The sequence below is a fragment of the Micromys minutus genome, assembly GCF_963924665.1.
Source record: "Micromys minutus genome assembly, chromosome: 13".
NCBI lineage: Eukaryota > Metazoa > Chordata > Mammalia > Rodentia > Muridae > Micromys > Micromys minutus.
This window is the reverse complement of record NC_137982.1, coordinates 7,509,693-7,653,545: the sequence shown is the minus strand read 5'-3', so window position 1 is coordinate 7,653,545 and position 143,853 is coordinate 7,509,693. Positions and strand designations below refer to the sequence as shown.

General features: G+C 47.4%; 3 protein-coding genes across 5 annotated transcripts; all 3 read right to left on the bottom strand.

Annotated features, from left to right (window-relative positions):
• Positions 1-3,061: 3,061 nt before the first annotated feature.
• On the bottom strand, positions 3,062-12,503 carry EXOSC2 (exosome component 2; the record flags this gene model as incomplete). Its single annotated transcript, XM_080927171.1, has 9 exons — positions 3,062-3,702; positions 4,643-4,771; positions 5,567-5,743; positions 7,469-7,537; positions 8,231-8,296; positions 9,347-9,436; positions 9,568-9,613; positions 11,410-11,511; positions 12,382-12,503. The coding sequence occupies 9 exons, from the start codon at positions 12,501-12,503 to the stop codon at positions 3,622-3,624; spliced, it is 882 nt and encodes a 293-aa protein (XP_080783297.1). The 3' UTR covers positions 3,062-3,621.
• Positions 12,504-28,894: 16,391 nt separating this feature from the next.
• On the bottom strand, positions 28,895-43,045 carry PRDM12 (PR/SET domain 12; the record flags this gene model as incomplete). Its single annotated transcript, XM_080928272.1, has 5 exons — positions 28,895-29,310; positions 31,327-31,438; positions 39,271-39,426; positions 40,806-40,996; positions 42,823-43,045. The coding sequence occupies 5 exons, from the start codon at positions 43,043-43,045 to the stop codon at positions 28,895-28,897; spliced, it is 1,098 nt and encodes a 365-aa protein (XP_080784398.1).
• A 21,014-nt stretch (positions 43,046-64,059) lies between these two features.
• On the bottom strand, positions 64,060-110,573 carry FUBP3 (far upstream element binding protein 3). Of its 3 annotated transcripts, XM_080927050.1 has the most exons (19): positions 110,450-110,573; positions 95,565-95,670; positions 87,366-87,399; positions 85,004-85,053; positions 84,563-84,634; positions 83,321-83,378; positions 81,353-81,515; positions 79,646-79,744; positions 77,245-77,349; positions 76,099-76,201; positions 75,434-75,534; positions 72,921-73,062; positions 69,514-69,674; positions 68,699-68,772; positions 68,359-68,430; positions 68,154-68,230; positions 66,801-66,869; positions 65,881-66,008; positions 64,060-65,350 (listed from the first exon to the last, which is right to left on the bottom strand). In XM_080927050.1, exons 1-19 carry the CDS (start codon positions 110,531-110,533, stop codon positions 65,342-65,344), a joined length of 1,707 nt encoding a protein of 568 aa, XP_080783176.1. In that variant the 5' UTR covers positions 110,534-110,573; the 3' UTR covers positions 64,060-65,341. The 3 variants fall into 3 exon arrangements, with proteins under 3 accessions (XP_080783176.1, XP_080783175.1, XP_080783177.1); XM_080927049.1 differs by having other exon boundaries at positions 64,060-66,008; XM_080927051.1 differs by lacking the exon at positions 68,359-68,430 and having other exon boundaries at positions 64,060-66,008.
• Positions 110,574-143,853: the final 33,280 nt, after the last annotated feature.

The following is a 143,853-nucleotide window of genomic DNA, read 5'->3' as shown; positions in this document are numbered from 1 at the left end:
CTTGAACTAGCATTACTCAGATTTGGGGTTTGAGAGGATTTCCAGCCCAGGCTGCCCTTAATCTGAGAGTGCCCTTGCACTTCTGACCTCTCTACAACCAGCTCACAAGGACAGGGGTTACAGGTATGTTCTACTAAACCTAGATGGAACCTAGAGCCTCAAGAATGCTACACAAGTACCCTACCAAAGCAGCTCCAGCACTCCCTAGTCCTGGCAGTGAGCACCCATTTCCTAAGCACCTGTTCCTGCTGCTGGCATACAGCACCAGGTAGTGCTTCTTATTCTTGGGGAATACAAAAGCAGGAACAGGCAGCAGTCAGTTGGCAAAACCAGCATTGACCCAAAGATCAGTTTGGCCGCAGAGATGCTCAGCTGTTAAACGCACTGGCTTCCAGAAGAACCAGGTTTTAATTCCCAGCACCACATGGCTGGCAATTTACAACCTCGTGTAACTCCAATTCCAAAAGATCTGATGCCTTTGCTGGCCTTGGAGGGACCTGGCACACCATGCGGTACAGACATACAAGCAGACAAAACACCCATACACCTTTAGGAACACAGTCAGTCTCGATGCAGCAAACTAGGCTTCTGGGTCCACAGCCCTCCAGTTGGTTCAACCTGTGTTCACACCTGGCTCTGGCACCCTCTTAAAGCTGCAATCCGTCCTTCATTCAACTGCCTGGGGCTCATGTCACTAAGTTTTTTCTCTAAGTTGGCTTCCTCACTTAAAAGCAAGGGACACTGCTACTTACTGTCAGTCTTGAGATGAGTTTGCCCTTGGTTTCCCAGCCTCAGCTCTGCCTCGCCGTCCTCACCGCAGGGTTGTGCTCTATCCCATGCAATCAGCCTTCACCCCCACTTTTTTTTCAGATGAGCTCCAAGCCCCATCTGTAATTTTCTTCCAAGAGATGTACTACTACTTTATTATTATTATTTCCTCTTTTTTGTTTGTTTGAGGCAGGGTTGCTCTGTGTAGCCCTGGCTATCCTGGAACTCACCCTGTAGACCAGGGTTACACTTACCAGCGGCGCCCTCTGGAGGGCTGTGAAAGCACAGATCCAGGAAAGATGCTTTTGGACCTCTTTGTAGAGCTGCCCTGAAGCAGACACTTCAGCATCCTGCCAGCAGCTTGGGAGAAACAGTAAGGACAAAGGAGCTTGAGTGGGACTCGAGCTCCCATTCCCAGCCCCTTAAGAGGTGAACAACCTGAAAACTTCTGGAATTTGAGACAGGCAAGCCCACCTGAAGTTGCAGTACAGATTCAGGGCACTTAGTTATCTGTGGATCCCTCAAACATAGGATAAAATGAAAAGTTGTCATCCACGACCCTGTCTCAGAAACACACATACACAAAGTTGTCTACCGACTGGTGCTATGTCATAATTAATCTTGATGGTAAATGTGATAGGATTTGGAATCACCTTGGAAAGACCTCCAGACTGTTGTAGTGTCGAGCTCCTAGACAGGGTTAGGGCAGAACCTAACTGGGCAGCACCATGTCACTGGCTAGCTTGGGCTGGGTACAAAAAGCCAATCACAGGCATTCCCATTTCCTGACTACAGTGTGACCAGCTACCTCAAGCTCCTGCCTCCATGATGAACTGGACTGAACCCTGGGCAGCACTAACTAGAGTTGGTAGGTTATTGAAAATTGTAAAAACAAACAAAACAAAACAAAAAAAACAAAGAGCCAGGTACATCTTAATTCCAGCACTGAAGAGAGGCAGGGGAAAGAGTTTGAGACTAGCTTGGTTAACATAGTGAGTTCCAGGACAATGCCCACATAATTTCTTGTTTAGAAGCTTTATTTTGGGGTTTTTGAAACATGTCTGGCTGTCTTGGAACCTGCTCTGTAGACAATGCTGGCCTCGAACTTAGAGATCCTTCTGCCTCTGCTTCCTGAGTGCTGAGATTAAAGGTGTACCTAGCTGTTTTGGGTTTTTGAGACAGGATCTCTATGTAACCTTGGCTATGTAAACTAGGCTGGACTTAAACTCAAGAAATCCACCATACCCAGCATCCAAACAAATTATATTTTTTAAAGATTTTATTTACTTATTATATGTATATATGTGAGTACACTGTCACTGTCTTCAGACACACGAGAAGAGGGCATCAGATCCCATGACAGATAGTTGTGAGCCACCATATGGTTGTTGGGATTTGAACTCAGGACCTCTGGAAGAGCAGTCAGTGCTTTTAACCACTGAGCTATCTCTCCAGCCCCAAATTTTTAAAATATTCATTAACTGGGCCATTGCTCAGTGATGCCCTTGCCTAGTACTATAAACAAGGTCCTAGGTCCCATCCCTAGCTCTGGTAAAAACATGTTTTGGGCCAGTTAAATGGTTCAGTGGCTAAGAGTAATTACTGCCAAACCTGAAGCCCCTGGGACCCCGTGGCAGGCGAGAGCTGACTCCTCTAAGTGGTCCTGACTCCCACACACATGCACGCACACCAATGCACATATATAAGCATGAAAGAAAAAGCCATGTTAACTGAAAGAGTAAATCAAGGCACCATTTTTTGGTTTAGTGAGATACAATCTGTTTAGCCCAACTTGGCCTCTGCTCCTGCTTCTGCCTCAAAGTGGAATCACAGGCCTGTGCTACCGTGACCAGGCCATTTTTAAAGCATCCTAAGGAAACAAAGCATAGAAACTGGCACTCTACAACAAGGACTTGTATCCCGTTTCTTTTAAGTTAATGCTAAAAAGCTAATGCATCACCACATCAGTTACACATGGAAACAACTTGGCTTCTGTTTCCTTGTCAAAGCACCAAAAACGAAGACTGGCCCAGAGCACTCACTTTGTTAGCAGCAATGGCTCACTCACACTCACAGGCAGGACAAGCATAGCAGAGGACACTGCCAGGACCTCAGGCACTCCTAAGGATGTGTCAAGGCCAGCTCCTGCTGGTGGACACGCTGAAGGAGGACCTGAGATGCTAAACAGAAACAGCTCACACGTGGGAAGGAAGCCCGGGTAGAGGGTATGGATCCCTCGAACCTGTCAGCAGAAAGAACACACGGTGGGACTCAGATTCTAACAAACGCTCTCTTTATTCTCATATACACGTGACCCTGGCCTAACTGCACCACCTTCTCTCCAACTGCACACTTGTGCATCAAAGGAGACAGAGCAGAAGTGGAGAGAGACCACTGGTGATGGCACTGCATGTCTTTGTCTTTGGTTTTCTTTTTCCGGGGTTGGAGTAGGGCTGGAAATTGAACCTGGGAACTAGTACATGTGAGGAAGTGGTCCACCCTGAGATACATCCACAACCCACCATGTTTACTACCAAGAAAGTTTCATGGGGCACTGTGTGGTGTGATTGGAAGACATAATTCTCCAAGTTATTCCAAGGTAAGTAAGTCATCAGGCTGGGACACTGCTCTGAAAGACCTAAACCTACCCCTTGTACTGGGACCCAAGAGCCAAACCCACCATTTACTTCCCCCTAGCTTTGTCTCAGAACAGGAGTAGACAGGGCTGGCTCTGCAGCCCCGCTGCAGGTGAGTAACATGTTTGTCAGATCCTCCCTGGAAACCACATGGCAGATTTTTCACTCCCAAAACTGGTCAAGAGAGGTGCACAGTCCCATCCTGCCGCTCTTGGCCTCATCCCTCCTGCTCCAAAAGCCTCTGGCGTGTTTCTAGCATGATCTCCTCCATTACTTCTGGTTTTAAGATGTCTTTGATCTGAAGAAAACAGAAAACAGTATGTGTTCATTCAGAAACGCCCATCAAGCCAGCTGGAATGAGGGATGAAGCCTGGCTAACATACACTTTCTGCATCCTGCACTCCATCAGAGACTGAGCAAGCACACAATCCCAGCTCCAGACCCAGCTTAGAAAACCAGCCAACAAGGTGCCCTCAGAGAGCTGACAACATCCTATTCTGTCAGTCATCAAATGATACCTGAGGGCTGGAGAGGTGGCTCAGTGGTTAAGAGCACTGGCTGTTCTTCCAAAGGACCTGAGTTCAATGCCCAGCAACCACATGGCAGCTCACAGCTGCTAGTAACTCTAGTTCCAGGGGATCTGATGCTCTCTTCTGGCCTCCGCGGGCACCAGGCATGCACAGGGTGCATAGACATCCATCCATGCAGGTAAAACACCCATACACATAATTTTTTTTAAATCAAGAACTTAAAAAAAAAGAAGAAGAAGACGAAGCTGGAGAGATGGCTTAAGAGCACTGACTGCTCTTCCAATGGTCCAGAGTTCAATTCCCAGCAACCACATGGTAGCTCACAACCATCTGTAATGTGATCTGATGCCCTCTTCTGGTGTGTCTGAAGACAGTGATAGTGCGCTCATATAAATAAATAAATAATTTTTTAAAAGCTTTATTAAAAAATATAAAAATAAATCAAGAAGATGACTGAATTTTGGGTCAGGGATGATAAGTGTTGAAAGCTATCATGGTTTAAAAAAATCCTATCTGGTATCCCTATCGTGAATCAAATCCTAGCATGGGACTAGACACTGAGAATACTGGAAACATCTCAGGAACATGGCAGGGACTCCTGAGGTTGTCTCCAGGCCAGTTCCTGCCACCGGGTATGGGAAGGAAAGTGGAACACTGAAGAAACACAGAAGCAGCTCACACGCAGGGAGAGGAGTCTGGGTGGAGTACCTGATGTGCAAGGGAGGCCTCATAGCAGTACAGGATGCTGGTGTCGTAGAGCATCATTCTCTGAGTTACCAGCAAGACTACACAGTTCCGAAGCCGGGAGATCACCTCTCGATCACTAAGGGCTACTGGCTACACGGGGACACAAAGGGGAAGGAGAAAAAAAAAAAAAAACAAACAGGATCCAAATAAGCAAACAGTCCCATAAGCCACAGAAGAGAGAAATTCCATTTCCACCATAAAATTCCATATCCCTCAAACATCAAACTGTGGAATTCTTTAATTTTTAAATGTGTACAAGTACAATTTCATGTACACTTATGCTCTTAAGTTCAAATGCATGTGGAGGTCAGGGGCCAACCTCCAGTACCATCCTAAGACTGCCATCCAGCTCCTTTGAAACAGGGTCTTATTGGCAAGCCCCCAGGGGTCCTCCCACCCTCACCTCCCCAGCACTGGGATTACATGTACACCAACACACCTGACATTGTCACCTGGGTTCTAGAGTTTGAATCAAGACCTCATGCTCACAATATAAGTGCTTTACCAACTGAGCCATCCCAGCAGGACCCCTACTTCTGCAGAGGCTGTTTGGTTGTTACTCTGCAACTTTTTGACATTTACCAGCAAAGCTCAAGTTCAAAGCCACCAAGTCTGCCTCTTCGAGGAAGAGGAGACTCTTAGGTGTTCATGAATTGTAGACATCTGCAGCTCATGCAGACAGGTAGCTTCCCAAGATACTACTGCTGAGATGCTGCAAAAACATCTTTGTGAGTTCACTCACAATGCTCTACAATGACAGACTCACCCAACACTGCATTTCTCAGAAAACATCATAGGTGTGGCACAAGACTACTGATCTATTAAAAGGCAACAGAGCTCAGTAGGTAAAAGTGCTTGCTAAATGCCAAAATGACATTCACTCACCTCCAGGTTGGCAGTGAAGCCCCCCGCATCCTCATCCTTGTGCTCAGGTGTTGGGTAGATCCAGATGAAACCGTTGTTACCCAGAATCACTGAGGCACCACATGGCAAGTCATGGAAATGAGTCTTCTGTCTTTTCACCAGGGAAGGCGAGACCTGGACTAAAACTCCCTGACCTAGCTAAAGAGACAGACCATAAGACAGGCAGAGTAGCACATGCCTATAACTCCAGCACTTGGGAGGTTAACGCCAGCCCGGGCTACATGAAACCCTGTCTCAAAACAACAAACAGAAAAAGAAGTGGATCAGAAGCCAGGTAGGGGAACACAGCCTCTGAGAGGCTAGAGCAAGAGACTCACTAATACCAGGCTGGCTGAGCTATCTACTAAGACCCCCCCCCTCCCAACCACTACCACCAAAAAAAAAAAAAAAAAAAGCAAGAAACAATCAGTGAGATGAATACAAACTAGGCTTCAGAATACACAACCTACCCAGTGTGCCCCACTGTCCCCACCATCCCTCCTGTAAACACTGCCGTCACCCAGTGCACAGACAGCATGCATTTTACAGAAAACATTTCTGGCCCATAGCGATTTACACATCCCAGAGAAGGTGGCAGTCAGGTTGGCAAGATGGTGGTAAAGGCATGTGCTGTCAAGCCAAACTGAGTTCAATACCCAGAACTCACATGGTAAGAGATAACCACTAACCACTTCTACAAGATGTTCTCTGACCGACACACATGCCATATGGGGCATGCAAATCCATCCATCCATCCATCCATCCATCCATCCATCCACCCACCCACCCATCCATCGTTTTTCAAGGCAGGGTTTCTCTGTGCAACACTGACTATCCTAGAACTCACTCTGTAGACCAGGCTAGCTTGAACTCAGAGATCCACGTGCCCCTGCCTCCACCACCGCTCGGCAGCTCATTTTAATTAAAAGAAGGTGGCTGTCAGTACTCCTCACTTCCCTTTGCCTTATAACTCAGGGCAGGTGTGCTGGCCATTACAAAAACTAAAGCCAATGAGAAGTCTCCCACGGGCCACTTAAGTTCCACTCCATGACTCTAGCTTGAATCTTAACCTCGATTTCCCATGCCACCCACAAGATGTGGTCCACTGGATTGGCAAAACCATGCCAGGTCTCAACAGGTCAGTTGTAATGTAATCCACATACAATAAGAAAGTGTCTACAGCACCAGGCTGGAGTTCAGCACATGCACTTCCTCCTACCTACTTCAAGTACATGTTCAGGAACATGGTGACAGCTGCCACTTCATTAAAGAACACTGATTTTTAATTCTTCTCAGAAAACGATGAGCCAAGAAACAAAGATGCCCTAATGTGTCCTAGGAAGCATGCTATCTTTAAAATAAACCTCAATAATGGAAACTCACAGAAGCAGGCAAAATTCATCTAGAGGCTCAGATGGGAAATTCCTCTCTGCTAGCACTATATTGACTGTGCTGTAGACATGGTTCTGCAGACTTGTAGCCAGCCTCTCAATGCTGAACCGAGCATCTCCCAGAGAGAACATTGTCTCAGAGCCCAAAGCAGAGGGGCTCTGCCAGAACAGGTTCCTCAAGAGAAAAGGGATTTAGGATACCAATCACCCTGCCTGTCATGGCAGCAGGAGTTCTCTAACCCGACAGGCTAATAGTCCTAAATAACTGGGTTCTGTGTTGTTGCTTTTTGTTCTAAGATGGAGGGGTGCAGGAAGAGGTAGTCTCTCTTTGTAACCCATGGGCTTCCAGTTTTAATTTACCTACTTCAGTCTTTATAGTGCTGGGATTACAGGCCCATGACACCACACCCAACTAACTACCAGGTCTTTAGGTCAGCATGCCAGGGAGCTACAGGGATTCAGAACTGAACTAAAGCCTCAAAGCCTGACTTACCTTTCCGTATTTCAGGCTCCTCGTGTGCAGAGAAACAGCTCCGTCCGAGAACACCGCCTGGACTTCTGCCTACTCATGTGGTGAAGGAACAACTGTAGCCTTGGCAACCCACACTTGTGCCATTTGCCTGCAGCCAGCTCCTCCCCACCACCCGCATCACCAGCAGGTCACTCTGGCCTGTATAGAAGACATCACGATGACCTCAGTTTCCCCCTGGTTGGCAAGAGTATCTTGATACAAGCAATCCTTTCATGATACATGCTCACATCATTTAGAAAATGTGAGGGCTGGCTGTGCGTAGACACCTGCCATCAAACCTGACAAGGTCAGTTCTATCCCACAGGGTAAAAGAGGACCAACTAACTCCTACACATTGTCCTCTCCTCCACACAGTGATTGCACACATAAACAAATATGATCAAATAGACTTTAAGATAAAGAAAATTTGCGTCCAAATTCTCTCGATTTGGACACAGGCAAGGATAATGGCCTATGCCTGCATCTCAGTACTCAGGAAGCTGAGAGAGGACTACGTGTATCTGAGGACAGCTTGTGGTACACAGTGAGTTCCCAGCCAGTCTGGGCTACCCTTTTTAAAAAGAAAGGGAAGACCATTGAGTCTTCACCATGAATCACATTACAAAACCCAGGGCATTGTTCTGAGCTAAGGAAAACAGTACAGTGGCAGCAGAGCCCTGAGCATGTTACCCTGGACTCCGTCCCTGCGCAGCCCTGTAGGACAGAAAGAAAGGTGCAGGATACGCTGATGAGGTCACCTTCCTGTAAGAAGCCTCTCATGGCCAGCTCATCCTCTGCAGACCTTCTCCTCTGAAACACAGAAACATGAGCACATGACACAGACCTTCGCAGAAGGGGCTCTCTCCACCACCGCTCTCTGCTTGAGGCTAAACATGGAATTTTTTTTGCCCTCCCCTCCGATTTAAACATGGTATTTTTAACATGGAGAACTATGCAAGAGGTAGCCAGAACTACTGGTGGGACCCTCCTCTGAGTTGACAGTCAGACCCTGTGCAGTTGACTGAGCTTGTCTCCCACTCACCCACACTTCACACCTGGCTCTGCTCACATATCTCCCTTCACCTCAGAAACTAGAGGTGAAGGCTCCAAGGCCCCCCACTGTTTTCTGGCGCCAGTGTTTCCTGGTTCTCCTGCTGCCTTACAGCTCTGTTATTTCCTAGCCTCCGCCTATCTATCTATAAGGTCATCCAGGGACTTGACCATGCATCCTTTAACCTGCCACTCTCCATAGGACCCAGCTCAGAGAGCCTCTCCAAAATATGACAGGCCGAACCACGCTATAGACAGAAGCTGTTTGCAATAACTAAGTGCCATCCAAGTCACTGAATACTAAGGACAAGCAGGGCATAGTGGCATTTGCGAGGCTGAGGCAAGAAGACATCTGTGAGTTCCAGGCCAGCCTGGTCTTCATAGTAGGTTCTAAGCCAGGGCTACACAGAGAAACCCTGCCTCAACCCCACAAACTCCTCACTCCATAAAAAAGAAGAAGAAGCAGAAAAAAAAAAAAAAAAAAAAAAAAAAAGAAACAATCAAGCTAAGCAAGCCTTCAAAGGATCACCTTCCCTGTGCAAGGCTGGGGCATCAAGAAAGGAAATCAGCACTAAGATGCAGAAACCTCTTCCCAGCTCCCTCCTGGGAGGCCACTCCACAGGTGTTTCTGGTCTTACCAAACACTAGCTGCTGCCCATGTTGAGAGCACAGGGCCAGGAGAAATGCCTCTGTGTTCATCAAAGAAGCACACTCTGTAAGACCATAATGACCTCCTGTAAAGTAGACTTCTCAGGTGGAGCAGAGGCCCCACAGCTCAACAGGACAGTTGGAGGATGGGCCAGCACTTACCAGCTCCCCTCCAGGCAGATTCATGGATGAGAGGAGCAAGACGGAGTCCAGCCTGGAATTGGTCTCCACCTTCCACCTCTTCTGCTGGACCTAAAGGAAATAAACACAGGATAGCATCTCACATCAACCCAGAACAAAGGCCCCTTCTTCATACTTTCACAGAACGAAGCCCCACCCCACCCCACCCACCAGCCTCCTCACTTTGGAAACATCGACTTTACCTCTGTAATTCTCCCCACTACAATGTCTCCAACTTCTCCATTGTATCTGCAAGAGAAAACAGACGCTTACCCAGTAGCCGGTGGGCTGGCCAAACCAAGCAATATCTGAGGCTGAACAAACAGAAGGGACTTCATTAGCAAATGGATATAATTACTGTTTACACCTGGGAGATTTAGAATCTCTCTGTGTCTATTTCCTTAGCTGTCCTGAAAACAACTGCTCATTGCAAGCTGTTAAATCTCCACCCTCCCTGGTCAGGCGCTTTGCTGGTCCCTCACCCTGATTCCAGGGGTGAAATGCTCTGTTAGGGTCCAGGGATTCCACTATGTCTCTTTTCTGCTCATAGCTCCCTCAATTACAGTGCGCTCACTAAGTTTTAATGGTGAGAGGTAGGTATGGTGGGGAATTACCCATAATCCCAGCGCTTTGGAGGTGGACTCACAGATATGGCTCATGAGCGCTTGTAAAGAAAATGAACTCAAGGTGAACCCTCCAGCAGCTGCTCCCCGTTCCCCACAGCAAACTGCTCTCCCATTCATCCCCGGCTCAGTAAGTGTTCACCCCACCTCATGCTTAAGCCAAAACCTTGATTCCTATCACACTCTGGGATGAGCCCAGCACAAATCCTGATGAAGGCACCTTAAAATGTATGAGGGGAAACTGGAAACTAGGAACTAAAAACACCTCTATTCTTCTATTAACTATCCCTAAACACATCAGTTACTGCAACGCCCTTCAAAGAAGGATACTCGGAAAGCAAAGTATACAGAGGAGCTAGCCACTGCCCGCCACAGCTTGGTCATTTGTCAGATGAATACAGTTCCACAGTACAGCTCCCTAAACATGCCCTGTCCCCCTTCACTGCCTCCATGGCAACCACAGCCAATGATTAAGACATATGTCAGATCACAGCATTCCTCTGCTTGATCCCTTCCAAGGGCTTCCCAACTGACAAAATATGAAGCCCAAATCCTCACTGTCACTGCCAAGCAGGGTGACCACGTGCCTACTGCAGCCCTGGCTCAGCTGACTACTCAGTCCCAAGCTCACTGACTTCTCTCTGGACTATCCTTTATGGGCTTCTTCTAGGCACTCGGCCCTATGTTTAAGTACTTTACCCATAGCATGTCACTGAATTCTGAATGAATAATCCTAAGGTGGTTCTTTTCTTTAAGATGCAGAAAAGGAAAGTAAGCCAAGACTTGGAGGGATCAAGTGACTTGAAGAAACCTTTGAAGCTCACCCTTCACACAGTGACCTAGTTTGCTTTCTGTTGCCGTAATAAATACTACAACCAAAAGCAACTGGAGAAGGAAAGGGTTTATTTGGCCTATAGATTACACTCCATCTTCAAGGAGTGCCAGGCAGGAACCTGGAGGCTGGCTTACTTCTCAGACTCAGGTTCCCTCTCCCCACCACACACACACACACACACACACACCTGTCCTGAAACTCAGAGAGCTGCCTGCCTCTGCCTCCCAAGTATCAGGATTAAAGGTGTGCGCCACAGTGCCCATTCTTACACACCCCAGGCCCACCTGCCCAGGGAATGACACTGCCCACAGTGGGCTGGGTCCTCCTAAATCAATTAAGTTAAGAAAATGCTGCCATAGACATGCCCACAAGCTCATCTGATGAAGACAATTCTTCAGTTTAGGTTCCCGACCACAAGGTAACTCTAGCTTTCTGTCAAGTTGGCTGCTGGCACCAACTGTGACAAAGAGCCACACTTGACATAGCAGGCGTGTGACAGGAATGATCCTCGATGATATGGGGAGATGGAAAAGGCCTGTGAGCAACCCAGATGCTCCAAGAAAGAGATACAGACCTTCTGTCCTCACCTGGTTTTCAAGGCTTTGACACAGATCAGCTTGTTCACTCTCTCCACAGAGCCGGCCACAGATGCAATGAGCTTCTCTTCCCCCATGTATGTCCCATGGCCCCTGTGCAAGAACAAGACCACAAAAAAAGGATACCAGTGTCATACTGGAGGATAGCTCTCCCATCTAGAACATGGTTCTTGAGCCTAAGAGGCTCCCCCTGCTTTGAGCCTCACGGACATCTCCATCTTAAAGAAGTGTGCTCAAATGTCGCTTTTCAGTAACGTAAGTGCACATTCCAGGCAACACAGGGATTCCCCACTGCTCCTAGTCCACCCCATTCCCAACTACACCCCTGTTCTCCCCCTTCCAACGCATTTACTGTTTCTGTTCCTTGCTAGATCATAAACTCCACCTTTGGCACCCCAACCACACAGACTATGTTGAACATATGCTCCAAGTATGAAGGAATGAATCCTAAGATATCTGCCATTGAATACCTTAAACTTAAAGCTTAGAGGCAACGCTATAAACACCATAACCTCGTTTGTACCAAAAAGAAAAAAACAGGTGTGATGGGCGTCCACACCTTTGAGTTCAGAATTTGGGAGGCAGAAGCAGGTGGATCTCTAGAGTTCTGAATCAGAGCAGTCTTCAGAGGGCTGTAAAAAGGGTCCTGCTCCCAGCCCTCCCCAGTTCTCCCTCCCCAGGAAGGCTCAAACATCTTGAGTTTCAGGATAAGGGTCGAAAAGTTCCGGACGCCATAGATCAAAGGAGGAATCAGGAACTGACAGAGGAACACTCAAGATGCAGGGAGTCAGAAGCATGAGGCTCGGGAAGGAGGGAACTAGTATGGATACTCCGATGTGTCCTGGGTACCTCGGTGACTTAGATAAAAAGGGACAGGAGGCCTGGGTTCCGGGGCAGCGGGCCACGTGCAGAGAGCTCTGTAGCCGCTTCCTGAGGCCTTGGGACTCCCAAATCTTTACGTACCGCATGAAGCCTGTGTCCGTGGTAATCGTGTCCCCCGGCACCACCAAATGTTTCTTGGAGTCGCGGCCCAAGCTCTCACTGAGAGGTTTGCGAGCCTTAGGGAGCCTCATCTCCAACGCCATCTTGGCGCCAATGATTTGCGCAGGCGCAGCTCCACATAGTCGCCTCAATTCCCACCTACCTTTAGAGAAGCGACCAATGGAAATGTATAATGTGGCGGCCATGTTGACTATTGGCAACTATTAAGTTAACTCAAGGAAAAGAGGGTACCAAGTTGCCATGTTTACTATTGGCAAGAGAGCTCCTGGGAAATGATGAATTCTCACGTTGTAAGGAAATATGACCTAAGTTTAGTTTGGTGTTTGTATTTGAGAAAAGGTCCCGTGTATGGCTGGCCTCAAACTCTGAACAGTTGAAGATAACCCTGCTGAACTCCAGATGTTTGAGTAGGCTGTGGTTTTGGTGGTGGAGGTAGTGGCATTTTTTGCATTTGATTGGTTTGTTGTTTTATGTGTATAGGCGTTTTTCCTGCAGGTTTATCTCTGCAGCACTCCAGTGTATGATGCCCACAGAGGCCAAAAGAGGACGTTGGAACCCTCAGAACTGGAATTACAGATGTTTGTAAGCTACCATATGGGTGCTGGGAATCGAAACCAAGTCCTCTGGAAATACAGCCAGTGCTCCCAGCCAGTGTCTCTCCAGCCCAGGTGTAGGATTTTTTAAAGATAGTACTCATGTCAAACCAGCTGTGTAACCCTGGAGGCCCTTAAACTCCTTCCCCTCCTCCGCCTACTAAGAGCTGGAATTACAGGTATAAACCACCACACTAAATTATATAAGTTTTTACTCAAACCATCACATTTCATCGTTTTATTTATTGTTATCCAAGTCTAGAGATTGAGAAATGAACCTTGAGTTTGCCATCCAACTCTAAACCACTATAATCTAATATTTTGTAGGCTATAGATTTAGGACTAGGATTTACAGGAAATTCAATCTGAGCAGAAGATAGAGCCCTTTGAATACTGCTCCTAGTGGGCCTTGTATATTCTACAGCAGAGCTGCCCCATAGGTACTGGTTTGGGTCCTCACCTACTGCCCCAATGGCTTTACTGTGCTTTAATAAGAAACTCTTCTGGTGATGACATGTGTCTTCTGAAAGATGACTGTTGTAAAAGCCATGACAAGCAAATCTGTAAGGAGATATAAATGTTAGCTTTTATTCTCCTGCTGTAGTTGTTGTCTGGGAGGCTTACTGCCTTTGTTTGCTAACCGAGGTCTAGTCCTGGAAGCTTCTAGACTCTGAACAATCTTGTCTAGACCTAAAATGTTTTCAGCCTCTGAGACTTGCTGCTGAATAAACTCACCATTTCTTATTCTTTCTGATCTTTGGCTGGCTGATTCAACTCAGTTGTTCTGGCTCAAACTCCTTTTCCAGCTGACTCATCAGATCTGTCTTTTCTCCCAGCCTCTAGATTCTTCTGCTTGGCCTCAAACTAACTCTAGCAATGTTTTCTTTCTTTCCTTTTTTTTTAGGCAACATTTTTTTTATGTATGTGTTTTTTCTTGTATCCAGAAGAGGGTTTAGGATCCCCTGAAAGTAGAGTTTCTTTCTTTCTTTTTCTTTTTTCTTTTTAGATTTATTTATTTTATTTATATGACTACACTGTAGCTGTCAGACCCACCAGAAGAGGGCATCGGGTCCCATTACCATGGTTGCTGGGAACTGAACTCAGGACCTCTGGAAGAACAATCAGTGCTCTTAACCACTGAGCCATCTTTCCAGCCCTAACAATGTTTTCTAATCATCTGGCTCCTTCTTGTTCTATGGCTCATTCTGTTTTTATGTGTGTCTTACTTGTTCTCTCTTATATATGCTCTGTAAAACTCTAGAAGTAAAATTGCCTCCTTCCTCTCTCTGCGCTGCTCTCTCTTAAGTAGCCTGTCCTCATGAGAGTAGGGCATATTCTACTCCGTCAAATCTTTCTCTGACTTGTCACTTTTTCTGCCACTTAATTGAACATCAGTCTCAAACATGGGCGCTTCCTTCTTACAAACTAACTTTACCTTCATTGTTTAGGATTAAAGGTGTGTGCTAAGGGCTGAGCCACAGCACAACTAAAAAGATAGTTCAAATTCCTATAACAAGGACGCCATGTACATACAGGGTACAAAGACCTTTGCTTGTATTCAATTACACCTGAGTGGATGCTGTTCAGTGTTGGATAAAAGATATGTCTCCTGTGGCTTTCTCTGAGCATCCTATTTAACGGAGGCTGTTTCCCCTTCTCCCATCATCCACTGATCCCCATTTTCCCTGGCCCTGCAAGGTTTGAAGCTCAGCGGAATTGTTTGTCTTTTCTTTGTTTTCAGACAAAAATCTCTATATATAGCAAGCCTAAACTTGTTTCGTACACCTTAAACTCACAGAGATCTGCCTACCTTTGCTTCTCGAGTGCTGGGACCTCCCAGAAGCATGTACTGCCAGGCCTTACCTCAGCACATTGAATTTCAGCCTCACAGAATCAACAGCATAGTTCTCCACTCAAATGGGACTCTAAAGGAAACTATCGGAAAGGTTGCATGTACTGTGAGCAGGAAATGAGGTAAATCTGGTCCTCTCCCCCCCACCCCCCGAAGACGCATCTGGCCAAGTGTTTCTAATCTCCAAAGGGTCAGCATTCTTACTCTAACCAACTCTCACAACTACATTTATCAAGAAAAATACTGAGCAGCCAGGGCCTTCCTTACCCTCCCTCGGGCCTGGAGGAAGGAAGCCAGCCAGAGTCCAACTGTTGAGTCAGCTGTGGCCATAAGAGGGCAGTGGTGTCCTTTAAGACATCCTACTGACCCTCCCAAGGCCTCAGGGAGCATCTCCAGCCCAAAACACTGATCCAGCGCCATCCTTCAGGGAAAGATATTCATTGACTTCACCCTCTTCATCCTTGTAGCTTTCATAGCACAGAGCCTGTGGCAGTCAGATGACACCGTGGACACCTAATTATACAGAAGGAAACTAAAGCCCAGGAAGAACTAGAATTTGCATAGTAGCAGCAGCCAACCTCATTCCATTTTCTACCAGTTTTTCCTCAGCACCTTCACCATTAACCAAACATTTTCCAGGCACTCTCTGGCCCTGTGCTGAGTCCTCTCTGGTCCTGTACTGAGTATTCACTGGCCTTGAACTGAGTGCTCACTGCTCCTGTGCTGAGTGCTCTCTGGCCCTGTGCTGAGTGCTTGCTGGTCCTGAGTGCTCTCTGGTCCTGTTCTGAGGGCTCTCTGCTCCTGTGCTGAGTGATGCTCTCTGGCCCTGTCTTAAGTGGTACTCACTGGCCCTGTGCTGAGTGCTCACTGTTCCTGTGCTGAGTGGTGCTCTCTGGTCCTGTGCTGAATGTCTCTGCTCCTGTGCTGAGTGTTCTACAAGCATGTTACTTACATGTTACAGCCCATCCAGGAAAAAGCCATGCTGTTTCCAATGACTGTCTGAGGCCACTTAGTCTCCAAAACAAACCTAGAGCTGAGACTAGAACTCAGATTTCCACCCAGCTGCTCTCTCTGCTTCACACTTATCCTTTCAGCAGTGGTGTGGGCACCTGGAAGCAGCTGCACATCTGGGAGGGAGTGAGCATCTGGAAGCAGCTGCACATCTGGGAGGGAGTGGGCACCTGGAAGCAGCTGCACATCTGGGAGGGAGTGAGCATCTGGAAGCAGCTGCACATCTGGGAGGGTGTGGGTACCTGGAAGCAGCTGCACATCTGGGATTGGGCTTATGAAACACATGCACTTAAACTTTGCTTGGTTTTGTTTCTGTGCTCACTTTGCATTTATTTGATGCCTTGTGTTTGTGTGTGTTTACATTCACCCAGGACAACCTGCAAGTGCAAGTTCCCCTCCACCATCCAGGCTCCTGGGATCAAAGTCAGGCTGTCAGCCTCCCAGCCAGCACCCTCACCACGTCATCCACAAACGTGCAGTCCAGAAGTCTGTGCTTACGATGGCAAATCAGGTCTGCTCTGTTTAGTGTGCTTTTATTAAGTTTATGCTTAGATGTGCACATGTGTGTGCAGGTACATGTGTGCAGAGGTGGAGATCAGCATTAGGGGTCATCCTCTGTTGTTCTCCACCTTATTTTTCTGAGACAGCAGTAAAGAGACAGCTCCACGATGTCACCTCAGCAGTCTAAGGACTGCCTTAATCTTTTAGGAAGCTTGGCTTAGGCCAAGCAAGAGTTTGCTGCTTTGACACATAAAATAATCTCAGGACTAACCAGCGGGAAGCAGAATTGAAAATGAGATGCGCTCAGAAAGACAGACAGACAGACCCAGGTGTGGGCATGGGCCCCTCAAGGGAGGATCATGGTTAATTGGCTTTCAACTTACTCATCAAACAGTTGCTAGGAAAACTCTTTCTCTTTTTTCCCCCTCTCTCTGGTAAGTAAAATTATAGTATGGAAGGCGCACACCTTTTGTCCTGATACTTAGGAGGGAGAGGCAGGTAGATCTCTGAGTTCGAAGCCAGCCTGGTTTACAGAGTGAGTTCCAGGATATCCAGGGCTACACAGAGAAACCCAATCTTGAAAAACAAAATTCCAGAGCAGCTCTGAAGATGATTTGAATGGAACTATGATCTGATAAGGTGCAACCAGGAGCCACTAGGATTGCAGGACAGATTTAGAGCCCTTATCCTATAAATGGGATTTCTGGTAAGACTTCTAGAAAACTGCAAGTTTATACCTGGGAAGGGAGAAAGGTCTGAAGCAGATGTTAACCACTGGAATTCTTCTTTCTGAAGCTTCAACAAGATTCCCAAGTCAGGGTCTTCTCTTCCCTCTAACAACCCCATAGTTCCCCTTACCTTTCTATCCTGCCTCAGCTGAACTTGGATAGCATCACCTCAAACAACTACTTCCACAGCACTGGACTTTCAGGCATTCGGCACCATGTCCATCTTTCTGTGTGGTTGCTTGTCAGGAACAACATGGTTGCAGATGCTGCTGCCTGACATGGTTTTGCTGCAGGAATGCAGTCAACCTGAATAATGCAATCCCAGGCTTTCTAGTAAACAAATGGTGTTGACCTTTCTCGTATGATTCTCTGTTTTGCTTTTTTCTATATCATACTTGTCCTCAGATACAACTATGGGGAAAGTTTCTGGGAAAGGGGTTGAAGGCATTACTGGAGAAGGAAATAAATGGCTCGGGTGTCTCTTAAGAACAAACTGCTCTGGCCCTGACCATTCAAGCAGTCAACCCAGGCATAACAGGACGAGAGGGTTTGGATGTGGAGGCTGACTGCCTTAATTGTTCTCTGGGAAATGTTAGCCATCTCATGATGTCCAAGTTGTACCAGATGCTATTTGGAGCAGGAAATGTTTCTGAGAAATACAAAGTCTTAGTAGTTAAGAGAATTGAAGATCCCAAGGAAAAGGAACAGTGGGCCTGGGTCACTAAGGATGAGATGGTGATGGAGAATACAAGGGACAAGGTCGGGGAGAAATGGCTGGGTTACTAGATTAGTAAACAATGGTGAGAGCCCCCACAAGGGGAGGTCTCTAATAACAGAAAGTTTGATCCAGAAATATTATTGGGGAAATTGGCAGATATACCTATAACAGAAAAGATAAAGGGTGGGTAGAAGGGATTGGACCCTTTTAGGGGGCCGTTGGATTAGTGAACTGACATTCCTGGAGAGATTGGAACATATTGATTTGGCCCTCTGGCATTGTCTGCCCATGGGAAATAGAGTACAAGTCCAAGAGATAGGATTTGGGCTTGTGAGGGAGCTTGTGGAGAAGCTGCAGGAGGAATTAGCATTACATATAGAAAAATGTTTAAAAAGTGTTGTAGAAATAGATATTTAGGTAAGCTTAATAAAGAGATTTTGTGAATTTAAGACAAGTTAAAAATATGAATATTACTTGTTTAGCTCCTTTCTTTTAATGATTTCATTATTTATTTCATGAGTACACTGTAGCTGTCTTCAGACACACCAGAAGAGGGCATCAGATCCCATTATATATAGATGATTGTGAGCCGCCAAGTGTTTGCTAGGATTTGAATGCAGGGCCTCTGGAAGAACAGTCAGTGCTCTTAACCGCTGAGCCATCTCTCCAGAACCACCTTTCTGCTCTTATTTGAATGTCGTAACTGCAAATTTATGCCCAGATAGCCCGTGATTTGGAGGTTTTTCTGAGAGTTAAAAGTTCGTGTGTGATTTGCAAAAAGCAGACACTGAACTGTGACTTTGTGTGTGCATTGTGCTTTCTGGTGGCATAGTTACATGGGTTTTTTTTTTTTTAGGAGAAATGATGGGTTTGAAGAAAATAATTAAAAGGTTTTTGATTATGTATTATTGTGCAACAAGGAAGTGCATAACCAATAAAAGATTGAGGTGAACTCAGAGAAAAGAAATGAAGACAAACCTGAAAGTTGTCTCCAAGCCCAGTTTCAGAACAGCAATAAGGCACCTGTCAGCTTGCACCTGCCTGGTTGCCGGAGACTCTGGTTTTGCCCTGATCCAATTCTCCCATTCTCAAGAGCATTGGAAGAACTGAGGCTGGTCCTCAGCAGATGCTGGTGAGTTGGCTGTTGGTAAAACAGCCAACTCCTGCCACACACACACAGGAATAAACCCACACACATACAAATACGTGCACATGCACATACCACTATCCAAACTGCACACAGCAGCAAGAGGGAGCTTTTAAAAAATAGAATCAGGGGCTGGAGAGATGGCTCAGTAGCTAAGAGCTCTGACTACTCTTCCAGAGGTCATGAGTTCAAATCCCAGCAACCACATGGTGGCTCACAACCATCTGTAATGAGATCTGATGCCCTCTTCTGGTGTGTCTAACTACAGTATACTCATATATAATAAATAAATCTTTTAAAAAAGAAAAGAATCAACGTCAATCCTCCTCCTCCCTTCTGATAACTTCCCTTGACACCAAGAAGCAATTATAAATGCATCAGCTCAGCCCCTGATTGTCTTGTTGGAGCCAGGTTTTGGTGCTACAGCTCTCTGTATTCAGGGGTAAGAGGGCTATATAAACCTTGGGGAGTGGTTAGGGATTGAATGTACATTATTGGCTGGGCTGAGGTACTGGGAATGGGTTCATAGAGCTATGTGCCCTGGAGCATACAGGCCCAGAATAGGGAGGGAGCTATCCTAACTTCTGCCAGTCTCAAGATGAGATTTTGTGGTTTGGACAAAACTTCACTCCTGATACAGACTTGTCCCCTCTCCCCCAGTCCTTTCCCCTCCCCATTACACCCTTCACACTCAGACACTCTGGCCTTCGCTTGGTCCCATGAACTAACGCCACCCATTGCTAGCTCAAGATCAGTTTTTTGGCTTTTTCCGCTTGGCTTCTCCTCTTGCAGGGAGGTACTGGAGAGGTGCTACTGACCTCCTCCCCTAGACAAGCCCTCCAATCCATCTTTCAACTCTGATCCTCCTTCCCCTCCCTCAATTATTTATTTAATGTATAAGTACACTGTCATTGTCTTCAGACACACCAGAAGAGAGCATCAAAACCCTTTACATGGTTGTGAGCCACCATGTGGGTGCTGGGAATTGAACTCAGGACCTCTGGGAAGAGCAGTCAGTGCTCTAACCACTGAGTCATCTCTCAGCTCATTGTTTCATTTCTTGATAGTGAATCATCTTGTTTGCTTATTGCTTTGTCCCCTAATCAGAAACCTTCTCTGAGAATGGTCCAAAAGTCAGTTCTTTTGTTGTTGTTGTTGTTGTTGTTATTGGTAATAGTGGTGGTGGTGATGGGATGATGGTGATGGTGGTGGTGGTGGTAGTGCTGGTGGAGGTGGTGGTGGTAGTGCTGGTGGAGGTGGTGGTGGTGGTGGTAGTGCTGGTGGAGGTGGTGGTGGTGGAGGTGGTGGTTTGGTAGTTTTCTGTTTGAAACAGGGTCTCATGTATCCAAAGCTGGCCTTGAACTTCTGATTCTCTTATCTCATCCCAGTGATGCTGGTGTCTTTTTAACCACTGCTAATGTTTTAGCTCTGGTGGTCCAGAATCAAGTATCCCAGCAAAGCTATGACTTTGCTTTAGTGGTTCTAGTGTTTTGTTAATCATAGCTGATTCTTCGACCTCAGTTAAACAGAGTCACAGAATATTAATTTACAATGACAAATGGCCCCAATAGTCTTTTAAGTTCTTTCTGAAACTTCACAAGCATTGTTATCCACACTGCTCTCAACATTTTTATCTTCCAAGCTCCCACAGAACATCCCACAGAGCTCTCAACACTCAATAGTTCTTCTAGCCCAAAGTTCTAAAGTCCTTCCAAAAATAAGGTCAGGTCAGTATCAGAAATACCCCACTCCTGGTACCAACTTTTTTTAGTGCGGGTTTCTATTACTGAGATGAAACATCATGACCAAAAAGCAAACTGAAGGGGGAAGGAATTAAAGGTACACCACTCCTGCTTAGCTATTTCTTCTTTGCAGTCCTTTTCATGTCTGACTATTTCACTTTATTAAAAAAAAAAAAAAAAAAAAAAAAAAAAAAAAAAAAACTGGGCACTTTTGAAACAGTCTTCAATGTATTTTGCTTTGTTTTGTTTTGTTTAGGCAAAAAATTGATTTATGCATCTCTTGCATTTGAAATAGTCTTCAATAGTATCCTATTACACACAAGTGCAAGCTTGAGCTTGCCCCCTTCCCTGCTGAGCCAGCTCACTGTCTCCCCCACTTTATGTAGATTCCCCTCTCAATTGGTTTCACAAAGGCTGACCCATTTCCCTGGTTTCTTGTTTTCATCAACCTTAATTAGGTTGCTTTGGTGCTCAGCACAAAGTTCCCCCACCAGCTTGACATACAGAGGCTCATCACAATCGGATGCAAACACACAGATGTATAGAGAGAGTGTCTTATGCATTGTACAGATGTATCACCTGTCAATTAAAAAAAACCTATGGCCTACAGGAAAGGGTAGAGTAGAAGGTGGGACATCCGGGAGGCAGAAAGAATTCTGGGATAGAGCAAGGCTGAGAGGATTAGCCTGGGACAATATGATGATACCTGAGCACAGGTAACCAGCCACGTGGCAGAATATAGGTTAAAATAATTGGGTTATTTTAAGTTATGATCTAGTCAGAGTAGAGCCTAGCTGTATGGCCAAGGTATTTGTAAATATAATTTAAGTCTGAGTCTTATTTCTAGGAGCATGGGGCTGGGAGGAAGAACTGGACTTAACTTCTACACAGACAGGCTTGGCACTTGTCTAAGGCTTTGGCAACTTCATGTATACCACATGCCTGACATGTTGTGGATGAGGCCAGTCTTTATCATTTCATGTACAATAGTATTGACATCCATCGCACCCCTAGCAGCAATGATTTCCTCAGCCATGATGGTGGCTAGATTACAAGTGAGCCATTAATACACACACACACACACATACATACACACACACACACACACACACACACACACACACACACACACACACATACACACACGTCCCCAGAACCTACGCTTCGGCACAATTCTGGTGGCAACAGGGGGAAAGCAATCTTTGCCGAATGAATAAATAAACTAAGCAGCTATCAAGTGCTCTGGGGACTACAAAACTGGGTCCCTTGCTACCCCAGCAATCAGGATGCTGAGATGTTCACAGATAACTGGAGGAGTGGCAAGGGAGGCCCAGAGATGCCTCATGGATAAAGGTGGCATCTGAGTGAGCCTTGAAGGGAGGGGACCTTGCCATGGGGTGTTGGGATGAGTGAATGGGTGGGTTCCGTGTGAGAATGGCCAACAAGAACATCTGAAGAAGTACAAAAGGAGAGGCTGAAGGAGCTGGAGCCTGGGGCTTTGTGAGGGTATTCTCACCCACACTCTGCTTCATGGTCCAATGAAATCACAAAAGAGACTGGCTTCCATTTCTAAGCAGAGGTGTGCAGAGATTTCTATCCAAGGACACGCACTGAAGTACTATTTCTTTACAAACATTTGAAACAGCCCCGTGTGTGTGGGGGGGGTGTATTTCTGTGACACATGTGTGTAGAGATTAGAGGATGACACCAGGGTATAGGCATAAATCTTTTGCAACCTGCTTTTAATAAGGGTTCAACCTCTCCTATGCCCACCACCCAGCAGAGGGAAGTGGAAGGGAAAAGTTATTAGGACATGGGAAAAGTGGACCTGTTCAGCAATAGTTCTTTGAGGGTGAGCTCAATCTTCTTGGGCAGCAGTTCAGTTCTGTAGTAAATATCAAATATAACTTGGCAGCTGCAGACCAGTCCTCTGGCAGACACCAGGCAGCTGTAGCTCAATCCTGAGGTGAGGCTGCCTCAGAAACCTCATGAGCAGTTCTTGAGTGAGTTTCTCTCAAAGACAGTGCTAATCACAAGTTGAGCTCAACAATGCTATACTAGGGGAACCAATACATGTCTTTAGTGAAGAATAAACAGCTAAGCAGAACAAACCAAAGCTCGGTGCTCATCTCCCACCGTCTGCGGGGTCATATTTCTACTCCTTCACACGTCTGCTGTATCCAAACATCCTGTCACCTCTGTCTACTTCAGGAAAATCCGTCTTTCATGTGTCCGCTTTAGTAAACATCCTTTTACCAGCCTGCCCCAGCAAAACATCAGTCGGCGTAACTAACTTTCCAAAGAACTAGAAGTTTCCACTTGACCAGGGAGTCTGATTATGCTGCCTGCCATCTTCTGCATCCTGGGGATTGGACTGAAACCATCAGCTTGCGCACAGTCCCCTTCCCCACTGAGCTATCTCAAAGCCTCCCCTCTTAGGTTTCCCGAGTGTTATTTAAGATCATGAACAGTTCACAGTTCCAGAGTTCTTCAGTCCCTTCCCTTGTATCTGCTGGACCTGTGCACACCTCTCTCTAGAGGCATATGTCAGAAATGCCTGTGTGTGACCAGAACCCAGTCAGGACAGCCCACATAGCTCCCCCTGCCCTCCTGGAATACTTGCTTCTGAAGCTCTGAACAAACATGGAAGAAGCCAGACTCCCCCGAGATAGCCATGATGTAAGAAAACAGTCAGGCATGGCAACTTGCCAGCGATTGTCGGGAACTTTCTCCGCCCACGCACAGACTAGTGTCCCAGCAGGCCAGCTCCAAGGCATAGTCAGGGTATCTGTTCTCCTAGTTCAGGAGATCTCTGGGCAGAATACGGGAAAGGTTTGAAGAAGAGAGGAATCGACACTTTCTGAGGAATATACTGGGGTGGTGCTGCTGGTGGCAAAAGCTACAAGTGCACTCTGCTACCAGAGACATCCTTGTATTTACTGATCACCTACTATGTGCCAGACACATATTCATGTACTGTATTTGTTTATACCTGTGACCCTATGACATCTGTAAAGCTAAGTATTATCCCAAGTTCCATGTCAGAAGCCTGAGGCACAGAGATGTTAGTTCACTGCCCAAGATCACACAGTAAATGGCTGAGGAGTGTTTCAAACTCAGACCATTGCCCTCTGTCTAAAATCCTCTGTTATGGCTGTTCCTGAGAAGAAGTAGAATACAGGACAGCCTTGGAATGGTTAAAACTATTCCTACTGTGTGTGATGCCTGAGGCTTGGTCCCTGTTGCTATGAAAATGAGAAGAGGAAGATGAGGAGGAAGATGAGGAGGAAGACAAAGAGAAGGAAGAAGAGGAGGAAAGAGAGAAGGAAGAGGAAGAAGAGGAGGAAAGAGAGAAGGAAGAGGATGAAGAGGAGGAAAGAGAGAAGGAAGAGGATAAAGGGGAGGAAAGAGAGAAGGAAGAGGAGGAAGAGCCGGAGGGAGGAGGAGGAAGAAGAAAAAGAAGAAGAAGAAAAAGAAGAAGAAGAAGAAGAAGAAGAAGAAGAAGAAGAAGAAGAAGAAAAAGGAGAAGGAGAAGGAGAAGGAGAAGGAGAAGGAGGAGAAGGAGGAGAAGGAGGAGAAGGAGAAGAAGGAGAAGAAGGAGAAGAAGGAGAAGAAGGAGAAGAAGGAGAAGAAGGAGAAGAAGAAGAAGAAGAGATTTACTTGACATCAAAGCTTGGCTCTCCAGAGAGAACTTGCTGTGTGCATGGTGGCACATGACAGCCATCTCGGTATTTAAGGAAGCTAAGGCAGGAGGATTGCTTTGTGTTCAAAGCTAGCCTGGGCTACATAATGAGTTCTAGACCAGCAAGGGGTATATAGAAGACTCTGTCTTAAAACCCAGAAAAGAAATAGTGTAATATAAAGCATTCTAGCATCAGGATGTGGTGGTTTGAATGAGAATCTCCCTCCCCATAGATTCATGTATTTGAATGCTTAGTCCTTGGCTGATGAACTGTTTGGGAAGGATTAGGAGGTGAGGCCTCGTTGTAGGAGGTGTGTCACTGGGAGTGAGGTATGAGGCTAGCAAAGCCCAAACCAAGCCCAGTGTCCCTCTTCCGGCCTGTGGATCAGGCTGCAAAGCTCTCAGCAGCTGCTACGGTGCCACTCCTGTCTGCTTCCCATTGTGATAACATGAGCTGACCCTCTTCAACTGCCAGTTAGCCCCCAGTAAAATGCTCTCTTTTAGCCAGGTGTGGTGGCACACATCTTTAATCCCAGCATGCTGGCCGTAGAGACAGACAGTGCTCTGTGAGCTCAGGATCTACATAGTGAGTTCCAGGACACCCAGAGCTACAAAGAGAGACTGTCTGAAAACAACAACAGTGACCAACCAAAAAAAAAAAGGTTCCTTCTGTAAGAAGTTCCTGCTGTGTGGTATAGTGTCTCTTCACAGATAGAGCAGTAAGTAATTAAGACCTAGAGACAAGTGAGTCTCCATGAGTTCGAGGCCACTTTGATATGGAGAGTGAGTCCCAGGCCAGCCAGAGCTATGCAGTGAGGCTGTCTCAAAAGTAAACAAACCCAACTCTAAAGGAAGAAAAAAAAAATGTTTTCATTCACAGACACCGTGGTCATACCCAGAAATTAACCTAAGGATTACACAAAGCACAGAAAGATTCTGTGAGTTTCATGGCAGGGCTGGATGTGGCTTAGTCTGAATGCTTGATCTGTCATATGCAGACCCTGAGTTTCAATGATGCCAGCAACAGACACCCTAGCAGGCCAGGTGCAAGGCGCACCCCAGGTTTCTGTTCCCATAGTTCACGAGATCCAAGGTTAGAGAGTATAGGAAGGGTTTGGAGGGAGCAGGGGAGGGCATGGAGGCATGGAGGGGGGGCAAGACTTCATCACAAAACCCAGAAGTCAACATCAATACAAGGCCAAAGTACATTGTGCCCTTGTGGGAGGAGGTTAAAGTCCTTTGACCCTGCTTGACCAGGATTTGTGACCTGACTGCCAAGACCATGAACTTTGGGGTCAGACACCTGAGCTGAAACCCTGCTTTGCCTCTGGACGGCTGGTCGGCACATGCATGTGATTCCCTATGCCCATATTTTGCCAGGACAGCAAATAGAAGGGCACTGGGAGAGTGGGGAAGGGAACTGAGCTCAGCAGTGTGTGGGACACTCGGAATGCACTTGTTCAAGTGCCTTAGGCGTGTGGCTAGTCCACAGAGATTGCCTCGAGATTTGCATGCCTTTTGTGCGTGTGTTGGCTGGGCTTTGTGCTCTTGGGGAAAGGGGTTAGACGTTTCTGCTGGGGGTGCAAGAGTAAGGAGTAAAGCTTCTTAGTGCAGGCCTCCACCTGGTGTGCCAGCTTCCCAGGATCACAGGCCACATCTGCTTCTCTTGGCATCCTAGTAGCAAAGACAGTTTTCCCATCTCTGCAAAAGCCGTCAAACCTGTGCACAAGTCCACAGCAGCTGGGGCTGCATTGCAGAATATTGCCACTGGGTGGGTTCTGCAGCTCAACAGATTTACCCAGAGGGAACAAATTAGCTTTTCCTTTAAAGACCCTACTGGTTTGTTGGAAGTTTGGTTCCGACAGGAACGTCTTCAGAACACGAACATTGCTTATGAGAAACTCTCAACACTGCGCCCATGGACATCCGGGGGAAATGGGACTCAGCATGGATAAGCTTAGGTGAAGAGAAAGAAACAGAAGGGGGTTGGGAGTGGGAAGAGGTGAGGCAGGGACTACCCAAGGCCTTGAAAGTCTAATATCCTCCGAGTATGGAAGGAAAGGGAAAGGCTTAGAAGGTAAGAGCCTGGGAGAAAAGTTGTGGAACCTGGAAGCTAACTTACCAGCTGTTCCTCTGTGCCATGAGTCCCAAAGTAGAAGGGTCTTTCTTTGGCCGTGCATGCCACGCTGGGGACTTCCAAAGGGAGATGATTTCTATGACAAGTGTGAGTTCCCATGTGCATAAGTGCAAGGCTGGTGAGGACACATGGGAAGATGTACCTGGAGCTCCAATGTATAAAAAGGATGATTCCATTATGGCTGACAAAGGCTGGGACACGGATGTGAACTTACACTCTACAGCCCACATGTCTGACTGGCCAGGAAATCCTGGAGAGCAGCGGGCCTAACCCTTATCCAGCCACTGGCCTTCCCCGGATGTCCTTCCTGCTCCTTGATCTTCACTAAGGCTAGTGTGATGGTTCGTGTTGTCAACTTCATAGGATCTAGAATCACTCGGGAAAGGGACATCTGAGCTTGTATGTGGGGGGTGGGGGTTACCATGGTTATGTTAATGGATGTAGAGGGACTAGCCCACTGTGGGCCACTCCGTTCCCTGACCCAAGATGGAGAAAAGGAACTGAGCGACATGCTTCCATTCACTGCTCTTCTTGCTGTGGCTGTGGCATGAGCAGCCGCTTGGGGCCACTGCTGCTTTAATTTCCCAACCTATATACTATACCTTCAACCCTGAGCCAAAATAAACCCTTTCTCCCTTGAGTTGCTTTTGCAACTAAGACACTGAGCCTGAAAATGGATGTGCCAGATTACTTGGGAGATCTAGGACTCCCGGTGATCCTTAAGGCCCACCGCTGCCTCCTTAAATTTCTCCAAGTTGGTTATGAAAACAAACAAACAAAAAAAAACTCCTAATCAAAGTGTAGGTGGATAAATTGTACAGGAGAGAACTCACACTGCAGCCAGCTAAACTGCAAGAACTCTGTGGCTCTTTCAGGATTCCTACTCTCTGCACTGTGGCTCTTCTTGGAGACAGCAGCTTTTCCTTACAGAGGGCACAGCAGTGAATTTTAGAGGCGGTCAGTGGAACAACTCCTCGGAACAACTCCTCGGGTCATTTCCGTTCTTCCCACTGTTTCTAAAGGTCTCAGACAAAGGCAATCACCTGCTGGGGGCCAAGTGATACAGGTTCCAAGTAATTTTTATTTTAGAATACAAGAGAAGTACAAATGTATTTACAGTTGTACATATACAATCAAATAATATATATCACAGTTTCGTAAATATCATCTTAGATAAACATTTACAAAGTTAAAGTGACCGTTTTCTGGGAGTAGAACACACTTTCTTGAAAACTCTATACATGTTATACTTTTTGTTAATATTATTATAGTTTTGTGGGGTTGTTTTAATTACAAACGCCCTGGTGTGTGGACTGAGTGGTGTGTGTGTGTGTGTGTGTGTGTGTGTGTATGTGTGTGTGTTGGGGGAGGGGAGAATGGGAGAATTCTGGTAAATAACAACAAGGTTTGAAATGACACCAGAGGGCGCCCACAGACAGAGCAGGAAACGATGTGGGTTAGGGGCGTGTAGGAGTGTGGGCTCGCGGGGAGAACCCCGAGACCTGCGACCTGCGCACCTCAAACTTTCTGGGCGTGAAGCCAAACCCGGCTCTTACATCCCTGTATGTTTGCTAATTCTCTTGTTTGGGGACTTGGTAGGGTAGAGGTGAGGGTGCCTCTCCATTCCTAAGCTCGGAAGACAGGAGAACTTTAGGAGCGGGGACACACTGGTCTAATTCCTGCGTTCCACAGATGGGGAAACTGAGGCTCCCAAAAAGTCAGGGTCTTGCTCAGGGGCTATGGTGAATGAACGCCCACTGTGACTGCACTCTCAACCTTCCCAGCACACTTCAGAATTTATCGGCGTCTTTCCCTGGGAGCCGAGTGCTGGGGAAAGTAGTCTAAAGGAAAGCAGGGCCCAGGATGATCAGGTCTCTCCCGGTCTGTACTAATCACCTTGGGGCTCCAATCGCAGCCAAGGGTCAACGTCGTTCCCACCACACATCAAGACACCATTTCCTAGGAGGCAGAGATGAGCACTGCCCGCCCCAGGCCCACCCTGGGCCAAGAAGGTAGCTCTCTCTTCCACTCCCAACTACTCAGCTCTCTTTGGAGATCCTCTGTCCCCGCTCTCCTGTCATCTAGGAGAGAGATGTCCGCGTGGGGACGCGTCCCTGCAGGAGGGACACTCCGAGATGGGGCCGGGCGTGGGGACCGGCTCCCAAGAAGAGAGGACAGGGCAGCAGCCACACCAGCCGGGTGGCCTGGACAAAGGGGACGTTGCCCCTCGGCGTCCTCCTCTGCGAGATGGATCAGGAGTGGGTTCCGGGTGGCGGGCGCTTCGGCGGCGCGCGGCGCGGGGGGGTGGGGTCCGTCGCAGCGGCGGCCGGGATGCGCGTGCGCGTGGGGCGCATGCGCGGCGCTCACAGCACCATGGCCGGCAGGTGGTGCGCCGCGGCGGCGGCAGCAGCGGCGGCGGCGAGCGCAGGCGCGTGAGCGTGGGGCGCGGGTAGCGCGGGCGAGTGTGCCTGCAGCGCGGCGCTGGGCGGCCGGTGGCGCGCACTCTTCTGGTGCGCGCGCAGGCCTGCCAGCTGCGAGTAGGCGCTCTGGCACACCTGGCACTTGTAGGGACGCTCGCCCGTGTGCAGGCGCACGTGGTTGCGCAGCGTGGACGACTGGCTGAAGCGGCGGTTGCAGAAGCGACACACGAAGGGCTTGTCCAGCGTGTGGATACGCATGTGCGAGCGCAGGTTGCTGCGCGAGTTGAAGCCGCGGTGGCAGATGACGCAGCGCATGCGGCCGGCAGTGCCTGTCGCGGAGTCTGCGGGATGGAAGTCCTCTGGCCGCGCGGGTGGAACGCGGGACGCAGGGAGCGGGCGGGAGGGAAAAAAAGCAGCCCGGTTAGCACCCACGCCGACTGCGCCCAGTCCCCCCGGTACTCCCCTGCAGATCGTGAGACACATTGCGGGTCATGGCTGTGATCTAACAGCAGTTAGATTGCACCAGGTCCCCAACTTGGAAGAATTTGGTGACACGGTCCCAGGAAACCATAGCTTTCTCATCTGAAAGTTGGGAGGTGGTCCAGGTGTGGTGGCACATGCCTTTAGTTCCTACACTTGGGAAATTCGGGGCAGGGGGTGGCTGGGCTAAAGGCATTCGTTTGCCATCAAACCCGATGACCCAAATTGGATTCCCTGGACTCACATCGTTAAGGAGAGAACTGACTCCCACTAGTGTCCTCTGACCTCCACTTGCATGCTGTGGCATGCATGTCTACATGCACACAAACATAAGTAAAATGTAAGAATAAAATAAAGTTTAAAAAATAAATAAAAGGTCTTGTAGAACCACTAGGGGTTAGTGGGGATTTGGCAAGTTCATCAGAAAACTTGCTCTCACTAGAAGGCTTTTTTCTGTTTTGGTTGCTTTGCCTTAATGTGGGAAATGCTTGGGTCTGAGTAGGCCATCCACAAAGAAAAGCAACTAGGATGCCTCCAAAAAGTCCTCTCCTCTCTCACCTCACTAATATTCGATGAGTACTCAGTGTACCTGGAAACTATGATTTGTCCATTTTCTCATTGCAAATGGAGACAGGAGCATTCAGAGAAGGGGGGGGCAATCAGTAAACACTAGCACATTGAACCCCAGGCTGCTCCCTTTTCTTTTCTTTCTTCCCCCCCCCCCTTTATTTTGAGACCAGGTTTCCCTGTCTGAAACTGGGAAAAACCAGGTCTTCCTGACTCCCGAAACTACCTAGCTCTGTAGACCAGGCTGGGCTCTACCCCAGAGATCCATTTGCCTCTGCCTCCGGAGTGCTAAGGTTTGACCACTGTTGCTGTGCACACCTCTCTTAAAAATAAATGAATAGGGGCCAGAGAGAGGGCTCCGTGGTTGAGAGCACTGGCTGCTCTTCCAGAGGACCCAGGTTCAATTCCCAGCAACCACATGGCAGCTCACCATTGCCTGAAATTTCAGTCCCAGGAGCTAACACCTTCCCACAGACATGCATGTATCAATGCACATACAATAAAAATAAATCATTTTAAAATGAACAATCAGACATAGTGGCACATTCCTGCAATCCCAACCTTGGATGAAGGGGCAGGAGAATCAGAAGTTCAAGGTCATCTTTAGCTGTCTAATGAGTTTGGAGGCCGGCCTGAGACCTGTGAGGCACCCTGCCTTAAAAAAAAAATCACAAGGATTGTGTAGGGTCTGGGAGGGTATAAGAATAAAATAAAGTTTAAAAAAAAAGGTAGAACCATTAGGGGATAGGTTTCACTCCAGACTTTGGGGGCTGTGGGGGTCCAGTTATCTCCAGACTCAACAGGACATAGGCTTAAGCCAGTAGTTTCTATATGGTAATCCCTGTCTCAAGACACAGGGGCTCATTTTACCCTACCTCTGTTCAGAAGACAAACTCTGCAGCTAGTTGATGCTGGGCCCTACACCAGGATCTGGACAGAGCTAGGAAGGGGCCTAGAGATGCCCTCACCCCATGCCTTCTCTTCACAGATGTTGAAGCTGAGACACAAAGCCAGACTCAACAGCATGCAGCTGAACTAGAAATCAATGTGTGCTTGCTGTTTTGCCCAGCTCTCTGGCCACACCCCATCATATCTCTGGGGTTTCCTCATCTGCCCGCAGACACCCTATCTGATCCAGAAAGCAAGACTGCCTGCCTTTCCCCATGCTCAGCCCATGCTGGCTGCTCTGGGGAAAGGAGTCTTATCTTTGACTAGGAGCTCTCATATGCATAATGCTACTTGATGTTGAAGTAGGGTTCCCAGAGGCCAGGAGGTGTCCCGTCCCCTCTCTCTCCTCTCCTTGGATCTTTGTCACCACAAATACCTACCATGCTTGGTTTTCTTCTGTTCTTCTTCCAGCCCTGGCACACCTGGGATGCCCAGGAAGGTGTTGTGGGAATTTCCATACCACACCAGTAGCTCCTGGTCTGGAGGGATCATCTGCAGGAAGAGAGGCAGGAAGAGGTCAGGGGGTGGCAGCTGCTGGCAGGAAGCAAGGGGTTTCTCTGCACATTTCTGCACCACACCCAGGCTTGAGAAATCCAAAGCTGGCATGACTCACTGACCTATCCCAGGTAAACTGTGTGGACATCAAAGACCCCAGGACATTGTCCCCTCTCTTCCTCTCTCATCACCCGGGTCACCTCATCATTTCTGTCTAGTTTCACAAAAATATCCAAATTGATGGCCACAAAAAAACAAAATAAAAAAGAACTCAGGCAGCAGAGACTGGGGTTGGAGGGGGTAGCTCAGTTGTAGAATGCATGCTTAGTATATACAAAGGCCTGGGTTAGTTTCTCCAGCTCTGCATAAAACAGTCATTGTAGTTCAAAGTCATAGCCAGTTTGAGACCAATCTGGAATTCGTAAGACCCTACCTCAAAAAGGAATGTGGAAAGCCCCACAAACAAAGTAACAGAATAAATAAACAACCTAGAATTATTTTCTTTTTTTTTAAAGATTTATTTATTTATTTATTTATTTTATGTATATGAGCACGCTGTAGCTGTCTTCACACACACCAGAAGAGGGCGTCAGATCTCATTACAGATGGTTGTGAGCCACCATGTGGTTGCTGGGATTTGAACTCAGGACCTCTGGAAGAGCAGTCAGCGCTCTTAACTGCTGAGCCATCTCTCCAGCCCCCCCCCTTTTTTTTCTGTTTTTAATCCAGGGAAATTAGAGTCAGTCAGCCTTCAGGGACCTAGAGCTAAGCTCGATGTTTCTAAATGTGGGCTGTGGGGTGGCCTACGGTTCCACCCTGCCTGATCATGTTCCCAGAAACAGCTCTTATCTCAAGTGCCCACAGGCAGCATGGAATCACGCATAACAGGGCTCTCTGCAGGGTTCTGTGCACCACAGAGCATGTGCTAAAAATGGAACCTTGGGATGACAGACACATCCACCTCTGGAAATACCAAAACAGCATTCAACCGAATATTTCACTGCGTCCTAGATCCAACATCAAGAACCCCAGAGCTGGGCTGGAGAGATGGCTCAGTAGTTAAGAGAACTAAGTCCAAAGGTCCTGAGTTCAAATCCTGGCAACCCCATGGTGGATCACAACCATCTGTAATAAAATCTGATGCCCTCTTCTGGTGTGTCTGAAGACAGCAACTGTGTACGTATATATAATAAATCTTGAGAGAGAGAGAGAGAGCCCTGGAGCATGTGGCTAAACTTGAGGCTTGGCTGCTCTCAATGGTAACAGCTACTGAACAAGAGAGTTTGGTGGTGACAACCCAAAGGAACTGAAAAGCCTGCTCTCTGGACCCCAGCCAGGTAAGACAAACAGTCGTGAACAGCCCATCTCTCTCCAGAGGCCACAGCTCCTGGAGGTTCTTGTGTGAAGTGCCCAGTGAAACTCAGACAGTGCCTGACAACAGATGTCTTGTTTCTCTGTGGGGTTCTCTTTTAGCTGAAGCACAGGAAATCATATGAGACTGGGGAGACAGCTCACTTTGTAAGTATTTGCCTTGGAAGCATAAGGTTATGAGATCAAACCCCCAGAGCCCACATGAAAAACAGTAGGCTTGGTGGTACACACTTGTAATCCCAGTGCTGGGGGGAGGGGTAGAGATAGATCCCTGGGGTTTGCTGGCTAGTCAGTCCAGACTAATGGCCAAGCCCTAAGCCAGCCAGAGAGCCTGTCCCAAAGAACAAGGTTTCTGAGCAACAGCACCTGAGGTTGATGTCTGGTCTCCACACACTCTTACACACATATCATACAGAACATGAACATATACACGCACATATATACAAAGAACAATCAAATGGGATTCCACCTCTCCTCTGAAGCCAACCCAAAGGAGGGATCAGGGAGAATTTCTTCCCTTCTGTGTGAGCTTGGGAACCTCGGGTTCACCTTCCATGGCAAGAGCCCAGAAGACCTGCTTCCTCCCCTCAAATCCTCCAGCCTCTGTAAGAAGAGCAAGCTGAGGGGTGGGGTGGGGCAGAGAATTGCAGGTAATGAGGGCTGCTGCTCCCCTGTTGAGAGCAGACCAGCCTCACTGTACCTCTTCACACCAACCTTTAACCTTTAGTATCATAGCAGCACAGGAGTGTGTGTGTGTGTGTGTGGTCAGTCCCATTGGGGAGGTTAAATATGAAACGAAAGCACAATTCGTAAACAAGCAAAGTGAGTCAGTGTCTCTAAGGCAGCAGGCAGCTTAGAACCTGGTCCCAGAGCTGGACAGAATCCTCCAGCATCTTCTTCACAGTCATGGTCACCAACCAAGAGACCAGAGGGTCAGAGCAAGAGGCCTCTCCTTTAAGAGGAGGGGAGAAGAAAGGGGCCTGTAAAATCCTCAGAGAAGATGATGGAGTCCAAGTATTTAAGATATTGATTGAGGGCTTGCTTGTTTGTTTTCACGATATGGATTGGGAAAGAGGTTACTGCACAAGATGCATCTGGTGTCACTGGGTCCTTAGGTGTGACCTCAGAAGTCTCTAAGCATGTCTCTTGAAGCAGGCCCTAGGCCACCTGCAAACACACCTTGTAGATGAGCTACAGAGCTCCCTTCCCACCCACACACACTGAGCCCTAGCGTGGGGGCTTGGAGGGGACACTCAAGCTCTGTGCCTGTCAAGCAAATAATTGTGTCACTCTGTTCTTTGACTGGTCAGAAAGAACAGTGCCTGTTTTACAGGCCTCCCTGTTGGGTCACAGGGGCCAGAAGCACAAAGCTTTCAGTACTGAAGCTATGCAATTGCTGTTGTTTTTGTAGCTTGAAGATGCTCCAGAGGAACTAGCAGTGATCTGGTCACACTGAATCACGGCAGTAAAGTCCAGGGCTACTGGCAGCGTGAAAGCCCATGGTGACCCAGACCTCTGCCTTTCATGCCCATGAAGCATGGGGCTGTGGACATTCCCTAGTGGGTAGTGTGCTCTTGTAGGGTTGGGTCTTCAGCTCCACATGAGCCGGATGTGGGGTCCTGCGCCTGTAATCCCAGCACTGAGGAGTTAGAACCAGGAGGTTATAGGAAGTTAAGGTCTTCTTCACCTAATATCAAATGGCTGCTCTCAAGACAAGCCTGGGCTGTATCAGCTCCTGTGTAGGGCCTGGGATGTAGCTCAGCAATCAAAAGAACTGCCTGCTCTTCCAGAAGACCTGGGTTCAGACCCCAGCACCTACATGACGGTGTCTCACAATCATGGGATCTGATACCTTCTACTAAACTCCGGGGACTGCAGGGACATGCATGGTGTACATACATACATGCATGCAAAACAGGCATACATATAGTAAAACAAATATTTTTTAATTTAATAAGCAAATACTAAAATCAGTTTTATTCAACTTAAACGTTAAGCTTCATGGGCATAGAGGCCTAACTGTGCTCTAGGGTAGATAAGGGAAAGGGTCTCTCTCTTCTGCCCCGGGTGTTCAGCTGTTGTCCATGCCTCTCTCGGTGTGTTTCCCCCAAAAAACATGTCATTTTGAGACTTTGGGGGGAAAATGCTGATTTCGGCTTTAAACGATCACCATGGAGAGGCCACGTGACTTCTATTCAAAAATGAGCATGTATCACATCCATACATACACAAACACAAGAGCGACAGCAAGCAAGACTTTTCAGAAATAGAATAGAATGTGCTGGAATTGGGGCTGAAACAGGCCCAGTCAGCTAGAGGCTATGAGGCCCACATCACCTCCACAGAGAAACAGGAAACTTCGAACTTCAGAGCCTGGACACCCCCCATCCCAGGTCTCTGCTTAATAAATAACTAAAATTAATTTGATTCAACTTAAAAATGAAAGCCCATGGGCATAAGGTGTAACTGTACCACACAGTAAGTAGTGGGGAACTACTCTTTCCCCTGCTCTGGATTCTCAGTCGATACTGATGCTCTCTGGGCGTGCCCTGCATCCAACAAAAGCCTATATTGGAGCCCAGAAGACCCCAGAACCTACACCCTCTTCTCTGAGATCCTGGGGCTACTGCCCAGAGACCACCTCTGTCCATTGAACAGCCAGAGCCCCCTGCAGGTCCCTCCCAGGCTCTGTCCCTACTGAGTTTTGTGATGGTCTCCGCTAGGCTTTGCATTAGAGCTGGGAGTCTGAATCAGCTGGCCACTCATGTTTCTGGGAACAGAAGATTGGTTTGGAACCAATACCATGAACCAAGCAATCCCCAAAGGAACTGATTCCCATTCCGTAAAATCCACTCTGTCAAGCCTAGGGAAACAGCATTGCCCGACTCCCGCTGTCAAATCTCAGGACCTTTGGCTAATTCTTAACGTTCTGATCAGCCTTAACTTGAATCCTGCCCCATTTCAATGACAGAAGGGCACTGACAGGCTTTCAGGTTTGCTTTCCTAATACAAATTCATGACACCCCATTGAACATGCTCCCGAGAGGCTCTGACACCTGCCCCTTCTGGGGGCGACACAGAAGCATCTCTGTGTCATCTGGATGATCCATCAGTTTCCATTGTGCACAGATGTCCTGACACACCAATTAATAGACCTCCAACAAGAAGATGCTGGCCAGGGAGGCCACACAGCATGGGTATCCAGCTCTGTAGCAGACAGGCTGGGGTTCAAATCACAGCTCCTGACTTTCTCTGAACTTTGAGCCTTCATTTCTTTGTCACTAAAATGGGGACAGAGATGCAGCGAAGCCCAGTAATACAGGACCTATTCAGTGCACGTAAGGCCCAAGGGTTCAATTAGCAGTACTGTTTTTTAAAAAATAAATAAGCCCTGGGCTCAGTCGCATTATGAAGCCAGAGTTGCTTAGACCTTCAAAAACGTTGCCAGTGTAGTGTCGGCACATGAAAGATGTCTGATGTCATAAAGATGTCTGTGTCCATCATTAATGGGGCTGATCATCAATGGCAGTGCTCATCAGAGCTACTACTGAGCAAGGTCAAAAGGAAAAGGGTGCTTATCCTCAGAGCTGAGAAAAGAGGTGAGGATCTAGGAAAAATAAAGGGCTCAGCTGCCCTGAAAGAAGAGAAAATGGGAAGGCCTACATCTCAGGGCAACCATTTGCCAAGCCAATACAATAAAAGAGAAATGGAATGGACTGGAGCCTTTCTTCCCCCATACACTGATGATGGATTCCTCCAGCTTCACCTTGGGCCAGCTTCTTGACCAAACCCCTTATTTCCTGATGAGCCACTTTTGTTTTCCTGGAAGAGGTGGGTCCCTGTGGACAGGACACCCTATCACCCAGATTTGTTCGTTCAATATTGCAGACGCGAAGCCAGAGAGAGGGTGCAGAATTTGGAGCAGGTACTCTAATTCCCCAACCCAGTCACCTCTGTCTCCATTTATAGTTCATGATTTTGTACTTGTGGCATGCCCCAGTGTATTCTTCCTGCTGAAGAGAGGCAACATTTTGGCAAGTAACGGGTTACTGTTATGAAATATAAATAGTGCTTGTGAGCAGGAAGACCAAGTAAACAGATCGTAACAAAGCTCTCTCTCCTTGGCTAACAGCCCCTCAGCACACACCGAACAAACATCAGATTATACAAGACTTTCCAGGAGCCACCTAGGTGAGCAGAAATATGTCTGCTTGCACCCGGCATATCAGTGGAATTCTGACATTGTTATGACATGGATTGAGAAAATTTCTGGTATGAAAATAATGTGCCCAACATCACTTATAAAAAGTAATTTGGGGCTGAGTATGTTGGCAAATGCCTTTGATCCCAGCACTCTGGAGGCTGGATCAGGCAGATCACTGTGAGTTCAAGGCCAGCCTGGTCTGCATGAGTTTCAAGCCAGTCAGGGCTACACAGTGGACCTGGCCGGTTCTGGTCTGAACCTTACTATGTAGACCTTTACCAGGATCTGATTCCTGCTGCTCACAAACACTATTTATATTTCATAACAGTTTCTGGAGGAAATGTCTCTCTTCAGTAGGAAAAACACTATGGCTGCCGTAAGACATTCCATAAGTACAAAGTCATAGAAGTGATGTGGAGACAGAGGTGGGACCCTGTCTCAAATTAAAAATAAAAAATAAAAATTAAACAAAAGAAAGAAAACTAATTTACAAGTATTTTGTGTTCCCTCATTTAAACAGCCCCCTTTGAGCAGGATGGTTCACCGTAAGCAGTGTGATGCTGTGTGAGAGGTATGCATATAATACAGCATGTGTGTGATAATGTGCAGGCTGTATAGATGTGTGTGTGTGTGGCTTCATACTTTTAGATAAGTGTTGTCACATATCCTGATTTGTCTTTGACTCCCACTAGTCAGATAGATCTAGTATGAAGGGAGCTCAAGCCACATGTCCGCCTCAGCTTGAGTGCTAACGTGACAGGTATTCTCGGACAGTCTCCTGTGTCTGTGTGTGTGTGTGTGTGTGTGTGTGTGTGTACACAAGTAATGTGTGTGCATATGTGTTTGTGTATATACATATGTGCAATGTGTGTTCTGGGAATGTGCACATATATGTGTGTATGGGGGTTTGAATAGGGCATGTGTGTGTGTGTGCACATGCACACATCTGAATGTGTGTAAGGGAGCCCCAGAAGAGTTGGAACTCATACTTTGCTATGAGGGAGTTCAACTACACCAAAAGCCTATTCTAGGAGGTGGCCTAAAGTTAGATGGTCACAGGAGTGACCTGCCTGAGCTACCTCTGGTACGACACCCACACTCCTCTGCCCTCTTAGAATTTCTGAACTCTGGTGGCTTGCCTGCCTTTCTTTACTCTTTACTCCCTGGTTTTCCTGGTGCTGACCCAGGCAGGTCCTGGCCACACAGTGCCAAGGCAAAGGCTTATCCTGCTCTCAGTCCTGTCCACATCTAAGGGTCTGGTCATTCTGGAACAATAAGATTCCAGTCCCAGAAATTAACAGGCATAAACACCCAGAAGGATCTAGACTTCAGGCTCAGAGTCATCCATCGCCAGTAAATGGAGTGTGTCTAGAAAGGAAGTTGTTCTCCCACCGTGAAGAGCAGCCAAACCCCTGGCCATCCCACAACCAAGGGACTTCCAAGTCAACGAAAGTGCAAGATCTAGAAAAGATGGTGGGACAGCCCTGCTACCTCGCACGGCATTTAGACAACTTCCCACATCCGGGGCAAGATACAGCCAAGCTGCATGCCAAGGGTCACTGCTGTGCCATCTGGTGATGTGCCCCTTGGCTATCACTGCTCTTCAGCCACCCTCCCCCATGCCTTTACCTTTCTTCCTCTGCCAGGCAGGTGTCCTGCCTCCTTTTCCAGCCCCTGGCCCTGGTTTCACTTTTGTCCTCTTTCAATGACCTGAACATCTCCTCCACTAACACTCCCCTGCGGAGCACTAGGCCTTCAAGAAATGGTACATTGTCCTGTCCATGATCTGTGAATAAACTCAAAGTCCTCCTCGAGCAGTTGTGTGAGAGGCCTAACACAGTGAGCTGTGTTGTTGAGACGGGGTACCGAGCCATACACTATTGGCCCCAGAATGAGGCATGACACGCAGTTAAGCCATATGGACAGATGGCCGTTATGGTCAGGTTCGGTCCTCACCCAGCTTCCACTTGGTGTCCTGTTCTCTACATTCTTCTGCCCTCTGAGCTCCTGCACACGCTCCTCTGAGATATTCACCTCAGCATCAACTTGTAAGCTCCACCCGCTCCCAACTGTATTGGCAAGTCTCCCGTACAGGGCATTGCTCCTTGCAGTCACGGTCAGCCATACATCCTGAGCCTCAGCCCTACACTCAGGCCGAGCCAGCTGGGCCAGCATTAACATCCTTCTGTCCTCTAGTCACACTTCTCGCCATGACATACCCCCATCCGCCCCTACAGAATGCTACATCTCGTACCTCTATGGCCTTGTAGAAGATGCTCGTGCCGATTTGTACCACCTCCAGGTTCTGCTCCTGCTCGTTCCGGGCACACTTAATGTAGGTCATCCAGCTTCGGTGGTCTTCCTGGCTGGCGTCGATGAAGTAACGTACTGTACCATCCTCGTTGAATACCTAGGGTGGGGCAGTGATGGGGTGAGACAGGGCCGGGCCACATGTGCAACCCAGGCCAGACCCATCTGCTGACGTTCTCCTTTCTCCTAGGAAGTGGATAAAGCCATTGTCATCTACGTCTTCTAGTCCAGGAAAGGGAGGTTGGAGGTGGGGACACGGTGATTTGTCTGAGGCAAAAGGTAAATAAGGAGAGTCGGTCTTCAGGGACCCATGGGCTCACGAGGATCAGACCCTCCCACCTCCACAAGACAAAGGTCTCCAGGAGATCCCTAAACAGGCAATATGCTCTTCTGCTACCTGTCCTTAAGGGTACAGGCATTTAGGGCAGAGCCGTGGAGGCATCCAGCACACGGCCTCAGTGAGGGACACAAAAGTTTGAGAGGCAAATCTAGCTCTCTGGGCTCCCTTGGCCTGGCCTAGGCCCCTCTGTGAAGCTGCTAAGGGTCCTCAGAGGTCGAACCACACCCCAGCTTCCTGACTGGGCAACAGCTGGAAGACACCCACTAGGCCCAGGTGTCCCGGAAAGGGAGAAGGCAAGGGCTGGGGTCACATCTCTGCTCTCCTCATCTAGGTCTGTGAACATCTGTACCGTATCTCACTGGGATCCTCCCAGGTGGGCTGCTAGGGTGTCAGTGGGGGACAGAATAAGATGGAGAAGCAGGTGTACCATGGGTCTGTGTGGAAGAATGGCGGAGAAGTCACCACTGGGGTGGCTTTGTCTTAAGGGGACCATCCCTCTATCTGGCACTGTTGGAGGTGGGCTAGAGTCAAAAAGTCAAGGATGGAAGCCTTTCAGATACCCATCTCCTTCTGCAAAATGAGAATAAAAACTGAGAGGGGCTGACCTCACTGTTTGCAGGCTAGGGAACCAGACTGCTGAGTCAACACTCTGTCAGCCATGGTTATTTTGGATGCCATCAGGCTTGGGATTGGGAAACCTATTCTTGAGAAACACCCAGCTTCCACTATTCCACACTTCACCATAGACCAGCCTCAGAAGCCGACTCTTGAAGCCTCTAAAGCCAGGGGAAGGATGTGAGTAGTGATGGCTTCTTCCCAGCCTGTGCATCAGGACCCCCCGCTGGGTATCAGCTGTGGTACGCTGCAAAGTGTAAAGAACAGCCTGCTTGGGAGAGTAGGAAACAGGGCTCAGGTATTGCCCAAAGCAGGTAAAAGAGAAAGAACCTCTGGCAGAGAAATCTCCAGGCTTCGAGAGAGTCTTAACCGGAGGGAGTCTTCAGATTCCATCCACCGCTCCTAGGGAGGACTGAAGCCCTGGCAGGGGCCAGACAAGGCTCCTTTCTGACATCAGCGGATACAACCCCGGAGGGAGCCAGCCCACCTGCCAACCGGAATCCCTTTCCAAAGCACCCACCTACCTCCCACATCAGGTTGTTGTTTTTGCAGATATCCACATGCTCTGGGGCAATGACTCGGCCAGTGAAGGGGCCCATCTCCGTGCCTGCCTTGATCCACGTCTTGGAGAAGATGCCAAGGCCCTCGCCTGGAATGGAACTCTGGGCGATGATCACTTCCACAGGCAGCACCAGGCTGGATAGCTTCTGCACTTCTGCGGGGATTAGAGGAAGCCGGTCATATCTGCGCAAAGATGGCCTTTTTCCCACCCCATCCCGATGCGCTCTCTCCCAACTCGGGCAAATCTCTCCAGTGGCGCGCTGTAGGCCTATGGGCAAAGGTTAAGCCTCATTTTATAACCAAGGACTCTCGGTGTCCTCTAAAAGCAAGCGGTGCGTGGTGGTTATTTTATTTTTCTTGTGGGAAGAGAGTTCTTGGGGATCGAACAGAAACCCTTGCGCATGAAACGCTATGCCGCCGCTGAGTTGTATCAACAGCTCTTTTGGGGCTCATTTCAAAGTCTTTCCACAAATTCTCCAACAACCGTCACCATCTTCCATCGGGGTGGGGGGAACTTAGGAACCACTGAAACCATTTTGTGTTTACAGACCGGGAAACTGAGGCTGGGTCTGGCGAAGAGGTATCACCCAACCCGGGACTCTCAAGTCTTGTTCCTGGCAATTCAGCCGGCAACTCTGGGTTCACTGCGGTCAGCACTGGGGACAGATCCCCAACTTGGAAGGTAGCACCCACGCAGAAGAAATACTTGCTTCTACAAACTGAGCTCTGAGCCTTCCCCAACAACACCCACCACGTACCCTCCCCACACACACACCGCGATCTTCCCTGGCACGCCAGTATCCCTCTCTACTCCCAAGTTCTAGAGTGCCAGAGAGGGCGGCACCCGGATCAGGCGAGCTCTGAAGTCGCTTTAATGGGCGAGGAAGAACCAGCGGTCCCTAACCCCCATAGGATCCCCGGTGGGGCCTCTGCGGCAGGGGTGGGTGGGAGCGTTGAGGCGCACAGGGGCGGCCCCCATGTCTTACAAGGTTCCCCTCTAAGCTACCTGGGAAAATACCCGGCGAGCCGGCCAGCTGAAAGGGGGGGGTTAAACGGTGTCCATTGCGGAGCGGCCGGCAATTTGTCACGCTGTTAAAGCGATCGCATTCATTCCGGCTCCATTCGAAAGAAATTGCTAATTCTAAATTCATTAGCCCTGGAAGAGAGCTGTGGCAGTAAATTGTATCTCAATGCGGAGGGGACTTGTTTAAAAGGGGCCGAGGAATTCCCCTTACAAAAAGGCAGGATTAGATGGTTGACATAGCGTGAATGGAAGTGGAATTAGTCTTCACGGTAAATTAAGAGAGGAACAGCGATCTTAAAGGGGAAGAGAGGGCGTCGCTCAGAGACGCCAGCACTGGGGAAAGATATTGTTTGCGGGGTGACGAATGAGGAATAAGAACTTGAGACATCTTAAAGAAAAGAAACTTTCCTCGCTCTCTTTCTCTCCCTCCGCTCTCTGCGGCTTTTTCTCTCCGGCCTGCCCGCCCTCCGCCCCTTCCCCGGCCCCCGGCTGTCTTTTAAAGTTTTTGGTTTAAGTGGGAACTTTCGCGGGTCAAGCCCAAGTTAACCAAATGAATTTAAAACCCCTTCTTTTTGAGTCAACTGCTATTACACGCCCAGTAAGGCTTTTAATGCCAGGAAACCGCCAGCTCCAGGCTGGAGGGTGGGGTGGGGAGAGAAGACTCAAGAGAGCCCGGGCTGACCGAGATAGGTCGCCGGGGTCGTTGGGATTTTGGTCCTCCAGCATTTCTAGATGCTAATTCTCTTCTTCCGTGAGGCTGTTGCAACCCAAGTTTGACCCACGGAGGGGGGGGGACCCAGAGGTGTGCTGATCAGGGAGAGCATCCTAGCTGGGAGCAACAGCCCCAAACCCAGTGTTCCCCATCTGTCCCCCCCCCCCCCCGCGACGCTAACCTGAGAATTGGGGGTAGCCAGGAAGAGCGAAGGAAGAAGAAGAGCCCCGACGGTACGACTCACCTCCCGAGAAGGATTGCGCCAAGACCTCGGCGGTGAAGGCGGTCTTTGGGCTGGCGTGGTGGCTCTTGTCCTCCAGCAGCTGTTCACCTAGCACGTTCCGCCATCGTCCATATAAGAAACTGTGCAGGATGTCGGAGGTGATGACCTCTGCCAGCGCTAGCCCCGGAGCCTTCAGCCCTGTTTTGAGCACCAGGGCCTCAGCTGGAAGCACAGAGCCCATCATGGGCGGCCAAGGGCTCGCCGCCGGCGCCTCGGAAAGACGGCTGGGTGGACTCGGGAGAGATGGGCAACGAAGAGGGATCAAAGGAGTGAAAGGAGAGGAAGGTAACACAACGGAAGGAAGGAGGAGAAAGAGGAGCAGAAGGAAGGTGCGCTGGGAAGTGCGTGGCAAGGGATGGCTGGGAGGACAGTGAGCCAAGCCTGAGAATCTCAAAATCTGCAGAGAGCTCAGAGGCCGCACGGAGGGCTGGAAGTCCGCGGGTGGAGACAGGGTGGATACCAGGAGGTTCGCGGTAAGGGTGGGCGGCGGGTGGCTGCAGAGAAACAACGACCAAGGACTCTCGGTTCCCCACTCGCCTTCTATACACCCAGTCAGGACCGTCCTCCCCCTGGCAAAATCTCGGCTCTTTTATAGGAGCCGCACTGACCCTCTTAATTGGTTATTAATGACCCCCTGACGTCGAAGGACAGACTTGTACCCGACCAGGCTCGAAGGAGCCTTCACCGACAGCGCGAGGGGCGGGGGCAGCGTGCGGACCGCTCAGAATAGTCCCCCTCTGCTCCTCCCTCCCCTCCGATCCTTCCTCCTCCTCCCCCTCCTCCTCCTCTCCCCGTGGGAAGCTCCAGGCAGGGAGGGAAGCTCAGCCCGCGGCCCAGCGCGCGGGGGTGGGGGGGTGGGGGGCGGGTGGTTGAAGTAGGGTATGCTGCGCAGTGAGGCTTGCCTTTACTCCTGGGACTAGACTGAATAGAGGGGACGTATGGCTGCTAACCCCGCGGGTCCCCATGCCCACCTGTCCCGAGCAAGATGCACGGTCGGGTGGATCCCAAGCCAGGCCTTCACCTTCCTAGCTCTGCGGGCCACTCCCAGAGCTGCGGGCGCTTAGCTGTTCTCCTTGACCAAGCCCAGTGCTCCGTCCGATCCCTACCTGTCTGTCGCCCCACACCTCTCCTGCCCTCTTTAGAGAATTCACTCCCTAAGCTGAGGTAGCAACCCGGACAGCTCTCGGGTGATGCAGGTCTCTCTCTTGCGCTGGCAGCGCTACCCAAGCTGGGGCGCTTCGCCCTAAACGGGACTCCCCAACAGCTCTGCTTGCTGCGCACAGCCAGTGTAAAACTTCCGCCCGCACAGAGGGCTGCCGAGGAAGAACCACGAGCGTCGCCGTCGGGGCTGCAATCTCACCTACGATAGATAGGCTCCCAGCCCTAGGAGGACTGAGTATTGAAAGACCATCGAATACTCGGATCCGTGGGATACCCTAGAGCAGTGGACGATGGGAATTGCAGAGACTCAAAATGCCGCTGATTTTGCGGACAGCCAGACAAACCCTTTGGAACCAGGCTGCTGGGATCTTCGACCTAAGAAGCGGCCAAACTGTCCTCTTTCTTTTTGGCCTCTTAATGATCCTTCTTTCTTTCCTAGCTCCCTTCTCTTCCTTCCTCCCACTTCCCGCTATCCCACCTCGCTCTTCCAGTAGATTCTATATAGTCTTTCCACGGTACCTGGGAGCCAGCTCCACACCTTCAGAAAAAGTTGCTAAGTCGGGCAGAACACGGCTTCCTGTGTGCTCGGAAGCCTTCTGAACAGCCTTAAGAACACCCCCACACCTTCAGCTTCAGAAACAACCACGTTAGAGGGGCAGGGGCGTTGGGCACACTTCACTCAACAGCATAAGTCCTCAGAGACCCCTTCCCCCTAACCCTTCCGCTGTAATTTCAGATGGCGCAGTGGAAAGTTCCGCAGCCCTGCAGGCTGGTTCGTGTGAGTTCTTGTGTTAGGTCTCCACTGTACAGCGAAGACTCTTCAGGCCTTCGAATCCCTGTGACTTGGGCGTGGATAGTGCTGGCAGCTCAGGACTGAGATTTGACCCACAAGCCAGATTCTAATGCCTCTAGGAAAAGAACCCCTTTCCACCACCAGCTCCCAGAGCTAAGCTTGCCTCGCTCTTGGCAACCATGGGATCACAGGTCTCTATAACCCCTAGTTGGAGCCAGTAGTCTCTGGCATCCTCAGCCCGGCAGGCGGGAGAGACTAAAGCGCCAAGCCGGCGATAGGAAATCTTCAGATGCAGAACCTCTGGAGCCCAGTGGAGAGTGGGTGTACCGGGCCCGGAGAGGGACCAGCGGGCAGGGCGCCAGCAGAGGGCAGCGCTGCAGAGGAGCAAGTGCTGACGGTGGGTAGGGGTTTCTTGCAGATGCTGCCGGGGAGTTAAATCCTTTCGCGGAGGGTTCCAGTCTGGAATCCAATAGCTTGGTGGCAAGGGAACCTGACCGGCGCCTGGATCTTGGCTTCTGTGAAGCCGAAGTGGAGAGAATGAGCTGGGCAGAAGAGTGCCAGGACTGGAGGCTCAGCTTCCAACCCCGAAGCCTTCCTCAACGCTCACGGCAGACTAAAGGGGACCAAAGACAGCAGCAGGGCATCCTGGGGACAGCACTTCTCTTCTCTGGGCCTCTGGGCTCCCGCCTACAGTAGTTTGAGTTGGACTATGTGCTGTGCTTTCTTCCCAGCCTGTCACCCTTCGGATCAGATCTGGTGGCTTTTCCCGGAGCTGAACAGGATTTTTAACAATTCCCTCACTACACTCTACCGTGAAATTCTCCCAAGTCCCAGAATCCTTCATGCCTGGGGCGAGTTTTCGTTCCAGTCCCAAGATCGAAGTCAAAAGACAGAAGGACTGAAGGCTCTGGCTGAGACCAGGATGCCTCCTTACTTTCTTCAGGACCCCCAACCTGGGGAGAGAATGCTGGAGGAGAGACAGGAACCTAAAATCTAAACAACCTCCTAGCTGGGGTGCCCACGGACCTGGGATGTAGTTGCTGCGCTCTTGCATTTTGAGCTTCTGGCCTAGTGATAGTCCCACCTGACCCTATGCACCCTCAAAATGAAACCCGTAGGGAGGACAGCCCACCGGGATCGAACAGTAAGGCCCTTGGGCGCACATCTGCCTGCGTGGAGACTTCGACAGGAAACGCTGCGGGTTCACAGCGGATGAACCACGTCTCTGGGATCCAGGCGCCGAGTGTGCCTCCGCGAAGACCCCTCCCATGGACCAGGCCCGGTCGGAGCTCCAAGGCACCGCCCCCGCCCCCTTGATCGCGCCCGCGGGCTGTCGCTCGGCGATCTCTTTAATATTCATGGGCGTTAATAGAGAGGCCCCCAGTATATCGGCCCATTGTGGGCGGCTCGTAGGGCTTGAATAGACCCCGGCCCTCTTTCTTCGTAGAGGCTTCCCGAGGGGCCGGGCCAGGAGTGAATGGCCCCTCTTCCCGCTCCTCACCCACCCCCACCCCCTTTCAGGGACAACATCTTTATCCCCGCTGCTGCTGTCGCCGCTGCCGCCGCCTGAGCCCCATTCACTCGGCCCGGACTCTGGGCGGAACGAATCAATCGGCCGCGGTTCTTCGGAGGTCATCTCCGCCGCCCGTGCCCCATCCCCCAGCCCACGGGAGTGGGGACAAGGGAGGCAGCGGCTGGCTAACACACCCACCAGCGAAGGGACCCCGAGTGGGATGTAGAAAGGACAGGGCAGGATAGGGTGGTGATCGAATGGGACCGATCCGGAAGGGTGACTGGGCCAAGGTACGCCAAGAGGGTCTCAGGACCCCGCCTTGGCCAGGTCAGGCCAGTTCCAACTTGTTGCCTCTGGAAGAGAGCCCAGGGGACCAGGGCGGCAGTGCGAGCCCGGAGATGAGTTCCGCGTCCCCTCCAGTCACCAGCGCGCATCCCTTCGGGTCCGCGTCCGCAACCGCGAGACCCGGAGCATGGGGAGCAGCCAGAGGCTCTGGTCCAGCCCGCAGGGCATATCGGTTCCTTTCAGTGCGACTGGGCTTTGCTCCTTGATGCCCAGGTTAGGCCATCGGGATCACAGCAGCGTAGACCGAATTCCAACCCTTATGCCAGCGCCGGTCGTCCCCGAATTCAGTGCCCGGGGCGCGAGTCGGTCAGGCAGGGCCAACTCGATGGATCCCCGCCCCTCCCATCCCGGAGGCCCTGGGAGAAAAGAAGCCCATTGTCCGCAAAGAAACACATTTTGGGGCCCCCGAGAGAAAGCTCCCGTTTTGAACTTTAGAAGAAAGTCTCCTGCCCTTGCCCCTCACAGGGAGAGATTTGTTGTCCCCACCATCTCCAGGGCCTCAGAGCGCCGCCTCCTCCCGAAACATCTGCCGGGGGAAAATCCACCCTGGAGGGCTCATCGTGCTGGCTTTAAGCCCCGAGAACTCATTAAAAAGATATTAGCGGCGGGGGCAGGTCCCGCGCAGGTATCGATCGACCGGAATGAGCCCGAGAGGGGCTGGGGGGCTGGGGTGCGGGGACAAGAAAGCGAAGAATGCGGCGGATCTGTGTCCGGAACCCCCACCTGGGCACCGTCTTGTACACCCTGGCCCTGCGCTGCGGAGCCTCCCGCGGCTCCCTTGACGCCCCCAGCCATCCCGGCCTCGCCGGCTTCTTCCAGCTCCTTGCCATTGCCTGAGGCTACAGGCACTCCCCCACTCCGCCCTGCTTTCAGGCTTCGCCCCAGCTTCCTGCTGGCTGTGCTGTGCGCCTCTGGCTCGCATTGAGCTCCCGCCTTTCTGAAACCCTGTAGGCTTTCGCCACCCCCAAACCCAGTCTCTCAACAATTCTACCTCCTCTTCATCCCAAACGTGGCCCAGGAAATGCTCTCTTTATAGGGACCTAGGTGTACCCCCGCCCCCCGGTTCCGGTAGCTCCAGGGCGCCCCCGCGGGCGCGGACAAAGACGCGACGGGCTGCCCAAACTGAATGGGCACTCTTGCCGACCGGGTCCATCTTCAACAGACGTGACTGGAGCAAGCCGCTGAGAGTCGACTGTGACCTGGAGAACAGCTATGGTGGTCTCCCTGTTAGTCCCATCTCCACCCTAATTAGCCTCTGAGACTAGTGGGAGACAAAGGCGCGCCCCGGTGCACCCACGTCGAGCTCTGAGCTGGCGCCTAGGCAGACAGGTGACTGGGACTAGAGTTTCCCCGAGCGCCGCCCAAAATTAGATGGATTTCCTAGGGCTTCCCTGCCCCCATACCAGTACCCCAATACCCACGGCCCAGCCCTCTTCGGCCATCATCCTGGCTGTCCACTGGAAAGACTCTGGAGGAAGCTGGGAAACCAGGAGAAGCAATGACAGATTGACCCAGGCTTCTGGAGACAGAGGGCGCAGAGGTGGGGAGAGAGACTGAGGCAGAGGCAGGGATGGGAGGATACAAAGTGAACATCGGAGAGTGGCAGACACTAGACGGAGGGTCCTGCAAAAGCACGTTACAGGAAAGAAGCAGAGGAAAAGATGGGCAGACTGGATGCGCTGGAGTCAAGGTGGCAGCCATCAGGAGGGACCAAGGACCCCTTCCCAACCCACCCATACCCCTTTTCTCCCTTTTCACCTCAACCTTCCTGTTTTGTTTTGTTTTCCCAAGTAGCTTCCCTGAAGGGCTTCCAGTTTTTAGGTCAGTCTCCCTGCGGTCGCCCACCCGCCCAGAGCAGAAGCCTGGGGAGGAGGAACTGCTTGTGTCCTTACCATCTGCCTCACCTGCTCCCTGGGAATGAGGGAGGCCTCGGGTTACTTCTTTTTTTGTGTGTCTGGTCCTGGACAGCTTGGAGCTTCCAGGGCAAAACCGGCCCTTGATCTCTCAGAATAAGCTTACAGGAGGGCACACCCTGGTGAACCAGGAGTGATGGCTGCCTGCCTTAGGCAACTCTGGTGGTCCTGTCCCTTGCTCTTTAGGGTCTGACACATATTAGGTGCTGTGTCTATGGATGACAGATGGCTCTGTTTGTCGTGCTGGTGGCTCCTTGGCTTCATTCACAGGGTGGAAACAATAAACTTCCCTTTCATGAAACCTTTGGTCCCCTGACCAAGCTTTGGCTCCAGCTACACAGTGGCCATTGAAGAGATGCCCAGGCTGTTCCTCCTAATACTGCTCTCCTACCCAGGGATCGGGGAAATGCCCAGGGTATTTCAGGTGTGCATTCAAGCCCGGCTCTAGCAGATTCCACCAAGAAAAAGAATCAAGGCAGCCACTTCCCCTGACTGTGTCTTCATCTCAAAATAGGAGTGAGGAGGGAATCTTTATCTGAAAATGGAAACCAAACAAGAAGTCAGGAGTGGTCAGAACAGTAGTATCATTAGCGTTCGGTTAGCACAAGTACGGGTACTATTTTAAGCACTTGCCATGACTCAGGTCATCCTCACCCCAGCACACCTAAGTAACCAGTGGCTGTGGCAAGGCACAGAAGACAGTGTATTTCTAGAATATTCCATATATGGAAAATATCATCAACTGTGTTACACTAAAACAACAACAATTATAAATGCTGGCAAGATGGTTCAACCAGTAAGGGGGCTTGCAGCCAAGCCTGACAATTAGAGTTTGATCCCTGGGCTACACGTGGTGCAAGAAGAGAACTGACTCCCTTGGGCTGACACACACTCGTGCACAAACACACAAAGTAAACATTTGATTTAAAAAATTGCTATAAGTCTCTCTCTCTCTCTCTCTCTCTCTCTCTCTCTCTCTGTGTGTGTGTGTGTGTGTGTGTGTCTGCTGAGATCAGAGGCATCTGATCCCCTGCAGCTGGAGCTGCAACAGGCAGGTGTAAGATGCCTGATACAATAGTGCATGCTTTTATTCAGAGAACTCAGGAGACAGAGGCAGAGATCTCTGTGAGTTTGAGGCCAGACTGGTCCACATAGTCAGTTCCAGAACAACTACAACAAAAAAAATTTATATGAGAAACCCTATCTCAAACAAGCAAAAGGGTATTTTTTATTAGCTGTAATTAATCATACCTGTGTATGTCAATGTGTGGGTATGTGCACAGATGCTGGTGGAGACAGAAGATGGTTTGGAACTGAATATGGGTCCTTTGGTGCTGCAGGAAGAGTGCTAAGCCAATGGCCTGAACTTCAGCCTCACATCCCGAGGTGGAAGGAGACAGGAGACAGCAGACTTTGGAGACGTGTACTCTAACTTGCACACACACACACACACACACACACACACACATACACTCCTCATGGCCTGTTCGCACACACACACATCACATACATACATCATACACAAACATCATTTACATACATGATATACATCATACACACAACATACACATCCCAGACATATCATACACATACACAATCATGAACTTCTGTGATGCAAGGAAATTAACCCCTTGTTTGCAGTAGCCATTGCCGTTAGGTTGCTGGAGGGTCAGCACGGTTCCTAGGTGAGACCTTTCAGAGCTCTGCGACTCAATTTCCCATTCCTTGAGAGAGAAACAGTGGCTACAGTTGAGATGACTTGAGACAAGCTTGTGCTAATTCCTAGCAAGTGATGTTTATGTTAATTATAACCAAGTTATAATTGTGTTAGTACCGCTGCTGTCCTTCTTCCTTCCAACCACTTTATTTTTTTATTTTCACGTGTGTATGCATGTTTTCGTGTGTGTGTGTGCATGTGTGTGTATATGCCCTCGAGCTCGTGCACACGTGTGCACACATGTGCATGTGCCCTTGTGTCCACATCCAGGTGGAGGCACAAAGTCAATGTCTGGAATCAGCCTCGATCATTCTTCCACTTCAGTGAGACAAAATCTGTCAGCCAAAGCCAGTGTAACACCTCCAGGCCCGTCTGTCTGTCTGTCTCTGCCTTCCCAGGCTGAATGATAGAGCGCCACGCCCACATCACGTCTGTGTGGGTTCTGGAGATCCAAACTTTGGTTCGCACACTAGGGGAGCAAGTGCTTTCACCTCCTGAGCCATCTCCCGAAATAGCGAAATAGCCCTCCTTACCACCATCTCTGCTCAGGGCTTCGGACATTCCTGAATCTGCGCCCCCCCCCCCCAGCAGAGTTCTGTCTGTTGTCTATCTGTAAGAGCCATCAGCTTTCTAGCCACCTCTCTCCTGTTTCTGGGACTGTCTGCAGAACCCAGGATACCCCAAGAAGGCTGCTGCTCTCTGAGAGGTAGCCATGTCTCTGAGGGAAACGTCACTGCCACCCCACCTTAGAGAAGAGGAAACTGCAGCTTGGCCCGGAACATGAACACCCTCCCAACCCAAGCTCCCTCTTGCGTTGCCCTTTTGACTGCTCCTTAACTCTCTACGGTGTAGACAGTACCATCCTACCCTCCCCCTACCCAAGTCTAATGCTCTCAACCACTGAATCATCAGAAAACAAGTGTCAAACTGGCCTGGAGAGAGAGATATTGATTGATTGACTTTCTTCAGCACCGGGGCTCAAATTGAGGCCTTATATGTAATGTGCTCATACAAGTCTCTGCTGACTCTACCCAACAGCTGCAATTGAATTCCCAATGTCCAGAAAGATACTAGTTAATTTCAGAACCTTCTGGGTATTCCAGACTCTCTGTGCATCATTCATTTGTCTTAATTAAGCAAATGTTTGTTGCATACCTACAGAGACTCTGGAGCCAGGACAAGGCATTCCCAGGTACATCAGCCTGTCAGCATCTAAGAATCAGTCCTGATGACTTATGCCTTACTCAAGGGTGCAGAGGCTGTCAGTCAAGTCTAGATTGACAATATGGCAAATTTCACAAGCCAGCTTGCTCTTGAGACCTTCAGGAGATGTGAAATCAGGAGTCTTCAACACCTACTGAGAACTTGTCCCGACTTTCCTGTCCAAGCTCCAAAGGGCAAAAAGGACCCCTTGGACTAGTTCTAGGGGTCCTTAGAGCAAAAGGACAGTTTAGTGCCCAGGTAGGGCTAAGGCAGCTTGCCTGGGTCTGAGAAGCTACATGGAATGTCTTTTTCTTCCTTCCTTCCTTCCTTCCTTCCTTCCTTCCTTCCTTCCTTCCTTCCCCTCCCTCCCTCTCTTATGAACCTGTGTGTATGTGTATTTGCATGTACACACACACACATATATATACAGACACACATCTATATTTTTTAAAGATTTATTTTATGTATGTGAGTACACTGTAGCTATCTTCAGACACCAGAAGAGGGCATCGGATCCCATTACAGATGGTTGTGAACCACCATGTGGTTGCTGGGAATTGAACTCAGGACCTCTGGAAGAGCAGTCAGTGCTCTTAACCACTGAGCCATCTCTCCAGCCCCTCCACTTTCTTTTAAAAAACAAATTATTGGGGGCTGAAGAGATGGCTCAGTATTTAAGGACCTACATGACAACTCACAACTGTCTGTAACTCTGAATTGTGACACCCTCACACAGACATACATGCAGGCAAAACACCGATGCATATAAATAAAAATAAGTTATTAAAACCATTTTATTATTTTGTGTGAGTGTTTTGTTTGCATACATGTATGTGCACCACATGTATGTCTGATGCCTACTACGGTCAGAAGAGGGTATTGGATACCCTGGAGCTGGAGTTATAGACTATTGTGAGCCACCATGTAGATGCTAGGAGTCAAACCCAGGTCCTCTGCAAGGGCAATGGGGTCCAGGGTCTGGCATCTGTTTCACAAGCACTCTGCCACCAAGCTGCCTCTCTGGCTCCTTTTCTTTCTTTCTTTCTTTCTTTCTTTCTTTCTTTCTTTCTTTCTTTTTTTTTTTTTTTTTTGGAGGGAGGGGCAGGGTTTTTCTGTGTAGCCCTGGCTGTCCTGGAACTTGATCTGTAGTCCAGGCTGGCCTTAAACTCAAGATACCTGCCTGCCTCTGCCTCCTGGGTCCTGTGATTAAAGGTGTGTGTCATCCCAGAGAACAGCTGGAAAAGCTTTGGACAGCCTCCTAGAAAGATGCAGGAGGCAGGCCCACAGGTAGGAGAGACTGACTGGGTTAGACCCAGGCACCCTCAGTCACAGGGTGTTTGAACACAGCTTCAGGAGTATAAAAAGGGAAATGGGGCTGAGGTGGGGAGGTCTGGGGATTTAGCTCAGTCAGGGACTTCTCTAGCATGTGAGAACTCCTGGGTTCCATCTCAGCACCACAGTCAGCTGTGGTGGTACATGGCCGAGCTCCTAGCACTGGGATGTAGAGGCAGGAGATGCAGGAGTTTAAGGTGATTGGTGGCTAAGAAGTGTTTGAGACTAGCCCTGGTTACATGAGCCCAAGGGGAGGGAGGGAGGGAGGAAGAATGAGCAAGGGCCAGAGTAAAGACAAAAATGATGTTGAAAATTCACAAAAATGAATGGCAGACAGCAAAGTAGAATCCTTGCAGAAATAACAGCAGCAACAGCAAAATTCAAAGAATGCTGGGTGCCTTTAATTCCAGCTTTTAGTAGTCAGAAGCAGGTGGATCTCTATGAATTCAGGGCTAGCCATGTCTACACAGCAAGTTCCAGGCCAGCCAGGGCTACATAGAGAGAACCTGTCTCAAAAAAACCAAAAAGGAAGAAAATAGATAGAGGCCAAGTAGGGGGCTCCGGTGATAAAGGCATGGCATGAGCAACTGTATATAGGTCACCTCTGGGTACAGTTCAGTGTGGTTATGATTCTGAGCAGAAAGGCAAGCAGAGCCCTCCTTGACAACAATGTGTGGGGTGCTTACCTTGTTGCCTTGACAACGCTGATGAAACTGATCCCAAGCACTCACCTGTGTGGGAGAGACTTGCTTCCAAACTGAACAGCTAACTCAGTAGGGCTGGGTCTAACTAAGCAGGTTCCTCGTGCAGTGGGGTAACGAAGAGTGGCTTTGTCTTCCTGTCTCTTGGGGCTGAACACAGCTCCTGGAAGGCAGCTGCAGCCCAATCAGTGGCTTCCACCACACAATGACCCAAGGGGATGGATAGTGAGCTAATCTCCCCCAAGGCCTTGCCTCTGGGGTCTCACTGGCTGTGGGATTCAGTGATGGAATTGAGGGTGAATTTTTGCCAATGCGGTTGCATGGATTCTCCACAAAATATTAGGGGATCCAAATATTTGTATAGCACAAAAGGATAGACAATGCATGTGAACATTGGGAAGTTTATTGTCAGAATGCAAGGCTGGTTTAACCCTTGAAAAGCAATCTCATTAATATGCACATATTCCAATGAAGAGGGAGGGATCACTCGATGATCTCTCTAGGTGGAGAAAAAAAACATTTGAGAAAAATGGCAAAGATTTATGAAGAGGGCTAGAGAGATGGCTCAGTGGTTAAGAGCACTGGCTGCCCTTCTGGAGGTCCTGAATTCAATTCCCAGCAACCACATGGTGGTTCACAACCATCTGTAATAAGATCTGGTACTCTCTTCTGGTGTGTCTGAAGACAGCTACAGTATACTCATACATGAAATAAATAAATAAATCTTTTAAAAAAAGATTTATGATGAAACTCTTGGCAGACTAGGAACATCAGGGAACTTCTTATCTGATGAAAGGTATGTGCAGGCAACATACAGCAGGCATAATTAATGGTGAATTATTGAAAGCAGTCCTCTGAGATCACGAACAAGCTCAGGCTGCCCACTCTCAGCACTTTGATCGACTATGCACTGGAGGGCTTGGCTGATGCATCCAGTGAGAGAGAGAGAGAGAGAGAGAGAGAGAGAGAGGGAGGGAGGGAGGGAGGGAGGGAGGGAGGGAGAGAGGCAGATGGAGGACCAGTGTGACTGTGGGAAACTCAAGTGTGCAGAGCTGTTGGGATGAAGATTCAATATTGGAAGCACATAAGATGTGGCGCAATGGTAGAGTTCTGGTCTACCTCATCCAAAGTCAGGGTTCAGTCCTCAAGACTGCTAGAAAGAAAAAAAAAAAAAGGAGCATTAAAAAGTTAATTTAGGGGCCTGGAGGGATGCTCAGCGGTTAAGAGCACTGACTGCTCTTCCAGAGGTCCCGAGTTCAATTCTCAGAAACCACATGGTGGCTCACAACCATCTGTAATGGGATCTGATGCCCTCTTCTGGTGTCTGAGGACAGCTACAGTGTACTCGTATATATAAAATAAAAACATTTTTAAGTGAATTTAGCTGGGCAGTGGTGGTACATGTCTTTGATCCCAGAATTCTCAGGAGGCAGAGGCAGGTAGATCTCTGACTTCAAGGCCAGCTTGGTTTACAGAGCTAGTTGTAGAATAGCCAGGGCTACACAGAGAAACCCTGTCTTTAAAAAACAAAATGAAACCCAACCAACTAACCAAACAAAAAAGTGAATTTATCAAGGAGGCTGAGGAAAGTGGATCCCTTTATTTGTGGTGATCCTGGTCTACAGAGGTTCAGCCAGGACTACATACAAAAACCCTGTCTTCAAATAACAAAACAAAACAACAAATTTGAGGACTGTTGCCCTGCTGTTAAGGTGGAAGTCTGATGTTACAGAAAAGCCCTGAGCTCAGTGCAAAATGGCAGACTTCCTTTATCAGTGAGGCTTCAAGTTTTCTCAGCATGTGTGTTCCCAGGCCCTACACCTGTAGACTGTCAGGTAGCCTTGGTTAGGTTACAGATTCAGTTTCTTTGCTCTGTATAAGAACCCATTCATCTAGCAGCTGAGATTCCTGGGATGTGTCCACATGCTAATGAGGCATCTCAATACCTTAGCTTTCAGCCAATGACCTTTGCCCACCCTGCATCTTCCTACCCCCTTCCCCAAAACGATATAATCCTTGATTCACCCCAAGTAACAAAGTTGATCGGTCTCCCTGAAGCTGGTCCTGGTGGCACTCACAGGCTGTCTGAAACCCTGTCTGTTGACTCTGCTCCCTTCTTCCTCCTCATGGGCCAGTGTCTAAGGACCTCTGGGAGAAGGGAAACCCACAGAGGACGGTGTGATGCCCAGAATAAATGTTAATGAAATGGAAGGGAGGAGAGAGAGGAGGGGAAGCCACTGTTAGGTCATTAAACACAGTAGGACACTTTTGTAACCCCAGCACTAGAGAGGCAGACAGATGGACCCCCTTGGGCTCCCTGGATGGCTAGTTAAGCTACTTGGCAAGGTCCAGGGTAGTGAGAGATCCTGTCTCCACAGAAACAATCATAAGGAGGGTGGCCGCTGGACTGGTGGGATCCCAGTAGGTAAAGGCCTTTGCTGCCTGGCCTGACAACCTGAGTTCAGTCTCTGGAGCCCTAGGGCATAAGGTGAGAACCGGCTCCTGTAAAATGTCCTCTGACACCATGCAGGCCTGACTAATAAATACATGTAAAAAAGGTGGATGGTGCTGAAGGAGCAACACCTGAACTGTTAAGTAAATAAGTTAATAGATAGACACGATAATAAATAAGATGTAATAAGGCTGTACCGAAAAGCACTATAATTAACGACAGAAAAAAAAAATAAAAAGAGAATGACCACCTGCTCATGGGAGGAAAAGTCAGTGTCCAGTGGCCCATTGTCCTCAAGATGACTTAGAGGTTAGCAATTCCAAGATAATCCCAGGAAGTTTTATTTAAAAAAAAAATTAAAGATTTATTTTTATTTTACATGTGCTTGCCTGTATGTGTGTGGGCATTATGTATGTATGCATGTGTGTATGCATGCGGTATGTATGTATCTATACATGTATGTATGTATGCATGCATGCATGTATTGGGTGCTGGGAAATGAACTCTGGCTTCTGGAAGAAGATGTACTCTTAATACTGAGGCATCTCTCCAGCTGCTAACAAAAATATTTAAACACATTTAATGCCTACTTGTTTTTTTTTTTTTTTTAATTAAAAATTAGATGTGGAGGAGACAGTTCTAATGTCAAATGGTGTTTTGCTGGGGCAAGGTGAAAGGATGTTTTGCTAAAGCAGACATGAGAAAGAATGTTTTGCTGTAGCAGACACATGGAAGGACACCTGAGTATAAATATAAGTATAAAAAAAGGAGTATAAATATGACCCACAGACAGTGGGGCTCAAGCATTGGTCTGCTTTGCTCCACCTCAGTATTTTTTTTGCTAATGACATGCATGGATTGGTTTGCCTTACATTGTGTTGCTGAGCTCCACTTGGCTGATGTCTGGGAGAAACACACCAAAGAACTTCTCATGAGGTTCACTTGGCTTCTCGCTGCTTCTGAGAGTCTGGTGGCTTCTTCAGGACTGAACTACAGCTGCTGGTTCGTGCACGCATAGTGTCCCCGAGTCCTAACAACTTTTCTCTTCCACTACCTCTGATGGCAAGAGGAGCGGTTGAACATTTATTAAAATAGGCTGCAAAAATGTATGCCCACACAGTTCAATATGTGAAGTGCTTGCTCTGCAAGGAAAAAATATGAGGTTTGGACCCTAATGCCCACATAAAGGATGGTCGCACGCAGGGGAGACCCTACCGGTATTATTTAGTTAAATGGATATGGTACTAAACTGCCCCTTAAGTTCTTGTCTTTCTACCCATAACTCAGTGCATCTCTCAACCCTCATCAGAGAAGCTTCCTGTTGCAGCAGACAGTGACAAAAACAGAAGCCAATCAGTCAACATGCAGGAAGTGAGAGACTGGAGTGCTCAGCTCTAAACAGGAAGTCACGCCATCTTCTCTAGACATAGGGGTTGTGGTGGATGAGTGGTCTTGATAATTTTACAGAGTGGTAAAATAGCATTTCCTGGACATGGCTGTGCAGTTGCACATACAAACTCAGTGGCTAGGACCAAGAGAAATCCTGGCATAGGTGGAGGAGGGGGGCTACAGAGTCCTGTACTTATCTGAGGTGTCATTGGCAACTGAAGGCAGCTGTGGGTGGGCACAGGGCTTGAGGATCACTTTCTTTAGGTATGACAGCCTTGAGGGGTTGCCTATGCTTCAGGATATGGTCCCACATCCATGCACACACAGGCTGGACTGAATAGTAAAGAGAAAGAGAGACAGAGACACAGAGAGAAAGGTGGTGAGGGAGAGCACATGAATTTAGAGAGAACAGTAGGGGGATGTATGTGGTGGCTTGAACAAGAGTGGCTCCCATAGACCAGTGGCGATGAAGAATCCCAGCACTGGGGAGGCAGAGGCAGGTGGTTAGAGGCCAGCCTGGTCTACAGAGTAAGTTCGAGGACAACCAGGGCTGCATAGAAAGACCCTGCCTCGATCATGCTCCTAGAACTTTTAACACCATGATCTCTTGTAGATCTCCAACTGCTCCTGTGCCTCAGATGGATCCTGCTCCTGGGAAGGCTCCTGCAAATGCAAACAATGCAGATGCATCTCCTGCAAGAAAAGCTGCATCTGCAAAGAGGCTTCGGACAAGTGCAGCTGCTGCACCTTTATCGGGGGTGGGGGGTAGGGGGGCATCCCCACAACCATGTAAACAGAATATGTAGGAACCTAGCCTTTTTTTGTACAAGCCAGATTCTTTCTCCACACCTTTTTTCTATAAAGCATATAACTGACGAGAGAGAGAGAGAAAGAGAGAGAGAGAGAGAGAATGCAAGCAAGCAAGAAAGAAATGAAGAACAAAGAGAGAAAGAAGAATGGCCCCCATAGGCTCAGATATTTGAATGTTTGATTGTTTGGTCATTAGGGAGTGGCACTACTACTAGGAGGTGTGGCTTTGTTGGAGGAAGTGTGTCACTGGGGTTGGGCTTTGGAGTTTCAGATGCTCAAGACAGGCCCTGTGCCACTCTCTTCCTGCTGCCTGCTGGTCCAGGTGTAGAACTCTCAGTTCCGTGTCTAGCACCATGTCTGCCTGCATGCCGCCATGTTTCCCACCATGATGATAATGGACTGAACTTCTGAAACTTGCCAATACTGGAATTTACAGCTAAGATTAGCTAACAAACTCCAGGAATCCAAGGCCTTTGGATTACAAACACCCAGGGCTGTGCCTGGCTTTCTAATTTAATTTTTAACTATGTGTTTGTGTCTGTGTGGGTGTGTGCACATGAGTGTGTGGAGGTGCCTGGGGAGACTGAGAGGCTCAGAACCCCTGGAGCTGGAGTCACAGGCAGCCATGAGGCACCTGACATGGGTGTTGGCGACCAAAATTAGTTCCTCTGGAAGAGTGGCACATACTCCTAACCACTGAGCCATCTCTGCAGCACCTCATTTTTAATTAAGGACATTATTTAATATTCATAGATGAATAGATTGTGTTTTGATCCCATCCACCCCAGTTCCTTCCTCTTCAGTCCCTTCTCTGTCCCCCTGTCTTAGGGTTTCTATTGCTTTAACAAAGCACCACAGCCATGCCAACTCTTAAAATGGGAAACATAACTGGGGCTGTGTGTGTGTGTGCTCAGGAATACCTGTACTGTGCACACCCCTGCCATACATACAAACAAAAAGCACAACTTGGCAACGAAATCAAACTTCTATGCATCTATAGAAACCCCTGAGAACTGAGCTTAGTACGATTTGAAGACCATATAGTATGATTTGTGATCCAGACCCAGGGAAGGGAACTGCACTGAAGTTGTTTCTCCAATCACTGGACAAATCTCCACTGAAGTGGGGACAAGAGCCAGGATCCTCTTCTTGTTGAAGACTAGACAGGCTAGGAAGAAATCTTTAAAATATACCTCTAAAGCTGAGTGTGGCAGTTTCATGCCCATAGTCCCAACACTGGGGAGGTAGAGGCCAGGGGACTTAGAGTTCGAGGTCATCCGAAGTGGAAATTTAAGGGTTCTGGAAAGTAGGTTGGCTGGTGTTTTGCTGGGGCAAAAGTGTGAAGGATCATTTAGCTGAAGTGGACTCAGGTGTGAAAGGCTAAGTTGAGCTGCATTTGTGGGGACGCCCTAGAGAGAAACGCAAAGGTGGCGTGCTGCAGTTTGTTGTGGTTCCCAGGACTCGGGTTGATTGGATGCACATGCTGAAGCAAGACCCTGGCTGAGCCAAGGCATGTGGACACGTGCTGTTTGGAGGTATAACTGGGACTCCACGGAGTGACGGAGACAGAGCGTGGCTTGCTGGGACAGCTCGCTGTGCAGCATGTGGGTCTCTTGTCTTCACTGATCTTCGCTACTCTGAGCGGGCACAGCTGAGAACTTCTCCAGGTGTCCCCCCCCCCCCCCCGTGTCCCTCCTGCTGACTCAAGCTGAGCTGAGGCCTGGCTGTCCCTGCTAGGTCGTGTCACCGCTGTTGCTAACCAGACTCTACTGAACTGGACGGCTGGTGTATCCGTGAAGTGTTTGCAAGTGGATCGAGCTGCTGCTTGCTGCCTGCTGACCTATGAAGTGAAACTGCTGATTTCCAGACAACACAGATGAGAGTTGCTCTGAAGAAACTTTCTAAACAGGTCTCCTTCCCCTGTCTCCTTTCTTTTCCGCTATCTCTGGTGGGCTACAAGGGAGGCTAAAGCTTTTAAGAATCACCGTTAAAAATAGGATTTGAAAAAATTAAAGTTATAGTCATCCTCAGTTATAGAACAAGACTGGGGCCAGCCTGAGCTACCTGAGACCCTGTCTCAAAAACAAACCAAAGCCACAAATGACAACTCCAAAACCCAGAACAGGCAAAAGTCAAGAAACAAAGATGACCCAAACCAAAATACCACAACCAGGCCTGCAAGAAACATTTAGACAGATGACCAGCTGTCCTGAACACACAGCCACAACACACATCCCTTCCTGCTGTCACCTGGTGGCTCCAAGTGCCTTTTCTTAGGTCCATAGCCCCTGCCTGTCTGACAGGTGAAGGGTTTATGAAGTTTGCTAGGACGTGGTAGCCCATGACAGAGGGCGTTCCAATTCTGGGCTGGGGTGGCTGCTGCTCAGGGAAGTGGGGTAGTCTGACACAGCGGAGGGTTGTAGACTTGTGATGATCCACGGAAAGTCACTGTGGACCAGAACAAAGCAGCCTTGATCAACCATGCCCATTTGTCACCCACATTATTACGGGTGGACTTGGCTGCTTGCTGAGCTCCCTCTTGTCCCAGCTGGTCTCTCCTAGGGGCTGGCTGCTGGGACACAGGGTGGAGGTGGGGTGGGATAGCTGCGTGCTGTGTTTAGATCAGTTTGCTCCTGCTGCTCTTGCAGGAGTCCTGCAGGAAGCCACCATGGTGGACAGGAGTCATTACTGAGAGCTGCCACTTCCCATGGTGACCTTAGCTGGACTCATCTGACCCCATGAACAGGGTGGTTCTTAGCACCTGCTAGTGAAGAGGGGACAGGGTGGTCATACTGAGGCTGGGAGTGTTACTTTTCTCTTTGCTGTGACAATATCTGACAAAGCAACTTAAGGAAGAAAAGGTTTCTCTTGATTCACTCTACAAGTCCATCATGGTAGGGAGGGTGCGGAGGCAGGGGCATGAGATGGCTGGTCACATTGCATCTGCAGTCAGGAAGCACAGAGGAGTATCTACACTGACGGATGTGTCTGTTTTTATAGGTGTGTGTGGGTATCTACTTTGACCCGCTGACATCCAGCTCATGGGCATAGATAGTACTAACTGAGGCCTGAATGCGGTCCAGTGCCCCTATCCATGGCCTAAATGCCCACCCAGCTCCCTGTGCTCAGTTATCAAGCAGTGCTTGTGGCTTGTCACGCTTGGGGTTTGACAGCACGATCACCAACAAAAAGCACAGACATGTGAAGAATGTGGCCACGTGGGGCTCAGACACTTGTCTAAAATAAGCCACAGAAGCCAGGCAGTGATGGCACAGGCCTTTAATCCTGGCGCTCGGAAGGCAGAGGCAGGTGGATCTGAGTTCAAGGCCAGCCTGGACATAGAGAAAGAAATACTCGTCAGGGCTGTCTGAGCTCTGTGGGGATGGCATAAGACAGTTCAGCTGACTTTGACCCATAAATGACTGCAAAGGTATTGGGTTGGCATTTCCAGTACATCTTACTGAGGTAAATGTCAAATGACTGATAAACTTCTGGGACCACACACTGCTACTGCTCAGCTCCTGTCCTAGAGCATCCCACCTCACCCTCAGCTACCTCACCTGCAGGGACAGCCAGCTCTGTGAGCAGTGGTCTGAGGCCTACCACAGAAGGCTTGGATGGAAGAGAGAAGACCACACAGCACCTGCCTCTCTGAGTCTGTGTCAAGGGGTAGGTCAGTACCTTCCAGCCTTGGATACAGTGAGGAAAGGGTGAGCACTCCCTCATGGAACGTAGAAAAAGGCTCGAGACAAAGCCCAAGACAACCATGCTTCCTCTTGCAAGCACCCTGGCTCAGCAGCCCCCTGCGGAATTGTCGGGCCACTTTCTGGCCATTAATCCCGAGTCCTTCAGGAGCAGTTGCATTAGCCCAACCTAAACCCCAGCTGGGCCCTGGAGGGCTGGAAGTGGGCCTGAGAAACAGCAATGTGGGAGCCAGCTGTAGGCAGGGCTCCTGGGTGTCCAGTGCCCCTTGGTTTAGGCACTGCAGCATACCATATGCACTCCTGTGACGCCGTAGGACAGATACATGGATGGCCACCACGTAAGAGGGTCCCACTAATGCATAAGGCTACTTCCTACTTGAGAGGCCAGGGGCAGGGATAGAGGTGCATCCCCTCGAGGATGGAGACTCTGCATTCCAGTTCCAATTTGGATGGGGCTGGGTCAATTCAGCAGAGGTCCTGCTGAATCCTGACAGTGGACAGAGCCAGTGTGGGTGTGGTGAGGTGGGTGCTGGGGGAGCCCTCTGAAGACAGATCAGGCACTGCCCACTCCTACCTCGCCAAACACAGACTGCCCTCCATGATGACCGTGCAGCTTTCTTAATGGAACACAACCGCTGAACTTGGTACATTTCAAGCACTTTAGCCTTCCAGGACAGCAGACTGCTGATGGAGACCATCTTCAGAGGGCGGGCGCCATGTTAATGAGAGGCCAAATTTCATATGCTTGCAAACTTTCCCCCCTGCGGCCTGCTGCTCTGCCCACCCCACCCCCCAACAGAAGATTGCATCAGAGGGAAGGAGAGATTTCCATAATTTATAGTACGGCATTTCACTGGGGACAAACGCTAATCTGTACTTACCGATACATTTAAGAAAATGCATCCTCCCGCAAGCCTGCGCCATTTATGACTCTTGGCACAAACCGCAATGCTCAGTCTTCAATTAAGGGACACCTTAGGGTTCATTATCACACAATTGCTCCCTGTGAACCATGCCAAATGCTGTTTTGGCACTGAGCTTGGAAGATGAATTAGAAGGAAGTCTTCCCTGTAATGCCCTCTCCAACTCGCATTACCGCCATCAGTGCTGCTGCCCTTGTGGCTGGCCCTCCCCCTCCCCAGTGGCTTTCACTATTCAATCTCTCAATGTCAGACTCGATTCTCTAGAGGTGTAGTTAAAGATGCCACATCTCCTTTTTGTCTTCCGGCTCTCAACAGACCTCAGTGTGGCCCAGATGGGGACACTCTCCACCCCATTTTGGGTTAAAGGATCCACAGATGTGTCTTACTTTCAAAGTGTGTGTGGTGGAGGCAAGACACACACACCCACACCATAAAGAGCGCTCTGAGCAAAGACTAATGGGTCTGTTGTACACACACACACACACACACACACACCCTCCCTCTCTCTCTCCTAGTGTCTCTCTTTCTATATATTCATACAAAGGGTTCTGAGCCAGGACTGGTGTTTATACTGGATAATTCCATAAAATGTTAAGTACAAGGTGAAGGCTGAGCCCTGCAGACGCCCTGGTAAGAAAACTAAATTTCAAACTAGTTGCTTTCAAAAGGAGACAGAAAACAACCAGCAAAGCTGCCTTACCCCTCCAGGTCCTGTGGTAGGTCTGCAGTAGGCCTGGAGTAGATAGGGGTATTCTTTGTTTCCTTGAACAAAAGGGAAACATCTGCTGCTGTCAGAGTCCCACCTGAGCCAGCAGGGAGTCTCTACCACCCACCACAGCCACAGGTGAGTGGGCCTGGAGAACGCAGCAGCCAGGAAGACAGCCTAGGAGCACACACAGGGCAGGGTTGAAATGCTTTTAGGGGAGAGCATGCCACCTAAGGGGGGGAGGGTTTGGGAAGGGTCTCAGCTCAGTGGGGTGCTGATCACTGGCTTCCCTGGGCATCACACCTCTTTCAGGCCCAAGTAGAACTGTTCTCACTCAGATGCTGCCCCAGGGAAGGCTGGACCTTAAGCCAAAGGGCCAACTGTAGAGCTGCCACAGAAAGTTCCCAGAGGCCCTGAATCGAAGAGTTAGGCTGATGCAGGGAGGGCAAGAGACAGGGCCAGCAAACAAAACAGACTAAGAACATTTTGCCCACAAGATATCTTGTGGAAATTTTATTATATAGAGTGTAAAATGAATTGTCAGTCAAATAAAAAGAACACCTTTAAAAAACAACAACATGCATAACATTTCCAATGCCTTTTTAATAGTTAGATATTTCAAGCATTGTAAGGAAACAAGAACCGCAAACTGTAACGAGCACATTTCAAACGGAATGTTTCTCAGGTCAATTCAAAATGCAAGAAAAAATAGCTTCAATTCCGTTTTTTCTTTAAAAATACATGTTATCTGTACAAGATACACTACAGTAAACATTGGAAATCATATTATCCCTTTTATTAAATCAAAATTATTTAACTCATACTGTGGTTAATACTAGATTTATTTATTTATCTAGTTAATTTGACAAATATTAAGAAAATATTTAAGGAAAAAAGCAAAAAACACCCTGGAATTAAAAAATAGTTACTACATTTTTTTATATGGTTTAATGTCCACAGTGTTTGTTAAAAGTTATATTGAATTTCTTTTTAATATTAAAAATAACAGTATTTATATTTCTGAGAATAGAGAAAGGCTTTTTGTTTTTTAAAACCAGCTTGGAGGTCTTAGACACACAACTGCCCTGGGTAATGGGGACAGGCAGCTTACACGAAGGTGGACTGCATCTCGGCATCACCATCAAAACGCTAGAAATGACACAACCCACAAATGACCCTCCGAAACACAAGGACCCGTCTCAGTTCAAAATTCACATCATTAATTACAATACATAATAGTTCAGTTTTTAAAAAAATGCAATAAAACCAGACAGCCAAAATACAAGAAATTAGAGGTGAAACACTTAATGAATTTACATTTACGAATATTTAAATACTGCTTAAAATTTTTTAAAAGAATTTGTTACATTACCACCTAAGACTTCCAAGCCATATTTTTCTGTTGTAACAGAAAACAAACAACCCCCCCAAAAAACAAACAAAAAACCCCAACAAAAATAACAACAACAACAACAACAACAAAAAACCACCTAAAACTGTAAATAAAAAGACACAAGACAAACCCATCAGTTGATGAAATGTCAGGCTCTGAGGAGAGTTTGGGCACCTGAGCTTGCAGGTTTTGCTCCAAAAGAGCTCCAGAGCTTACACATTTACAAAGAAATCATGACACAAAAATTACCAGCAATATTTAGTAACTAATTTTCCCAATTTTTAGAAAATTTCTGTTAATCTAAATATAGTGTTTCACAGAACAAAACAAAGGTCTTCATCGAAAGGTTTGCAAATCTAAAAATCTCTGTAACAAACAGGTTTCTCTCACACTGATTTCGGGGAAGAGCCGCGGCAGATGCCCATCTACTGCTCCTGTGGGGGGAGGGAGAGGGTCAGCCCAAGACCAGCACCTCACACAATCAGATGCTGGACTCTAAGCACCTCAGGTTTTAGGGTCAAGATGTGGGGATGCAAGGGAAGGGCTTCTCCTGGGTCACCAGGCCAAACACCAGCTTCCTACAGGACAAAAGGTATTCCATGGAAGCTTTGTCCCCAAGATCCAAGGAAAGATCCTTCTTGGCCGAGGACTAGATAGAGCCCTCCAAGTTTCTACACATTAAGGGCCAAGCTCAGGGCCCGGAAGGTACTGTGCAGGCCCCAGCCTGGCCACTCTCTGCAAGAACTACTACACTGGAGTGGTCCTTGTTCATTACAGACCCAGGGCACTTACTTATAGTTAGGGTTGCTAGGCCCAGAGCTAGAAAGAGAGCAGCATCTGATCAAGCTCAATGTTTGGGACAAGGTGGAGGGACAGAGGAGACCCCACAGGCCGCAGTGCTCACCCTGGGACTAGGCAAGCACAAGGCTGGGTGGCATCATGGTGCTGGGGACTGGCTACAGACCTGGCTGTGGGCCTGAGCCTGCCCTAAAGTCTGCCCATAGAAGGCGGCCTGCTGCCTGTAGTACTCAGCCCAGGCCATCGTGTAGTCTGGGGGGGAGCTGGCCTGTGGGGCAGCACTGGTGGTATGACCTGGAGGACAAACAACAGACAAGAGTTAAGGAAGGAGAGGATGTGGGAGATCCTTTTCCTCAGGCCTTAACAGCCTGTCAAAGCCCACTTAGAAACTACACTTCTATAGGACACTGCCCTGCCTGCCTGCCTGCCTGAAACTCTGGGTACCAAAAAAGTATCACAGCCACGGGGAGAGACAGTGCAATGTAGCATTCAGTTGGGGTTGGGGTAAGGTAGGGTTGGTGTCAGATAGGCCTCAAGCCCTAGTGATGAGACCACCCAACACCTGCCTATCAGTCACCAGAGCAGCTAGTGGCCCAGAGATGATTCTGCCCCCAAGGCCAAGCAGCTTTAACATGGGCCTTCCAATCTGCAAATGATGGTTCTAGGTGTAAGATGTTGCCAGGGAACCCTACACTAGACCCAGAAATGGCTTAAACTAGAATATGCCCAGGCCCTTTGCTAATGACAGTCACCTTGGGGGCATTTTTGTGTTGGCATGAAAATCAGTCTCAAGCCTGATTTGGTTCGCGGTATTGTAAGGAGAGATGCACTCCAAGGAAAAGACAGGTACCAGCAACCAGTTAAGTGGTAGCCCCATTCTCTATATTGTGACCTCTTGCCTACCCTGACATGGCCCCCAGAGACTGAGGACAACACCCACCAGGCACTGGCCACATCTGGCTTCCTCTGACAGGACATAGGGGGGAGACAAAGTGGGCATCTAGGCACAGAGCCAGAGGGTGGAAGGTGAACCAGGTGACCCTGGACAAGGCCCATAGCTGCACAGCACATGACGGCCGCACTCACTCTTTTTGTAATAGTCCTCCCAGGCCTTGCTGTAGTCGGGCTGGCTGCTCTGTGGCTGGCTCTGCTGGCCTGTGCAGGAAACAGACAGCAGTCAGGCCTTGCTCATCAACTCCCACCCTGGCTCACTTTGGCCCCAAAAAGGTTGGCTTTAACTAGGATCTTCAGGAGGCAGGGCTGGCAGCCAAAGCCTTCTCAAACTCTGGACCTAGTTCCTCATGGACAGAGTCCAAATGGTGCTGACACCTCATGAGGCTCCATAAAGCTCCACCACTGTCCCTCCGGACAAGAGGGTTAGAGGAGGGGATTCCCTGTGTAGCACATGGCATGGGGGCACAGGGCTGGGGTTTAACCCAGGGAGACCTTGTGCACAAGTGGTCATGGTGCACAGGCCAGTGGCAGAAGTAACAGGCCCACCTGAGATCTTGCCTGGCCTGGCCTTTCCGTGTGGGAACAGCACAGAGGCCTGGGTGCCTCCTTTCCCACTGCTGGCAGGAGAGACAGGAATGAGGAGACACCCAGTGTCAAGGAAAGGTACATCAGACTCGGGCAGAAATCAAGGCAGAGAGGTCGGGGACAAGCACCAGCTCACCAAAGCCCCTCACCACTCATCAGAGTCAACGTAAGGCAGCCAGAGTATGTGTAAGGCAGGCAGAATATGAAGAACATGCCAGTCCACAAGCTCAGTGCCTGTTGTTTTTACCATGTTAATTAACTAAAGACCAATGGAGGGGAAGGGGACAGGTGTTGAACTGCAGAGAGGATCAGCTTCTGTTTTCTTCTGTGATGTAAGGTGTGCACAGGACTGTGCTTGCACAGGTCTAACCCGTGCACAGGCAGTGCTCAGCCACAGTTAGAAGCAGCTAGTCTGTCTAGCTTCTTCCTGTTTACCACCCACACCAAAGAGCCAACTGGGCTCCAGGTTCTGCAGGACCCTGACTCTAAGTGCTCCTTTTGGGGAAGTAGGGAGGAGCTTTCCTCTCAGGGGTGCGTCTGGGAACAACAGGGCAGATGGGATCACAATCCTGTTATCCTCTTGCCTTGGGGATATATACAGCAGAATAGTATCTAAGATCCCAGCACTTCAAGAACACTACTTTCAGGACGCAAGGAGAATGGACACACTGGAGCCATCAGTTAGAGGGAGGAAAGGGAACAAAATGGCTGAGGCTACAGAGCTCATTAAACACTTCAGCTGCTGTCTGAGAAAGGCAGAGTAGAACGGGCTGTGCCAGAGTGGAGATGAAGAGGGCTGAAGACTGTACAAGCCACCCCAACCCCAGTTTCCTGGCTCTGTGAGTACCAGCCTGGCTACTCTGGTGTGCATTCTTACCCTCTAGTGAGTGAGTCACTTACTTGGGACTTGCTGTGTAGGCTGCTGCCAAGCCTGGTAAGTGCTGCCCCAGCCTTGGGTCAGAAAAGCTGGAGGGCCGCTGTGGATGACAGAGAATCCTTTGTGACAGCTCAGTGCACTGAGCCCTACCCCTGCTTTCCAAGCCTCTTCCTCTTTATTGTTGACTCCCTCACCCTCCTACCAGCAAAGGGACAGTTAATCACCTACCTCACAGGGGTGCTGTGGGGGTTCCCGTTAACTTTAGCAGCGATGTTGGGGAAGCCCCTGGGGGGAAAGGTGCTGTAGGGAAGGGAGGAGTACTGTTGGTCTGCAGGAAGGGCTGCCCGCTCAACCCACTCCCCTCTACCCAGGCACTGTGGAAGATCTGTGACTGGCACACACACCGCCCCCTGGACTTTACCCTGACTGGTCAACAATTTACAGTGCTGGACACAGAGGAAAACAGTGTGGCCCCCGCCCAGGACTTGGATTAGCACTTCAGAGGAGTTGGACCAAGGAGGTTAGATGGGTGATAAACCTTCCACCAGGAAGGAGGCAGAAGACTCACTTTTGATGTGGTGCAGCTGGTGGCTGGCTGAAGGGGCTCTGTCCGAAGGCTGCAGGGGCTCCGAGGCTGGTACCCTGTATGGGCACAGAGGAGTTCTCACCCATGTCACCGAGTCACTTTGCCCCCTGCCCAGGCCCACCCAGGGAAGCTACTATGGGAGGCAAGTCAAGTGAAGGAGACAGCTCTGCACTCACACTAGCTTCCTTCCCCAGCAGACAGTGTCTGCAGTGGTGGTTCTGCCCCTCAAATGACCAAGACCATCACACAGCCAGTCCTGGCACCACCGCGATTGCCCTTGCATGTCACCCTGGGGGAGGACCAACCTGCTTGACTCTCCCGTCAATTTAGGCTGGCCCAGGGCTCTTTCTGCCATTCTACGTCCCCATTGAGGTGAGCAGTGGCCCATCTGTCCTCCATCAACATTCCCTTTCTTTATCTGCTTTGAGGTGCCTGAAACTAAAGCCAGAGTCAATGAAAGCTGCCTGCAGGGCTGGTGGCCAGGGTGACCTGAGGGAGCCTGGGGCAGTGCTGGGGGAAGGCTGCTTTCCTGCAGCTCATCTATGTCTGCAGGGACATGGCCGGAGGGCCGACTGCTGAAGCCTTGGCAGCCATGTCAGAGGCTTTTCTCATTGCATCTGGGCCTGGCACTTCCTGAGCCTTGGACTTTCCTTTGGAGAAGAGGAGAGGCTGCCCCACATGATGCAAGGATGGAAAGGCACAGGAAGCACAAGGTTCTGGGGGAAAGCAGGTACCTTGGACATCCAAAAGCAAATCCAGCTAGTATAAGCCAGGTGGGGAAAGGCCCGTGTACGTACGCCAACTTTCTCATCTATGAGATGCCTGGCCACCTCGATCTGCTGAGGAGCGCCCCTGATGGTAAATATCCGCAGGTTAGGGTCGGTGTTAGGAGGGGGATTCCGCTGAAGCTCCACATGGGCACCTGATTGCTGGTTGATGCTTTTGATGTTCTCGCCCCCTGCAAGCAGGAGATGTAGTTGATTAGACCAGAGGTGACTGTGACTGAGGCCTATGTTTAGAGGAGGTTGAAAGGCACATGCTAACTCATGCCCACAAATAGCCACTATTCTGTTTACCGCATACAGGCCCTGACAAAATCCAGAGCTTCTTGTGGGTAACACTAGACACCTGCAGCCAAGATGACTGGAGTTAAGATCGAAGCCTCTGTGGCCACAGAGCTGGGCCCCATAGAAGGGTCTGGGCCCAACTGCTGCAGGCCACTGAACTCATTCCTGCCTGCCTTGAAGTCTACCCAGGAAAGGCTGATCCTCTTCAGTGTAAGAATGGAGAACTGATGGCCCTAGCATACACAATGGGGGCCTTCAGCTTGGGTAGGGACTGCCCTCCCTTCACAGGTCAAATGGGCAGCTACAGACCCAACAATGCCTGGAGCCCATTCTGGCCTTCAATATCACACCCTGTTCCCTCTCAGGTCCCTTTGCCTTGGTGGGGGGATGGGTTCAGACAGAAGCAGTACAGAGGGGGAGGAGGCGGGGCATATGGCCTAGATGGAGGAGTAATGGAAATTTAGTTGTTCTCTCTGAAAACCCGCAGTCTCAGTCTCTTAAGGAAACGTGTGTAACAAAAACTCCACCAGCCAGTGAACAATGACCCATTCTTCTGAAATTTCACAGAACTTACGGATCTATTGCATTGACTCTCTGGAAGTAGAGTACTCCCAGAATACAAGGAACTCACGTCTTTCAAAACTGCAGGTAATGTGTCGGAAGGTCTAGTATAAGGGAAGCAGGGAGTCCCACGAACCCCAAAGCAAAGACCATGTGTTAGTGTTGGGCTGTCCCTGCCCATTTCCAATTAAATGCAGCTTGAAATGACACGTGTAACACATTGCTGCATACCCCAAAGCTCTCCTTTATGCACTCCGCCCTTCTCTACTGCCTCAGCAGATGGACATTAATCTAAGCATACTACCAAGCAAGTGAGGCAGCAGAGGAGGAGAGCAGGGACAAGCTTTGACTTTATTTCATCTCAAAAGGGTCAAGAAACAAAATGGAGGTGAATCCTGGTGACCATTCCCGAGGGCAGGGCAGTTGGCTGATAGCTAAGTGTTTTCTGGAAACCCAGTATAGCTCCTGGGGCCTCTTCAGAGGCTGCAGCCTTCATCATCTCTGCCCCATGAAGAGTGAACTGTTTTGTTCCCAATCAAGATTTGAAGATGAATGAGGAACAAAGAAGCAAAGACGCGTCCACAGGCACTTGCGCGTGTCTGTCTCAGTAGTCCCTGCCAGCAGGCAGGAGTAAGTAGCCTAAGACTGAGGACTGGCAGCCCTAGACAGCAGAGCCCCAGCAGCTTCACCTTAACAGCTGGGAGCATGTTAATCAGATATGGAGGCACTGCAAACTGCATACAGCCAGAAGGAGTTAATTTAAGTTCATCTTCCTTCAAAATGAGGTCACTGGTTTGGCACATAGTGGCTGTCTTGACTCATTCAGCGGCCTGTTCCATTCTTCCACCTGATGGGGGGTGGGGGGGGTGGGGCAGAAGTGACCCACCAGCAGCGGCTGGATGTGAAATCGTAAAGCAATTAATCAAAGCTGCTAAAAGGCCTGGCTGACAAGAGCAGGGCTGGCCAGACTATCTGTCAATGTTGCTGTGTTTATCATGGAAATCCAGCAGGGGCCCGGGAGGCTGTCCAAGGGCAGGAGTTGGGAGAGCTCTGCCTGGTTGCCTGGGCGTGCTCTCTCTCTTTCAGCCACATGCTTTTCCCAAGAAAAGGAAACAGCTTATTTGGAAGAGCCTCTCCATGATCACCTCAGCTTGTGGTAGGTCCCAGACTGTTACTGAACATTTCGCTCTGTTATCTATCCTTGTCCTCTAGGACCTGCTTGGATGGATCTCTGGAGGATGAAAACACACACACACACACACACACACACACACACACACACACACACACACACACACACACGTGCTCAGATGGGGTGCTTTTGTCAAAGTTTTCTGAGATACAGGCAAATGAAATTACTAACAAGATGGTTTTCAAAAGACTTAGATGTGATCCTGGCCTATAGGTATCAGATGAATTTAATCTCTTGGCACTGTCCATGAGCTGGGTGGGAGCACCTACCATTTTAAGCAGCTACTAGAATCTATGACACGTATAAAAAGAAAAGCAAACTGCTATTAGCATTGCAAGTTATAAAGCAGCAATAAAATAACTTTATGGTTGGGGGTCATCAGAACGTGAGGAACTGTACATATTGAAGAACTGCAGTGGTAGAAAGTTGAGAACCACTGACCTACTTAGAGGCTGAAGCAAGAGGCTCACAAGGTAGAGGCAGTCTGGGTAACTGGTCTCAAACTAAAACCCAAGTCCTTCACTATCCCAACCATTCAATAATCAGAAAGACATGGATACAAGAGAGTAACATCTTAAAAGAAGACAGACACTCCCCCAAGTAGGGGTAATGACAAATCCTGGGGGCCGGTGCTGGGTACTCCAGCTCCCAAAGACACATAGGCAGGGCCTGAGATCTGCTGGTAGAAACAGCACAAGACACACTCCCTGTTCCCTGTAATAAGAAATGGGGAAAGGGGAGGACACGACTCCGGGGAAAAGACATCTTCCTATGCCGTCAAATGAACACTGAAGGAAAACACAAAAGCCAATGTCAAATAGAAGTCTTGCGGGCAGCAAAGTTCAGCTCAGCGCTCCCAGGGAGGCCAGCCAAGACAAGGTGGTCCCATGGCCTGCTCTGCCCGCTCCCTCCTGGCTGTCAGGAAGGAAGACATTGTGCAGGCAGGAATGAGGCTTTTCACCCAATGTTCCAAACTGCCCCTAAATGTCTAGGAGCAACTGACAAGCTAATCTGTTTCCCTCCACAGGCTGTATGCATTGCTCAAAGGCTCCCATGCTGTTCATAAAGACTCAGTGCCCAAATCTAGTAAGGGAAAAGATGTCTCATGTAGAAAGCACTCTGCAGTAGGCATGAACGTGAGTGCTGGTGACTTATCCAGGACCAAGTTCATCCCAGTCCACAGCAAGCAACAGAGACTCAAACCTTCCTCAGCCTCTCTCCAACAGTCTGGGTGGTGGGTCTAATATCCTGTCCACAACACAAACGTGCTTTGCCTTCATTATGACAAGCCAAGACAGGGACCCAGAGATGCCTTGAATATAGGCCTGAGGGATGACTTTTCCTCCCTTTAGCAGCTGCAGGAGACAGAAAGTCTGCCTCTTACCTTTGCCTATCACAAGGCCACATTTATCAGCTGGCACTGTGTATGTGATCTCCTGGACACCACCAGGAGTGCCTACACTCCAGTCGCCACGGCCTCGTCCTCTTCCTCTTGCCACTGCGAGACCTCCAAGGATCTCTCTTTCCTGGTAAGGAAAAAAATGTGAGAGTGAGGACTTTTGCTATCAGCACACTCATCCTTCCTGCTGAGAAGGTGAATTGACAGGATATACCCAACACTTTCTGACTTCCAGTGTTTCAGACCCGGAAGCATGAATTCAGAACACAACCAACAACACTTTGTTATAAAGAGACACTTTTCGAGCATCCACACAGCACCTACATACCTGCCTATAACAGGAAGCCAGAAACTGGCTGAAGCCTTGAACCTGCATTTTCATTACAGGGCCCTCACGATTAGGCTTTACTTGAAGCTGAGGCTAACTCTTGTTGGTCTGTTGGAGCAGACAAATACCAAGCAGAGCACCCACTACCAATAGTCAGGTATATTTGATATAGAACCAGTGGAATGGAGTCCGGGAAGCACAGCATCTGAAGGTGGCAGGACGGGAAGCATGTGACCTAACTCTCCCACAAGGCTACTCACAACGAAGGACAATTCGGTCACTGAACTGCAATCTACAACATTGTGCTCTCAGGTCAGCAGAAGGAATACAAGCTTTAAAAAACAAAGTTTTGGTCTGGTGAGATGGGCTCAGTGGGTTAAGACTGCTGTTCTGATTTTGATCCCTGAGACTCACTCACCCAGTGGAAAGAGATTCAAATCCTGCAAGTTGTCCTTCGACTTCCACACACAGGCCACTACATGCGAACACGCACATACAATGTTTAAGTATAAACACAATAAAAAATATGTATTTAAATAAAGCGATTTTGGGCTGGAGAGATGGCTCAGTGGTTAAGAGCACTGACTGCTCTTCCAGAGGTCCCGAGTTCAAATTTCAGCAACCACATGGTGGCTCACAACCATCCGTAACAGAATCTGATACCCTCTTCTGGTGTGTCTTAAGAGAGCAACTCACATATATGAAATAAAATAAATAAATCTTAAAAAAAAAAAAAAGCAGTTTTATTTTACCAAGAAGGCATAAAAAGGTCCTCAAGAGTAACTTCTTAGTAAGGGTGGGCAGAAGGACTGTGTTAAAAAGCCAGCCTGCCTTTAAGACCAAGAGGTAGAGGGACCTAGAAAGGCTAGACTAGGTATGTCTAGGAAACATGAGGGTCACTCTAATGGAGGAGTCCTTCTATTCCACTCAAAGGCAGCAGTGCTCTGCCAACCTGGAATCTAGGATAGCTCTGGCACAGTGAAGAAGTCCCTGTTGATTGTGGTCAACTGCACATTCACCTAGAAGCTAAGCCTCCACAAAGCTAACTAGATTGGGAAGTCTGACAGGTGAACAAGGTTCTCTGAGGGTTTCTGGCATGAGCAGTGAAGATGTTGGATATGAGGTTCTTCAGCTTCCAAACTTATATAAAAAACGTATTAACTATGTCCAACCGTAAAAAATCACCTGGACTCTGGTTAAAAACCAAGCCCCAATCTGTGTGCTCCTACCCAGGAGATCAGGGACTGAATAGATGGCACACATTTACAACTGAGATTGCTGGTGGGAGCCACACCAGACACACTGCCCGGTCAAAGCCCTTGGTCTGCTGCCACCAAGATAGGCAGAAACCCTGTTGGCACCTCAGAACTTGTCAGAGGTCATGGGCTGATGGAGAAACATGCAATACGATTTCCAATATGCTATCCAGTTCTTTGGCTCTAGTTCCTGGCATGTGCTCACACCTGGAGGATGTGCTAATCTGTCACTATTTATATGTCCTCCCTAGTTGATATGCTCTCAATCACTGGATCACTCTTCATTCCCACTTATGTGGGTCGGAAGCATGAGCTTTGTAGATGTCACAGTGTAAAAGTTGCACATGCCTGGCAGGATCCAATACCCTCTTACAGCCTCTATGGTACTACACACACATTGTGCACACATATGCAGGCAAACATACACATAAAGCAAATATAATTACCCAAACAAAAAAAAAGGTTAAATAAAAACATATTTAATAATGTATATTAAACTTGTAACTTAGTGTTGGGCTATAATCATAGCCTATGGGCCCTGGACCGGACACAGCTGTTTGTGTGACATGGCTCAGTGGTCAAGGGTGCTTGCCACCAAACCCAACAAATAAATTTGATCCTCAAGAGGCACATGATGGAGTCTCTAGAGAATTGATAGGCACACACATGTTACACCACCTATGCACCCCCCCCCCACTGCACACACATGAAATAAATGTGTAGTGAAAATTTAGATTCTGTGTAGTAAATGCAGGCATAACACACCAGCAAGGAAAAGCATACAGGCAGGAAAAGGCAGACAGAGAAGCCTCTGAGCTCTAATTAGGGGCCTAAGCAGTTAGGGCAGCACCGTTCTGCCGGGTAGCTTGCCTCTGGTGCACCGTCTGTTCCTAGAGCCAGAGTGCCAGACCCACCTGTGCCGTGAGAATGAGCTCATTGATGATGCGTGCTGCATGCTGACACCGATCTGGAGGGCCCATGACCTGCGCTGCTCTTTCTGGACTAATCCCATCGTCTGTGGAATCAGATGAGACAGGGTAAAGACAAGTCCAAGGTCAAAGTGCAAAGAGCATTTCACAGCCTAAACGCTCAATGTAATGGGACTGTGAATGAGTTTTTTTTTTTTTTACATGCTTCAGGATAACATCCAACCACTGTCATGTACAGATGACCCAGCACTGAAGCTCAAGGTAACACTGAGCTCAAGGCCAGCTATGCAACAGTCACCGTTGCCTTCCATGAAAGATGTTTGCCTTTCTTTGTGACAGTAAATTGTTTGATTTAAAAATAAAAAAAAAAAAAAAAACAAAAAAAAAAACAAAACAAAAAAAAACCCTAAATGGGGTATTTTGTAAAGAAATCTTTACTTAGCAAGCAAAATTACAAACTGAAAACACCATATTAAAATCTTCATTTCTTCGGGGAAGGAGGCCAGAAACCACAGGCCATAAAGAAGATAAAGCCAGTATACAACCAAGGAAAGATACAATAACCAGGGGAGGGGAGCAAACAAAGATTGCTAAAGAGAAAGAGAAGACGCACAGTTAACACAGCCCATCGTGTCTGGGTCTACACCAACCTGGTTTGAACTGGATCCTCACACCAGCGTCATTCTGGATCTTCTTAATCATTTCTCCATTTCTTCCTATGACAATCCCAACAACAAATCTAGGCACAGACACCTGGACAGAGAGACATAACCTGTCAGAATCTCACAAGTGGCCTTGTAAAGATCTGAAACATTTTAACTGTATGTGTGGCACAGAGTATAGGTGCCTAGAGAGATAGTGGATCCCTAGAGCTTGAATTACAGGTGGCTGGGAGCTGCTGAGATTTGAACCCAGTTCTTCAGGTCAGAGTAGCCAGTGCTCCTAACTGCTGAGGTCCTTGGCCTTTCATTTTAAAAGGAAAGACTTAAAAGTAAGTAACTTCATTTTTATTATAGTGTAATTCATAACTAAAATAAGGCCAGTTCCCTTTAGAGTAATTCTGTGACTGATAATTATATTGCTCATAACTATATGAACAAAGTACAAAGCTGGACTAAAAAGGTTATAAAAATAAGGGAATTCCTACAGAGAAAAGATTTAAAGTGATCATTTTTATCTCCTAAGTCCTGTGAAATGGGTACAAATGTCACACTGGCTATCCCCGTGGCCTTCCACAGTCTTTTATTCTCTACCTGTAAAACTGTGATAAAATGCACAAGCCACAGCATCTGCCACTGTCATGTTTCTGTGGAGCAACCAGCAGCACCAACTAGACTCACCACCTGTTGGTCACTGGACAATAATACCACTTGCTTCTACTGTGTCTCATTTGGAGCAGCCACAGTGAATCTGGCTCACTGCACTAGGTGTGATGTTTGTATACTGTGGCATAAATGAAACTTACAGGATAGATTTTTGATACCATTTCATCTCATAAATAAGACAAGATTCTAGACTTGATACAATCACAAAATATTATCACTAAGAAAACTTGGATTTTGGCCCCTCCTGGACATCAAGTAAACCTTTGTCCATGCTTGGTCCCTTCTGCATATCCCTGAGCAGTGTGTCTTAAAAGCAGTGTGGAGAGAAGCATGACCAGTGACTTTAGTGCCACTCTTCTGTTTCTGAGACAGGGTCATAGCACTATGTAGCCCTAAGTGGCTTGGGGCTTATTAAAACCACAGGCCCTGAACTCAACCTTGCTTGCCCCCTGACCTGTGAATCCAGCTTACCTCTATACTACCTCCTCCCGCTCGGGAGGGGAAATCGCTGCGCACACCCCGGAAGTCAGCCTGATCTTTCTCTCGGATGATCTCCAGGACCATTTCTCTTGCTTGCTGTACAAAGAAAAAGCAAAAAGTACCAATGGGGGAGATCCTGGGAAAACAGCAGCATGAAATACCAGGATCATGACCAATGGGACCCAAGACTGTGGAGATGCTCAACTGCTGGCAAGGATGAGAGCCCTTAGAGTCATGGTCTTCATCTGACTCCGACTCTAAGGTTCTAACTGATAAGAGCCCACTCACTTTACTCGAAGCTAGGTCACACAGTTTAAGTGTGGTAGAAAACCCTTCCAGCAGCCTCGAGAGTTTCTGGCAGAGGCTCTCTTGAAGTCAGAGAACAGGAAGGACAAACCGACACACCTCCTGCCCTCAGAACTCCTAGATCTTGGCTTTTTACACTTGAGTGGCAGAAGCAGAACCTAGAAACTTGTACAATCCTAGGCATGTGGTACATGAGCGAGCCACAGCCCAGGCCAGCTGAACTGCAGCAGTCACTGAATTCTGATGACAACGTCCTCAGACTGGAAAGCACGAGGTGGATCCACTGTCCCCTCCCACAGAGGAAGTGCATCCACTTACACTGCTTTGAATAAAATAACAGGCTTGGTACTTGTACACCCTGCCCAGGACCTTAGGTTTAATGGCTAGCACTGCAACCAAACAAAAGGAAGGAACTGACGAACTATTAAGGAACTTAAAAATGAACTATTTCCCTGCAAACTCACGAAGAGGGGTCAAATATGGGCATTTTCCTGAGAGACACTTTCTAAGAGACTCGGAACATTGGTGTTTGTAGAAAGCTTAAAAGTCACAGGTGCAACCCTTAGCACTGTGTAAATTGTGAAATTTTGACTGATGAGCAAAAAACAACATACAATCTGACTGTTTACATGGAGGTCTAAGGAGCTGTATATCTTATTTCTGTTTTGTTTTTTGTTTTTAAGATTTATTTACTTTATGTGAAGTCACTGTTGCTGTCTTCAGACACACCAGAAGAGGGCATCGGATCTCATTATAGATATTGTGAGCCACCATGTGGTTGCTGGGAATTGAACTCAGGACCTCTGGAAAAGCAGTCAGTGCTCTTAACCACTGAGCCATCTCTCCAGCCACTGTACACCTTGATTTTTCAGAGGGCCTCTCAATGGCTTAGAGGTTTCCGAGAAGGCTAAGCTAGGCTAGGCTGTCTGACCAGAGAGCTCTAAGGAGCTACCCTATCTCTTCTCCCCCAGAGCTGAGATTAACAAGTGTGTCATTCATACTCAGCTTCCCTTTTTCTTGTGTTTTGGGGACTGAACTCAAGTCCTCATGCATGTTTGTTAGGCAGTCACTTTATCCATTAAGTTTTCTTCCCAACCCAGTAATCTTATTTTAAGGATGGATGGCAGCTCTGGGGAGGAAGGCCACTGGGAGTAGCAGGCCTGAAGGGAGAGGGGAGCTGATGCCGCAATGGCCCTCATCCAGCTCTCAGCAGCACCACTCTTGTTCCACCAGGGATAGCAGCTGAAGGAGGGGAGTGAGCCAAAGGCCAACTTCACTGGGTCAGAGTCCAGTGGTTTTCCTTAGTTGTTGCTTTTGTTTTTCAAGACAGGTTTCTCTATGTAGCTCTGGCTGTCCTGGAACTGAGAGATCTGCCTGCCTCTGTTTCCTGAGTGTTGGGATTAAAGGTATGCGTCACCACCACCCCAATTCCAATGCTCTTAAAGATGCATGACAAGTTTGGTGCTATAAGAGACAAGCTACGGATTGACAGGACACTGGAATTTCACTGACAACATATACCCACAGACATTTGCAGTTTTGAATTAGTACAAAGGACTAGAAGCCACAGGCTGATCTCTGCTCTCTCAACTCATAAAGCTGCACTTTTAACAAACCCGTACCTGGGTTCTGACCCTTGTTATCATCTGCAATCCCACAGCCCAGCAAGGCTAAATTAAGTAGACCTAATTTAGGTTAGCCAGGATGATGTGAAAACCAGTGTGTGTACTATCCCAAGCAGTGGCCTGTTCTTAAGTGGCTACATTCAGGCAGTGGCTTTGGCACTGGGCACAGTTAGACACACTACATCTCCATCATATTTCCCCAAAGATGTACCACCAAGTGTTGACAACCACTTGGGTCAAACCACCATTTCTCATCATGTGGGTCACAACACCCCTCTTCCCAAGGAGGAACGACCCTTTCACAGGGGTTGCCTAAGATGGAAAACACAGATGTTTACATTACGATTCAGAACAGTAGCAAAATTACATTTATAAAGTAGTAACAAAAATAAAGGGTCACAGCATTAGGAAGGTAGAGATGCACTGGATTAGACAAAGCTGGCCCATGAGTTCCCTCCTACCTGTACTTTAAATGGATCTCCAGTGATTCGGAGAGGCTTGTCTGCTCCCGTGGGTAGCGGGCCATCCTGGATCATGACCATTTTCACACCTGTCCGCTCCTGTTGGGGACATACAACCACACAGCTCTCAACGTTGTGTGGGGGTGGGGGGAAGAAATGCACTATGCCTCAAGAGCCAAACTGGGCCAGTTTATCTTAAAGCCTATGTTTCACCTCCCACAAGGTAGATCCTCATCTGGACCTGGGCTGGCTTCTGGGAGCATTGACACATGTAAGACAAAGGCCCAGTGTGCTCATCCTCTCTATTCAGGTCTGGAGAATCTAAACTCCAGGGCACTGTTCCTACTGAGCACTGCACACTAATGTGTATTCTCATCACTGTTAGGCAATGACAACTGTGTCCACCATGCAATCAAGTGCTGCCCCCCCCCACGGGTAAGACGGGTTCTCAAAGTACCCAGGGGCTCAGGGATAATTGGCTGAAACGTGGGCTCTGTGACACCAAATCCTAAACTTTTACAATTTACTCTGGGTTGTAGGAGGGCCTTCTATAATCTGAGGTATGGGGTATGACACACAGACCATCACCTGTGAAAGCCCCACAGTTATGAAGTCTGTTTAGAACTCAGCAGAACTGAACTCAAGTATTACTAACCATTCTTGGGCCAATATGGCGGCTGTCTGTTTGGATGGGAACATATATCCTAGCTTAGCTGGAAATGTTCAATCTCAAATATTCTGTCTTTTTTGTTTTGTTTTGTTTTTGTTTTTTTTTTCCAGGCAGGGTTTATCTATGTGATCCTGGCTGTCCTGGAACTATCTTTGTAGATCAGGGTGGCCCCAAATTCAGAGATCTGCCCACCTCTGCCTCCCTTAGTGCTGGGATTAAAGGTGTGGACCACCACCACCCAGCTTTTAAACATCTTGGTTAGAGGTACCTCAGATAAAGGGTTCTGCAACTAATAGCTGCCTCCTCATTTTGACTCATGAAAATTGGGGACAAGGTGTCTGTCCAGCTCTGACTACAGTGAGGCTATCACTCCCCTTTCCTATAGACAAGAACCAAGTCCCTGAAAAGTAATCAACACTTGAGGATTTTTCACCTTGAGGTCTTTCAATGTAGCCCAGGTTAGCTAGGAACTCAGAGCCACCTGCTTCTGCCTCTTGAGTTTCTGCCTCAGAGCCACAGCTAAGTTTTTGAAGTTGTTTGCAGAGTTTTTTAAGGTAGGGTCTTGCCATATATAGTCCAGGCTATCCTCTAACATACAATCTTCCCACGTTAGCCTCCTAAATGATAAGACTCCAGGCCTGTGCCACTATACCTAGATATTAATGAACCCCTTTCCTGCCCAAGCTAGGGTCTCAGGTAGATAAGATTGCCCTCAAAACTCATTACATAGCTAGACTAATCTGAAACTCCTGATCCTCCTGCCCTCAGTCCAGGTGTGAAATTGTAGGTATGTGACCCTAGTCTGTCTAAATGAGCATATTTGAGATCACAGAGTCAATATTAACAAGAAGCAGACTTCAGGAGCACTGACTCTAGGTTATCCCATGGTGTCTCTCCTGCCCCAAACACTCAGCATCAGCACATGCCCATCAAAAGAAGAAATCCTGTTGCTCATGAGCGTGAGGTCTGTAAGGAAGGGAGCCATGGCACTCGTGTGCAAGGGCAGCTTAGCTCAGCACCACATGGTGCTCACACACCTGCAACTGCTTGATCGTTTCCCCTCCTTTGCCGATGACCAGCCCCACTTTAGATGCAGGGATAAGAAGCTCCTGGATTGTGCTGTTGCCATCTATATCGTTGTGAAAGCCAGGCCCATTCCGACATCGGTCCACAATCTGCCCCAGGAGCCGTTTGGCGTGTCTTTGGGAGGGAGAAAAATCATAAGAGACCCAGCATTAAATGGATGTTTAAGACATTCTGGTAGAGGAGATGGTGCCAGGGAAAACACAAAGGAGTCAGGCAGCCCTCCATCCAGCTCCAGCTCCTGCCTCATAACCTGGGAGGTCTGAAACATTCTCCATGCTACAGAACTGCAATTCAAAAGCAACACACGGCAAAGCACAGCGCTAGTTTCCATGTGGAGTCTCAGAGGCAGGCCACTGTCAGACCCCATCCCTCGTGTCTGCCCTCTGCACCTGCTTGCTTGTGCCCTGCCTCCTACTTGCAATGTCAGCAGCTCTGCTTTGTCCTTTGTCCACCTCCGCTCCCAAATCCAGCACAACCTCACAGGGAGACATTCAGCACACTTGTTAGCGAGGGTGGGAGAGAGAAGGAGCGAGGAGAGAGACGGAGAAAGCAAGGGTTAGTAGCCACACTTCAGTTTCAACTCCAATGTCTCCCTGTTTTCAGCAGCACTGCTTTAGGACTTCCGGCTAGGCCCACATCTCCAGTGTGGCTCAGGACAGGAGGGACAGTGTCCTGTTGCTGCCGTATTCCCAGAGAGCACCTGACTATCTGTCTTCATTTCTGCAATGTGGCAACAGATCAACCCAGCCTACAATGTCACATGTTGGGCCAGTTTTCTTTTCTGCACCAGAATCTTCCCTGGCTGTTATTTGCAGAATTTATTCTTTAAGTCACCACAGCTTTTTTGTTGTTGTCTGTGCTGGAGAGAGATTCCTCCTAAGGCTTAATTCTCAAGCTGCAGCTCCTTGGGCAGACACAAAGTAGGAACATTTAAAGTAGAAGAACGAGCTGTCTTTGGCAGTCTTGAGCCTTTGTGTGCAGAATCATCTTATGAGCTCTCAGCTGCAGCAGCTTTTTAGTATTTTGCTAGTGTACTAGATTAACCTGTGCTGGGAAAAAAAAAAAAAGCTCTGACTCCAGCAAAACCATCCAGCTTGCCCTATAATGCACACCTGCCAGTGGTATTTATTCTGGTTCATCGCTTGCAACGTTACAACAGAACAAGAGAATTTAAACCCATCTAGGCTCCCTGAGAAATGGAAACAATAAAACCACCCTACCTATTGAGCTAGACATAATCTCAGCTCCCCCGACCCCTAGCAAAACACTACTGTACAGACTGAAAGGGGAGAGCAAACCACACCAGCCCGCACAGTCCTCCTCCCCAGGAGGTACTTGGGTTTATGAGCTTTGTGTTTGAAACAGGGCTCTGAGCAAGCATGTATCAGGACAGGAAACCAAGACAAATTATCATGGCTCTTGCCAATGGCCTCCAAAGCCAAGGCACCTGCTGGCTGTTGCACAGGGCTCTGTGAGTAGAGCAAAGGCCATGGAGAGTGGATTCACTTGATTCACAAATATCAGAACGATAAGCAGATCAATCGGCCCAGGAAAAAGGCCTGGTGCCCAGTTTTTTGAAGCTCACAAAGTGATCGAGTCCTCTGACCCAGGCCTGTTCAGATATGGGAGGTGTTAACAAGAAGGTTGCTGATCATCGTGCTTAGCGGGGGTGAGTGTCCACTGCTCAGCCCCTGGATTATGGAGAGGTCATGACAGTTAGGAGGCTTGTGTGTGTGTGAGGTAACAGAAGAGCTCTCCTGGTGTGGTGACCTCCCAGGCCTTTCTCCTACTGGAGGTGTGCTGTGGGTGGATTCAGCACAGATCGACAGTCTGCAGCAACAGTTTTGCCCTTCCATTTCTCCTCACTTGGGGAAGGAGGAAGAAGAAGTGAAAGGAAAAAGTAAATAAAACAAACTTACTCAATACTTTCTGGGGTTCCGGTAAGTACACAGGGCCTCTCTGGAATCCCAGAACTCTCTATAAGAAGAATCAAGAAGATGAGGTGTGTTGGTGGGCATCAGGCAGCTGTGTGCCTTTGCCTCTGTGTGTAGACTGTCTCTCTGGGGCTGGTTCCTACACCACCCCCACAGAAGCACAGTCTCCCAAAAAGACCAGTTTGCTTTGCTGGGGACAGAACTTTAGTTCTCAACATAAAGACTGAGTCCCACAAGGGAGCCAGGAGGACACAACAGCTCTGTGAGTTGGTCCTAATTACCAAGCCCCACACTCTACTTGCCCAGAGGCTCCTCAGCACCTCAAGCACTCCATCACGATTCCCTCACTGTGCAGAGCAATTCCATAGTCACCAGCCTGCTGACTGTTCTGAGGTGTACTGTTAAGGACTTCATAAACACATCAGGATTATAGCATTTATTGTATCCATATCCCAAGAAATTTGACACGAGAGAAACACTTTGTTTCTAACATCCATATGTTTTACACTGACCCTAAAAACTCCTTAAAAATCCTTTCTCAGAACACTGAAAGAGGGAACTAGTGTTTGCCTAGCCTATTTATGTGAGGCTGTTTTCAGTCCCTGGCACTGTAAAAATGAACAAACAAAATCCTCAAGGCAAATAGCTAACGGCCATGATTGCTTTCAAGGTTCTGAAGTGGGTGTCATATAAATGACAAACATTCTCTACAGGGCTGTCTCCAGCCCCTCCTCTCAAATGGAAAGAGGACACACTCAGGTGACATAATAAAACTACAACTAAACTAAAGCTGCTCTTCAATTAGTGTCTCTCAACATCCAATGGTCAAATGGAAAGAATGTTGGGAGTTCAGAAAGGTGTCTGACCCCAACTCAGCCAGGAGCCCTGCTGTCCTCCTCACAAAGTGGAAGAAAGGTCTTGTACAGGGAAGCTGGGTGCAGGCCCCACTATGCCTGGCATCACATTCTGGTGCAGAAAACATAGGTGTTAGGAAGAGGCCACGCTGGCCACAGAATTGAGTGTTGCCTTAGAAGGCAGGTGTGAACCTCATCTCCAGGCTGGCTTTTGCTTTGGTGCTCAGGTGGGGTCCAACTCCAGAAGTGCAAAACAGACAGCAACCACACATACTTACCCTAACTTCTAACCAAAAGCAAAGACACAGATTCTGGAAACTGCTGTGTAACACTGATTTCTACTAATCGAATCTATGAGAAAAGTAGCCCTTACCTGAGGCAATCTGGATTTTGCACCCAGATTCTGCTTGAATTCGTGAAATCTGCTCACCTCCCCTGCCAATAACTGCAATGAAATGAGCAGGGTCAGAATGTGCCTCCCTTTCCACACTTAAGCATACATGGATAGCGAGCGTAACTAACTCAACAGACATTTATACTCTGCTCTCAGCTCACTGTAAGCTGACCTCTGGGGAGCCCGACTCAGCTCATAGGCATCACAGCAACAGAAGCTGTATGTGACACACAGCAGGTAACTACTTCAGCTGCAGCAAGCACAGCTAGGAGTGGTCAGGTACTCTGGCTCCAGGATGATACTAACCACAAGCCTGCAACATTCCCCCAGCATGCTACCGCAGGAGAATATTACAGACAAAAATTACAAGTTATAAAAAGAACAGACAAGAGTTAAGGGGAAGACAATTCAAATACTTACTAAATCCAACCATTTTATCAGGCACTTTGAACTCTTCTGTTATTACTGCCCTGAAAACAAAGAAAGTTTTTAGAAAAAGAACTCAAACTTCTGCGACCACCTTAGATCCCCAAGATGAAAGCTTAAATCAATCATGCTGATTTGGCCCTTTCCCAAGCACCCAGAGAATGTTGTTTTGGGGCCTTTGGTCAAGCAATCCTTGGGAATCCCAAAGCCTTCCATCTCTGGCCAAAGAAGAAACATCTATTCCTTAAACATCTATTCATCCCTAGCTGCCTGTGGTACAGATGGCTGTGCTGGTGGCAGAGTCTAACAGATGGGTCAATAAGCCCAAGACAGTTAAAGATCTGCTGAGGTACGGAAGAGCTTCGAGACATTTATTAAGGTAGTAAGTAGCTCTAGATAAAAACAGAGTCAACGTTTTTTGATTGCCTCATCTCTCTGTTTCCTTGCCTCCCTCCAATATATCTGTCTTTTAAGGTAGTATATGCCCAAGAAGACTAGTGCCCTGCTGAGTCTAATCAGTGTTGGCCAGGACAGCACAATCACCTCACTCCTGCTATTGTGATAGAATAAATACTATCTGTTCATCAGGTGCCTTCAAAAACAACAACAACAACAACAACAACTAAAAGACTCCATCAGCTCTTTGAAACAAACTTTGAAATGTAGCATGCAGTGTATTGTGGATAATATCCAATTGCCCAGCACTACAGAAAGCAATTAAATTAAATATTTACCTTAGGGGATGCTAAATACAAGTAGCTTAAAAAAATAAAAATAAAAAACAAAAGAACTTTTAAAAAAGCACCTGTTTTTAAGCCTCTCTCAAGCAGTAGTTTTACCTGTCACAGGAAGGATGGGATGCAGCCTATTTTCAGGGGAGTGCAGCATTTACAAGAGATGCAGCCCCACAGCTCAACTGCCACAACACCATGACAGAAGCAGTCCTCAGCCTGCCCACAGGCATCTTTCCCCATTTCTCTCCCTGTCTGGAGCAATACAAGCATTCACCCAATTCTACCGGGGCCAATACCTGGCACCCACTAACCCTCAAGGCCCAACAACCTCTGGTAGAGGCCAGGCCTGCCAGGATGCTCTTCAGCACAACTGTCAGGGGCCCAGCATCCTGTACATGAGGCTCAGAGCTGGGTGTGCTTATGAGTGGATAATGTCAGGACTGGTCAGCCCTGTGTACGGTGATTATGTAGCGTGCCTGCTGACCATCATAAGCTCATCCCCAGCACTGAAAACAAAACCAACCCAAAAAGACCCCTAAAACAACATCCACAACAGAGACTACCACAGGGCTGGGAAATTCCCTAGCACTCATAAATGACACTGGCTATCAATCTTAATCTCTAACTCACCTCCAACCCTCCTTTATGTACCTCTGGCTGGCAGACCAGGCTAGGTTTGGGCTCACAAACATTCCATGTATGGCTCACAAGTGCAACGAAAAGTCATGACACCACAACTAGCTCAAAGGCAAGACAGAAACCGGTCTAAGGCACTAAGAATAGGCACCCTGGAAAAGTAACATGCTAATTACAGCTTAACAGGAAATGATTATCAGCATTTCATACTAACAACCTCACATAAGTTATTTAACTCATGAAACAAGACAATCAGGCCAAACCTTCCACTTAACTGACTGTTGGTGATGTTAACAGACCCATAGCATTTTGTGTATAAGGAGGGCAAAGCTGTGTTACTTGCAGTACAGATTAAGGACCCTGACAGTTAACAGTCTCTGCAGAAGAGAAGCACCACAGTCCCCTGAGCACTTTCCCCCTTCCTGTGGGTGATGCTATGACCAGATACTCTTATCTTACAGATGGGCTTTTTTTAAGCCTAAGGTCTCTGTATCTAAATCCTCAACTTAATGGAAGGCTGTGGGGGAAACAAGAGGCTGAGAAGAAACTAGGCACTTAGCCAACATTCTCCCAACAAATCCTCAATCCCAGGAACCTCCTGCTTCCGAAGCCCCAGACACTGTTCACCCAAGAACTGCATTCTTCTCCTGTGAAGAGGCTGAAGATCTGAGGCACTGCGAGATTCACAGAACCAGCAGGACAATGCAGTCCCTCCTTTCAAATTTAATCTACAGTGGAAGAGAGCAACTCCTCCATTGTGAAAGTCTCTTGAGGCTCAACAGGGGTTGGTTTAGTGCCCTGGATCAGTCTGTTCCTCTGGCTACACTGTTCTGGAGAAAGCAGGCAAAAACCATGGGTCTTAAGAAAATCTAGCCCTTGGCTTCCCACACTTCCAACCTCTGACTTGCTAACACTCCAGTGCAGATGGTGGATCAATAAACAATTAGAAATGATCAATAAATAATAAAACATAACCCACTGCTTACCTTTGATGTACCAAGGCCCCTAACTGGTTACCTACTGTGGCAAAGAGAAAGAGAAAAGAAAAATCAAAGCATTAGAACGGATAAACTAACTCCATCCTTACCCGCATTCTTACTGTTCAGGGGGTGGGAGGGAGGCAGAAAGAAAGCAAACAGTAATTTAGGCTCAGTGGCTGAAATGAATGCGTTATGTGATATGAAACAGGAGGGGACATCTTGTTCAACAGTCTCTAACCCAGTGTCCAGCTGAATGAAGGATAAGAAATTGATCTGTATGTCCACATGCTGAGAGCCCTACAAGGGAAGCCTGTCTGTCTAAATCTTGCCCTCTCCCTCCTGCTCAGCATCCAAACCCAATGCAGATACTCGGGTCCTTCCTGCTCTTTTAAAACCAAATGAGCAGATTTGCCTCTGTGGAAGCACTGCTTAGGACTGCTCCATGGCAGCTGTAGTTACTAAGAAGATGCACATATGTCTCTGTTCTGTCATCCCATCCAAAATAGTCTGGGAAAGACCAGGCTCCACCCTCCAGCAGCAGCTTCTCTAGCCCATTTCACAAAGCTGAGTGGCACCAGCCTCTCACTATCAGAACAGACTCTGTAATCACATTTCCAGAGTGGCTCCCTGGTCTAGTTTCTGTCTCTCAGATATTGATGTGCCCCTCCTTCACCAGCCATCAGCAGAAATCGTTCTGTGCTGTTTCTCTTCTGGAAAATGCAGTTCAAGAAATATAGTCTGCAGACAAAGAGAGACTGTAAACCCAAACAGACAGTAAGGAACTAAACAGACCTTTCAAGATGCTAAAAGTATGACTTGGGGAAAGCCAGAAAGCGTCAACCATACCAATGTCTGAAAAAGTGAAGACTTGAAAGCTGTAGCTTCCTGTCCAGTTACCCTGCCATCTTCCGGACAGTGGAGGACCATAAAGAGACAAAGGAAAGCAAACCAGACCCTGACACCCCAGAAGGAAAGAATGCAGAGAAATAATACAGCAAAAAGTAAACTACCAAGTTCACTGATCCAGGAAAAAAAAGAAAGCCATATTCTATCTGGATCAATAGCAAGATAATGGTCTGCAGCCAAAGCACAGACAGTCACCTTCTCAGTTGTTTTTAATTGACTCTTAAACTTTCTTTGCCCTTCCCCAGTACTAAATTCCCATTCACATGAAATCTGGATACTCTCCAGATTAGAAAAGGAATCCCCATCATGGGCTTTGCCCAAGAACTGTCCACTACCAAGAAAGGGGACAAAAGAACATGCCAAAGAAAAGGGCAAGGGCTTGTCGGGCTGCATAACTGTTTTACCCCTGTAATTCCAGCACTCAAAGGCTGAGCCAGTCTCAGTTACATATACACAGATTTCAAGGACAGCCTGGGCTATAATAAGCCCTGTCTCATTATAAGTTTATATATAAGTTTAGCTTCCTCAATTTATATCAGAATCCCTCTAGCAGGGGGTGAAGAGTCCACTGAATACAGAACTGAACACCTGCAAGTGAGTAAGGTCCTCACTCAGTGAGGGCTACATAGCAGACTACAGGCCCCTGACTCAAAGACACCATAGACTGATGATTTTCAGTTATGACAGAGAAGCAAAAGGAACATAGCAAAGGGCAACTTGGCAACAAAGAACCCTGTGAAACTTACCAAACATTCCAGGGCTTCTGTTTAAACAGCATTCAATGACAGCCTGTGCTCACAACTGAAATTCCTTTTTGTTGACAAGGTACATGTCATGGTCCTCCCACCCGGTATTACTCTAACTGCCTGCCTGACACATGGAGGCATTCACATACACTAGAACCAAACCTGCACACACCATTACTCAGATACACAGCCTTCAAGGGCCATGGTACCAAAAGAGAATACTAGATTCCACCAAGTAAGTGCTCAGCCTCAGGTAAGCTGAGATACCCAAAATCTTCCCCCTCTCCACACAAGCAGAAACACAGAAATACACGTGTGGTTCCATGCATCAATCTTATTGAGCGCCTAAAAACAAAACCAGCAGTGAGAAAGGACATTGGGCACCGTACCTACAAATGACACATTCTATGTTCTGTTCAGGTCTCCTCTGCCCTCCTGGTGGGGAGGATACACTAAGGAGGTGAGCAGTACATTACCATCCCGCTTTCCAAGTTCCCTTAGCTCAATTCCAGAACACTGGCACACACAGATTCCCAATGACCCTGAACACCGGGCAATAGAAACTGCCTGGGATGCTGAGGGGAAATCAACTTCTCAGACATGAGGAGTGGACAACATAAGAAGTTCTCTCGGAATCCTGCTAGTTTCAGCAATAATCTTTAAAAAAAAAAAAAAAAAAAAAAAGGTATAGCACCAAGTATACCCTTTCCTTGTTTTTTCTTTCTGCAAAGAAATACCAACAAAGCATCATTAGACAATAAACCTAACTTTATAACAAGCAATATCTTTAATAATCATCTGTCTTACCCCCCCCCCCCCACAAACACACACCAAGCTTGGGGAAGATTCAAGAATGTAGCCCCAACAGGAAAAAAATGGTAGGACTTTTATGCTCAGCAAAATTAAAACCAATTTCCTCCTGTTTTTGCTTTAAGTCTGCCAGTGTACACGAGCACCTTTATGTGCAGTGGGGGCTTCATGGAGGTTCAGAAGACGACCCACCAACAGGGTAACAGGCCTTTGTGGTTCTGAAGAATGCTGGGCTGAGTCACTGCACACCAAGCCTGGCTTTACATGGTTCTGAGGACCACACTTCAGGCTCTCCTGCTCTCACAGTAGGTGCTTTACCTATGGAGGCACCCTACCCCCCCCCCCCACCTCCTCTTCAGATTCTCAACATTCCTCCCTGTGGCCTCTCTTTGGCTGTGTCTTCTGGTTATAACCAGCCCTTTCCCAATCTCAGTTAAGGTCAGTGATACCCAGGTGGTTAAGGACACAAAGGCTTCCTGTGTCCCACAGGACCAACTCCTGTCCCAGGCCACAGAGCACTCCTTTGCTGAAAGGTCTTGGGCAAGTAATCTGTTACTAATTTTTCCAATTACTTTTTGTTTGTCTGTCTTACATTTTTGAGAGAAGGTCTCTCTCCATAGTCCCAGCTGTCCTGGAACTCACTGTGTAAACCAGGAAGATTTTGAACTCACAGAGATTTGTCTGCCTGTTTCCCTAGTGTTGGGATTAAAGGTGTGTGTCACTATGCCTGGACTCTAATTACTTATTTTTGAGAACTGAGAGAAGGGAGGTGAAGACAGGAGAACTGAGGGTTCTAGGCCTGCCTGGTGTATTTGGTGACACTCTCAGCAAAGAGTGAATAGGCAACTGTTTCACAGCTCTTCGCTACTTACTAAGCCTGCCTTTTTTCCTGAGTCCTAACTCAACAAGTGTAGGTTCTGCCCAGCCCCCAACCCCTTCTTTGGATCCTGACCAAATCCTAAGCATGTTTGTCCTAACCCTCAAGTTTCACATTCTTTTTCCAAAGACACCCTCAAACCCCCATACAACTGCTTGTCAACCACCATGAACACTTGAGGTTTTTTTCTGAATCCTAACTAAAAAGGCACAGTGCTTTTTTCTTCCTCATCTTCCTCCCAGAGCTGTGAGAGTTACAACCTACAAGCTCTGTATTTTCAGACTGGAATATACTGGTCTGCAATCTTCAAACAAAAACACAAGTGAAAATGAGTTAGGGATACACCAGCTAGCCCATCACTTTAGAGGCAGAGCCAGGAGTTGAAGCTATCAAAAAGTGCAAGTTCAAGTTTGTTTCAGTGTTACTCCTGCTTGTTCATGAGCAGAAAAGACCATTGCCGCCACCAGCTCTATGAGGCACTGCTCTTGCCACCCCTGCTTTCCTGTTAGCAGGGAGGAAGACGCTGTCATCAGCAGCCTTCCAGGACAAAGCACAGGACCTGGGCTCTCCTGTTTGTCCTGGCACTTTCAAATCACTGTTTAGCAGGTGCTGAGGATGGAGCCCAGACTCTCCAGCACACTAGGCCAGTGTATGACCACTGAGCTGCAACCCTAGCCTGTAATAGCAATTCTGTTATTCCTCATCCATCACATCGAGCCATTTGGATGCTTAAGAGTCCAGTGGGGACTAATCAACTGAAGGGTCAAGGAGGACTAAAAACCTGTACCACGTTCCCAGACAAGACCTGACCCAAGAAACAGCAGAAAAACAGTGAGTGAGCAGCAGTGGCCTGAGGCCACCACCACAGCACCTTCTTCCCACTGAAGCCTCTGGTCCCATGATAAATATGGGGGCCCAGCTTCTTCTATGTGCTGAATATTAAAGGCTTACACTGAGTGTTTTAATGTGTATACTAACTAGTTCTGATGGACACAGGATTTAACTTACTCCTGAGTGATATTTTAAAGTAGAAGTACTTCCTTTCTGGTTTTGTGGCAGTGCTAGGGATCCAGCCCAGAGCCTCAGCCTAGCTCTACTACTAGGCTACAGTCTCAGCCTTTAAAAATGTCTTAATATATGCCCCTCACAGACAACTTCATGATAGAGGTATCATTACAGCTTATCCAGCTCCCCAATGCTAATAAGGGATAAGGTTAGTTTCTAGAAGGAAGTCACGTCAACATTGCAACCGAACACCAAAAAGGAGAGTACCAGCTGAGCTGGGGGACTATAGTTAGGCAGAGCAGAGAAGCAGCCATTGATCAGACTCCTGCAGAAACAGAGGTTGACAGCCAGATCAGGAGGTTCTGGACCTTTCTGGGGGCTTAGGAGAACCCTAATAAGGTAGACAGCTCCAGAGAGAGGCTACAGCTGCAAGCATGTCCAAAAGTCTGGCAGAAAAGGCACTGTAGTTAAGAGCAGGGATTTCTGAACTGACAGAATGTCAAAGGTATATTTCCAGTGATGGAGAACATGTGGGTAACAGCATGCAGAAGTGAAAGTTTTGACAGTTTAGAACCGCGGTTCAGCGAGATGGCTCAGTAGGTAAAAGAAGCCCTTGCTATAAACCCTATGACCTGAATTTGATCTTTGAAACTCACAAATAAGTATTAAAAAAAGTTCTGATCTCCATGCACAACCACACATACACCACAAATACAATGAGTGTGATATGTGTATGACTGTTGGAGCTGCATGTGCCCGATTCCCACTTCTGCCTCAAAAAGACTAAGACTGGGGAAGAGCTGAGGCAGGCCTGATGAGCGGAGCCGATATCCTCCTGTAGGCCCGAGCAGGCTGAAAAAGACATCTCAGCAGTTGGCTCATAAGTTAAGAGTACTGGCTGCTCTTTCAGAGGACCCAGGTTCAATTCCCAGCACCTTACAGCTGTCTGTAACTCTAGTTCCAGGGGATCTGGTATCCTCACAGACCCACACACAAAACACTAATGCACATTAAAAAAAAAAAAAAAAAAGCTGTCTTAGCAAGTGCTCACAATCGCAACTCCCCAGATACTTGCTGTTTTCAGTACAGGGCATTGCTCCTGACTGCCCTACCCTACATATGCTTCGTGTTCTTTCCTTCCTTCCCTCCCCTGCCTCTTCTACATGGGATATAGCTCCCCAGATCTAGCAGATAACCTATTCCCAGTGGCCAGGAAATGAGAAGATGGGGCTGAGGCCAAGGATGGGCCCAATTTCCAGTGTTCTTGCTTCAGCTAAATAGAAAACCCACGTTCCACACCTAGAGACCAATGTATGAAAAAAGTAATTTTTGTAAGCTATTTAACAAAGGCTTATTTGATCAAACTGTGACACATAGTGCAGACCACTGAGGGTACAGCTGGTTATGAGACAAGTGTGCAGAGGTACAGGAAACCAAAGACAGAGTTGGGCACTCCCTAGTACCGACTCACTAAGAAAGCAAGCTGTGAAGAGGAAAGGAAAGGGAACTACACACATGTCTGTCCTCAAAGACTTATTCACCAGGCAGATACAGAGAGTGTGTTATCACAAAAAGAGGTAACAAGGCACAAAGAAAAGGCAGTGTATGGCTGTAACCCGGTACTTGGGAAGTAGAGACAGCAGATAAGAAATGAGTTTATCCTTGGTTATATAGCAATGTGGAGTCCAGCATATGCCACCCTCTCTCAAAAGAAAAGTAAACCAGGCACGGTGGCAACACTTGCCTTTAATCCCAGTACTCAGGAAACAAAGGTCTGAGGATTTCTGTGTGATTCTAGGTGTATCTGTTCTACAAAGTGAGTTCCAAGACAGCCAGGGGTACACAGTGAGACCCCACCTCAAAAACCAAGCCAAACAAAATAAAAGAAGTGAAATGCATTCATTTTAACAAGGACTTGGGGCTTGAATTGAGATTGTGGTCTTCCTTTGTGATTCTGAATCACTTGTATCTGCGTGCTACCCAGTGCTTTTTATTGATAAATGTAATGTTTACTGATTTCTTTCAAGTAAGAGAAAACAATCTTAAAAGTGCCAGAGGGTTTCACTAGAGAATATTTAGGTATCCCCTATGCAAAAGACATCACTGTCTTCTTTTCACACTTTAATTTCACTGGCTGAATTGATAGACAGTACTGGGTAAGTTGTAATGTGATTGATCATGATTTCTGGGAACACTGGGCCAGAGAGATACCATCCAAGAAGACCTGTGCTTAGAGCCAGACAACTCCATTTTGTTTTATACTAACACCCACAGGAACAAAGTGCAAAGCCCTGGAAAGGTGAAGAGGTTTCTCTGAGTCACCTGCCCATTTGAAGTCTAAGAAATCACTCAACAAAGACAGAGAGACCATGAGGTGCACTTAGCAGTAGCAATTTAGAAATCACATCATTTTTGGTTTTGTTTTTATTTTCTTAAATGTGTTTTGTATGCATTTGTGCATGTGTGCACAGACGAGAAATTTCACTCTCAAAAGGAATGTTGTCCTTTATACTCAGAAATCCAATTATTCTTATAGAACAAAACAATATAAATAAATCTCAAGCCAGGTGTGGTACCTCATGCCTTTAGTCACAGAACTGGGGAGGCCAAGGTAGATGGATCTAAGTTAGAGGCCAGTAAATTCCAGACTAGTCAGGGCTATACAGAAAAACCCTGTCTCAAAAAAAAAAAAAAAAAAAAGAAGAAGAAAAGAAAACCAAAACAAAAAAACAAAAACCACGCACTCAGGCTGGAGAGATGGCTCAGTGGTTAAGAGCACTGGCTGCTCTTCTAGAGGTCTGAAGTTCAACTCCTAACATCTACATGGTGGCTCACAACGATCTAAAACTATAGTCATCTATAAGACCAGTGCCCTCTTCTGGTGTGCATATGTACACACGAAGTATACACACACACACACACACACACACACACACACACACACCTTAAAAACAAAATCAAAAACATGTATTCTTTTGAAAACGAAATTACACAACTAGCTATGTATACAGACCAACAAAAAAGCAAGCAGAGAAGACAATGTCTGAACTTCACCAACCCTCACAGTGTATTCCTCAGCAGAAAGAACAAAGCAAATATAAACTCTGCATAAATACCTGTGACTGACTGACACAGGGCTGGAGCTCTGGTGACAGGCACTCTCAGCTTCCCCAAATTCCTTTTTGAGATGGAGTTAGAAATATAAACCAAACTCATAAATGAATAAATTAAAATAGATGCTTCTAGAAAGTGCCTGTCTGACATAAAAGTAGATGGGGACTATTAGGGAAGACGATGGATCAAAGATGGGAGAGGGAAATGGAAAGGAATATGGTCAAGGTATGTAATGTGCAAATGTCATCATGAAATCTAGCAATGCGAATGCGTACCAATAGCACATGCTGATTTTTAGAAAATTAAAAAAATAAACCCAAGCCAGACACAAACGGGGATGGTGAAGACTAGCAGACTAGAGAACCACCACTCCTCTCTTTCTTACAGGTCAAGCCAACCACAGCTTCCTCAGTATTTCACAGAAGCAGTAACTTCAATTCCTATGCAAGTGCCAGAGGGATTGAAGACTGAATCAAACACAATTCTCAAATGGGTCAAATTACTGCCAAGTGGACGCTGAGGCCAAGTCTTTATCGTGGAACTCAGCTGAAAAAATTCTTCTATTATCAAGGCAAATAGGAACTCAAATGCCAGCCAATTGCTAAGAGAAATCACCCTAACTGCATCCCCTTCACCATTCCTCTAAGAATGAGATGTTGGAGAACTGCTCAGAAATGGCTGACACAGAATCACAATAACTGGCAGGTTCACTGCCATCAAAAAGGAGAGTCGTTTACAGCAACTTACCTCCATCATCCAGGGGCCGCTTCTGTACTCCATATCCATACATTGAGGGGTCCACCAGGGGTGTGGAATTATTAAAGTAAGGAATTGAATCGATTTTAGCAGCAATCTACAGAGAGAATCAAATTTAAATACTTGGTAGCAAGTCTTAGTTGAATCCCAAGAGAAAAGAAAGCATCTTCTTTACAGGGCTTCTACCCCATTCTCCCACTGACATCTGGTAGGGCAAACACTTTACCTGTTGAGTTTTCTTTGGTCTCACCTCTTTAGAAATTAACTGCTCAAAGGTCATCTTTTAACAATTTAATTCAAGGGAGAGGGAGCTACATGGAGGACAACCTACTGTAGTTGGTTCTTTCAGCTACTATGTGAGGTCCACTGTTCATGTTGCCTTCACCTCCTAGACCATGTATCCACCACCCCTTAGAAAGTCAGTTTTAGTCACTTAATATAAACATGCCACATCTTTCAGAGTGTAACTCTGTGGCCTTGTTTCTTTTAAGACAAGATCCTACTGTGTACCCTCTAAACTCTTGCAGAGTTCATTTGCCAGTACTTAAGTCGTGTAGCTTACAATGGCCTGCAACTCCAACCCTAGGAAATTTGAGCACTTTTCTGGTTTTGATGGATACACACACATTCATATAGATATATAAATAAAAAATAATAAAACCAAGTATTTTAAAACACTAATTTAAAAATAATCCTCAAAGAGGTAAAGGTCCAAACAGTGAGGATCCTGAAGATAGACAGAACCTAACTACAAGTCGGTACTTTAGGCAGGTTACTTCCATTATCTTTGGAAAGATGCCTTCTGGTTTCCAGATTTTTGTTTGCTTGAGACAATGTCTGCCTCAGCACACCAAGTATCGGTGCTGAAGTTTTGCACCACTCTGCCAAGCTTCTTTCCATATCTACTGGTCTTAAAAGTGTATGGAATGTCATTTTCCAACATCTGGTAAGTTATGTTATGGTAGTTTCCTATTGTTAATCTCATTGAATCAACAAATATCCTTCTAAACTGTAGTGAGTCTTTGTATTTGTTCTAAATTTGTGATTGTTTTGGTTGTCTTTAATTTGGGAAATTGCCATAGACATGGAGTAGCTAGGATTTATGTGGTGGTCTGAATGAAAATAGCTCCCAGAGGCTCATACAGTTGAATGTTTGGTCCCCAGGGAATGACACTATTTGAAAGGATTAGGGGGTGTGGCCTGTTTGAGTAGGTATGGCACTGTTGGAGGAAAGGTATCACTGGGAGTGGCTTTGAGTTTCTTTTTTTGTTTTTGTTTCTTTTGTTTTTCAAGACAGAGTTTCTCTATATAGCCCTGGCTGTCCTGGGACTTGACCTATAGACTAGGTTGGCTCAAGAAATCTATGGGTCTTTAGGATTAAAGTCTTTGGCCAACACTGCCCAGCTGGTTCTGAGTTTTCAAAAGCCCATGCTAGGTCCAATATCTATCTTCATCTGTCCATAGATCAAAATGTAGCTCTCAACTGCTTCTCTAGCACCACACTGCCATGCTCCTCACCATAGTGGATTAAACCTGATATTGTAAGCAAGATCCCAATTAAATGCTTTCTTTTATGAATTGCCTTGGTCACAGTGTCTCTTCACAGCAATAGAACAGTAACTAAGACCACATATGTATACTGAGTTTGGTTTCTAGCACTTAACGCTGGGAGACTTACAAACACCTGGGGATCTAACACCTCTAGCTTCTGAGGGTACTTGTATATACGTACACAAATGTACACAGACATACATGCATATACATATTTATATCTTTATGATGGCCCATGGTGGTACATCCTAGCACTTGGGAGGCAGAAGCAGGAGGATATAGAACAACCAGTGTTACAAAGAGAAAGCCTGCCTCAAGAATAAATAGGTAGACATATAGATCTTTACAACAAAAACCACGGATCAAAGAAGGATTCCAAATTCAAGGCCGACCTGAACTATATACACATACACACACTCAAATCCTGGCTACACAAAAGTTATAAGAATTCAACGTTATGTCATTTATAGTGTACATTTTTTATTGTAGGGTATGTTTTATCATGTTTGTGGTTATTTGTATAGGTATGACTTGCCCCCTCCCATTCATGTGTTTGAATGCTTGACCATTGGGAGTGGCACTATTAGTATGTGTGGCATTGTTGGAGGAAGTATGTCACTGTAGAGGTATGCTCAAAGTCACATTTTGATTCAGCTATGTCCGGTATGACAGAGTCCTCTGATCAAGACAGAACTCTCAGCTCCTTCTCCAGCACTATGCTTACCTGTATGCTGCCATACTTCCTACCATGATAATAATGGACTACACCTCTGAAACTGCAAGCCAACCCCAACCAAATGTTTTCCTTTATAAGAGCTGAGGAGGTCATGATGTCTTTTCATAGCAATAAAAACCCTACGACACAATTTGGTACCAGGAGTAGGATATTGCTGTAATAGCCTGACCATGCTTTTTGTAGGAGAAATGTGGGGGGCAACTTTGGATTTGGAAAACAATGGAGTGCTTTATGTGGGACTTAATGGGCCATCCTAGCAGGAACACTGAAGACAGGCAATTTGAACTGTGGGGGTCTGGCTGAAGAAGTTTCAGGAGAAGATGTTTAGTCTGTTGCCTAGAGAACATTATCAGGATATTTTGGTCAAAGATGTGGCTACTTTTTGTCCTGTCTAATGAGTCTGCCTAAGGCTAAAGTAAAAAGATTTAATAGAATTGGCAAAGAAAATCTCAAAACACTCTAGTATATAGACTCTGTCATGTAGTTCACTCTTATAAAGAACATTTTGATGAAATAAAACAAGCTGAGCAAGAAAAAAATACAACATGTATGGTTCAGAAGGGTACCAGGAAGTAGAATGGAGCTAAATCCAGTGTTCAAGGGGAGTGGTGACATCAAGGCAAGGTCCCACCCAGCTAAACGTCCATCTTGTGAAGAGGAATTAAAGAAAAGCATAGGCCCAGGCATGGCTGTACCAATTTTAATCCTACCACTCAGAAGACAGAGACATGAAGATGTCTGAGTTCAAGGGCAACCTGAACAGAACTGCAGTTCCCTAACAGCCAAGCTTAGGTAGTGAAGGGAACCACCAAAACTAGAAAGCTTGTGAAAATAAAATTGAACAAGCAAGTCATGTTCCAGCCTTAGCAAGCAGAACTTGGCAGCTTCAGCCACATGGTTCTGGCTTTAGAGACAAGAATAGAGGAAAAGGGTTATAGACTTTCCCTCCATTATGTTACTGAGGCCAGGCACATGGAAGGATTCTCTTGTATGGAGGCCCAGAGAGGCCATTATATGAAGCTGTGAAAGTGAAGCCTGGATTGCCTTGGAGATGCCAAGAGGTTTGAGATGCCAGAATCTGGGATACCTGCTGAAGAGCTGCTAACAGTGAGAGGAACCAATCCAAGAGAAAGAAATGTATTGCAGTAAACAAAGCTTAAAGGAGTTGGAGAGCTGAAGAGCATTTTGACATCCATACATGAAGATAAGGGTTTAGAGTTTGCCCAGTTGGTTTTTAGTCACAATATGTTGGAAGTGTATGACCTGCTTTTTATTTTATAGGGGATTACAATTAAGAGATTACATGAATCTCAGATGAGACTATGAACTTTGGACTTTTAAACATTGTTGAGACTGTTATTGACCATGGGACAATATTACAGCATAAAAGTGTATTTATCATTTAAAGTGTCTTTGTGGGCCTACGGTGGTAGCCCATGCCTTTGATCCCAGCACTCAAATACTAGGAATAGGCTACATCTAATCACATTTTTGGTACAAGAGGCCCCATGGTAACCCTAAACTATTGTGGAGGCTACTGGTTGCCTCCACAAAATGATGGTAAGGCCCTAGTACTGAAGGAAGACAACACCTACACAATTCACTGAATATGGAGAAGTCAAATTGGTACCTACCTAGAGCCTTCATCCCTACAGACGTTACTGGTAGTAGGTCCTCTACACACTACCTAAGGAGAATGGCACAAAACCTTTAGCCTGCAATGATGACCTCCCTGCCAAGATGTACAGCAATGTCAAAGTTTATGGGAGTAAACAACTATTTGGCCCATTCCATGAGATGAAATCCACAGCCAGCAGGTACTACTTAGGTGACCAAGACCTGAGATTAGATAGGCTACGGGAGGCAGAGGCAGGTAGATCTCTGTTGAGTTTGATACCAACCTGGTGTACAGGGCAAGTTCCAGGATGGCCCAGACCAGAGAGAAACCCTGTCTCAAAAACCAACAACCAAACCAAACCCCCAGAAAAAAATGTAACCTTTGTTCTAGGAAATGGCTTTGAGCTATAATAAAATAAAAAACATTGAAAATTTTCTTACTTATTTCTTCCAACCATCCTCTAGGGCAGTGATTCTCAATCTTAATGCTGCAACTCTTTAGTACAGTTCCTCATGCTGTTATGATGACCTCCAACTATAAAATTATTTAACTTCATAACTGCAATTTTGCTACTGTTAATAAACTATGGTATAAATATCTGTGTCTTCCAATGGTCACAGGTGACCCCTGTGAAAGAATCTTTTGACCCTCAAATTAAGAACCTCTGCTCTAAGGGATTGTTTCCACACAGACTCAGAAAAGCTAAGTGATCAGCTTAAAGCCACTCATCTCAGAAGTAACAAACAGTATTTAATCTCTGCCCCATGACTCTACAACAAGGCTCCTAACCATTAGGTGACCTCCAGTGCAGCGTTCATGGCATGCCTCTTATCCTAGCTGACTGTCTATAAGAACTGTTCAGAGACAGTTCAGAGAACTGCTCTAGGTAAGCGAGGTACAGGCAGCCCTCTATTCAGATTATGTAGATACTCAACCAAACCCAGTCCTCTAGTCCTTACCTGTGACCCTGACTGAAAGGAGACTCGGTGATTTTCCACTATGTAAGTCATCTTTCTCTTTTGGAGGAACATAGGTTATATATTAAACAGTGATGGACAAGTAATAAAGCAGCATCTTAGAACATTCAGCTTCCACTGCCAAATTAGCAGAAACATGGGGAAAAGGAGCACAGTACCAGGAATCAGCCAAAAATCTTGGCTTTGTGCTTGAAGATGGTTCAGTGGTTAAGAGTGCTCAAATCCCCAGCACATATATAATGTAATGTGAATTACACCACACTCTCAGAGACCAGTGTGTATGACTTAAGGCAGCAAGGTTCTTTTCCTTGAGGTTTCCTCCAAAAGGTATACAAGGCGGTTCTTGGAGATGCAGGATCACACACGCACTATTCTTAGTTCTTTCATTGCTCAGCACTCTCCTACTTGGAATAGTGATGCTCTTCCCTTTTATTATTTCAGGGGCAGGCCCAGGAAGTAAAGCACTTGCCACAGAAGCCTGAGGATCTGGGATTGGACACAGACACGCACACCACTCCAGCATGGTGGCCTACCTGCAGTCCCATCACTTAATTGGCAAAGGTAGAAGAGTCCACAGGGAAGGCTTGCTATACTAACCAGCAAACTTGGGTTCAGTGAGACTTTGTCTCAGTAAATTAAATGAGAAGCAATTGAGGAAAGACAGATGTCAATCCCTGGCCTCAAAGCATACTTACACAGCACACCTATACATGCAAACAAGAGTATGTATGTTGCCAGGTGATGGTGGCACATACCTTTAATCCCAGCACTCAGGAGGCAGAGGCAGACAGATCTCTGAGCTCAAGGCCAGCCTAGTCTATAGAGCAAGCTCCAGGACATGCATGCATGCCACACCCATGAAACCATACATGATAGCCAATGCCTATAATGCTGCTGGCACTCTGGAAGCTGAGGTAGGAGGATTTTCACAAGTTCCAGGCCAGCCTAAGTTTCACTTCATCCTGGAATGCAGCAGAAGACACTGTCTCAAACAAACAAATATTTGAAGTTTTAAATTGGACATGGCTGACACTGACCTATAATTTCAGTACCTGGAATACTGAGACAGGAGGACTTCAAATTGGGAAGCCAGCCTGGGTTACAATGTTCTGTCCTAGAGCCATCCAACTATCTTAGGTTGTTCAAACATGCCTCCTCGTAAAAAGCTAACTGGGCTTTCCTTGACTGTTTTCCCCCCCATCATGAAGGGCCAGAGAAGGCCATCAAACTATCACTTTACTATCCAACCACTTTCCTACTGCCTTCCCGTTCTATGTAACCTGAAGTATCTGTAGAAGGCCTTTGGGACAAACTAAAATAAATATATAGGGGACAGAAATTTCACCTATGGGGGAAGAGTGACAACCCTCACTGCTGCTGGGTAGTTGTTTTTAGGTGTGACCTGTTTAGGGGAAGGGACCACTCACCTATGTGTTTTGTGCAAAAGTTCAATAAACTCTGGTTCTGTGGTAGAATGATGTAATTTATCGCTGGGACCCTAGGAAATGGTAGACATTGCTTCCCTGGAAAGGTATTTCAGCAAGGCACAGAGAGACCCTAATCCCCAAAATAAAACTAATCAAACAGTGTACTGAGACTCTGTAGAAATCATAAAGGAATCATAGTAAGTTGCTGTCACTGGGACATGATACTAGCTAGTTATTTCCAGTACACCAAAGATTGAAACGACAGGCTCAACACTAAAAGAGCCTACCTTGCAAGCCCAAAGTTGGAGTCCACTAGCTCACCCTTACAAATAGGCAAAGTAGATAAAGGATAGGCAGCTACCCATTCAATATAACTAACTGGCTTCCTTATGACCCGTGGTCTTGTCAGTCCTAGTATCCCTGACTGGGGGAGTATGAGACTGGTCTGGCACAGTCTCTTCTCCCTGTACCAGTAGGAAACTGCAACCAGGGTCTGGAGCCATGAACCATAGGGCCATGTCCTAGACCTGCATTCTATGACCAAGTATACCACAGAGAAAGTGGCATATCAGATTCAAATTCCCTGTACCCTGAGAGATTTCTGTCACACTTTCTTCCTTTACAAGGTCTTCAGAGACCTTATAAACCTACTGTGAGGAGGCAGTGACCAGGGGATAACAATGTGACAAACACAAAGTACCCAGAACAGCCTGGTGTATAGGACTAGGAACCTGAAATGGCCACTTGAACCTTTTGTGGAAGTGTAACAGTGACAAAGATAAGCCAGAGCCTGGACCCTAAAACAACACTGGACTGGGAGTGTGGTTTTGAAGTGGAACCTGCACACAACATTCACCAAGCCTAAATTGGGTTCAATCCACAGACCACTCAAAAAATATAATGATTCTATGCTGAGGAGCCTCTAACTCAGAAACTTCCCATCACTCAATGGTTCCCTCCCAGCTTTTTTTTTTTTTTTTTTTTTTTTTTTTTTTAAGAAAATTATTAACCTCCGGAATTTCCATTTCAGAGATGAAAAACTGAGGCTTATCATAGTTAAATAAGCCAGACATGGTGGCACACACTTGTAACCCAAGCACTGGGAAAGTTGAAACAGGCTTGACTGCCAGGTGAGACACTACCCCAGAGGAAAACAACAAAAAGATGCTGCCAAAGTCTCCTCACTGCTTAGTGGAAAGAGTCACTTCTACATAAGGATCAGAGTTATATCATGTCACTACCATCCACTGGAGGACTTTATGACCACTTATTGAGTTGAGATGGCTAAACACCCTTGCCTGGCACCCAGGACAATACGGGCTCTGTCAATGGAAGCTGCCCCTGGCTGATCCCTGCTCTGTTTACAGGTATTAAGGAAAAGAAGGCATTCTGACAGTAGAGATGTCAGTTCCACAGCTTTTCCTAATCATTCACTGAATGCTTCCTCTGTGCTGGCCAAGCACTTCACAAACTCACAGAAGAACAAGATGAGTGAGGTGGTTAAATGACCACCATAGTCCCCGAAGCACTGTTAATTGGATGCTCTAGAATTTGCCTTCAAAAGAATCCTAAACTTCATAAAACTGAAATGTTTCTGGGGAGAAATTCAACTCTTAAGGAGTCTCAAGAGTCCATGTTCTGCCAGATTTAGAGCACACCTTCCCTGATGCCAGGCATTACGCATGGCAAGTGCTCAATGAACACCGCTGGGGGCAAAGCAGAAAGATTATGCTGAGAGTTAGGGCTGAGGATGGCAAGCCTTTTGGTGTTCCCCTCTCTATCCCTTCACTACTGCGTCAGAGAGCTGCAGTCACCTCACTAGACAAGGATCAATTCCTCTTTAAAACAAGAGCAAGCCCAAGAGCCACAGCATACATAGTAACGTGTGTGTGTGTGTGTGTGTGTGCACACGCATGTGTACATGTGTGTACAGATGTGTCTAGGCCAGAGGCTGGCACTGGATGTCTTCCTCAGTCACTCTCCACACCCAACCCCCTGTTTAAAAAAAAAAAAAAAAAACAGGGTCTCTCACTAAACCTGGAATTCATCAATTCATGTAGGTTTGTTGGTCAATGAGCTCCCCTTGCCTTCCTCCCCAACACTGGGATTAGACAGGAACACTACACTTAGAGATTTGAACTCAGGACCTCATGTTTGTGTGGCAAGAATGTGACCAACTGACTATCTCCCAACCACTACCTCCCCCAAACCCCCGGTATGCCTTTTTAAGAGACACTGTTCTATCTCCTTTGGCTTATTCTCAAATATGAGAGAATTTTAGCCCTTGCCCTGCATCTAACGCCACAAATGTGTCTGATTTATCTTCCCACTGATCCGGCCCCTGAAAAGAGGCCTTGGACGCAACTCCTCAAATAATGACAAGTGACTTGCCACTATCTATTCTCACATTACAACTATACTTAGTACCCACAGCAGACTGGCTGTTCTTTCCAGTCTCTTGAAGATGGCTGTGGTAGTGTATACCTTAGTTTAAAAGCTTTGTGAGATGGAATCAAGACTGGTAGTTTGAGGGGCAGGCACTTTTGGTGACTTTTAACTGGCCCGGGATACAGGATATCCTCTCCTAAAAGACCAAATTCATTTTCACCTGGGATAACTCACAGGTGAAACAGATGAAATAGCGGCATGGAAAAGCACTGCAGTGGGGCATCGTGGTCACCCCTTTAACGCCAGCACTCGGGAGGCAGAGACAGGCAGAACTCCTGAGTTCAAGGACAGTCTGGTCTACACAGAGTTCAAGACAGAACTACAGAGATCTTATCTTTAAAAAGTAAAGTAAAGCAGAAGACTGCTAACACACACTAACACGGTCATCTTTTCTGGTGGCTGGATTGTGTTGTTTGTGGATGTCAAAGCACTGCTGAGATCACCTAGAATAACATTTTCTAGTGTTTATCCATAGAGCTGACATAAACACTCTCTACCCTCAGAGGCACTGCACAAGGCTATTAGATGCTGTCCTAAACACATCTGTCCACAAGTTATTTTCCTTCAAAGACCGAGTAACAATGTGCAGTTCCATCACAACACAGCCAATCTAGTCAAGGTCCACCAGCTTCTTGCAGGAGACTTGGGCCTCTTGATGGGCTCCCAATTTGGAAATGGAAGGAAGAAAAACTGTCAGTAAGAGACCCCGATGGGCACTATAAAACAGCAGCAAGATGGTAAGGATGAAGGCAGCCTAGGATGTGCAGGCAACAGCTATTCTTGATAACTGCAGTGGAAGACAATGACCGCTGTGCCAGACACCGGACAGGCAGTCGGAGATTTTCTAAAAAAGCTAGAGACCTGAATCTATCTGCACGCTAAACCACCCTAGCTTCTAAGCACTACACAGGATAGGTAAAACGTAGGCTCTGGTTGAAGAGCTTCAGGCAAGGTATTTGCTACATAGTTGGGACTTCAAGAGACAGCAAACTTTAATAACACTAGTAGCCAAACCTTGTTTTTTGTTTAAATCCCACTGTAAATGAGAAAAGTGTCTGAGGTATACTATGAAATGCAATTCATATGCGACCCCTCAAGGGGTAGTAACCCCAGGGTAAAAACCACTGTACATGGCAGTCACCACCCAAACCCTCGCAGGTGGACTGACTCTAAAGATTCAGCACTGCTCCACATGAGCAAAGCCTCAGGAGTGGTCCATGGATTCCTCCAGCCAGTGGCTTCCCCCAGTGTCTGGAAAGCTAAAACAGTACAGACACAAAACAGCGGTTTCAGTAAGTTTCATTCTGCTCAGCATTCAGCAGCTCAGGTGAGCCATGAATCAAACCCACATATTAAATGAGCAAAGGCATGAGCTGTCAAGGTGCATACAGCAGCCAGTGAATGGAGCTTTTACTAACAGCCGGCACACTCTGTCCTTTTAAAGGGCATTTGCTGCTTATGCCAATATTTCATTCAAGCCCCACATTAGCCCAGGGAGTAAGTCATTTACCCCAAGCCATCTACTCTGTCTCAAAAGTAGAAGATGGCAGCACCACAAGGAAGCTGAACTTCTGAGGTCACAAGCTAATCAATATTTCTCCCACAAAGGTGCCAGTGATGATCAGATTTCCAGGTCTACAAACTTAAGTGGTTACCTTTCTATTGACTTAAAATTGCGCTTATTTATCTTACATGGTTACACATCCTCCATGGTGCCCATGAGAAGGTCATAGGATTTATGGAAGTTGGTTCTCTTCTTCTGCCGTGTGGGTCTTAAAAACTGAACTCAAGTCCTCAGGCTTGGTGGCAAATCCCTTAATCTATTGAGCAATCTTGCTAGCCCTGTGAATTCTGTAATAGCTTGGTCATTTTTACCTGGGTCCAGTGTAAGGTGCTCAACTCCATGAAGAATACATTTATACCCCACTCTCTGAGGACATACGAGGAGCTGGCTAACGCACAGGACCTGGACATAGTCTAAGGTAAAGCATCTTAGCTGAGTGTGCTGTTGCATGCCTACAGTCCAAGTTTTCAGGAAGCTAAGGCATGAGGAGCATGTGTTTGAGGCCAGAAGAACTACACAGCAGGACCCTGCCTCAACAAAACCACCTCCACAACAGGAGCTTACAGTCCTAACAAGCACTGACTGGCAAAGTTACCTATCCTCAGGAAAGCTGGTGGGAAACTGTTGGCAGTTGTAACACTAATGGTACAAGACTGAAGTCACTGCCATCACTGATGACTAATGCTAAAAGACTTTCTGGGAACATTTTACTTTTTGGACAAGTTTTCCTGCAACCCAGACTGGCCTCAAACTCACAATACTTGCTATGTGGCTGAGGACAACCTTGAATATCCTGGTCATCCTGCCTCCATCTCTCAAGTGCTGGGATTACATACAGATATGTACCACCACGCTTAGTTTATGTGGCACTGGGAACTGAACTGTAAACCATCCACACTAAGCAAGCAAGGGATATTTTTAATCTTCTTCAGAAACTTTCCAAAGTAAAACAGATTTGTGTCCACTGGTCTCTCTTGTAACCCACTCAGGGCACAGATGCAGAATGTGATTCTGGAACAAGATGAGCTGACAGTCAGTATCCCGTCTTCTCTAAACTAGTTAAAGGAACACTTGAATTTGCTAAGCAACCAAGGACCTGAAGAACTAGTCATGAAGCTCTGTGACTCTAGCCGTCTTAGACTTATCAGTAGTCCCATTTCCTATCAGATCCCATTTCCACTGCCCTTCAGAACAGATGTGAATTTCTTATTCCCGACACATAATAATCCACTGGACCCCCACTCTAGAAATATTTTAAAGTTTTATATGAATCTTCAGAGATTCCCTTTATATTTAATAATTCCTTACTCGACTACACTAAATGCAAACATAGATAACTTGTTATAAGCCTAAAAACATCTATATAAAGATGTTTCAAGAAAAAAAAAAAAAAAGCCTAATTACAATAGAGCTATGCAATCAGGCTTACAGACTCAAATCCAGCAGGGTCAGCTCATAGATCAAATCAGCAGGGTCACTAGAACTTGCTATATAAATTGAACGGAAGACAATTCATTACTCTGAAAACCTGAAGACCTTACTGTTGCTGATAATTATGAGCTCAGATGAAGGGGGAAGCCTTATGCTTATCAAAATGAAATACAGTAAGTCAAGCCTAGGTCAGACCTGTAATCACAGGAACGTGAGTGGCTGAGGTAGAAGCCTGAGTTCTCATCAAGGCCTGGGCAACTTGATGAAACCTCCAGTTGCTTTTTTTTTTTTCATTTTGTTCTGAAAGGCTTGCTTAGCATGTACAAGGCTCTGGGTTCAATCCCTAGTACAAACAAGACAAAACAAAAGTCTTATTTCTATTTACTGGGAGTGAGAGGTTCATCTTGGGAGCACTCTGTATGTAATGGAAACAGAGAACTCTGACTATCCAGATACTCAAACATGGTCTTTTTTACTAAACTTTATCACATGCAGATTTTTAATGGTTTAAAAAATTTATGTACTTTTGTGTTCTGTGTGCACACAAAAGAACATCAGATCCCTTTATAGACAGTCATGAGCCACCATGTGGTTGCTGGGAACTGAACTCAGGACCTCTGGAAAAACATGCAGAGCTCCCAACTGCTGAACCATCTTTTCAGCCCCCATATGCAGATTTAAAAAAAAAAAAAAGATGTGTGTAGATGTTTTGCACCTACATAAATGTATGCATATGCAGAACCTGTGTGCAGAGCCCACAGAGGCTAGAAGAGTGTGTCAAATCCCCTGGAACTGGAGCCATCAATTTTTCTGACATCATGTGGGTGCTGGGAATCCAACCCAGGTCCTCTGAAGAGGCTCTACAACGCAGAGTTCTAAGTTGCCATTTCTAACCAATGAAATCTTCCCAAACAACACAACCCTACAATTAACAACTAACTTTTGTTTGAGATGAGGTCTTACTGTATAGCTCTAGCTGTCCTAGAACCTGCTCTGTAGACCTTGTCACCTGCAGCTTACCAAGATTTACCCATTCTGCCTCTGAGTGCTGGGATTTAAAGATGTACACCACTATGCCAGGCTTTCTCTTCATTATTTTTCTCTTCATAATTCCTTTCAAATCATTTCTTAATGGTAGTATGGACTTCTGTTGCCACTAAGAAGCAACACACCCATCTCTAATGGGCTGATCACCACTTCAGGCAGTGGTGCACTTCATAAATAAGAAAGCCAATGAAATATTACCACTTCAGAGCTCCAAGTTAAGGCAGATTTAACAGAAGGCATCCCACCACCATCATCTCCCCAAGCAAGTTAAGAGATGCAAAGAGGTGGGTCTGAAAATAGCTACAGTAAACTCATATAAATAAAATAAATAAATCTTTTGGGCTGGAGAGATGGCTCAGTGATTAAGAGCACTGACTGCTTTTCCAGAGGCCCTGAGTTCAACTCCCAGCAACCATACAGTGGCTCACAACCATCTATAACAGGATCAGATAAAATAAAATAAATAAATCTTGAGAGAGAGAGAGAGAGAGAGAGAGAGAGAGAGAGAGAGAGAGAGAGAGAGAGATGCAGAATCTCAGCAATCCTTAAAATTTCATTTTACCACTAGGATGGCAGAGGCAAGTAGATCCCTGTGAGTTCAAGGCTAGCCTGATCTACAAATTGAGTTCCAAGACAGTTAGGGTTACAGAAAGAAAGCCTGCTTGGAAAAAATAAATAATTTTTATAAGCTGAGTGGTGGTACAAAAAGCCTTCAATCCCAATACACAGGAGGTAGAGGCAGGTGTGTCCGAGTTTGAGGCCAGTCTGGTCTACAGAGCAAGTTTCAGAACAGCCAAGACTACACTGAAAGACTTTGGGGGGCAGGGGGACAAAGACACAAAGACAACAAATTTATTTGCATTCAGCTACAGAACTTCTACAGACAGAGGACCTGAGCTTTCTAAACTAGCAACTGTAATTGTTAGTGGCCACAGAAAGCCAATACAATGGCAATGACACACTAGCCTAGAGGGAAATCCAATATTTCTTACCAACCAGTGAAAAACAGGGCTCACAATCCTGTCCAGCAGAGAAAACCAAGTGCCCCTGAGCAGAGTGCTGGGTGGGGAACTGGGGGCATGGTCATCCATTACAATGACGGGTAACTGAAGTGAGACGAGAATGGACACTCACTATTGTACTGCTTGGACTAGGCAGTAACAACCCATCAGAGAAACTTTTGGTTGAGTCCAACGTTTGGGAACTGTTAGGTTCCAAAACAATGTCTACAGAACCATCAGTATTAACATGTTAAGTGTATGGGAGACAGGTAGGGTTAAAGTACTCTTAAAGTATTGGAAAGTGACGAAAAGACCCCATTTTCACATGCCCAGGTGACAATCTCCCAAGAATGTGTCCTGTGGCAGGTATTATGCTAGGAACCAAACCGTCAATAATTACAGCCGGACATTCAAAGTACTAGGGAGTTGACAAAGTCAGAGAAGATAAACATCACAGCGGAGAGGAAAGTTTGAGCTTCAGGGTAACTTGTCACTAAGTTTCAGGCAAAATACAAGGACAATTCTGTTCTAGGCACCATGCCAGGAGCCAGAGAGGTCCCATATTCATTCTCCATGGGAAGCTTAAGACCTCTAAAACGCCGGTTTCACTGACAAAATGCACAATATTGCCAGATGGTAGTTTTAGGATCGGAACGAATCCATCCCACACTCTTCCCCGAAGAGTAAGACTAATTATCAGAAGGAACTCTCGAGGACCACCCACTCAACACCTCCCATTCTCTGTGCAATAAAGAAAATCTCAAATATAAAATATCCTCGAATTTCTTCCAATACGCTTGAAATGCAGCAAGTGGAAGATGAGGTTTCCCAAGGCTGCAGAAGGATGCTTGGGGTCTACACACCCGAGGGCCCACCAGGAGCTGCCGAGATTTGAACCCTGGATAGTAGGCCTATGGGTGCAGTCGGACGCGCAGAGCGCTCAGTTAAGGCTTCCTATGGCCCCGGGGTGCCTGAGGGAACCGCCCGGGCCTCCCGCGACTCGCGGCCCTGGGCGCCCACCCGAGGCGTCGGCAGGGCGACCTCCCGCCCCCGGCCCGGGCCTCCCGCGACCGTACCTGCCGGACCCGGTGCAGGGCATCCACGAAGCCCTCAGCCTTCATGCCCACCGGAGCGCTCTGCCCCTGCACCAGCTCCGCCATGGCCAACCCCACCGCCACCGCCGTCGCTCGGCTTCCCCGGTCCGGCCTCCCACTCCGCTCCGGGACCCGTAGCCGGAAAGGGAAAGTCGCCCCACTTCCGGCGGAAGGGAAGCGAATAGAAGGCACTGCCCGCTCAGAGAGATAGGTTGGGGGAAAGCGGCGTCTGTGAGGCGGGGTCTCAAAGCACATGACCGCTGTCCGGCCGGAAGTAGGGGCGTGGCCGTAGCGCGAGGGGGCCTGTCCTGAGCACAGGCAGCTGTCTGTCAAAAAGACCAGGTTGCGACCCCGCCCTCTAAAGGCGTGGGCCCCAGGCCTTGAGCTACCGTGGGACCGCCACTGAGGCGCAGGTGAGATCGTGTAGTCCCTGATGTCTGTATTTTGCAACCTGACCGAGGAAAAACGCGGACGTGGCTCTTGCAACACCTCACCTAAGTCGTCAAAGTGCACTGGCAGCCCCCTCCCTCTCGAAATAGTCGTGGTGTGCTGCACTGACTGGTAGTAGGCACCTTTCCGTGGTACTAGGACTCTCAGTAGGGCAGTGTTCCACCTTTGCAGGGAGTCCCAGGCCACAGGATGGGTTTGATGACACGGCTCAAGAAGCCCGGTGTCCTCTTTCACAGTCTTTCACTAGGGTAATAAGACCATCTTTGCTTCCGGGCCTGCAGAGTCAAGAGACCTTTAGGAACGATTGAATGCTTGCGGTGGGGGGGGGGGGGTGGTGGTGGCAAAGAACAGTAGTGATTTCTCAAAGCAGGGAGTCTTGCTTCAGAATAAGCTGCTAATGTTAGAACAAAAAAGTTACACCCCACGGTACCAATACACTTGGGAGGTGGATTTGCACTGGAAGATCAGGAATTCAAGGTCATCAGGATTTAGTTCTAGGCCACCCAGGGCTAGCTACTTGACACTCTCTTTACTCTTTCCTTCCGTCCTTCGTTTCTGTATGTGCCTGTAGAATGTATCACCACATACATGTGGAAGTCAGAACAACTGGCTAGAATTGGTTATCTCTTTCCACCACATGGGTCCCTGGAATCAAACACAGGTTATCAGGTCTGGCAGCAAGCGCTTACACCACAGAGCCACCTCATCAACCCTGGGGCTCTCATTTTGACTTTGTATTCCTAGAGTTTGACACATAGAAGGTGCTTAGGAAACTAATTCTGAGTTGAATAATGCTGACTCTGAATGATTCCTAGAAAGAATCTGACCAAATTGCACAGTTGAAATTGATCACTTTTGGACAGATCATTTCAAAACCTATAGAAAAGACTGAGCAGGCACTCTGGATGGTGGAAAATTTTCACTTTATGGTCTGTGCTTGAAAAATCAAACACAGAGTTAGAAACAGACATGGTCCTACTTCACATCCGTCATACCAGAGATGCCCCTGTTTTTACTGTTTACACCTTTGAAGAAATACTGTCCTCTCTTCCATGCTCCACCTGCACCCCACCCCCACCCCACCTCCCACCCCATGAGTAAAAATGGAGTTAGGACATTAACTGTCAGGAGTATTGCCTTGCAAAGTTCACAGACCTAACAAGAATGACAAGGTTCTGGTTCACCCTCTTTCTGGTTGAGTAAATTCTATCTGGTCAGTTATCTCTGAGAGTACCAGAAGGGGAAGATAACTCTCTCCTGGTCCGGTCACTGTGGAATGTTTCTACTACTATCCAGGGTCTCATTATCCAATACTTATTACAACCCCCCTGTTGATTTGGTTGACTCTTGGTATTTGTTCAATGAATACATGTAAAAAATTTTGTTCAAAGAGAACAGGGAAAGCATTTTCGACATTAAATGCAGAGTGTTGCTGCCTCCACTCAAGTGGCCCACAGGTAAAATCCCAGTTAATTTGTTTAGTAAAGCATTAAGGATAATTCCAGGCTTTCAAGATAGCACAGAGTTTTCGTTTTCCCTTCTGCTTTTCTAGTATATATCTTTGGTGATGGATACCCTCTCAGATGGGATTCAAACCCACGAAATAAATGCATAGCTGGGATTGGCTGCAACCAAGGACTGACAGCAGAGACTATGGGAGGAGGAGGAGTTAAAGTCAGTCTGAGCTGTACAATAAGAGTTAGCCTGTGCTAGACTCTGTCTCAAAACAACAACTAAAACCCAAACAAACCACATACACACTGTGGTTCTCAGTAGCTTTGTGTTCAAATCTTCCTCAGGTTGGAGAGACAGCTCAGCGAGGAAAAGAAGTGCTTGCTGCACAGATGTGAGGTCAGTTTCCAGAAACCACATGGTCCTGGAGTTGGGAGAGATGGCTTATCCATTAAGAGATCTTGCTGCTCTTGCAAAGGACCCAACTTTCGTTCCCAGCACCTACCTCAGATGGCTCAGAAGTTCCTTAAAGTCCAACTCCAAAGGATATGACACTCTCTTCTGTCCTACTTGAGCACTATATAAATGTGGCTCAAACTCACAAATTCTTTTCAAAAAATATTTACCAGGTGGCGGTGGCACCAGTCTTCAATCCCAGCACTTGGGAAGCAGGGACAGGTAGATCTCTGAGTTTGAGGCCAGGCTAGTCTGCAGAGTATGCTCCAGGACAGCCTGGGCTACACAGAGAAACCCTGTCTGGAAAACTCAAAAAAGCTGGGCTTGCTGGTCCATTCCTATATTCCAGAACTGGGGGGTGGTGGTGGTTAGGATTTGGTTTGAATGAGAATGCCCCGCCCCCATAGGCTCATATCTTTGAATGTTTCAGTTGGTAGACTGTTTAGGAAGGATTAGTGGTGTGTTCTTGGAAGAAGTCTGTCATAAGGCTAGACTTTGAGGTTTCAAAAGCCCAAGAAAGCCCCAGTGTCTCTCTTTCTGCCTGAAAATCAAGATACACAACTCTCAGTTACTGCTGCAGCACCATGCCTACACACCACCATGCTCCCCACCATAATAACAGACTCTCAGAAACCATAAGCAAACCCCCAATTAAATATTTTCTTTTCTAAGAGTTGCTTTGGTCATGGAGATAGGAGGGTTTGCCTAGCCAAATTGGAGAGTGTCAGTTTCATTGAAAGAGCCTATCCAAAAAAAAAAAAAAAAAAATCAGACAGTCAGCAAGCTGGGCTGTGGTGGTACACACCTTTAATGCCAGCACTCTGGAGTCAGAGGGAGGTGGGTATCTGTGAGTGTGAAGGCAGCCTTTCTACAGAGCAAGTGAGAAACAGGGACAGCAATGGAAGGAAGACATCCAACATGGACCTTTCACTTTCATCTGTGTGAAAACATATGCCCATACAAACAACATACATGCGCTTACATAAGTAAACCAGTCGTTTTGTCTCTCTGAGATTTGGAAATATCTTAACTGATGACATTGACATGACTCTGAAGGCAAAGGCAAGCAGACACCTGTGAGTTCCGGGCTAGCCTGTTCTACACCTGTGACTTCTAGGCTAGCCAGGATTAGAGGTGGCTGAGCAGTTAAGAGTACTGATTAAGTACAGGTCCTTTCCAAGAACAAGAAGTATTTTGAAGAGGAAACTTAAGGGTTCTTTAGAAAGTCAGTTGTGTTGGATGATGTTTTCCTGAAGGAGACACAGGCAAAAGGCTAAGACAGACTTGTGAAGAAGGAAGGTTTAGCTGAAGCAGACACAAGTGAAAGAATGTTCCGCTAAAGCAAGCACGTGAAAGACACATGGTCAAGGACTCTTTGCTAACAACACGCATGTTTTGGTCTGCCTTACATTGTGTAGTTGAGCTGCATTTGTCAGGACTCCACAGAGAGAAACACACCAAAAAACCTTCTAGTGGTGTGCTGCAGTTTGTTCCTGATTCCTTGAACTCAGGCTAATTGGCAGAGTGATGTCAGCTGAGACGGGCACCCGTGCTAAGGTAAGACACGAGCTGAGGGAAGACCTGTGGAGAACAAGTGATGATGACTGGGGTGTAAATAGGCCCAGGGACTCAATAGAAGCTGAGCTAGGTCTGCTTATAGGGCTAGCTGTACAGCGTTCGCTGATCTTCGCTTCACTGAGACATAGCAGAGAACTTCTGGTGTTCCTGTTGGCTGTGGTCCCTCCTGCTGACTCAAGACCTGGCTGGCTTTGGTAGGTTGTGTCACTGCTGTTGCTAATCAGACTCTATGGAACTGGACCGCCAGTGTATCCATGAAGTGTTTTCGAGTGGATCGAGTGTCTCTGCTGATTTCCAGACAACACAGATGGGAGCTGCTCCAAGGAACCATTTCTAAACAGTTCCACTCCCCTGGGTCCTTTCTTTTCCACTACTTCCAGTGAGTGGTGGGCTACAAGGGCGATTAAGAACCGATACTAGCCCCAGAAAGTTCTGAATACCCAAGAAACAAGTCACAGATCATATGAAGCTCAAAAAAGAAAGGCCAAAAAGTGGAAGCCTCAGTCCGTAGGGGGGAAAAACAACAAGAACAAGTGTATAGCACCCACTCAGAGTGGGGTACACCTAGACCTTAAATCATTAATAACTCAAGAGCTAAAAAGATAGCCTTGTGGCAATTTTTGGTATTTAAAAATCATTATGTCTAATCTATAGGAAACTTTGACTATTTTCATGTTACGTTTTGTTTTTCAAACTTTATGCTTTATGCTTATGGTAACTAGTAAGATTTCAATGCATACTATCAAACCTTTAAAAAAATTAAGTACTGACAAAAATATGTTTATATAGTCTTATGCCAAAATGCTTTTAAAAATCTGAACATGTATCTCTCTCTTAAATAAAGTTTTAAAAAATGTTTAAGAACCATTATTAAAAATAGGTTTTTAAAAAAAGTTCTATCATTCTTACCCTCTGAGATGTATATCTAGACCTTTGTTTAGTTTGAGAAAAGAAAGAACTCTGGGTAGTTAGGAGTCAAAGAACCAGAGAAAATGGCCGTGTTTCGTTGACAAACTGACCCTTTCATAATTTCATACCATCCCACTTTGTTCTCGGTAATACGGTTTTAGAGACAACTATTTGGTATGAATGTAGCTATTCTATCCTACTTTATTACTTATTACTTATAAAATTATTACTGTTTGCTTCTGTTCAGGGGCTGGCAAGATTGTTCAGTAGATAAAGACTCTTGCTGCCAATCAGTGGTAACACGTGTGTGTGTGTGTGTGTGTTCATGTGTGCACTGTGTACTGTCTTCCATGTAGAAATTACTGTTCTGTTGCTGTGCAGAGATATTAGGACCAAACCAACAGAAAACATTTAATTGGGGCTGGCTGACAGGTTCAGAGGTTCAGTCCATTATCATCAAGGCGGGAACATGGCAACATCTAGGCAGGCATGGTGCAGGAGGAGCTGAGAGTTCTACATCTTCATTTGAAGGCAGATAGAATACTGGCTTCTAGGCAGCTAGGATGAGGGTCTTAAAGCCCACACCTACAGTGACACACCTACTCCAAGAGGGCCACACATTCTAATAGTGCCACTCCCTGGGCCTAGCAAATTTAAACCACGACATAGGGCCTTGGTTATCGTTTCAGGGAATTGGTCCATTAACATGGGGAGCATGGTGGCATGAGGGCAGGCATGGGGCTCCAGTGGTAGCTGAGAGTTCCATGTGGCTTGCATTTGATCCTTAGAACCCATGTAGTAGAAAGAGAACTGACTCCTAAAAGTTGTCTCCCACTCATCACTGCTGTGTGTGCATGCCCTCTGACAACTAAGTACATATGTAAACGGATAAATTCAGTCCAGGAGCCAGCTGGATGGCTTATTTGGTAAGGGAAGTTTCCACAAAGGCTTATTTATAACTTGGGCTTAATTCCTGGAACCCATGTGATGGAAGTGAGAAAGTGAGAGGCAACACCATGCGTGTGAACACATGTGCACACACAGAGAGAGGAAAAGTAGTGGGGGAGGGGGAAGAGAACTGGGGAGATGGCACAGAGGATAAAATACTGTGCAAGCGTTAAGACCAGAGTTCAAAACCCTAATGCCCACATAAATGCTAATTAGGCATGGCAGGTCACCTGTAATTCCAACTCATGGGAAACATACAGGAAATAGCTGAATAGTTAAACTTGTTAAATTAGTGTGCTACCCTGGCTTTGCTTGGCAGAGTCAAATTGCTCATCAAATTGGACAATTTCTCTCAAGTGTGGCATGCATCCTGCTTGCTATGGGCAAGAGTTCTTATTGAAGGTCCAAGGAGATAGTGTCAGGGTGGGCAGTGGGTAGCATGTACTTGCATGTAGTTGCATGCTGAACAAGCTTGATGATCCAAGTCCAATCTGTGAACGCCATCGTGAAAGGAGACAGCTGACTCCCACGAGTGGTCCTCCTACCCCCACAGCCACAGGGGCAAGTGCACATCCAAATTCACACAGACACATGGCACACCATTTCAAAATAAGACTCTGACTTCTCATCCTTGTGACATTTGGCATTGTACTCTTTTTTTCCTACTTTTTAATGTTTTATATATTTATTTTGTACGTTTGAGTGCTTTGCTTACGGGTATATATGTGCACCATTTGCATGCCTAAGGAGGTCAGAGGCGAGTGTCAAATTCCCTGGAACTGAGATTAAGGATGGTTGTGAGCAACCATCTGGGTGCTGGGAACTGAACCCGTGTCCTCTGCAAAAGCAACAAGTGCTCTTACTCACTGAGCCTCAGCATCTCTCCCATTCTGTCTTTAAGTGACAGTCTCTCATTTTGGAGGCAGTTGTCTAGTGGATACTCACATCTCTGATCTCAGTTCTGTCCGCTACCAAGACTTCAGGCAAGTGTGTGGTGCTTTCAGGAAGCCCCAGGACACAGTGACCATGGTTCACATTGGCAGGGTCATCTGACCAAGCTGCAGAATAAGGGACATGTGAATGAGCCCCTGTGTATTCAGGTTCAAATTCCCTGGTCACCAGAAGATTCATATGTCAAAGCAGAGGGATAGTTTATTATCACCTAGTTTAATAGGGATAGACTTGAAGGCATGGGTTCTGGGAAGCAGCTCACCTCTGAGTACTGGGGTGCAAATCTATTTCTAGTTGAGGTCTCCCCCACAGATAGTAAGCCCGGCAGCCCCAAGACTCTCCACTGTTCTGTCCCATATTGCAGCAATCATAGTTTGTTCAAAAATAATAGGCAAGGTCTCCTATAGCCTAGGCTGATCTTAAACTCACTGTGTAGCCAAGGATGACTTTGAACTTCTGATCCTCCTGCCTCTACTTTCCCAGTGTTAAGATTACAGGTAGTTTACAGTTCTGGGTATCCAGATTTTGTGCTTGCTAGGGATGAACTTTACTAAGAGCTATGTCCCCAGACTCAATACTTACTATTATCAGAATTTAAATTTTTTTTCAATGAACATATGCTTACAATTTTATTTCTATTATGGCTAAATATACATAACATATAATTTGCTGTTTTAATAATTCTTTTCAGTCACAGTTCAGGGACACTAAGAACATTCACAGTGCCGGATGATGGTGGCTGTGTTACAACACCTTTAATACCCGAACTCTGGAGGCAGGCAGATCTCTGTGTGCTTGAGGCCAGCCTGGTCTACAGATCAAGAGGCTATTGGTGAAGCCTAGTTTCAGCTGAAGTTCCCAGCATATTGGAGATGCCATGGGCTGACCAAGAACAGCAGCAGCAGTGGAGTGGATCAACCTGAGCTTAGAGTACTACAGAGGGCAGGGCTAGAGAAGTGACGCCAGCACTTTGGAGGAGCCCAGAAGATCATGTGTGGATCCCAGTCATTAAAACAAGAAGCTATAACACTGAAGTTGCCTTGAAGACCCCAAAATGTTTGAGATGCCAGAGCCATATGGTCAAAGCTGTTGAGTTCTGCTGCTTTCTGGGGCTAGAACATGGCCCCCTTGTTCTATTACATTTTCACCACCAGTTTTCTGTTTTCTAACTTCTTCACTGCCTAAACTTGGCTGTCTGTCCTGGAACTTGTTCTATCAACTGACTTTGAACTCAGATCTGCCAGCCTGTTCTCAGCCTGGCAGACCCCTCTGCTCACATTCCCAGCTGTTCTTCCCCTATGGTTAGCCGTCACAAATCCCCATAACCCAGTAAAATCAAAACTCTAGAGGCTTGTAATTTATCAGTCAGACTTATATCAGTAAATTCTCACCCCACAAAACGTCCACACAATGAATTTAGAGCCAATTGATATTGATATAAACTGCCCACCTAGATAAGACAAATTGTCCTGTAATCATCCATCCCTTGTAAGATATTCATAGCTACTTGTGGCTATTTAAAGCCACACAGAATTTGGATGTCTTTCTCTTCCTTCATCTTCCTTTCCTCTCCTTGTCTATCCTATCTCTCCTGTCTCTAAAACTCTCAGCCTGCCTTCTTTTTTCACTACCCAGTCACAGGCTCCAGCTTTGTCTTTCATCTGCCCTCAACGGCACAGCTTCCTTTAAAGCATTTCACTGCTTTCCATATCCAAAATCCCCAAATCCTCATTCTTCCAAACAAAAGCATGGTCAGGCCTATCACAACAATCTCTCACTCCTGGTACCAACTTCTGTCTTAGGATTTTACTGCTGTGTACAGACACCATGACCAAGGCAACTCTTATAAAGACAGTATTTAACAGGGGCTGGCTTACAGGTTCAGAGGCTCAGTCCATTATCATTAAGGTGGGAGTGTGGCAGTGTCTAGGCAGGCATGGTGCAGGAGGCACTGAGAGTTCTACATCTTCATCTGAAGGCTGCTAGCAGAATACTGGCTTCCAGGCAACTAGGACTAGGGTATTAAATCCCACACCCACAGTGACACACCTACTCCAACAGGGCCACACCTTCTAATAGTGCCACTGCCTGGGCCGAGCATATTCAAACCATAACAGTGATCAAGATGTATTGTCTGAAAAAAATGTTAAAAACAATTTTAAAAATATGAATTTAAAATTCCCAAAACAAAACAAAAGAACAGATTGGGAGATGGTTCTGTTGGCTCTTAGTGGGATACAAACAGGAAGACCTGAGTTCTGTCTCCATTAAGATGAACCCACATATCTGCTGTTCCAGAAACAAGGAGGTAGAGACAGGAAGACGCCAAGTGTAGCAAGAAACTTTGCATCAAAAGACAAGATTGGCCAGGCCTGTGGTGTACACCTTTAATCCCAGTAATCAGGCTAGAGGATGTCTGAGAGTTACAGACCAGCCACCACTGTCTCAAAATCAAATGCCAAAAAAACAACCAAAAGAAATAGGAGGAAGACATGGGGGTGGGGGAGGAACAGTAGGGGGCAGATGGACTTGGAAGAGTGGGCAAGGCCTTGAATCAACCAGGAGTGGATCCTGTCCTGTCTTCCTCTTCCTGCTGTCACAGAGGTGGAATTTTCTTTGGAAGCTTTGCATTTTTCTGTTTCATGGCAGCCTTGTTCTGGTGAAGTGTTCATTGTTCCCCTCCCTGACACCAGAGCCAGGACCAAGCCAAGTATAACAGTCAGGCTACAACACAGTAAACTCCCAGGAGGCCCTTGACAAGGCCTGAGACCTATAGTAGAAGCAGAGTATGGACTCCCTGACCTCCACACACACTGGCACAAGTGTGCCTGTGTTCATACCATGTGTCAGCTCACCAGGCTTTTGAGACAGGGTCTCACTGTATATCTCGACTGGCCTAGAACTCACCGTACAGCTCCACCTCTGGCCCCAGCCTCCCGAGTGCGGAGACTGCAGATGTTCAACACCCTTGTAAGCCATTTATTTCAAATTCTGCACAAGTCAGTGGCATCTAAGGCAAGGAATAAAACCCTTGAGCTTTAGGTCTATGTTGACCCTGTGGCTCTTACAATATTGCCTGGCTGCAGGGTCCAATCCCAGGTGATCTTTATCCATGCCTAGGTTGTTAACAGAAACCTTTCTGGTTTTTCTTGTTCATCACTTTTTCCAGAGGACTCAGGGCTCAAGACCTGTGCTGAGAAGGCTTCCTGAGCCATCTTCTGAAATCTGAAGGAAAGATACATGGCCTACTAGAGAGGCCTCTCCCCAAGTCAGGCTGGGTAAGTGTGAAAGAAGTACAATTTCTGTTTCAGACTCTGAGACGTGGGTACCCCCAGGGACCAGGTATGGCTTGTTTGCAAAGTAAGAGTAAGTAAGGCACTGGGAGAGCAAAGATGAACTTCCAGATGTCAGGAGTCCCAGCCAACCAATAAGAAGTTACTGGGCTGCAGTTGCTCAGTCTCTTAATCTAGGTGTCTGAGTGTCTGCGTGCAAGTATGTGCATCATGTGCGTGCTTTGTGTTCAAAGAGGTCAGAAGAGGACATCAGATCGATGAAACTGAACTGGAATGCATGTGGATGCTGGGAACTGGAGACATCAGGACTCTGCAAGAACTGCAGATGATCTTAACCAGGTGCTCTTTTCACATCAGGGTCTCGTGTAGCCTAGCTTTGCCTTGAACTCCAAATATAGCCAGTGATGACCTCAAACTCCGCATCCTCCTGCCTCTGTTTTCCAAGTGCTGGGCATAGGAAATATTCTGTCTTGACATGTATCCGCCAAGCACTTAGTCCAGTGGACTGACCCTCTCCTTCTTTTGGCTCTGACTTGTGTCTATCAAAAGATACATATTTTTAAAGCCAGGTATAGTGGTGCATGCCTTTAATCCCAGCTTTCAAGAGGCAGAGACAGGTGGATCTGAGTTGGAGGCCAGCCTGGTCTACATCAAGTTCCAGGACAGCCCAGTGAAGTGGAAACTTAAGGGTTCTTAGGAAAGTCAGTCTGTGTTGGTGTTTTGCTGGGGCAGACACATGAAGGAACTTCTCACTGAAGTGGACAAAGGTGAAAGGCTAAGGCAGGCTCATGAAGGAATGTTTCACTGAAGCAAACGTAGGAGAGAAGATGCTCTGCTAAAGCAAACACGTGAAAGGACACATGATGTACTTTCCTAAGTACACGCATGTATTGGTTCAGATAATATTGCATAGTTGAGCTGCATTTGTTAGGACTCCATAGAGAGAAACACACCTAAAAACTTCTGGTGGTGTGCTGCAGTTTCTTGACACTTTCTGAGACTCGGGCTGATTTGCAGAGTGATGTCAGCTGAGACAGACGTGCTGAAGCAAGACACATGGAGGACAAACATCATGTGATCCTTGGAGGGCGGATAAGTAGAATTCAATGGGCAGTGATGGAGGTTGAGCTTGGCTAACTTACAAAATGCTAGCTGTGCAATGATTGTCCCTGTCTTGTCTTTGCTGTGAGGAAATTTTCTGGGGTCCCTCTGGGTCCCCCCTACGGACTCATGCCAAGGCTGAGGCCTGGCTGCCTCTGCTATGCAGTGCTGCTGATCCGTGTTTGCTCTCCCGACTCTCCCGAACTGGACCGCTGGTGCATCTGTGAAGTGTTTGCAAGCAGATTGAGCTGCTGCTGCTGACCTGTGAACTCAACTGCCAATTTCCAAACAACACAGATGGGAGCTGCTCCAGAAAACCATTTCTAAATAGGTCCACTTCCCTTGTGTCCTTTCTTCTCCACTACCTCAGTGCATGGTGGGAGGTTAAACAGGGAAGTTAAAGCATTTAAGAATCATCCTTAATAATAGGCACTGAAAAAAATTAATGTTACAGCCAGGGCTACACAGAGACCTGCTATTTCTTTTGTTGAGAAAGAAATTCATTATAAGTCCTGGCTGGTCTACTTGCTGCATAGACCAGGCCAGCCTTGAGCCTGTGCTAGCCCTCATGCTTCTGCCTCCTGAGGTCTGACTTGCATTGTTGTGTCTGGGAAAGGATGCGCTACTGAGTAAAACAACAGGCTTTATGATATTTGCCGTTTGCCCCCTTTATATGAAACAAGATAAGGGTGTACATGCCAACCACAGGGGTCATTTCATGGGGCAGATGGGTGGATGTTAAAATGAGTAGGAAGCCCTATAACCAGATGTAGCAAAATGGGAGCAGAGGGGCTGGCAAGATGGTTCAGTGGGTAGAGACACTTGCCTCTAAGCCTGACAACCTGAATTTGATTCTGGGGCTCACTCACATAGTATAATGGGAGAACAGAACCCAGTCAACTTGTCCTCTGACCTCTGTGAACAAGGTGGAATGCCTGTGTCCCCTCTACAAGCAGGTGCCCATCCTCAGTGATAACATTGAAATAAAATAAGAAAAACTAGACTCAAGAATTTATTAGGCACAGCAAACTGAGAAAAGGGTGTGATGCTGTCACCTTGACCCCATAAAAAGGACAACAGCCACGTAGTGCTATGGTGATGTTCTAGTGTGCTTTCCTGTTGTGATAGCATGCTTGGACCCAAACCATCATGAGTAGAAAAGGGTTTATTGGCTTACACTTCTGGGCCGTAATCCATTGAGGACTGTCAGAACAGGAATTGAGATTGTGGAAGACTGCTGCTCACTTGATTTATGTTTAGCTGCCTTCCTTTCTTATTATTTATTTATTTAGTTGGGTTTTCTCTATGTAGTTCTGGTTGTCCTGGGCCTTGTTCTATATAGGCCAGGCTTCTGTTTCTCAAGTGCTAGGCTTAGAGGCATGTACCACCACTGCCTAGCTACCTAGCTTTCTTATATGGCTTAGACCCATCTGCCTAGGGATGATGCTGCTCACAGTGGACTGGGTCCTCTTACATCAATCAAAACAGTTTCTTATGATGGGCATGATCACAGGCCAATCTGATCTCGGAAGTTTCTCAACTGCATTATTCTCTTCCCAGGTGACTCTAGGCTGTGTCCGTTGACAATAAAAATCAAACAGTAAAGGTGACAGCCTGTCAGCTGACCACCTGGTATGTCAAGGGTCCCATAGGCAGAGAACCATTTACTGGCCCAGGGGCTTCAACTCTGCTCAGGCCCACTGTGAATCTGTCATTCATCCATCTGTATCCATCTGGACAAGTTCTGGCCCTCCACCCCTGTGGCCTCCACAGTCCGGCACCTGAGTTCTACAGCCCCAAGACTGGCTCAAACCTGTGACCCTAGGGCTTGATTCCATAGCATTGTCTAACAGGACTTCCCCTTAGCTGATACCCACCCCACCAGCTCTATCGGTTTCTTCTTCCCGCTCCTTGTTGAATTCTTTGAACTCTGCTGTGCCTTTTTTGACTTTTTGCATTCGTCCCCTGTGATGAGTCATCTGAGTTGATATTAATAACTAAGATCAGAATAAAAGGTTTCAATTGGCTGTCAAGGATATTAGGCCTCCCAGCCAAACCACTGCTAAGAAAACCACAGTCCCGCGTGGTTTACCGATATTAAGTAAATTACAACATTGTGATGCTGAGAGGTAGTGGCACACACCTTTAATCCCAGCACTCAGGAGGCAGAGGCTGGCAGTTCTCTGTGAACTCAAGGCCAACTTGGTCTACAGAGTTCCAGGACAGCCAGTAGGGGGAAGGGCGTGTAAGGAAGGTTCTACCTGTATCTTGGTTCAGCAGCCAGGATCTCATTGAGATACCAGGAGGCCAAGAGCACCAGAAGTGCAGCATGCTAAGCCCCGGTGGCTGGCTCTGAGCACCTGGGATGGTTCAAAGAGCCCATGCATAATCCCCCTTCAGACTGTGAGGCTGACCTCTTAGGGAACACACAGCACTGAGAGGCTGGAACTGCCCTGTCTGAAAAACCTGTGTGGGTATATGACTGACCCAGGTGAGACAGGCCCTCCAGCAGGGGCTGGGGCTATAACAGTTACTCTGCCTGTGTTGGTGCTCTCTCCAACCTTAGAGCCTCCATACATTCACTATTCTAACTCTGTGGTCAAGAGGGCTGTCAGTCCAGACAACCCAGCAGGGCATTTCAGGCTTGGGGCTGTCTGTGCCCCAGACTGCAGTGAGGAGCTTCCTAGAAGCTAGAATTGCAGAGGGTGGCTGTGTCTGGGATGACTGGGGGTGGGGACATGTGCCCACTCCTTTTCCTCATCATGCTTAAGCTTTTCTTCTGGAGCCTCAGGCAGATGAGATCTGGCTTCATTATCTGGAAGCTGCCAGGACCTTTGCACTTCTCAACTAGTGGCTTAGGGCTTCCAAAGGAGGTGTTCGGGTGAGCAAGACCAAAGCCCAGCTGCTCACACCCAGAGGAGCTGCTGAGCAGTAGCCTAGCCCTCTGGCCCTGGCCACCTGCCACTGTCCTCCAGGAGAGGTTTGGGACCTGGACTGCTCTTGTGAATAACAAGAAACAGATGTAATCTCTGCATCATAGGAGAGGCTGAGGCAGGAGAATTGCTGAAAGTCTGTGACCAGCTGGGCATAAGAGGGAGGAAGGGAGGAGGGAAGGATGACAAGGACAAAGGAGAGCAAGCCAAGCAGAGGGTGCTTACAAAGGTATTTAGGAAGCTGACGCAAGATCACAGTTTAAAGCCTACCTGGACTGCCAAGCTAGGTCCAGGGCAGCCTGAACAACTCAGTGGGACCGTCTCTCAAAACAAAGTTAAAAAAGGAAAGTGTGGGAGCGGGGTGACAGTTCAGTGGTAGAGCACTGGTCTAGTGTATGTGAAGTGTAGGGTTCATTGCCCAATAACTGGGGAAGAGAGAATGTGTGTAAACCAAAGTTTCCAGATAAGCTACACCTCTGTTAAAGACTTAACAAAGCTGATTGACTGGTTAGAATGTCATGATTATGAGGAGTTGGAATGTCGAAGGTCCCAAGCCACATTTGAGGGGGACTCTCTATATATAGATCCTGAGTAGGAAGCAATTTATTGACCATCCCCATGCATGACCCCACACATCACTGTGATAATGGTATAAATCCTTGTGGGATGTTCTAATTAAAAGACTACTGTGTTTTCCAGCCTCAAAGCTGAGCCTGTCCTCAGACCAGACCTGAGTCCTGTACCAGAGACTTCGCTCTCTGCTGTAATCCACACACCAACAGAATTGTTCTGGAACCATGAAAAGTTCATGAGACTGCTACCACACTGAGACACGATATTTGGCATTGACCTAACTCTGGTGGGCTGCGGTTACTCATATAACTCCAGAATAAACCATCTCTTATCTCTGTGGCCACAACTATGTTCTGCAAGGTGGTGGTATGCAGGTGGCATGGCACACAGATACTTCTAGAAAGAGGACCTTTATATCAACACTTCATTGGTTAGCAGAGTAAGATTGGGAGACATAAGGGAACTTACATGGTTAGAGTGGCTGAGTAAAAGACACATACGATCTGCTGGGGATGTATCTCACTGGCAGAGCCCTCAACCGGAATTCAGAAGGTCCTGGATTCAATTCCCAATAAGTGTCTGGGTGTCCTGGTAAGAGAAAGCAGAGGATGCAGAACAACAGCAAAGAGTCAGAGGACCCTCTGAGTTGGGCACATTAAATAAAACACCACAGATTCCCACAAAGAGGTGGGTTCCCTTCCCTTGAATCTGGGTGTCCTGTCCTGTAACTGTTTCTGCTTATACAACAAAGAAATGCTAGGATGTGAGCTGTCCAAAGCAAGGATGCAAAGACGGCACAGCTGTCCAGGAGACATCCACTGTCCTTGTCCGCCCAGTACAGGACATGCCTTCCGGACTACATATGACTCCTGTCCCTAGGTATCAGAGTCGCCTCTGACCTTTGACATGTCCCCAGGTGGAGTTGTAGATATCAAAGATAAAGAAAGACAACTTTTTCTCTGTGGGTTGCATCAGAATTTCTTTTTGACAAAACATTACTTAATATCTGTAAGCAGTGGTTGTTAGAAACTCAGGCCACTCAAGTGGCAGGGGCACCCTTTGTAAATTTTGTATATTTGTAAATACTGGATACTTTGTAAACTTGTAAATCCTTAAGGCAGAAAAGTGGCCAGGCCCTTCTCCCAAACCCCCCCACACCCATTTTAACTGTTTCAAAGATCATCTCTACTCCCTCAACAGGACCTTCCCCAGATTATGCTAATTTTAGGTGAAAAGTCTGAACAAAAGTCACCAATTCCTGAACAGAAAAATCCACATCCATTCCACAACTTCGCACAGAAATCCCATCAGTCCTCACCCTGGAAAGCCCCACCCAGAAAGCCCCACCCAGAAAGCCCCACCCAGAAAGCTAGAACCTGTATAAAAGCACTGTGCTTTATCCAGTTCCCTGCTGCTGTCTGATCCCTCCTGGGAGCAAAGCTCCACGCCCAGATTCATCCCTCCCCCTGGACTCTCCAATCTCTTTCATATTCGCTGCCTCCTGTGACTCCTTTGCCCAAAGAAAAGAAGCAATGAAGAGAAGAGGGGGAGAGAAAAAGCAGAGGCTAAATCTCCCGACCTCCTCAGCTAACCCACCCTAGGTCCTGCAAAGTCTCTGCTGAGGAGGTTTCCTCTCAGAGATGTGTGGTTCCTGGGCTTCTTCGCCATCCCATCATACACACACACACACACACACACACACACACACACACACACACACACACACATCGCCCAGGAGAAAGGCCGACAATGCCACTTGCCTTTAATCCCAGCCCTTGAGAAGCAGAGGCAAACATGTCTTGGTTTGGCTTTTCAAGACAGGATTTCTCCGTGTAGCCGTGACTGTCCTAAAACTCACTCTGTAGACCAGGCTGGCCTTGAACTCACAGAAATCTGCCTGTCTCTGCCTACTGAGTGCTTGGATTAAAGTTATGTACCATCATGTCTTAGTTAGGGACCCCACTGCTGTTGAAGAGACACCATGACCACAGCAACTCTTATAAAGAAAACATTTCACTGGAGTTGGCTTACAGTTTCAGAGGTTCAGTCCATTATCATCATGGTGGGAACAATGGAGGCATTCAGGCCGAGATGATGCTGAGGAAGGAGCTGAGAGTTCTACATCTTAATTCACAGGTATCCAAAGGAGACTGTGTGTTACAGATGGCCATAGTTTGAGCATATGAGAGCGCAAAACCTACTCCCACAGTGACATATTTCTTCCAACAGAGCCATACCTCCTAATGGTGCCACCCCCACAGGTCAAACAGTCAAACACATGAATCTATGGGGCCCATTCCTATTTAAACCACTACACACCATGTACTTCCTTTTTTTTTTTTTTTAAATTTATTTATTTGTTTTATATATGTGGGCACACTGAAGCTGTCTTCAGACACACCAGAAGAGGGCATCAGATCCCATTACAGATGGTTGTGCAGCCACCATGTGGTTGGTGGGATTTGAACTCAGGACCTCTGGAAGAGCCATCAGTGCTCTTAACCACTGAGCCATCTCTCCAGCTCCAAACATGTAATTTCAAAAACTTTAAAATTTTTGAGTCAAAAATAAATGAGCGGGATTTCTTGTCTTCCTTATAAAGAATTTCTGTAGATGAAATCATAAAATATCTTCGGAGAGGTGTTTGGATTTACAGATAGGGTTAGTTCAGTTAAACTCAAGGCCATTAAACCTTCTGGTCATAATAAGCTTGGCTGGTTGTTGAACAACCTTGATAGTGATGCCTTTAGAGATATAAGCATTTGCTCTATAGTACATTTTGGCTTTATGGATGGGTAGAAAGCCTTTTGACTCATTCTCAGCTCCCTTAGACACCACAGTGTGACCCACAGTGTGACCCATATATATCAGCCTGGCCATCCCTATAGCACCCCACCATAAGGATAGACATGGGGGCTGGAGACAGAGATGCAGACACAGACACAGGCAGGGGAACTTGCAGGTGTCGGTTCTCTCCTTCCTTCCACGTCTCAGTATTGAACTCAAACCATTAGTCTTTTTGGCAAACTCTTTACTCGCTGAAACAGATGCCACACCCTTTTTGACTATTTTTGGGATCTCTTAGGAGTGAAAACCTATAGTCTATCTCTCTTTCAGTCTATCTGTCTATCTGTCTGTCTGTCTACACCCCCCCACATACACACAACTTACAATGTAGCCTCTAGTGACCAACCTTTTATGACCTTTTGTGTCAGCCTCTCAGGTGTTGAAATTTCAGGGTGACTCGCTACACCCCACTCACCGTTTGACCTTTGTTGCCGTATCATGTGACCTGGAGATCCAGCTGTTAGAACGCCCCCTGCTTTGGTAAAAGACTGATTGATCTTTATTTTGTGCATGTGAGAGCTTTCTTCCTGCAGAAATGTTGGCGCACCGTATACATGCAGTGCTCATAGTGGCCAGCAGGGGGCGTCAGGTCTTCGGAGCTGGACTTATAGACAGTTGTGAGCCGCCATACAGGTGCTGAGGCCCCGATCTGGGTCCTTTGCAAGAGCTGTCAGTGGTCTTGACCACTAGGCCATCTCTCTGGGCTTCTCTTTCTTGTTTTTGAGACAGGGTCTCATGTAGTGCAGACCGGTCTGGAACTGTTGACGTTCAGTGTGAGCCTCCAGGCTTACCTAGCTGTCACAGGCTTCTTGCTGGGAAAATATCTCTAGTTGGTAAAAAAAATCTTACCATGTCCTCTGTAGATGAAGTAAAGCCCAGAAAGGTTGAGCAATGTGTCTGAAGTCACACAGCCCGGCAGTGGAGCAGTTAAGAGGAAAAGCCAGGGCTGCTTCGTGAAACTATGGGGCCCAGTCAGCCGGGACCTATTCTCAGGCACACGGTAAACAAATGCACCCCACACACTTGGGTTCACTCAGTGACAGGCCCACCAGTGACCCAGAGACACCCTAGAGACTTCAGTTCCTTAGCGCCGTGTGGCTGACTGGAGCCCACAGCCCATTTCTCTCCTGTCGAATGGACACTGAGAGAGGATCTGCAGTGTCAGGCTTTGGCTACTGCTGTTGGGTGGAGCAAGGCCGCGGTGAGCAGTCATACCAAATAAAACATATTATTTGGGAGTGATTGGAGGCAGACAGGCTGAAATATTGTGCAGGGAAGGGTTCCTGCAATCTGCCTGAGAGCGGCAAAATCACTTTTCCCAGCTCGGCTGCCGATTCACATTTAGGGCAATTTCCCTCACGGTAGCTCGCCTCTGAGTAGGCTTAGCTTGTGCGCTGGCTGTTTCCAAGATGAACACATTCTGGATGCAGAGCAGAGCTCAGGGTTCTGTGGGGAACTGGCTTCCTCTGCCCCTGTGGTGGCCACTGAGATGTTTTCCTGAAAGTGGCCCCTGGCCGCTAGGGACTCCCGTGAAAGATGAGTCCAGCACATTGTATGTGCAGGACAGGGCCCAGAGAGGTTCTGTGTGGTCTCCGAGTCACGCAGCTCTCACCCTGCAAGGGAGCTATGGATGTTGGGAAGGTACGGCTGCTCGGGGTGTGCAGTGCTGTGTGGCCCTGACACTCTGCACTGAGGTACACAGGAACGAGGTAGCGGAGTCACTAAGGGAGTCGAGTGGCAAGTGTCTCATGTCCTTTTGTGTTGTGAGCAGAGACAGCTGGACTGAGTCTGCAGCTATAGAAGAAGGCCTCAGAGGCGAGTGTCCCCAACAGGAGACTGACAAGAAGCCATCAGAGCCTGGAGTTGGGATGGAAACTCTGAGCAAAGGCAGACACAGGTGTGTATGGCTGCACTGATAGCAACTTTTCTCTTCATGTATGTGTGTGTGCAGGTGTACACGTGAACACATGTGCATTTATATGGAGGCCAGAAGACAGCCTTGAATGTAATTCCTCAGACGCCAGCCATCTTTTTTTCAAGGAGAACTCAGTAAGTAGGCGGGGTCGGGCTGGCCAGTAGGATTCAAGGATCCTTGTTCCCATCTCCCAGTGCGGGCATTTGCCACCAGGCCCAGATTTTTAAATAAATTTGGAGGGAGGAAGTCTTTTGAGACAGGGTTTCTCTGTGTAGCCCAGGCTGTACTGAACTTGCTCTGTAGACCAGGCTGGCCTTGAACTTCAGAGTTCTTGGATTAAATGTGTCACCTCACCTGCTGAGACATAGTTTGTTTGTTTAATAGATATTTGACTTTTAAAATATTATCTATTTACCTATCTGTTTATTTTTATTTCATGTGCAGCGGTGTTTTGCCTGCATGTATGTCTGTATGAGGGTGTAAGATTCCCCCGAAACCGGAGTTACAGACGGTTGTGAGCTGTCATGTGAGTGCTGGGAATTGAACCCAGGTCCTCTAAAAGAGCAGCCAGTGCCCTTAACTGCTAGACTGTCTCTCTGGTGTGAGACAGTAGTTTTTAAAACAGTTTGTGTATAGCTTTGGGAACCCAGTTAGGCAGCACCAGCCCTGCCAGGCAGATGGAACAATACAAAAGGCACAGTGATGGCCACAAGTTGGAAGAGGAGCCAGAAGAAGCTGCTGCTGGTAGCTCTAGCCATTGTTCAACTTGAGAATCCTGCTGTCGTCTCTTCCAGAAACGCTGGCCACAAACTGTGCTGAAGTTCACTCTCTGCTGCCATGGAAGCCTTTCCCATTGCTGGCTGCTTCCCTCCTGGGAATCAAGTAGCCTTTGGGAGTCATGGCTTCTGGTGATGACAGAACTCAGGGCTGATCACCAGCCTCTAACAGAGGCATCTTACACCTTCCTTTCCACTATTACTCTGCATGAACAGATTCTGTTCTGTGCCACATGGACATTGCCATTCCAGGCAACAAGAGAGTTCACACAGCGGGTCTGATGCCGGCTCAGGAAGTTCTGTGCATGTGAGGCACCGTTTCCCAGAATCACGCTTGGAAGTTTATGCATGATTTTGACTTCCACAGAGATCCTGGAGAGACAGAGGAGGAAGAGCAAGTGTGACTAGAAAGGCTGTGACCAAGGAGGAATTGCAGGGTGAATAGACAGGGCCAGCTCCTGAGTTCACTGCTGCTGGAGTTGGCCAAATGGTCTGCTGGCCTGCAAGATGCTCTCTCTGCCTACGTTTGCTGCTTCAGTTTGCAGTGCACAGCCAGCCACTGAGGACTGGGCTACAGCTTCCACATACTGCCACTGAGTGGTCACGGCTTCTGGAGACACTTCTGCAGAGTGAAAAGAAGGCAGATGGGAAAGAAAAAAAAAAAGGAAGAGCCTTAAAGGGGGGATGTTTAGGTGTCAATCAAGTGCATTTGACTAGATCTAGATCACCAAAGAGCTAGGTCTAGATTAACTCACTCTGGGTCACACTGTTCTTTATGCTGAGGTCCCAGTGTGAGGGCTAAAGTGTTTTAAGTTTTTTTTTTCCTACAACTTTATTTAAGAAAGAGGGATAGATGAACAGATTTTTTAAAAAGCATTTTGGCATAAAACTATATGATTATTTTTTTCAGTACTTAATTCTTTTAGAGGTTTAATAGTATGCATTGAAATCTTACTAGTTACCATAAGCATAAAGTACATGTAGAACAGAATATAACATAGAAACAATCAGAGTTTTCTTGGTGTGTATAGATTAAACATAATGATTTTTGAATATCAAAAATTGCCACAAGGCTATATTCTTAGCTCTTGAATTATTAATGGTTTAAGGTCCAGGTGTACCACACTCTGAGCGGGTGCTATACACTTATTTCTTTTTTTTCTAAGAAGGACTGAGGCTTTCACTTTTTGGCCTTTTTTTTTTTTTTTTTTTTTTTTTTTTTTTTGAGTTTCATATGGCCTGTGGGTTGTTTCTGGGGTGTTCGGAGCTTTCTGGGGTTAGTATTCAATAACCAGTGACTGCATATTATGTCTGTTCTTTTGTGACTGGGTTACCTCACTCAGGATGATATTCTCTAGCTGCATCCATTTTCCTAGGAATTTCATAAAGTCGGTGTTTCTAATAGCTGAGTAGTACTCCATTGTGTAAATATACCACGATTTTTGTATCCATTCATCTACTGAAGGACATGCGTTTTAAGTTTTGATTACTGTCCTTAAGAGAACTAGCCTCTAACTGTAAGCCACACTTACCCAAGGACAGATAACTTCCTGGAATGCTGAGGGCTGTTGTTCAGGGAAGATAGCCAGCCAGGTGTTTTCACTTCTGTAGACAAGTTTGGTTGCTCCAACAGACCATGTGCTTGATCGCATGTAGGCAGGAGGTACATCGGCAGGAAGTTCTTCCTGCCCCTGATTGGACTAAGGTGGGAAGAGTGTAGCCTTGTGGGTTGAGCTTTTATGAGTAGCCGACTAACATAATTTGTGGCCATTCTCAGGGAATCCCAGGTATGGACCTGTCCAGTGTCCATTGTCCTGTCTGGTATTTAATAAAGCATTCTTCCAATCTGCTTTTTTAAAATGTGGTAGTTATTTTATTCTTGCCTGCTGGTATTAACACCGTCTCCAACAAGCCTAAAAGTAATGTCTCCAGCTGACCCTGGACCTTCCTCCCTCAGGCTCCTTCATCAGGTGTCTTGTCATAACGAAGAAAGGCTAACGAAGGCACGCACAGTACAGCGCATCTGCTCTCCAGTCCACATTCTGTGGGCGGCAGGAACGCAACATGTAAGGGAGCAGCCCCCACACAGTCATTAGAGAGCCCAGAGTCCAGAGACTGAAATGAAGGAAGTTTCAAGAAGCAGGCCCAGAATTGATGACACCACTTCCCCCTTTGTGTTCCATTGGCCAAGATGAGTCACATGATCCCACCTGAGGGCCCATCTGGGAAATGTAGTTCATCAGTGTTGGGGGGGCACAATGAAGAATGTTAAATAACATACAGGGTCTCCTACAGTTCGGAAAGGTTAGCTTTCCAGTTTCTCAGATGGAGAACAACTGTGAAGTGGTCAAGTTGAGATCAGGGAAACTGGGACTCAGACTTGCAGTTGCACCCCTAAACACAAGGCTATGCTGCCCCTCAGGAAGCAGAGTATGACATTGGACATGTAGGCACAGAAATATATAAGAGAGTGGACATTCCGGTCCAAACATTTTGGGTTCAGTTCCTGACTCTGCCTCTTCCTGACAGTGCAACTTAGGGTAGATCAGGCTCTGTGCCTCAGTTTTCCCTTTTGTTAAATAGAGACAATCTTAATGCCTGCCACCCAAGACACTTCTCCAGCTACCTCTGTACAAATTCAATCTTATCATCACAAAAAATGCAGTATCACCACACCTTCTCAAGCTGCTGTCAACCTTCAACCAGCCCCTAGCATGTGTTCTGTACTCTAGAGTGTTCCATAGGGCAGTTACCCGCAGCATGAGAGAAAGAAGGGAGGAGCCAGGAGCGAGTTTGTCTGTTTCTTTTGCTTTGAGTGCCCGTGGGTGGGCGTCTGTGTGTATGTGCTGGCTACTTTTAGGGTTGACACTTGCTAGAATTGTTTCTGAAGAGAAACTTTTCATTGAGAGAATGCCTCTGGTCAGGTGGTAGTCAGGTTGGCAGCAGTGAGCGGGTGCAGGCCTTTAATCCCAGCTTTTAGGAGGTAGAGGCAGGTAAATCTCTTTGAGTTCGAGGCTAGCACGGTTTACAAAGTGAGTTCTAGGACAATCAGAGCTGTCACCTTGAAACCACGGGGGGGGGGGTGAGAGAGAGAGAGAGAGAGAGAGAGAGAGAGAGAGAGAGAGAGAGAGAGAGAGAGAGAGAGAGAGAGAGCACCTTACAGGTTGGCCTGTGAAGAGTTTTCTTGGTATATATATATTGGCCTGTGATATATTTACTTGATTGATGGTTGATATGGGAAGCCCCAGATCACTGTGGGTGGTGCAGCCCCTAGGCTGGTGGTCCTAGGTGCTATAACAAAGCAGACTGTGTAGAGAACCTTGAAACTGGCCCAAGATACCCCAAGACAATGTTCTCAGTACAAATGCTATGTATTTGCCCCAGAGGAACAAAGGGTAGGAATAAGGGGCAAAGACGGGAGATAGAAGATGAGGGAGACGGGGAAGGGAACAAGGGAGAAGGAAGAAAAGGGAAATGGGGAGAGATAAGGAATATCTGTCTCATAGTGGGACAAACGGCAGTCTCTGGAGAGGAGACAGACATGGCTGTTTATAAATATAAAATGGCAAATCCTGTGTTAGGACAAGGTGTTTAAGTTTAATTGAGCATGTTAATTTAGGTGAGTCAAAGGGGGCTTTTGATTATTATTGACTTCAATACTTTGATAGCTGAACTTTGGTGGTCAGCCTCCGGAGGAGGAAGTAGCCAAATAAAGGAATGGTGGCTAGCTTTAGGAATGTGATCTAATGATTTTTATTAAGGCAGAAGGAATCTGGAAGAAGGGTAAGGCCTGCCAGAGCGATGCTACCCACACTCCAGCTGGCCAGAGCAAGCCATGAGGAGCAAGCCAATAGCAGCATTCCTCCATGGCCTCTGCTTGGTTCCTGCCTTGAGTTCCTGCCCTGGCTTCCCTGGATGATGGATTACAAGATGTGAGATGAAATAAACTCTTTCCTCCCCGGGTTGCTTTTGGTCATGCTGTTTTATTGTAACTCTACCTAAGACAGTGTATGATGCCTGTGTGCATGTGGGGGAGGGTGCCCATGCCACGGCATGCACACAGAGCTCAGAGGGACATTAACAGCAGCCAGTTCTCTCCTTCTATGTCAGCCCTCAGGTCACCAGGCTTGGTGGCAAACACTTTTACTCACTGAGCTAGCTCACTGACCTTCCTTTGCCCATCTTCTTGCTCTAACAAGTTAGCAGAGATCAAACTAAACGAATTGAATCTGCCTCTTATTTGTTTTGGTGTTGGGGAATGCAGTTAGGACCTTAGACATGTGGCATGCTAGGTGAGGACTCTGTCACTAATCTCTGTCCCCAGTTCATTTTTGGAAGATGTCATGAGACAGGGTTTCTCTCTATAACTTGCCTGTCCTGGAACCTGTAGACCAGGCTGGCCTCGAACTCATAGAGGTCCACCTGCCTCTTCCTCCGGAGTGCTGGGATTGGGTAATTGTGACCATCACTGCCTGTCCACAACGCATTTTTTTAAAGCTTTATTTTGAGACAGGGTCTCATTAAATTGCCCAGGCAGTCCTTAAGCTTGCCATCCTCCTCCTCAACCTCCCTAGTGGCTGGATTACAGACTTGGGTGACTAATCCCACTTGGGTAACTTATAAAGGAGTTCAGGGCTGACAGCGTGGCTCAGCTGGTAGAGCCCAAGACACACAGGTCCCTTGGCTCTATCCTCAGCACCACATAAAACCAGGTGTGGTGTTGCACACCGTAAACCCAGCGCTGCAGAGACAGAGACAGTGTTCACAGTCCAGCCTTGGAAATTGGAAGCCAACTTTAGATTTGGGAATCAATTTTCTATGACTGGATTTCAGGGAAACCTGTATTGAAAAGCCCCCTGTGGGTGGTCAGTGGAGGAGGATGGTGGGAATTGGAGACTGGGGGTTGGGTAGAGATGAAGGCACACACTGGGAAGCAGGAGTGGTTCATAGGGACCGGGCTCTGCAGCCTTCTGCAGAAACCAGCCCCGGTCCTTAAACATCGCCATCAACAGACCGATGATGTAAATTTGGTTTTGAAATAATAACCACAGTGAGAAATAAGGAGAGCGAGTGGGTGAGAGAGGGAAGGGAAAGGGGTCCAGCCAGGTCCCTTCTCAGTGTACTGATGGGGGAAGCGCAGGGGAAAATAGAAATTAGTTGTGACAGCTGAAATCCTCTACAGAGGACATTTGACAGGGTACTTAAAAAAATAATAAGAAAAGGGAAAGTGGTTTGGGTCGAGCAGAGAAGGGGGAGGGCGGGGGATTTCAAGTGACACAAGACGCATAATTCAAGCTTCTTAGATTGCAAAAGCTCTTCTTACCTAAGGGGCCCGCCGCCTTTATTTTTATCCAAATGGCTCAATTACTGCAAAGCCCCACAGAGAAAATTACGGATGTTTGCCTCTATTTTTCTTCTCTTGTCTCGACAACTGTAGATATTTTGTTTTCCTTCTTTCTCTCTCGCTCTCTCTTGATCTTTTTTTTTTTTTTTTTTTTTTTTGATGGGGGTGGGGTGAAGAGAGAAAGGGGGGGTTCAGATGGATTGAGGGACTTGAGACCTGGAATTGTTCCTCAGAGCTCCTATCAGGCAGACGCACATGAACAGCACAGACACTTGTAGACTCGCACAGTTTTACACGGACACGTGTACACAAACACATAGGCACATAGAAACACATAGAAGCACACACAGACTTGTATGGTCACACATGGACATAACACAGACACACAGACATGCAAACACATACAAATACACAAATACACAGACACAAAGATACATGTAGACACAAATACATGTAGACACAGACACACATAGGTGCATGAGCATGCATGAGCATGTATACGCACACGCTCACACACACACACACACACACAGACATAGATATACACACACATATAGTCAGGCCCCCCTGGGCCTTGGACCATAACAGGCATTTTTGTGGTGTCCATTTTGACATTTGTGCTTTCCTGTGGGAACACATGTCCCTTTGGACCCTCTTTTCTCCTGGGGTACCCCTCTCCTGGCTTCTTGCAAGAGCAGTTCCAAGTACACTCCTATGGGTCTCCATCTGCCTAGTGGGCACACCTCCCAATGGCTCTCCCCTTAGCTCAGCTATTTCCAAACCCTGCAATAGACACAGGGAGGCTCAGAGGTACCCATTTTCCAACCTTTTCCTCCCGTCTCCGTTTGTCATTTTCGGAATTGGCGCTCCAGGGAGCCAGGGCTGACGGTGGCTGCTCTCAGCACTTGCCCATTCTGCCAGGCACGTGGTGAGCTGTGCAGTCAGTGGCAAGCTCCTAAAGTGTGTGTGTGTGCGTGTGCGTGTGATAGACTCTGGAGTGGCCTGTGCATCATCAGCCTGGGACCCTGTTGGTGGGGCCTGTGGGAGAGGGCCTTCACCCCTTCCCTTTGTTGCTCTTTCCGGGCTCTGATCTGGGGTCCATCTTTAACCTCATCTGTCACAGGAGAGTGGTACAGGAGAAACATGGGAACGGTGCTTTACCTCTATCTCCCTGCCCTCTGGTGCCCCCATCGCCACACCACTCTCAGAATACGTCCTCTCATCTGTCCCTGTCTCTTCCCAGCAACGCTCGAGGTCCTCCCTGCCCTCTTCCCCACCATCATCACGAATTCTGAGTTCTTTCCTTTGCTCCGGGTCCTCTTGCCTCGGGCCGCTCCAGTGGTCCCCACTCTGTCTCTTGCTCTCTTTCCGTACCTCATTCCCTCAGCAGCCTCCTTCACAGCAGCCCCACTGCACCAGGCCAGGTTCAGCCCATCTGTCCTTTCCATGGGAGTGATTTCAAAATCCCACGAAAACTGCCCAGTCATCATCAGCACAGCTTTTGGCTTAGTCCAGTAAAGACCTGGGGGTCACATTAGTGCACATACTCAGTGATGGGAATGGTCGCAGAAACATTTTAACCACTATGGCTGCCAGTGAGCCCCTTTACCACTGGCTGTTTGTGCTGAGAGATCTACCACTTCCACTAGCCTGTAGGGTGTTGGACCCATCACTGTAAGTCGAGGACAGTGTGTCATGGGAGATGGAGCAGAAGGCCCCTGGGACCAGCCCTTCTGAGAAGACCACTAAATTTGTGTGTATAGTGTATGTGGTCATGTTTACACACATGTGTGTTCAGGTATGTTTAGAGGCCAAAGGTGGTGTTTGTCGCTTTGAGACTGAGTGTTTTAGCGGAGCTTATCAATTCTTGGCTTGCTAGCTACTACCTATTGAGCTCCAGGGAGCCTCCATGTTTTCCCATCCTCCCCAGTGAGTGGTTATAGGCATGTGCTGCCACACACAGCTTTTTTACAAGGGTGCAAGCACTTTATAAGCTGAGCTATCTCCTCAACTCCATAAACAGTGAGCTCTCCAGTCCCTCCCCCCAACCCCATGCCTGTACCTCTGGGCACCTTTCTGCACGGAGCCATCATTGACCCACGTGCATCTGGCAGGGCACGGGCATCATGGTTGGTCCCAGAACTTACAAAGTCAAAGGATCTGGATGCTAATTCAAGACTTAGAGCTCTTTCGTGGTTGGCCAATTGGCTGGGCCTCGGTGTCCTTGTCTGTTAATGAGAGAACCAGGAAGCCAGGATGAATTAATGCATGCAAATTGCTTCCACTTTGTAATTACCAGATTAGTGCTTTCTGTCATCCTCCTGGCTTGCCAGTTCAAAGGAACCTCTCCTGCCCACCACACGGTCCACTCAGCAAATGCTTCTGTGCTTGAGGGACACTTACGAGGTGCGTCTCACCAGAAGACTCAGGGCCCACCCCCACTCAACTACTGGAGAACCTGCTCTCTGAGAAGCTGAGAAACGTCAGTCATTTGGCTAAATCCAGATCCAGGAGCTTTTGAATCCCAGCCCTGGAACTTTTCACAGCTCAGCTGGAACACTTCTTTGAAAAGGTGTCTATCTCTGTGGTGTGTGCCAATGTGTGCACATGCGTGTCTCTGTGGCATGTTCATCAACATGTGGTGTGTGTGCACATTCATGTGCAGGCCAGAGGTCGACACTAGATGTCAGCGTCTTTTTTCACTCTTCTTGGTTTTCGAGGCGGAGTCTCTCACTGAACCTGGAGTTCGTTGTTTTGATGAGGCTGGCTAGGTAGAAAGCTAGCTCCCAGGATACACCTTTCTCTGTCTTCCTGGAGTTGGGATTAGACACATACCACACTGTACCTGGATTTTTACCCAAGTTCTGGGGATCTGAAATCAAGTGCTAATGTTTGCAAGGGAAGTTCCTTTCTGAGCCATCTTCCCAGACCCAAGAGAGATTTGTCTTTTTCTTTTTCTTTGCTTTTGTTTTTGTTTTTAAAGACAGGGTTTCTCTGTGTATCCCTGGTTGTCCTGGAACTTGCTCTGTAGATCAGGTTGACCTCAAACTCATAGAGATCCACCTGCCTCTGTCTCTTGAGTGCTGGTAGATTTTTCTATACTCAATTTGGGCTAGGCCATTTTTTTTTACGACCCTCCCCCAAATTCCTGCTCTTTGCTACTGTGTCTTATGAAGCATACCATTCACCTCATCTAATTTCCCTCCTGTTTCTCCTGAGCCCCTTCACAGTGGTTGGGTACCTGGGTCCAATCTTTAGTATCATAGTTGCAAAGATAAAAAGGGGGGTTGAAAAATGTTTTTTTTCTCTAAAAAGAATAGTATGACCAGGTACTCAGGAGGCAGACCTCTGAGTTCAAGGCTAGCCTATTCTACAGAGTAATTTCCAGGATAGCCAGGGCTACACAGAGAAACCTTGTCTTGAAAAACCAAAATGAAGGAGGAGAGAGAGGAGGAGGGAGAGAAGAAGAAGAGATGGAAAAGGAGGAAGACAAAGGAGAAGAGGAGAAAGAAGGCCTGAATAAGATTAATGAACTTCCTCCCTGTGCAAAAGAATATTCTGGAACAACTCCAGCAGCTGTATACTTCCAGAAAGAAGGCAGAGCCATGAAACAAGAAAACCCACCCTCTGACTATGGCTTTCTGTGTGGTTTTTACTCATGTTCATCCAACACCAGGGTGTGAACACCTGCATCCTCTGTATTAAATGTGTGCCCCAGGGACCACTTCCCAGAGCCCAAGTCAGATCCCAGTTCGGCTGGCACTTGTGTTAAGGCTGCCCCAGAGAGAGCCACTGATCCCTGGCTACTCTGAGGGGTGGAGGATAGAGCCCCCCACCTCCCGTGCCTACTAATCACGAGCATGGATAAGAGCATGGTAGGGTGGGGACCTCAGCTCCAAGCCCAGTGTGCACTTAGCTTACTGGGGTGAGCCTCACTACCTGAGGCAGGGGTGGGACTCCGTTTGGAACTGCTAGTGTAAAGCAAGGAGGACTCCCACCCTGGCACAAGCAAGAAGCAGGAATTGTGACTTAAAAAGTGCCGGGGTCTGTCTCCCTACCCCTTCATTCGGTTCAGGCATCCTGGCAGATTTAGTGTCACATCCAGGGAGGAGAGTGACGGCTCACAGTACAGAGCTCGCCTGTGGGTACCATCAGGTGGGGCAGAGAACGGAAGTGGAGGGAAAGAGGGCCTCAGTGTGGAACCCAGTCCTGTGGAGACCAGAGCACCACCGTCAATATGACCCTCGGATTACAGACAGATGTGAGCCAACATGTGGTTTCTGGGAATCAAACCCGGGTCCTCTGGAAGAACAGTCAGTGCTCTTAACTGCTGAGCCACCCCAGCCCCCTCCCTTCTTTGAAAATCTTGCAAATGAAAATAACTTAATTGCTCCTTCTGACTTTCAGAACAACACAGACTCATTATGAAAAACATTGAGCCGCACAGAGAGTGAAGGAAGAAAGAGATGGGGCCCTGCTGAGCACCCTAAGCCCTAACGGAGCTGGGATAGAGAGATCTCCTCTTTAAAAGATGGGGTGCTTTCTACCTGTCAGGAAAGCAGGATGTACTGATGGTACTTCAGCCTCTTTGCAATCCACGGGCTGGCTAGCCCCCCACCTGCCCATCTGCCCAGTAATTCTCCCTTTTCCTTAGAACCATCTCCAGGTGGTGATGTTAGGAAGGTATTTCTGTTGTTAGAGTGGTTGCCTGGCAACATTGCCTTCGGATGGACCTGTGGGACCTGTCTGTCATCTTACCTTGTGGGAAGTGGACACTCGAGGCTCAAAGTTGTCTTTGGCTACATATTCAAGTTCAACGTTTTAGACAAATGAGACCCTGTCTCAAAAGTAAAAGGGGCCAGGCATGATGCTCAGCAGGTAAAATGCTTGCTCCCAAGCCCATTGAAGGGAGTTTGATCTTTAGGACCCACAGGGTGGAAAGAGAGAACTGATTGTACATGTTGTCTTCTGATCACATGCACACCATGGCATGTCTGTGGGTTCTATGCACACCAATCAATCAATCAATCAATCAATCAATGGGAGTGCTCCCATTTCCTACTGCCAACTCCTCTTCCCTAAAGCATGAAGGCAGGATGCCTTAGGCAGGAGAAGAAAGGACTTTGTGTGGCTGTTGTGGTCCTGGTAACTTTGATATTTGAAGAGGCTCTGTTCTAGCCACTCAGTCCCCAGGGAGCTAGAGTTCATCTTGAACAGAACAAACCGAGGCTGAGATCATATGTTGTCTAGAGCCACAGGGCTGGATCATGTTCAGGGTCAAGGACCAGAATCCCAGGACCCAGGGAGCTTCTGCAGTGCCATCCAGCAAGTCACAGATAGAGCTGGGGCTGGGACACAGAAGACCTGAGGCAGGATCAGCTGAACACACTGTCCTCAGTACTCAGAGTTCTGTGGCAGGCGGAGCTCAGCCAAAGCTTTAGAAGAAAAGAGCCTCACTGTGCCTCTCCTGGCTCTGGGCTTTCTCCAGCCTGCAGGGGCGATTCCAGACATGCTTGTTTCCAAGCCCTCCAGGTGAGATTTCAGGGTCTATGAGAAATGCCAACAAGGGGCAGCTCCCTCTTCTACACACCCGATTGAGGCTGGGGTGGGGCCAGCACAGCACCTGGCCCATAGCCACCCTTGTCTTTGCTCTCCTTTGGGTTTCCCTGATGTCTGCATGGAGACCAAGGCTCAAGTCCAGGTGCCTGATACAAGGCTTGCCATGCTGGTCATACAAGGCCAGTCAGCTGGCCACCCACTGCTCTGCCCTCCCAGCTCAGTCCCATGTGTTCCTCCCATTCAGAACATCCTACAGTGCCCCACCCAGGGTGATTCACAGCTGGGGCCCAGCTCACAGTGTATGATCCTTTCCTGGCACTTTCTGCCTCTTTGTACTAGACTAATCCCTATGTATCCCTTGAGAAACAACATCTTTTCCCAGGAGTCATCCCAGGTCTCCCAAGTCTCCCTGACAGGAGAGATGAGTTGAGATGGCTGGATCAATGTCTTGGCATGAGGTAAGCATTTAATAATGTTTGTTGGGATGAAAAGAATTATCTGGGTATGGTGCACACACTTGTAATTCCAGCACTAAGACAGAACCATGGAGGTTACTGCAAGTTCAAGGCAGCCCATGTAGAGTTGGAGGCCAAACTGGGCTACATAGTGTCTCCATAAATAGATAACAAATTAAAAAGAGGATGATAGTTAGGTATTAACGAGACATAACCTGGAATCACCTGGGAAGAGTCTTGATAAGTGACTGCTGAAACTGGGTTAGTTTGGGGTCATGTCTCGAAGGACTGTCTTGTTGCTAATTGACATAGGAAGACATAGACCACTGATGGTGGTGTCATTCCCTAGGTAGATGGTCCAGAACAGCATGAGAGGAGAAAGCTAGCTGAGAGCAAGCAAGCAGGTGAGCATGTATGTGTTCCTTTCTCTCTGTTCATGACTGTGGGTGTGATGTACCTACTTCTACCTCCTGCCTTGACTTCCCCTCACTGCTGGACCGTGATCTAGAGCTGTGAGACCGAAGTGTGAGTCAAATCAACCTTTTTTCCCCTCCCATGTGTATTTGTCATAGTACCAGAAGTGAAGCCAGAGCCCTAGGGTCAGAGCTCAGTTGGTAGAGTACATGCCTTGCACACATGGAGTCCTGCATTCCATCCCAACACCAAATCAAACTGGAAATGGTGACATGTGCTGCAGTCCCAGCATTTGGTGGGGGTAGGCAGAGTGTGACTTCAAGGTTGTCTTTGCGAGTCTGAGGCTAGCATAAGGACATGAGTCTGTCTCCCAAAGAAAAGGAAATGCTAGGCTGGTGGAAGGTAGAAAGCACCCCATCTTTTAAAGAGGAGATCTCTCTATCCCAGCTCCGTTAGGGCTTGGGGTGCTCAGCAGGGCCCCATCTCTTTCTTCCTTCACTCTCTGTGCGGCTCAATGTTTTTCACAATGAGTCTGTGCTGTTCTGAAAGTCAGAAGGAGCAATTAAGTTATTTTCATTTGCAAGATTTACAAAGAAGGGAGGGGCTGGAGGGTTGCTCAGCAGTTAAGAGCACTGACTGTTCTTCCAGAGGACCGGGATTCAATTTCCAGCACCCACAGGATAGCTCACAACTGTCTGTTACTCTAGTTGCATGGTACCTGACACTCCCATGCAGGCAAAACACCAATGCATATGCAAACTTTTAAAAATTTTAGTAGGTATACAGCTGAGTGTGGTGGCTCATGCCTTTAATCCCAGCACTCGGGATCCAGAGGTAGTGGGATCTCTGTGAGTTCAAGACCAACCTGATTTACAAGTGAGTCCAGAACAGCCAGGACTCTGTTACACAGAGAGACTCTGCCTTGAAAAACCAAACAAGCAAATGAACAACAAACAAATAAACGAACAAACAGCAGCAACAACAAAGGATTGTTAAGTTTGAAGAACGTCTGGAATGGAGAGATGGCCTCCGTGGTTAAGAGCACTGGCTGCTCTTCTAGAGGACCTGGGTTCAATTCTTAGCATCCACATGGCAGCTCACAACCGTCTGTAACTCCAGTTCCAGGGGATATGACACCCTCACACAGGCACACATGCAGGCAAAACACCAAAGCACATAAAATTAAAACAAATTTTTAAAAAGTTTGAAGAGTATCAGGAAGGGAAAGGAAGTGGGTGTTACTTATACCAGCAATCTAGGAGGGGGTATCATTTGCATGAGTGGTACACCTTGAACCTCTGGAGGCAGAGGTGGGAAGGTTAGGAGTTCAAGGGTATCCTCAGCTACACTGAATTTGAGAACAATCTGGGCTGCTGAGATCCTGTCTCAAAAACCCAAACCTGATTCTAGCACAGCTAGGACAACACAGAGA

Excerpts from the sequence above, each read along its gene's own strand:
- FUBP3 (XM_080927049.1), bottom strand. The coding sequence starts at position 110,533 with ATGGCGGAGCTGGTGCAGGGGCAGAGCGCTCCGGTGGGCATGAAGGCT. Across the intron at positions 68,773-69,513 it reads TCATAGATGAGAAAGTTGGC|GGTACCAGCCTCGGAGCCCC; the intron begins GTACGTACACGG and ends GTGCCCATACAG. Across the intron at positions 66,870-68,153 it reads GCCTACACAGCAAGTCCCAA|GCCAGCAGAGCCAGCCACAG; the intron begins GTAAGTGACTCA and ends TTTCCTGCACAG.